The sequence below is a fragment of the Sander lucioperca genome, chromosome 7 (genome assembly GCF_008315115.2).
Source record: "Sander lucioperca isolate FBNREF2018 chromosome 7, SLUC_FBN_1.2, whole genome shotgun sequence".
Classification (NCBI taxonomy): Eukaryota; Metazoa; Chordata; class Actinopteri; order Perciformes; family Percidae; genus Sander; species Sander lucioperca.
The window spans coordinates 11,129,601-11,273,779 of record NC_050179.1 but is presented as its reverse complement, the minus strand read 5'-3'; the positions used below and the strand labels follow the sequence as shown (position 1 = coordinate 11,273,779).

Sequence of the window (144,179 nt, the reverse complement as noted above, 5' to 3'; positions counted from 1 at the left end):
TTGAGAACTGTGACACCTGTGCAAAAGAGAGTAAACTTCAAAGAGACATTAATGCCAACAGACTTTTCAGATAGGCCATTGGCTAAGGTTGGTGCTGATCTGTTTGAGTGAAACAGCTGCCAGTATCTGGTAGTAGTGGACTATTTCTCCCACTTTATAGAAATAGCCAAACTCACCTTGACTATAGCAGCAGCAGTAATTGAACACTTCAAATCCATCTTTGCCAGACATGGCATCTGAAATCAGAACCGATAACGGCCCTCAGTTCTCTGCAGATAGTTTCAGACAGCAGCAACACAGGGATTCACGCACATTACATCAAGTCCCCACTTCCCTCAAAGTAATGGAAAAGCACAGTGTGCAGTCAGGACTGTAAAAAGCCTTCTGCAGAAATGAAAGGATCCGTACCTGGCTCTGATGGCTTACCGAGCCAAACCCATGGCCAATGGGCACAGTCCTGCAGAACTGCTGATGGGCTGACACATAAGAACTACTTTTCCTCTTGTACCATCTTCCCTCAATCCAGGATGGCCTGTCATCTCAAAACTGAAAGATGAGGAACACAACAGCAGACAGAAACAGTGGAAAAACTTCAACAGAAGACAGAGAGCTCATGACCTGCCAGAACTGAAACTGGGTGATCATGTCACTGACACAAAGGAAAAGGGGACCGTGAATGCAAGAGCAGATGCACCAAGATCTTACATTGTTGAGACACTTAGGGGAAACCTGTGTTGGAATCACAGCCACCTTGTTTCCACACCAGCTCTTACAGCCACATCAGTAGACTTACCAGACATAACTCATCCATACAGCACAGTTGATCACCATCTAGCTGAGCAGTCTCATTCTCAGCCACAGAGTCTGCGAGATAACTGAAAGACTATGATACTGGACATTGGTTTAGCTGAATAGAAAATTGAGTTAAAATAGTAATCAGCTGAACAGGATAACCATCTAAAGAAAGTCTTTACGTTTATGATAACAAGTTACTGAAAGAAAATATAAAAATGTTACGTAAAACAAAAATTTAAAAAATAGTTATTTGACTGTACAGTACAGTACACAGAAAAGGGGATGTAGTGTTATAAGAGTTGTATTTTAATCGCGATTTTGATCACAATAAAAACGTAATTGAGAAAAACGATTATTTTGCACATTACGTTTTGCAAGTAAACTCTTATTTTAAACTCTTGTGTTCTGAATGAAAAGAAAAAAAAGTTCAACGGGAAAAGTATTAAGGTTAGTTTCAGTTCACTGTGGTTTCACTGTTTTTGAAATAACAAAAAAAATGCAACATCTTTCCAAAATTCAATGAGTAATCGTATTAAATAATCGTGAGTCCAATATTGACCAAAATAATCATGATTATGATTTTTCCCATAATCGATCAGCCCTACACATTAGGGGCTTTTCGACCGGAGGGATTTTTGCAGTTCTTAGAACTAAACGGTCCTCCACTTTTTTCGTCGTGTTCCGACAGGAAAGATTTGGGGATTTTTAAGTTCCTCAGGCCTCAGTAGCGTACTTTTTTAGCTCCTACTTCAGAGCAGGGTCTTTTCCCTTTTCCCTTTTCCTAGGTGTACTTGATTGGTCGAACTTATAAGTCGCGCCCACTGCCAACTCGGAAACTTGCAGACAGAGCAACATCCAACAATGGGACATTTTTAACAATTTTCACCATCTTATTCATCATTAAATTCACTTCTGACAACGTTTTAGGCGAGAAATTAACTGTTTAGATTTCGAATATAGGCAGTCTTGCGCAAATTGATGCCGAATTGACAATTGGCTTCAAAGTTTTCGGAGTTCAGAAGCTCCATCAAGTGAGGCGACAGCCAGCAAGCGCCTGCCCCGGCTTCTAGCTCGTCGCTCAGCCAGTCATGCTCAGACACCTCGCGGTAAGCTGGAGGTCTCTCAGACCGCTCTCGTAAATAAGAGGCTTTTATTTCGCCGTTGACGATTCGTTTGTTTAAATATCAACAACACATGTCCATCATAAGATTAACGGGAACCTGTGGTTAACTGTCTTTTTGGAGTTAAACTCCACAAGCGTGTCCTGCGTCACACACACACACACACACACACACACACACACACACACACACACACACACACACACACACACACACACACACACACAGCGCAGCCGGCAGAGGCGGGGTCTGCTCCGAGTATAATAAAGCCCCGTCTGTGTTGAGCAAAACATTACGTGAATTACTACGTGAATGGACGTGCATTTAATATAGGAAAAGTGCACAAGTATTAGCATCATTTGTTGTTGTTGTATGTGGCGCTAAGGTCTAGTGACGATGCTATAAAGACCGTTGCCGTGCTTGCGTCACTTACTTACCCCTCCTACCAGTCCCTATGGCCACTTGGCCAGTGGGAATGCAAACGGGAAAAAAGATTTTGGGGGAGAGTAGTTCTTAGAACTGCTTAGAGTACTGCTTAGTACTTATCCTCTAAAAAGTACAACTACTATCCAGTCGGAAAGCACCTCTAGTGGACAGATATGGATGGTGTCCTGTAACGGTTGAAGGATTATTAAAGTTATCGAGTAGAACTCAAGATGTGTGGTGCGGAGCTCTCGCCTTCTTATATATCTGACCTGATACAGCGTTGTACTTCTTCCCGGAGTCTGAGGTCATCAGGTCAGCTGTTGTTAGTGGTCCCCCACACTCATTTTAAAACCAGAGGGGATAAATCATTTCAAGGGCTTTTATGGCTGTCTGATTTTATGTACCTGTTTTTCATTGTATTCTTAGTCTTTTATTTATTGTATTTCACTTTTCTATCACAATTGCCACTTATGTTTTCACTTATCCTTTTATTTTCCGGTGGCGAGCATAGACATAAAAATACAGTTATAATTATACAGTCTATGGTGGTGAGGCTAACAATAGACATGTTAGCTCTAATATTAACTTTGAGTACATTAGCAAGGATATATGAAATTACTTTACTGTTTGTCACTGAGCGTTGCCTAACGTTCCACCTGCCGTGAAACAGTGTGCCGGTGGAACACAAGCCACTCTGACGACCGGCACACGTCGGTGTAATGAGCGGCCAGTGCCCCCAGGGGATCGGTTTATGCCGCTGTACCACAGTGGCATGCCATTAGCCACCGGCAAATGCTGCTGTAGTGAACGCTTTCCATGTCAGTGCCCTCTGTGCCCCCCCACTTACAACACGTCTGAGTAGATTTGAATGCACCATAAGTAGGCGCGCTAGTTAACACTACACTTGACAGTAAGTAACGTTAGCCTAGCGTTAGCTAGTAGCTGGATTAAACACAGTTAAAATGCTGACAGCTAATGTTAAACGATGTAAAGTGTGACTGTATTTCACTGTAGAGGATTCCAACACCGGGATGTAACAGTCTGCAGCTTCCATTGTCGGAAAAACAACACAGACGGTGCGTTCACTGAAACTGGTAGCCTAATGGCCCTGACACACCAACCCAATAATCGGCCGTCGGATAGTCTGGCGAGGTCAGTGACTCGAGTCTGTTCGGTGTGTTCCATGCCGTCGTCCATTGGAGGAGCTGTCAGCCTTCATTTTGGCCGACCTGACTTGCTGGGTCGGAGGGCGGGCAGTCAGACTCACTCCACCAATCTGATTGGTTGAGTGCTAACCCAGAAATAACGAGCGAGATGAGTGACGAACGCCTCTCAAAATCTGACGAAAATCTTTTAAACTGACCTTTGTCGATCTGAAATGAAGACAGATTCAGCAACTGTATGGCCTATTTCTCGCTTAAAATGTTTTCAGAAACAAGTTTCAGTGAACTATTTTCGTAAAATACGAGATCGTATTTCGAACAAGATGCCATTACTATTGGCTGGAGAAGCCAGACCCACATGACGCGTTATTTCCGGTTTTCATTTTTTGTATTACGTCTTGTGCGTACGCAGAACGTACGCTCAAGACGGCGTCACTTCGGTGTGTTCCAAGGCACTTTTTGGACCTCGGGGAGCCGACTGATCAGTCTGACTGCCTTTTCTGCCGATGGTCAGCTGTCGGGTTGGTGTGTCAGGGGCTTAAGCTTTGTGGTGCATTCAAAGTTATTGTAAAATACCCTTTTCCCATCTGGTGGTTGTTTTTGTCATTTAACAGCAATTTACTGGTGAAATACGTTAGGGTTATAAGTGATTGTTATTACATTATTAATAGTCTAAATCATTTAATTTAGACCATATGGCCTTACCAAAAACCAGCCTTGCTTAATGTCACTGATGTATGTATCAAATGTAACAAAATGTCGTATTTTGTTTTTTGTTTGATCACCTTAGTACCACATACTTAGTTCATTGGCATGCTCCCCCTCCGTGTGGCCAGTTAAAATGTTAGCAGGTCTCCCATTGGGCAAGATGTGGCAGTAAAATAGTATGGAGTGGTTTATGGAAATGTCAGTGTTTCCATCAATCATAAATGAAATGTAGGCTACTTGGAATCCGCAATTTGGAGAGACAAATGGGAGAGGATCTTTCAATAAAAATCCTCCTCCTGAACAGTCTGTTCTCCTCACTTCTGAAATTACGGCTACGCCCCTGCAGTTGAGTATAGGCTGTTTTGTTAGTTTAATCCCACAGTATTTTCTAAATGAAAACGACTATATTTGAAAGTAAAATAACAATACTGTAGCTGAGTAAGAGGACTATGATAAAAAGATTACACTGCTGTGTTGTTTTACAGCTGGTCTAACAGCTGCAACATCTCCATCTTGCGGTTAAGGTAAGTTTATGTGCGCTCTGCCAGGTAGAGAAATAATAATGTGTCAGGGTGCATGGACAATTAGGCTTATAGCCTACTTGGTGTATAGGTTATGTAATAAAGGAAGAGAGAAGAAACTGTCACTAAAAGCAGGCTCTGTATAAAACAATGACTACGAAGCAGCTCACCCCAGGGAGCTGAAGAAGCTGGAATACCAAAAGAGGCAGTTTCAAGGCTGCAACACTTCCCGTCACGCCAACAAGAACACGAAATGTCCCGGAAGATTTCAGCAAATCAGTTTTTAGACCGAAAACATAGTCATCTGTCTGCATATTAGCATATCACCAAGAAGAGGTCGACAAAGTACCGTGTCGCTCCTGTAAACCACTCTCCGCTTAACTACTTCCGTAAATATCCACCGCCAGCCAATCAGAAGAGGGCACAACCAACGGCTCTGTCACCTGCACGAGCACGTCGCTACGTAGATTATTCTACGAGCGCGCGCATTCGCAGAATATTCTGGGTATTTGCTTCCCGTGACGGCTGGCATGAAACGAGGAAACTTCCTTCATTGTTCGTCCAGCCTGATATTTTTGAATCAAAGCTTTACAAAAAAAAAACCGAAACAATGCCACTCACACCTCTCGTTTACTGGGCTCAACGCCATGAAGATATTTACCTGCGAGTGGAGCTGACAGACGCCCAGGTGAGCTAACAGAGAGTGATCTATCGGACAGGACCTGCTGGGGTAACGTTAACACAAACTGCCTGCACTCTTTTTTTTTTTTAAAGGAAGTTGCTTTCTGGCCGGCTCGTGCACTATTTTATGCCTCTATGAAATATTGACTTAACCAAATGAAAGGTTCAGGTTCCTGTACATGCCACACCACAGTTGCACTTTGACCAGACGTCCCGAAAAATTCGGGACAGTCCCGAAATCCAAGCAGTTGATCCTGCCCTAATTGTCCCGAAAATTAGAGCAAAGTCTCAAGAGCAGACTCTCGAGTATTTATAGTCTGATAGAACATTAAAAACTGTTCATGGTGATTGAATCGTCCTGCAGCCAGCTCCCGATGGTCCGGGGCACTCTGCCTGCGACCTGCTTCCAAAACGTTTCGAAAGTTTCCCTCGTCTCCAAAATAAAAGCCCCTATCCCCGTCGGGAGACAACGGTCTGCCATCACAGCTGAGGGACACCAGTCTGGGGTTGAAATACTTAAAGGTTAATTACAAAAAATACAACCTTTTTGTCCCCGTTTTATGTTATCGATAAAGAGAGCGCAAGTTGCAGCCATGAGGCCAGGGAAAGTGCACGTGCAGGCAGCCAATAAAAATAATAAATCATTTTGGTGCGGAGTTTTGAAATTCATGTTTCAAACTCAGTTTAGCATTATTGAGCACAGGTTGTAAATAAGAATTCTTAACTCTGTAGGAGGAAGTATAAGCTCATCATCTGCTTCTCTTTTTTTCTTTTGCAGAATATTGATGTCAATGTGAATGACAACGTGCTTCAGTTTAAAGGTGACATACATTTTATTTATCAATGAAAATGTTAATAAGTTCATTATTTGTGACATTTTTTGTGGTATTTTGTGTGCAGCCCAGGGCCATGGTGCAAAAGGACAAAATGAATATGAGTTCAGCTTGGAGTTTCTTTTACCAGTAAAGTCAGAGGTAGGCCATATGTCTCCATTTAAATCAGTCCTAGATCTACTGCTCCTTTCTTTACTTACTTTCGCCTTCTAGTTTTGCCAAGTGTGCTCATTAAATGAGCCTGTGTTCAGGTGAGCCACAAGTCCACGCAGCGTCAGGTGAATATTACAGTGCAGAAAGAGCAGCGAGGCTGGTGGAAAAGACTGACGCTACAGGAGCGCAAACCAGTCTTCCTGGCACCAGACTTTGACCGTTGGCTGGACGAGTCAGATGCTGAGATGGAGATCCGGGAAAAGGTTTAAAAATTTTTACATCAGAGGGACATTTTCACCATGCTACCCTGTTTATTTGACAGGTGTATTAAATAACATACTCTAAAATGCAAAATGTCCAACTGACTAAGATTGTACTATTGATGTAAAAGGCAAATATTAAACACTTGTATATTATATATTTTATTTTTTTAATTTTGAAAAGGAGGAGAAAAGGAACATGCTGAAGGCATCAAGGCATAAAGAGGAAGGTAAATACAAATCTCTCTAGATGCATGTCTGTTTCTCTAAAGACTAACAAAAAGTTCTCAGTGCTTTCAATAGTTTTTTTTGGTGGTAGTTGTTTGTCATTTCTTAATTTAAGCAAGTTGTTGTCGTCAGTTGCCTCAATGTTTTCCTTTTCCTTAAATGTTTCAGGTTTTGTCAGCCTGAAAACAGGATTTTTGTTTGTATATAACCTGGTGCAGTTTCTTGGTTTTTCATGGATCTTTGTCAACATGACCGTGCGGCTCTTTATCTTTGGCCAAGGTAAGGAAATATAAGACTGCTGTGGCTTTAACTTTCCCATTGTTTTTCCTTCTTCCATCAATTTCTTCTCAAAAATCTGGCAAGACGTATCATTTATAACACTACTCTCATTTCAGATTCTCTCTACGACACATTTCACACCATATCAGATGTGATGTTCTTCTGCCAGATCCTGGCAGCAGTAGAGGTCCTCAATGCTGCTTTCGGTGTAGTCCAGACAGGTGTTATTCCAACTTTTATACAGGTATGTGATGCTCATTTGTTTGATGTGCAGGACTTCTTGTAACAGACTATTACATTTCAAGTGTAAATACAAATGTTTGTGGGTTTTGTTCTTTTACTAGGTGGTTGGAAGGAATTTTATCCTCTTCATAATTTTTGGTAGTTTGGGAGAAATGCATAACCAGCCAGTTGTGTTCTTCGTTTTCTACCTGTGGAGCACCATTGAGATTTTTAGGTAAGCATGCATCTGCCTTGCCATTGTTCATGGTGAACAGTCGTGTAATTGGGCTTAGTAAAGTCTGATGATTATTTTCAGTCAAAGTGTCAGCACAATCTTCTGTGTAAAGCCAATATATTACACCAAAAGTTCTCTTAATGAACATAAACATTTACTGAGATATAGAAATGTAAACAATATTGTAAATACACCAAAATAAATGCCAAACATTGGTTGGTTCCAGGTTCGCACATATGAGAATTTTTTGCTTTTCTTGGACCGCTAGCTGCCTGTCCCTGAACACACTGTAAAAAAAATGCAGTCTCTGTAGACAGCCCAGGCTCCACAAACGGCAACAAAAACAAACTGCGCCAACCTGCACCACGAAACATAACAAACAGTCTTCCAGCCAATAGCCGACAAGAAGGATTTGAGGGTGGGGGTTAGTGCGCAGAAGGGAGGGGACGGGATGAGGAGGAGGGAGGGGCGAGATAGCCTCCGTTTTGTTTGACAATACTTTGAACGTCAACAAGAAGTGATGTCACCCAACATCGCTTGGAGCACCTTTAAAGCTATAGTGCGTAGTGTCTGTCGCCCCCATGAGGAATTCTAAGTAATGACAACTCTGTCGGCCCATCCACACAATGCAAGCCTTCAGCGATCGCGCACCACCCCCACTCCTCCACGCAGTTGCTAGTTAACCAATCAAATCAAGGACGACACGGGGGGATTAAAAAAACATGGACTCTTCAGAATAGGGAATTATGTAGTAATTTTTATGTCCTCTTCTGCTCTTGTCCTTTCTCAGCGGTGACGTAAAATGCATCACTCGAGCTGCTGCGCGCGAATGTCGCTGGACTACACCATTTTGTAGACATAGCCATACTGAGAAATACAGAGTTGTGTGGAGCTGATAGGCTTAATTAGCTTTGTAGCAACTCATTTGGCAATGGCTACAATGTTACGGACATTCATTAATATAAAATAGTTGCGCACTATTTAAATTACAGTAAATTAAATATGTTGGGGTTTGGACTGTTGGTCAGACAAAACAAGATGTTTAATGATGTCACCTTGTTCGCTACACAGTTTTTGGATGTTTTATAGATCACACAATCAACAAAATAATAAGCAGATTGATATTGGAAATATTTGTTAGTTGCACGCCCAGAACAAATGGTTAAAACGGTTGCAGTATGGCATATGTGGCATTAACTGCTGCCACAAAAAGCACACTCAGTAAAAGGGCACAATGATGCAAAAATGCAACTCTACTCCGAGCAGCAGCAGCATCACAGACTCAACCTGACTGATGAAGGTTTGGGGTACCAGTTGGTGTTACAAGAATCAGCATAACAGCAGGTCATTTAGGCTACATTGTTATGAAGATGGACTGTTGTTGATGTCAGTTTATTAGCAACACATCTCATTTCTTCCCTAAAACTAACATGATGCTCCAATTTCAGGTATCCATTTTACATGCTGGGCTGTTTAAATACAGAGTGGAAAACTCTCACTTGGCTGCGGTACACAATCTGGATACCACTGTACCCATTAGGTGTTATAGCTGAAGGTGAGCTTGTTTACATCTCTCAGAATTAAAAAATAATTCTTCTTCACATAAAAGTTTAAATGCATTTCCCAATCCCATGTAGCTGTTGCTGTGATACAATCCATTCCCATCTTTGACGAGACCAAACTCTTCAGCATTCCTCTGCCAAAAGCGGTCGGTACCTCCATCAGCTTCTCTTACGTCCTTCACATCTATCTTGTACTCATGTTTTTGGGTAAGTCTCCAGATAAAACATTAACCATATATATCTTTGAGCAAATCTGTTCTAATGTCAGCATTTTGGTTCTGATCTTAATTTTTTGGTTTCCCGCCCCCTCTTTAGGACTTTTTATCAACTTTCGTCATCTTTACAAGCAAAGGAAGAGGCGTTTTTGTACCAAGAGGAAAGCAAATTGAGCAAAAATATTCCTCAGACAACTTTGCTGCCTCCTTATTTCTGGATGAAATGTTTTAAATGATCATGGACCATGCTCCTGTCAAATTAATTCTAGTTTTTCTTATAAAGTTTTTCCACAGCCTGTTTGCTCTCACTGAAATAATTACATCTGTGGTCAAAATGGACATCTTACAGATGATGCAATATTTCGTCATTACATTGATGTCTCATTTACTGGTGATTGATTTCTCTTAAGATGTAAATTCTAAGTATTTTGTAGAGGGGTGAAGAGCTATAATAAGCCATAGAATTTGATATCCTGTGTGGTTTCTTTTTCATTTTAATGTTGGTTGAGATTTTTTTAATGCAGTGGTCTCGCTACTGTTGTCATTTGAGATGATGTGATTTATGTCGGAATGAAGAAAGCGACAACATTCTCAAAATACTGTATTTGTTATCATTCCAGTTTTCTGAACCGTCCCACAAACCTCAGGGAAACTTACACTGGTGACTGCTAAAATATGGATAGCATTTTGTGTCCTTTCTGCTCTATAATTACCTGCTACGCAGTTTGTATTCTTCGCTCAGCTATTTCATTATTTTGACAGCCACATAAACAGGTTTCCTGTAAATGTTACTGGATATTGAATACAAATTTTAATCTGCTCAATTTGTGAAAAAGTCCTACAAAGGAACATGTAAAAACAAAAATATATATATGTACACGCTAACATTTTACAAACACCTCATTATGTACGTTTTGCCATGTGTCAAAGGAGTATAAGTTATCAATCTGACTGATTTAGGTTCTTGAAGCCAAAACCTTTTTTTCTTACAACATTAAACACACACACACACACAGGTGCTGTGTCAAAGTTAGTCCGCATAAGCTGCTACATTTTAGTCCAGTTTTACTAATTCAGACGTGGCTCAGCTGGAGAAGTCAGTGTGCATGGGAGCAATGTTGTGATCAAAAGCAGCATACTGGGAGTCACCAGTGCTGGCCAGTTTGAGTTGCTGTGCAGCGTGGGAGAGCTGGAAAGCAGCATCCGGATGGGCTGAGTCTGGCAACAGGGTGCACTCTCTCTCCAGCAGATCGGCCATTCCCTTCAGGAGCTCCCAGAAACCGAAAGCCAGCGCAGCCTTCCGAAGACGGTTCAGCTCCTGACATTCAAATACAAAACAGCAATTCAAATTATGAAAAATATAGTTCAAGCTCATAGTTCAGAGCAACTTTCAGCGAGATTTACCTTGTAGAAGGTTTGAGTTTTATCGGGCAATTTCCTTGCATTCCTCAGGATCTTCTGCACATCAGTCTGTAGAATGACAGCATAAAAAACGTAAAGACAATGATGACCAGAAATTACCCTCAAAAATAAGAAATAACCATTCAAGAACTTATTTAAACTAAATATATGGATAAGGTTCTAGTTGTATATCTCACTAATGAGTCTCATGCTGTGTTCACATCATATGGATGGTAGAGATGTAAAAAAATTCCCACGTTGACAACTTGCAAGTGTTCAGGTCATCAGAACGGTTGTAGAGTTGGCCGGGTCAGGATTAAAATACTGTGCATCTACAATATAACATCACGTCCATTAAATTTAGGTTTAATTATACACTGAACGACGGACTTTGGCTGATCTGATACGTCCATATTTGTTTGGTTTTTACAAGTTGGATGTTGACATGAACAAAACTCATTATTAAGATAGTTCCATTGCAAAGAGGTCTTGCCTATAAGCCCTATCACTTCGCTGCACATAACATCTTGCGGGAGAAAAGGCAGTCGGACTGACTGCCTCTCCGAGTGCCTCGGAACACACCGAAGCGATGCCGACGGCAGCTGATTGGACGTACGCGTCACGTGGGTCTGGTTTCTCCAGAAATTCAAAGACACACTGTCATGGTGGCTTGTTCAGAATACGATTTCATATTTTACTAAAATAGTTCACCGAAACATGTTTCTGAAAACATTTTAAGCAAGAAATAGGCCATGCAGTTGCTGAATCTGTCTTCATTTCAGATCGACGAAGGTCAGTTTAAAAGATTTTCGTCAGATTTTGAGAGGCGTTAGTCACGCTAATCCCGCTCGTCATTTCCAGGTTAGCACTCTACCAATCAGATTGGTCATTTGAGTCCGACTGCCGGCAGTGCCAGCCTTCCGACCGAGCGTGTCAGGTCGGCCAAAATGAAGGCCAACGGCCCCTCTGACCAACATGACATCATGACTTTGCGTAAACATACACGCCACTTTCCTAAAGCCAAGAGGCGTATTATCTGTACGCATTTTCAGCTGTCCGCGTGTATCTTTACGTTGAATACAGCTGACTGCAGTCTGCAACGTCTTTCTAAAGCCACGTGGCGTGTGGGGGTTGGGTTGAAAAGAAAAAACGGTTGGGATCAGGAAAAGAACGGGGTTGGGTTTAGGAAAAGAACAAATGGGGAAAGGAAACATCACACGAGGGACACAAAGGAAACGCCACACGGGGGACGCGATCACCACTCTCCTGGGTCAAAGTCCTGTGTTTTACCCATCCGCCATCCCAACCAACCTCCTCACGTGGATTTTTGGCCTTTCATACGGCATCAATTCACACGCCATTGCAAGGTAATGTAAGTCAATGGAGGCCAAACGGCATTGAAAAACACGCGAAATAGCGAGTATGCGTCTTTATAACACGCAAATCATGGCATATGAATTGGCGTGTCATACATACGCCACTTTATGAGATCAGTCTGCCTCCGACGGACAACGGCATGGAACACACCAAACAGACTCGAGTCACCGACCTCGCCAGACTGTCTGACGGCCGATTACCGGGTTAGTGTGTCAGGGGCTTTAAAGGAAATCAGTCTCTCAGAAGTACCATGGCATGTGGACTTGAGGAACACAAAGCACAAAGGACGCCGTGTAATTAAGACCCCCTACCAACTGAAACCAACCACCAACAGTGCTTTTATATAGTGATTTTACTGTACCTGCAGTCCACTGGCCTTAATCCACACAGTGACATTCTGGGCATAGCTTCGTTTGACTGGGGGCTGCAGAGGGAAAGGACTTTTACTGTCATCCTCTCCATAAGGATTTTCAGCAGCCTCTGAAATACCAGGAAAGTTAAACATCAGAGTGAGGTCAGTATCACGATCAAAGCCGGCCAAATAAAAACTGTGTAAATGATTAACTGCTTGATTATGAACACATACAGAGAGGCCTTTGATATTTAGGGGAAAACAGTACAAGGGTTTCCTGCTGTTTGCTTGTTTAATGTGTCTGCAGAGAAACCAGAAGGGTGAAGGGTTACCTGATATCGGTCCCAAATGTGTGATCTTGCCCAGCCAAGGCAGAGGGTCTGGACCAGGCTCAAACAGAGACATCATAAGGTTTGATTTCTTCTTGCTGTCTGCTTGGGAATACAGCATGCCGTACCACTCTGGCCTGTAAAAAGCAAACTAGGTTTAGGCAATTTCTTCATGAAATGTATTAACTTGTTTCTGCAAGTGTCTTAATATTTAAATATGCTAAATTCTGAACACAACATAATTCAAGTTAATTAAATATAAACAGCTCTATGGCACCTCACCCCAGCTGGACCAGTGCCACCATGCCCTCCACTTTAAGGCTGCCATGTAAAAGTACACAGAAATTTGGACTTTTGCCTGCCATTTGACTGGCAGAAGGTTCCTCCTCAAGCTCATCTGTGGCTCCTGTGCCAACTTCATCCACCTCTGAAATCAAATATAAATGCATAAAAATATGTTGAAAATACCATAATCTGACATGTGGCATACAGAAATCTCATTGATTTCAGTTTTAGTGTTAAAAAAAAAAAAGTATTCACAAAGGTGACAATTATCTGGTGCATTGTCAGCAGCTCGATTCTCTTTAATCTACAGTATATCACTAGAGGCACAATCTGAGCTGTCCTTGTTGTAAGGACATGGATGACTGTAAAGCATAGTGAACAATGTTTTCTTGAAGCAGGGAACAACTTTTTAAGTGTGGGGACATTCAATGCAGGAAAAGTTTTAAACAATCTGCTTTAAAGAAAATTGGGATATTTTCTGTGAAAATGAGCTATACAGCTGATTTGTTGAAGTTTTTTTTACAGTTTTGTTTTTGTAGTTTAAAACAACAGCAAAAACATTTAGCACTAACCTTTGTTTACATTAATAGGCAGTACCAAGTGTCTGGAAATAACAGGAGGACTGGAAATGTCAGCAATTTCAATGAAGCCCACAATTTCCAAATCTGAAACAAAAATAATAGAATGAAGATGTGTTAAAGAAGAATACAATGTTTAACTATAACTCTAAATCAGGAAACCTGAAGCCAGCTGGGTACCTGTATTGACTGATCGGGGCATGGGCTCCACCTCTTCATCCATCACAATAGGCTCAGGCCGAGGAAACACCTGAACGTCTGAGGATAAGTTCCCACAGTGCAGGACAGCATGGAAGGGAGAGTACGCGTGATCAATCAGCCTCCTAAAGACATACAATGGCCGAAGACTCCTAAGTTAACATATAAAACATGAGAAAGTACATTTTTTTCTGGATTATGTCTTCAGTAAGAGACATACCCAAACATGGCTTGTACATTCTTCATGCAAAGTGGACCCTCCATAGTGAAGATCTGTCCATCCCCTCCGCTGAGACGAAGTAGTTCCTCCAAGTTGTCCATGGCATCAGTCATCTGTAACTGCAATTACACAACACAGGGGATTGCATTGGTTGCATCTAGCAAATCTATTGTGAGCGCTAACTTGCCATAAGATTACATTTTACATGGATGTTTCCCAGGCACACTACAGAAAACTGTTGCTACTTGACAAAGAAAATACACAAAACATAATGTGCTCAAGGCACAGGAGGTTGTATTCATATTTTTGTGTTACAGTTTAAAAACAACGTCTCCACGTAGTGGAGGAATAAAAAAAAACAAAAAAAAAACATCAAAGATTTTTAGCCAAAGTCAAATATTGGCTTGGTCTTTAAATCACTGCTTTTAGTAAATGAACACGCAAAACCCATGTTGACACATATTCTTACTTACAATTGACATAGTAACTCTCTCAAATAACTGTAAAAGGATGTGCAGGCATACATGTCCTCTGGAGATCACTTACATAACAATTTAGGGAAGGATACATGCACAACTCCAAAATGCAGTCATCTAAACAGTAAAACAGATGGCCTACAACCACTAAAGTCTCTAGGAGTCACTGTAATATCACAGTCATTGTCATGACTACTCATCACTATGAATCTCTAAATTCTGAGTCTCTTGGCTCAAAAGTTAAGGTGTCAAACTGTGATTCTCTCATCCTCATTTCTTCAACAACATTTTAGATAATAAGGCCCAGGAGAAGCCATCAACTTAGATCTTGTTTATGACCAGCTGCTTCTAGATGCATGTTATCTGATCAAATACCCTCCATGGTTTTACACTGACTGTGTTCAGATCAAGATGCAGGTAACTAGAAATTAGTTGTTGACTCAGTCAGTACCTCCTCTGCATTGGCTACAGACATGATGAACAGTTTGGTAGGGAAAGGGAAAGGGAGTGGGAACTTCTTGTCATCCCCATGATGCTTCAGTGTGTGTAAGGAGTGACGTAGCGAACCCTTTCCAATACCAAGAGATCCATCAGTAACCAGCACCACCTACAGGATAAAGGAAGGAGGTACATAAACATAACCCTATGTAACAATACATGGGTACAGATGGCCAAGATCATTATGGGGAAATTATTTAACTGCACATCAGATTTATATATTCAATAATAAATTCAGGAGGTGTGATGATATTGTATAAAGGACCTGCCAAATTACCTGACAGGGACAGGCACTGCCCCACTCCTGCTGTACCACGTTACTAACTCCATTAAGAGCTGATTCAACACAGGTCTTGTCATAGTCTTCCAGGTTGCCGAGAGCCTCCTGCACAAACATAGACATTATTAGATAATCCCAAACTCCTCTCCAAAGTCAGACTCGTTTTCTCTGAAGTCAAACTCAGGTAGTGAGTCAGGAGAGGGAAACGTACTATGATTTTTCAGACTTTCTCATATGAGGCACTTTTACCTGTAATGCATTGTAATCTCTGGTGAAAGGCACCAAGAGCTCCCAAAGGGAAGAAAAGGCCATCAGTGCTGTGAACTCCATGCGGTAGTTTGAGGCCATGTGTTCAAACAACATATTTAGTCCGTGGACAGCCAGGTTCTTCCTCTGAAACTCCTCGCTGCCATCCAGCGACACTGGCCGTGTCATGGACAGAGACACGTCCATTAAGACCACGGTAGGCATGGCTTGCTGCTTATATAGATTCCCAATTATACACTGAACTTAAAGTATTATCCAAAGTGCTCCCACTGAAGGAAAAGAAATAAACAAGATTAAGAAGCTAGCTAACTTAGCGTTACATGGAGTTTATTTCTGCCCCTGGACGGCATGTAAACAAACAACGACCATTAACGACGTTAAAAGCTAAAAAAAATAAAATAATAATAATGTCACAGCAGAGGACTGCTAACGTTAGCTAATGTTGGCTAACGTTAGTTGTTCGGCTATACTACGCTATCCTTCTGTAACGTAACGCCAGAAGAAACGTTCTGGTTACTATTTAACACATGTGAGAAGACAACTGAACTATCCATAAGTTAAACTATAAAGTAAATACATAATATGACAAAAACTAAATATATACGTGCCATTCAACGTTTCGCTCGTCGCCATCCGTCGTGTTTGTGTTGTAAATGTTCACCACTACTTCCGTCCGGGTGACAGCAGTGTACTTTAGAATAAATAGTTCCTATGTGAAACGTTCGTATTTCTGTGCTAAAACATCTACACAGAAATCAACAGCCCATTTAATAATTTCAACATGAATTTGATTGGCTTACGCACGTTGTAAATTTAAAGCTAGAGTTTTGGTTTGGATCTAGGAAGTGTCAATCCGCGCGCACTCAGGTGTAAGAAATGGTCGATATCCAAATAGGAATATCAGCCATCAGATCTGAAGAGCTGGTGGATGGTTTTGCAAAACGATGAGAACGAAACGTATTTGTGTTCTACATCACTACATCCGTCCGGGTGAAAGCAGATTTATGTGATGCATATTTTTAAATGGGTAATTTCATATTCCTGTGCTGAAAAAGTCGGCACAAAAACGTTCCAGTTCAAATTGTTATGTTTCGTTGTATGATCAGTTATTTCCAAGTGTCAGTCTCAGGATTTATAAAATACTTTTATGCTGTGCAACATAATAGCATTAGACTAAATCACCACTTTTATTTTGCATTAAATTAAATATTATTAGGGTAGGCTCATGATAAAGTGAGAGTGAGACAATGCACATAATCCTCTTAGAAGACTTCAGGTATTATGCTGATCCATTGTAAACACTTGTCCTGTGTCCTACATAACCCTGTGGCCATTGGCAACAATTTCTTTGTGCCACAATAACCAGCTGTGGAAATCTGCTTTTGGAGATTTTTGCACCCCTGACTTTGCAGACATTGGTTTTGTGGTAAGTCTGCACTTGTATTTAAAATGCGTTGTGTTGTTTCTTCTCTTTGTGATTTATGTGGAAATTAGCCTAACCCCTTACCACATGACATTTAGGTTATTTTAGTTTTTTCTCAATGTGCATTTATTTATTTATTTGTCTTTTGTTTTTCGTCTGTCACTTATTTTATGCATTCTATTTTGGAGAAACAACCAACGTGCAAAGAAATTAGTCATAACAACATCTAAATGAACTTCTCACTAATGCTTTGACAGACATTATTTATTAAATGAGTGGGTCTATTGTCTGAGTAGTTCACACACTTTCAAATGTATACTACTGTTGTGCCACCTGCTGTCTAAATGTCATTTTGTCTCTGATGCTTCTTTTCATTCACAATAGGGAAGAAGAGTTGAGGATGACATGAATAACGCAGCTGAAGTTTTAGATCCTGTCACCCCGCGGTCTGCTGGGGAGAGAGCTAGACTTGTCCTCTGCCAAAGTCCATTTATGCAGCTTAATTCTCCATAGCCAGTAGCATCACAACGCTTTGGAGGGAAATGTATTGTACAAGAAGGAAGCAACTGCAGCTGAGTCGGATCCTGTTTCTCCTCTCTGGGGTTTTTCTCTGTACCCTCTACCAGCTGACCATCAGTGCCAGACTGTACAAGCCTTTGCCAATGCCTCAGATTGGAGAGGACTTTGGAGAAGGTTCAACAGGGGGGGTTGAGGAGGCTACAGTAGAGACTCAGGGGCTTGAGGAACCTCTCACTGCAACACATGAATTAGAGCCCACAGATCAAACAACACCAGGGATGCATGGTGTAAATCATTCGGATACAACTTCAAATTTTAAAGCATCCACCCCCACTGAATCTCCACCATCACCAACTACAAACCGAACTATTGTGCATTGCATCTACGTGGCCCCTGAGCCTCCACTAGAGACATCCACGCCCACACCAGCTCCTTCTGTGACCACCATCACTCCAGCTTCTCCTGGTGAAGCTCCACATATAAAGGGTGAATACCCTGAAGATCTTTTTTCTATTGAAGACCGTAGACAAGGCTGGGTGATCCTCCACATTTTTGGGATGATGTACATGTTCATTTCACTTGCAATTGTGTGTGATGAGTTCTTTGTTCCTGCACTGGGGGTAATAACAGACAAGTTAGCCATCTCTGAAGATGTAGCAGGAGCCACCTTTATGGCTGCTGGAGGTTCTGCTCCTGAGCTTTTCACCTCCTTGATAGGAGTCTTCATCGCCCACAGCAATGTGGGTATTGGCACAATTGTTGGTTCAGCAGTTTTCAACATTTTGTTTGTGATTGGAATGTGTGCTTTGTTTTCACGGGAGGTACTACATCTAACCTGGTGGCCACTTTTCAGAGATGTATCCTTCTACATACTTGGCCTAATCTTACTCATCATCTTCTTCTTGGATAATGTCATAATGTGGTGGGAGAGCATGATGCTGGTGGCCTGTTACACTCTCTATGTAATTTTCATGAAGTTCAACGTGCAAATAGAGCGGACCTTTAAGACTCTACTGCTCAAAAACAAGAACATTGTCAGAATTATTGCTGTGGAAAACCCTGAAAAGGTAAGCACTCCTGTGACAGAACATGACTCTGGTCTAAAATCAGATTATTTAATCAATTTACACAATAATGAGTCTGTCATTAGGAATTTATATCACAGAGTGTTTTCTCAAATGTGGAAGAAACTCTGAAGAGTTACTAACAGTTTGCAGACATTGGCCTAAAGTTGTATATGCTAGCATATTAGCATACTTATTTGTGGCAGTGGTATGTAGAGAACAAAGCTATGGAGCTTTAAAGAACAATATATACAGTTATTGAAGATAAATGCTACAGTTCTGTAAAAACTGTAGCATAAACATATACTGTGCTTAACCCTGGTAAGTGTGATTAAGACTTAATTTTCTAGACTTAATAATGATTTTTGTTGTTGTTGTTTATTTGAATAGGGACAGATACAAAAAACATAGATTATTACATAAAGAACAATCCGATGCCTGTATCACAGTGTTTATAGCCATGGCTAGTTCGCAACACCTGTCCCTATTTGTGTTCACTTTGGGTATTTGCCAGAGCTGTGTTCATAACAAACATATTTTTATTACTTAATATGTTAAAAATGCTATATCACATCATATATATTAAAACCATAGTGTTTTCTTTTAACAGGGTGAGGGATCATTTTGCTAAATTATAATCCTATACACGACACACAGCTCCATCTCTTACAGACATGTAACCCTAACAAGACCTGCAGAGTATGCAATGTGTGAAATAGCAATGTATAATATTATAGTATACAGTATATACTGATATTTAAGCTCTACCTAAATGAAATTAATTTTGTCTATCTTTACCAATGAACAATTTTCAGTAAAAAAAAAACATTGTTGCATGCAGGCAAATGGGGACGCTGAATATAATGTCCATCCTGCTCCAGAGAACAAGAGTCGGTTAAAGGTAAAAAAAAAAAAAAATCAAATAACCAACCAATATACTGCAAAAAGAAAGACATAGAAAGCAACATCCTCATAGACACTCACATTGTTCATCTACATGTTATTCTACATCTTATTAACCTTTCTACAGTCCCGTTCATCATAACATCATGTAAACAAGCCTCCCTATATGTGCTGGCACATGTCAATGCACTTCTCAAGAAAAAATACTGACCTCCACTAGTGTATGATTGTTTAACATTGATCTGTCACTGTCTGTTATAGTGAGTAGCTATTTTGACCTTCATCTCTTTTCCCAGTTGAAGCCATCCCTTCAGCGAGGGGGAAGCTCAGCTTCTTTGCACAACAGCACCATGAGAAACACCATCTTCCAACTTATGATCCACACATTAGATCCTCTAGGAGAGGGTGAGTACCGTATCAGCACACAGATTGCACTAATAATTGATCATTGTCTGCCTCTTAAAGTATTTTTGTAATGAGTCTCTAGGAACTACATCCTTCTCATAGTAAATGGATTAGCAAAGTGTCCCAAATAAAGACAGTACTAAGTCCAGATTTATACTAAGCACATAATATACGCAACCCAATTCGTACCTCAGTCTATGGAGGGATGTATGTGTAGGCCCACAGTGAAATATAAACATGATTTTTAGGACACACATCGCTGTGGTCTAACTATGATATTTTGTTGGATGGGCAAACAATGTGGTAACAGACTGGTCCTGCACAGCTTGGTTAAAGCTCTGGTTTTCCCGAATAGGTTATTCTGATATGTTAGTAAGGTTACCGCAGCTTTAAAATACACCGTGCTATGGTGTTCACTGTTCACACTAGGATCATCTCACAGCAATGTTCATATTTTCCTGTTTTCTGTTTGCCTGAGGCAAGACCACAGTATGTATGTCCCAGTTTGTGTACCTGTGGCCCTGGCCCCTGGTTTGCTCATCTGAAAGGCTTCCAGGCAGCAAACACTCCACTACTCCAGCACAATAATCAGCTTTCGAATGAGCCTATACAATCTGGATCACAGCTATCAGCTTGTATCAACCCACTTCAAAGCAACATTACAAATATCTTACTTAACTTACCTAGATAATGATGTGCTTATAAAGTAAAAGACACAAAGATGATTTTGGTATTCAAATAAATGTGTATGCAATGAGCCCATTTGGAACCCAAATGGAAAACATCTTTAAAGAAAGTTAGAAATGCTTTCAATGTGACGGTTTGACGGTTTGATACTGTGTTCATGGTTATTTATATCAACCTCTGCTATTAATTATGCTTGCTAGGTGAGTGTATTCAATCTGAGACATTTGGTCAAAAGGAACAGCAAAAAATACATTTTTGTCCATTGGAAACAAATCGCTGTTTCTAATATGACAAAGAAGCAGTGGAATTCATGTACTGGTTTTGGCCAAAAGCAAAATCTTGTCTTGTGCAATTCCTTTGAAAAGCTCTCTCTTCCTCTCATAACATTGTTCTGTGCTGCAGTAAGGATTATAATACTGTTGTTGTTTTTGATGGTATACTGCCAGTATTTGCTCTTTGCCTAACTCATGTAAGGCATAGGGATTGTCCTCCATATAACAGTGAAACTGAGATTATTGTAATTATTATGACATAACTGAGTAATTCATCACAGAATTCCTAAAGTTGTTTGATGTTCTTAGAGAAATTTAAGGATAAGGCCGAGACACTGAATAATGTGGCTAGACGGAGGCAGAGAGCAAAACTCAAGACAAAATTGAAGGTAACATGGAAGGATGTAACGGTCGCTGATCAGCTGTCTTTCAGTCAGTTTTTTAAATTCTGCTCATGAACAGAGTCTGAAAGCTGCTTATCACCTGGACTGCAAAAAAGCATACAGCCAAAATGCTTTAGCATTTGAACTGAGTGAATCACACAGGTTCTGTGACAACAGAAATGTTACATTTCTGTCCATCAGTATAATAATATATGATAACTTTATTCCAACCACTCGGAAAATTTGTCTTTAGCATCATTTTATGCAGTTTTGCTAATTAATGTAGGTGGGTGACCAGTAAAATATTTTCAGATAGCTGAATGAGTAAAAGGCATCAGGGAAATGCACACGATTTTTGGGATTCCTTTCGTAGATGGTGGAGGAAAAACTGAGCCGACCAAAGAGCCAGAGGCTGCCCCAGCCCTAGCAACGGAGAAGAAGGATCAACCAGAGGACAATAAGGTACTCTCCAACCATGTCCTGGTGGTTATCATAAAGCCCAGAAGTCAGTCTTTGATAACTGTCAAGTCAATGTACGGAACTACAACTTTAGGCAAAAGGCCTCTTAAGGCTTTTTTGCTCCTTTTTTCATCTTTTATTGCTTTTTTCTCTGCTTCTACTGTTGTCCATAATGATTTCTTTCCCCAACACTTCAGGAGGATTTGCCAGCAGGAGACAATGGGTCAGGAGGCTCTGACAGTGATGAAGATGACAGCAATGAAGACAGCGATGAGTCCAGTGAAGAAGAAAATGATGAGGAGGAGGAAGATGAAGATGAGGGGGAGAAAAAAGAAGAGGAGAAAGAAGATGAACCTCTGTCTTTAGATTGGCCTGACACACCACGTAAACAAGCCACCTACCTCTTCTTGCTACCCATAATCTTCCCTCTGTGGCTCACAGTTCCAGATGTACGCAACAAGGTAAGAACCAGACACATCTTTGAGGTCAGCTGTGGTATCTTAAATTCCTCAGCACTGTGTTTTGCTATTACATCACTTACTTTGTACAACAGAAATCCAGAAAATTCTTTGCGGTCACCTTCCTGGGCTCTATTCTGTGGATTGCTATCTTCTCCTACCTCATGGTGTGGTGGGCCCATCAGGTCAGTTACTGTAGTAACATTTAGACATGGAATTTGAAATGTGTTGCCTTGTTTTCTGATTGTGCACACAGGGACAAAGCATTGTGAATTTTATTGAATTTAAATAATTTGATTAAAGATTGTGTCCTGAATCAGTCATGTTGACTAAAACATAAAAGTCATTTTCCATTTAAGCTTTTCTTTTTTTAAGATTTTTTGGGGGCTTTTCCCTTTATTATACAGTGACAGTGGACAGGCTAGAAAGGGGGAGAGAGATGGGGGCTGACACAGAGCAAAGGGCAGCAGGTCAGAGTCAAACCTGCACCGCTGCAGGACTCAGCCAACATGGGGGTTACTGGGTGAGCTAGAGGCCGCCCCGAGAAATTTCTCATTTAACTTTTATCGAACTTCCCCTTGTAGGTGGGTGAGACCATCGGCATCTCAGAGGAGATTATGGGCCTGACTATCCTGGCTGCAGGGACATCCATCCCTGACCTTATTACCAGTGTGATAGTGGCACGTAAAGGCCTGGGGGACATGGCTGTGTCCAGCTCAGTGGGCAGTAACATCTTTGACATCACAGTGGGGTGAGCTCCAATAGTCTGATGTGTTACAATTGAAAAAGAATTGCTGATGAACACTCAGTTGATACATTTCTGTTTCTCGCCCTGTCACTTTGTTTCTAAGTCTTCCGGTGCCATGGCTCCTGTACTCATCCTTCCACGATTTTGCTCCAGTGGCCGTCAGCAGCAACGGGCTCTTCTGTACCATCGTGCTGCTCTTTATCATGCTCCTCTTTACCATCATCTCCATTGCATCCTGTAAGTGGAAGATGAATAAGCTGCTGGGTTCCACAATGTTCCTGCTCTACTTTATTTTCCTGGTGCTTAGCGTGATGCTGGAGGATCGCATCATAATCTGCCCAGTTTCTATCTGAATGTGTGAGCAGAAGCTACAGCAGGCATTCTCTTCACTTCACAACAGAAGCGCAACTGTTTTATACATACATGTACAGATATCATGTGCATAGGTCTGGATATCTGTAGAAACTGAAGTGCAGAAGGCTAGTTGCTCTGCATTGCTGCCAGTGACGTGTCCAGTATGTCAGCAACAATACACATTACATTTTCTAGAACTTGTTACATACTCACTTTAAGTAACAATGGCAGCTTTTACATACATTTTTAATACAAAAAGACACAGAACTATTGACTAATATAGTGTAGCTAAGTGTATAAGCATGAACACTAATAAGAGTATTAACATTTTTTCACTGTTTACAATACAGCATCTACAGAATGTAACTAGAAATCTAGAATGTGTGCACATTTTGGAAAATGTATGTGGTTTCTAAATGTGAATTTGTATAACATGTAAGTACACACAACAACTATTTTATAACATTCATTAAAGAGAACCTGAGCATTCTTGAACTCACTGTTCTTTCATGCATATCAGTTTTCATAAAAAGGTCAGGCATAGCAATAGCACTTTGGAAATAATCAAACTTGACTTCCTTAGAATAAATGTGTTTATTCATAAATGAAAGCAAACTATAGATCCAGCCAAAGAAGAAATTTGATTTCCTTTTTATATAAAAATCATACAAATTAGTATCTGTGTTACAAATGAAAAATAATACTTCATAAACATTGTTTAAATTGACAAATTGTGTAAACAACATGTAAACATCAAATGTTTTGGTCATCAGTGTTTGTTTGTTTTTGTCCCAACTGTGATATTGGTGTTTATTCCAAGCACACAGCCTTGTCTTATCCAGCATCGTATCATCATAAGTTATTGTGGTGAAGTCCAGTAATAAGCTGTAGAGCGGCATCACATTACTACCATTCCAGGCAGGCTTTTGTCAGTTAAAAGTGAAAGACAATATTAACACAGTGAACCATCACACTCATTTTTGGAAGTGATTTTGAATTAGGGCAGGTCAGAGCTGTTGTCTTAACGTAACACCTTTGACATTAACATATCTTTTAATATACCCAGTGCAAAGAAACGTGCACAATCATCAAAGAGATTTAAAATGCCTTTTCTTTTTGCTGTATGTCACATTAAACAGTGCACTGTTGTCCAAATGTCTAAAACTGACATCTACACTATACAGTGAAGACCTAAAGAAAATATACAAAATACTAGAATCAAATACTACATTTTTAAAGATCCATTATTGTATAAATTAATTTCTCTATCAAAAAAATGTGTTGATTAAACCAACAGAAAACATTTTGTTTTTATTCATCTACTATTAGTTTGATTGTACTGTTTTTAAGGAAATCTATCCTTGGTGGTCCCATATAACACATAAATCCTTACATTAAAAAGTTATTGTTTAAAAAACTGTAAATAAATCTTAGTACTATTCCCTTTTGGGTTCTTTTGGTACACTGTACAAAAAAGGATAACAAATAAACATTGTGCATATACATTAATTGAGTAGTCCCTTCATGATTTAGAAATATGTTTTATAATGGTACCGTTTTTCTATGTTACTGTCTAGTTTACTGTATTCAGGCATATGATCATGGCCCTGCTATGAGTACAGGGTGCAGATGAGGAGGAATTTATTTGCTTTCGTTCACTGCATGTAATGAAAATATTAACAGTGCAGTAAGTCCTGCAGCTGCCAAATAAAAAGCCATTTAAGCGTATGCTGCTGGGCCACAGCATTACATAAATGAGAATGAATGGCATGCTCATCTTGTCAAAGTGCTTTGTAAAAACTCAAATGTCTAAAAGCAAGGACTAATTATACACACACTCAACAGCAGTCTTGACAAGGTCACCAGGACCACTTGTGAATTTCAGCAACGTGATCATACGCTTACATTTACATACTTACTCACAGCTTCAACAGAAACAAAGTTATAAAATGTACTGTGGACTGTATAATAACTGTACAAACATTAATAATTATATGGAAAATACAGTGGATTTTCTAATTATTTACAAACACAAGTTCGTCACTCCAGGCCTCTCACCTCTAACAGTATACAAGAAATGCGTGGCAGTTGCTTTATATTAAGTGTCATTTTCACATTGTGCTTAAGAGCTCTATGCTCCAGTCAGGTGAGCTGGTCCTGAGTCTGAGGAGCAGACCAACAAAACAGTAGCAGGGAACGTGAAGGAAAAATATAATGGGGCAAAAGAAGAGAAGTAGTTTACAGACTGGGTTCCCCAAAAGTCCTCCTGCACTCCATGACCCCTGCTCCGGGGGGTCGGTCACAGTTGTGTGTCAGTTTAACCTGGTTGGGGGTGAGGCGATCATATGCCAACTTGTACTCCCGGTCAAAAGCATCTGCAAAGAGTTAATGGTCAGTTAACAATGTGGACATAATATGGTGTAGCACGTATTTTATAACGCAAGAAAATAACAGTTCTAGCATCTGTATAAAAAAAAAGTACTTGCCTACAGCCATTATAGCATAGCATGTTTTGTGAGGCTGTAGTTAAGTGCAGTGGTAAATGCTAATGTCAGCATGCTAACAGGCCCCAAGGTCAATACTAAAATGCTGACTTATCAGGTATAATGTTTAGCAGGTAAACCATCTTAGTTTAGCATGTTACCAAGCTAACACTTGCTAATTGCGCACTAAACACAAAGTACAGCTGAGGCTGATGGGAATGTCATTAGTTTTGCAGGTATTTGCTCTAAACACCAAGTACTGGACAAATTGAAATTTTGACCTGATGATGGAGCTAGATGAACAGTCAGGTGATCACAAAAGTGGTCACGATTAATCCTAAGTGGAAAATAAATGTCTGTACTTAATTTTGTGCCAATCCATCTGGTACATGTTGAGATATTTTTCACAGGATAAATGAAAACTTTGACCTGCTGGTGGCACTAGAGGAAAAGTCAGTAGGATTCATCCTCTTGGCACAATGGATATCTGTGCCAAATTTCATGCGATCCCAACACGTTGGCGATCCATATAACAGTTGTTGAGATATTTCAGTCTGGACCAAAGTGGTGGACCAGTGACAGACAAACAGCAACATGTCTAAAAACAGGATATCATGCTTTTGGACTTACTGATATTAATGTTGTTCTTTCCCAAAGCCACAAGAGCGAGGAACAATAAATCTCGGTATAGGCTCCTTTTTCAGAGAGAAAAAAGAAAAACAATTAGACTTTCCATTCATCTCATCTTTCACACACAGCTTTACACTAAACTCTTTATCTTCTCACCTCTGTCTTTTAAAACCCAGCTCTGGCCCCAACAGCTGGATGATCTGGCTCATGGGCTGATAGACATCACTCTTCTTAATGCTCCTCACAAAACCCTGCAGTAGCTCCACAGTGAAGAGCTGGCCCTCTTCACACAGCCCAGAGCGAACCAGGGAGTTTGCACCTGCAAAGAACAAGAGATAAAAGTCACCCTGATCAAAGGCTCATTCATCTCCATCAGTCAAACTCAATTTTGAAACTATAGCACTGATAAGGGTGACATGACTAACAGGAGTCCTGAACTGAATTATGCATAATTTTCTAGTTACTTCATATGCATTATTTAATTTACATGTAAATATCTGACACCGATTAAACTTGCTAACAGAATAATTTTCTGAAAATAATTTCACTTTTTAAAACATATTATACCTCAATCTGTTAAAGTTAATACTTTAGTGACTTACAATGTGTGTTCCACAGGACATAGCAGGGTTGAACTTTGTCTTTGTGTAACTTCAGGTTGTCCCACATAATCCTCACAAGCACTTGCTTACTATCATCGGATGAAACGCTCTGAGGAGTCTGCAAGGGGTAAAACGATTGAAAGATTAATCCCTTACTCTGTATGTCACAGCCATTACAGGTAGAATTTTAATGTTGTTATATCTGTAAAAGTATTTAGTTTTTCATTTGATCAAAATAAATAAAAAGACGTGCCCAGTGAAAATTGGTATGGTCGATGTGCTCTGTTTTGTCCTTTTTTTGAAACTACCACTAGGAGTCACCAAAGTTGGATTTTTTTTATACCATACACATAGAAGGTTTGAAGGCATAGTTTGACATTTTGGGAAAAACGCAAATTTGCTTTCTTGCCAAAAATTAGATGAGAAGATCAATACCACTCTCTTGGCCCGGTTTCATACAGCTATGAGTGTGATATCAATATTCACATCTAACTAATGGCAACAAAGTAAAAAAGAGTATTTTCCAAAAGTGAAAACTATTTCTTTAAAATGATGGCTTTATGGTTAATGGGTCAATCTACACACGCAACTATTTGTGGGTGAGCTTGACAGACATCTGTATGTTTACCTGGTCTCCATGGCTACAGTGCTGGGAGGCCAGGATAAGAGCCGGCAGGTTACTCGGCAGCTCAAGCCTTCTGAAGTACCACACGAGGTTCCAGAAGACGATGGGGTGTTGGTCGACAACACATGGGGAGGAGATGGCCTGGTCACCCTCATTTACAAGCAGGCTCTCCAGTTCTTTCCACAGAACCAGAGGGCTCAGGTAGGGCACCGTCACTGGAGCTGGCCCAGCACTCCCGCTGCTCCCCTGCTTCTGGGGGGTAGCCGTAGATGACTGAGCTGCACAGTCTGCTGCAGACATTTTGGCCTCTGGATTGAGAGTCGCCAACGTGACCTCCTCATTAACAGGATGACTTTCCATAGAAGACCTGAGGGAAGACACAGAGTGGATCTGTTTAAAGAGGTCACAGGGATAAAAAAATGTATGTATGTATGTGCACCTGTGCCAGCTAGCCACTATAACAATAGACAATCTAGTATTAGAGATCAAAGACATTAAACCTCATATTTTCAGTGAATTCAGTATAAAATGATGGACACACCTGATTGTTAAAAGCTTTTCTGTAGTTTCTGTGCATTTAGACTGTGTAAATACTGGTCTGTGTAAAGGGATCATTTACCTGCTGAGTGGTCTCAGGTCTTTGATTTCCACATTGAGGAAAGGCAGGAAGGCTGTGCCGCAGAACGGACAAGTGCTGTTGAGGTTGGAGTCGTTTGCTGTCCAGCCAGCCATGATCTCTTCGTCATACACCAGACAGTCACACGTCTTACAAAGTGAACAGCTGGACATCAGCACCTACAACAAAAAGCAGCAGAGTGTAAGACTCAATCATGACAATCTGAGTCAGTCTACAGAGGAGTGATTGATCAGATATTTTTATACGAGAGCAACTTACCTCTATGGTGTAATTGGGAGTGGGCTGGAATCGGCTGGTGTCGGGGGAGGAATCTGGAGTGTGAGGGGTTTTAGAAGGAAGTGCCAAACCACCTGGATACAATGGAGGATTATACAATTAGGCTATACATATCTGCATTTAATTGTGCAAAAGTGGAAAAACAAAATGAAGCAGCGAATCATTTTTCAAAGTGTACAATCAGTTGACTTTTTTTTTGCTGTGTAGCCAATCTGTGTTTCACATTGGTGTGTCCGGGAGCGTGCATGCATCGCGTGTTTATGTTTAGCATAGGGCTTGTGGCTGGGTGTAGAGCAGCCTACACACTGAATCAGCCCTCCCGCCTGCTGGCCTAGTTTCGCAGACAGCACCCGGCACTCTCCATTACAAAGCCCTGCTCTTACTCTAAATTTAGATCATCAAGATGTGTTTTGCAGGGAACCAATACAACGCTGCGGTTAAAACAGCAATTTAACGAGCGTGGCTGTAAGCCATGACTTTTTAACATCGGATATCGAGGTTGCCAACTATTCTAAATAAATGTGGATTGTGTTGTTTGCCTTAAGCAAAAAAAAAAAAAAAACTAGCACCATTATTCCAGCAATATTTGTTATGTGGACTGAGGATGTGCCACAAACCAGAAAAGGAGTTGTGTCTGAACACTCTATTGGGGGTGCTGGGGCTGCCCAGGTTGGTATGACCCACAACCGGGCTCCTCCTGAGTCGGGAAACACTGCCGTGCTGGGGGGAGGTAAAGCCATCTGGGTCCAGACAGGAGTCATGATCAAGCAGCGAGGAGCAGTCTGCCTCGCCTGAGGTCAGCGAGGATACACTAATCTGGTCACAGTTTGTATCCTGCAGTACAAGGGGAAGAAAAACATCATCATGGAGTTAGTTTTATCAGCAGTTATATTGGGAATATTAGTTAGCAGAAAATGCTACACCACCAACCTGTGTTAATGAAGTCTGGGAGGACAGACGAGAGTAGAAGCGGCTAGCCTTCTCAGCCACGCCCTTGCCTGCTGATATGACGCTGCTCTTGAAGATGTCCAGAGTTGGCGTGAACAGTGAGTCCATGGAGAATGATGAGGAGGAGGGAGAAGGTGAGGAGGGTGACACCAAGGAGGAAGGCCTCTCCCTGTTTTTGGTACAGACACCGAGAGGAAGAGACGGCGACGACCGCAACCTCTCCTTGGATTTCACAGACAGTGGGATGTGTGTGTTGGAGCGGAGCAGGGTGGAGGGCCGTGGAGAGGTGTGAGGAGACGAGGCCGAACCAAACAAAGGGCTTGAGGGGTTCTGCAGGTCCATACTGGGTGTGCGGCTGCTCAGAGGGCTGTTTCCATTATTCATGTACATCTCAATCTCTTCAGCAAGGTCGCGGCGGGCCATGTTTGTGCCACTGTTCTCCCGGTCACACTCTTGTACCACATCTGTCGCCATCAGTGACAGGGGATCAAACCCCCTCTCAACACCCGTTCTCCTCACAGTCCCATTACTGCAGCTGACACTCCTCTCTAAAGACACACCTGGCCTCTCCACTGCACCGCTGCAGCTGACACTTCTCTCCACCAAAGGTTTCTGTTTATCAGTCTCTGTCTCCTCTTCTTCTACCTCGTGCAGTCTGTCAGCAGCTAGGTAATGCTGCTTTGTTGAGCCAAGGTGAGGGACAGTGAGTCTTAGACTTCCTTGTCCACCAGACAAGTCCAGAGATTTTGGCCTCTCTTTCTTTGGCAGAACTCCACACAGAATGGTGTCACTAGATGGTCTGGAAACCAGCCTGTTGCCATTGCCTGCGACAAAGACATATGTGGCAAAACATTCAGTACCCACACGGTAAGACTGAGATGTGTGGCTTTTATACACAATCATAATGGCTTTTTGAGAATCTTCTTTGTAAATAAAACTTACCTGCACTGACATCTGTTGGTTTATAGCTTCTAGTAGAAGGAGAGATGCCACAGATTGGAACCTCTATCTCAGGTGCTGGAGATTTTAATAACACCCAATCATTAAGGAGATAGATCAAAATCTCTAAAAATCAGTATTGCATTCATGCAAATTCTACATTTAATATGGAAAATGATCACTTGCTGGAGTGCTGCCGTTTATGCCAGCATAAAGTTGTAACAGTGGGGTAAAAAAAAGAGTAGAACTGGCAGCTGGTGGTTCTTTCAGGGACAGCTGTTAATTTTAAAATATGGCTTGTATTCTATTCCACAAATTAAGTAAGCAATCAAGCCTCTGATGAAATGCTCACACCAGTTAGTGAGGACTATTGAACACTAAAGCTGGAACAGTGATTGCATCAGACACGGCATGTTATTAGCAACTAAATTCAAGACAAATCCTGTCATGCAAACAATCACCTGCTTACATAACACAATCATCCATCAACAGAATCTGTTTCTCAAAAACATCTAAATATAACAGCAAATGGACAAGGGGAGAGTACAGAACACCCACACTTCCATATGATACCCCAGCTTTTAAAGAGAGAGTGTGTATTTTGCTGCCAGTAAGCGGTGATTCACTCCTGCAGAAATGGTAGCTAAGTGTCTGAGATTAGAGATAGAAGCTAGTCAATAACTCACTGAACTGCCTCTGGCCTTTGTCTTCCACCGATAGTGTGTTGTCACTCTCTCTGCTGCACATCCTCTCCTCCTCTTTGGATAGTGAATCATAACCCTGGTCTGACTGTCCACCTGAAAAAGATAAGAGGCTTTACTCTTCTGAAAAACAGCGAGTTATTTAGTTGTAGCTTTTCTCCTTGGTAAGTTTTTCTTTCAGAAAGAGCTGAGTGAATAAAAAACAGCTATTTAGTCTCTGTGGATTGCTTTATAAGTGACAGCTTATCTGAGAGTTTTGAACAGAGTGCGGTAACAATCCCTACACTGTAGCTTACAGCACACGACACTCCCAGAATAGAAAAACAGGAGCAGCAGGAGAGAAATAGAGTCTTTGAAAACTTGCATCTTATTCACAAGGTCAAACTGCAGCAATAAGTACAAACCTCTTCTACTGCGATTTATTATATTCTCACAGAATTTCTGCTTTATTCAATTGTTTGGGGATAAGAAAAAGTTGTGAGCCAGATTCAAGTCCATGTTGTTCAAGCTTAATCCTGCTGATAGACCATTATGAGCCCTGTTATCTGGACTATACTTTCTTTATAGTACATTATTCATAATGTGAAGACAAGGGCTAAAGAAGAAACTAACAAAGTGTCACAAAGCAACGAATCCATTTGCTGTCAAAGTCTAAATTACATTTTTTGCAAAAAGACAAAGAAATACTTGTATGATGCTATCTTTTCTTTTTTCTTTTATTCTACATGGACATGGCAATGTTTTATCCACAAATGGTCTTTCTCTCTTGAGTCCAGGTAAAGAGAAGAATTGTAAGCAGTTTTTATCATCTTTTTGTGCAGATTATTGTTACCTGCAAATATTTTATGGATGTGCCTCCAATGATTGCTTTAGTTTACGTTTTCCCTAATCATTTTTCAAAGGCCATTGGAATGTAATTAGCCTTTTAGCATTTGTTATTTAAAAAAATAAAATATATTAACTTGATGGTGTTATTTATGTATTAATGTACACTGCTCAGATGAGCTGCTGTAACATGTGTCACTTCTTGGTCTCGTTTGTTATAAGGTACCACGGTTTTGAAGCATTTCTTGGTACTGCAGACTTTGGTTTCTTTCTTTGACTGACATCAAAACAATGTATTAGTAGTACAGTGACATTAAAGTAGAGAAATGCAAAATCAAGGTTTATGATTCATGTGGTTTGGCTACCTCTCCGGGAACAATCACTTTATCGTGGTGGAGGGGTTTGTGTGTCCCTATGAACCTGAGGGCTGTGTTGTCTGGAGCTTTGTGCTCCTGGTAGGGTCTCCCGTGGTAAAGTGGTCTCAGGTGAGGGGCCAGACAAAGAATGGTTCAAAAACCCTATGAGTGACTGAGGAAGAGATAGAGTGACCCTGCCCGGAGGAAGCCCGGGGCCCCCGTCTGGAGCCAGGTCCAGATGGAGGGCCCATCAGCGAGCGCCTGGTGGCCGGGTTTGCCACGGAGCCCGGCCGGGCACAGCCCAGAAAAGCTACGTGGCACCTCTCTCTCCATCCCATGGGCCCACCACCTGTGGGAGGAACTGCTGGGGTCGGGTGCGCTGCCACATGGGTGGCGGTGAAGGTCAGGGGCCTCAACGGACCAGACCCGGGTGGCAGAGGCTGGCTCTGGGGACGTGGAATGTCACCTCTCTGTGGGGGAAAGAGCTGGAACTTGTGCAGGAGGTGGAGCGCTACCAGTTGGATCTGGTGGGGCTTACCTCAACGCACAGTCTCGGTTCTGGAACCATACTCCAGGATAGGGGTTGGACTCTTTTCTTCTCCGGAGTTGCCCAGGGTGTGAGGCGCCGGGCGGGTGTGGGGATACTCACAAGCTCATGGCTGAGCGCCGCTATGTTGGAGTTTACCCCGGTGGACGAGAGGGTCGCCTCCCTACGCCTGCGGGTTGTGGGGGGGGAAACTCTGACTGTTGTTTGTGCATATACACCAAACAAGAGTTCGGAGTATTCGGCCTTCTTGGAGCCCTTGAATGGAGTCCTGTATGGGGCTCCAATGGGGGACTCCATAGTTCTGCTGGGGGACTTCAACGCACACATAGGCAATGATGGAGATACATGGAGAGGCGTGATTGGGAGGAACGGCCTCCCTGATCTAAACCAGAGTGGTTGTTTGTTGTTGGACTTCTGTGCTAGTCATGGATTGTCTATAACGAACACCATGTTCGAACATAGGGATGCTCATAAGTGTACTTGGTACCAGAGCACCCTAGGCCGAAGGTCAATGATCGATTTTATAATCGTTTCATCTGATCTGAGGCCGTATGTTTTGGACACTCGGGTGAAGAGAGGGGCGGAGCTTACCATCTGGTGGTGAGTTGGGTCAGGGGGTGGGGGAAGACTCTGGACAGACCTGGTAAGCCCAAACGGGTAGTGCGGGTAAATTGGGAACGTCTGGAAGAGGCCCCTGTCCGACACACTTTCAACTCACACCTCCGGCGGAGCTTTTCGTGCATCCCTGTGGAGGCTGGGGGCATTGAATCTGAGTGGACAATGTTCAAAGTTTCCATTGCTGAAGCTGCGGCGGGGAGCTGTGGTCTTAGGGTCTTAGGTGCCTCAAGGGGCGGTAACCCTCGAACACCGTGGTGGACACCGGTGGTCAGGGAAGCCGTCTGACTGAAGAAGGAGTCTTTCCGGGATATGTTATCCCAGAGGACTCCGGAGGCAGTTGCAAGGTACCGAAGGGCCTGAAGGTCTGCAGCCTCTGCCGTGAAAGAGGCAAAGCAGCGGGTGTGGGAAAAGTTTGGAGAAGACATGGAGAAGGACTTTCGGTCGGCACCAAGGTGCTTCTGGAAAACCGTTCGCCACCTCAGGAGGAGGAAGCGGGGAACCATCCAAGCTGTGTACAGTAAGGATGGAACGCTGTTGACCTCAACTGAGGAGGTAATGTGGAAGGAGCACTTTGAGGAACTCCTAAATCCAGCTAAGGCCTGTGACCTTCAGCACTCACTGGATCGGTTCGCAGCCGAGTGTGAAGCGGCTGGGATGAGGATCAGCACCTCTAAATCTGAGGCCATGGTTCTCAGCAGGAAACCGATGGAGTGCCTTCTCCAGGTAGGGAATGAGTCCTTACCCCAAGTGAAGGAGTTCAAGTACCTTGGGGTCTTGTTCGCGAGTGAGGGGACAATGGAGCGGGAGATTGGTCGGAGAATCGGCGCAGCGGGTGCGGAATTACATTCAATTTATCGCACTGTTGTGACGAAAAAGAGAGCTGAGCCAGAAGGCAAAGCTCTCAATCTACCCAGGACTAGGTGGAGGGATTATATTTCCAACCTGGCCTGGGAACGCCTCGGGATCCCCCAGTCGGAGCTGGTTAATGTGGCTCAGGAAAGGGAAGTTTGGGGTCCCCTGCTGGAGCTGCTACCCCCGCGACCCGATACCAGATAAGCGGACGAAGATGGATGGAAGGATGGTGGTTTGGCTACTTTTAAGGAGGTCAATTAAATCAAATTAAAATTAGATTTTTCCAGGGTGAAGCTGAGACATGAGGAACAGCGGTGACACAATCAAAGGATGATAGTGAAATAGTTTGAAGGAGAAAGAAGCAAAACTGTGGTTTCCTACCTGTACTAAATCCATCATCACTGGAGTCCATTTTAGTGAAGTCAGTGTCGATGGAAGTGCGCTCAGCAGAGTCATTAGCACTGTCCAAACTGCCATGACTGACTGTGTCAAGATCACTGCCGTCTGAGAGATAACAGAAAAGGGAGAGGACGATTAAAACAAATGATTACAGGATTAAAAGACCAGAACCCAGCTGGTATAAAAGCTCTGTATAACCAATCACTGAATAGTGCTGTAATCGTTATCATCCACTGTAAAGATGCAGGAATGCTTTGAATGCCACATAGCTGTCATCGTACTTGAACAACATAAAAATATGCTAGAGTGCTGAAAGAGAATCAAGGTTTCACTTTTCTGTCTTATTTTTAACTAAAAGGGGAGCAAAATCAGGGTTGAACAAATTAAATTGCCCATTTCCAGTTCACCAATTGTAAATTCAATGAAGAGTAAATAACTAAAGAATCTTGCTCCTCAACATGATCACATTGCCATTTTTGTTATGTGAATAGAATTCTCTTTGGGAAGTGAATGAAATCAAAATTAACTCACAGCAACAATCAAAAGAACAAGGTTAGAGTATATGATGTAAAGCATTATGTTTCCATTAAAGCCCCTCACACTATGTCATTATGGTAATGAGAGTCTAACTGGGCTGTTGTGGGAATTAGGGACTGACATCAAGAGCAACCTGTGTGCTGTGACTGCTGGGGAGGAAAAACCTCTTCACTCTGTTTAATTAGCATCTTTAAAGAAATGCGAGTTGGGAACAATATGTTCTGGGTGAGGCTAGAGTTGGGACAAACCTTATTATGAGACCAGAAAAGAAGGCTTAAAAGGCTAAAAAAGGTTAAAGAACCAACCGCTCCCACCAGATCACACTCATTTACATGTCTATCCATTAAGAACTACAGGGAGACAGAAAAATCCTATACTTTCAGTCTCTCATTTACTGAATTTGTGCACAATTAAAAAGTAATTACCACTGAACTTAATGCAATCTCATTAGTCTTGGGTATAAAACAAAGACTAACTGTTGTCTGTGTTAGTATTTGATGGAGGGAGTGCATCATATATTGTGTCAGATATCATGATGACATTTGGGCAATACGTTTAAAGTATGTTATGGCTGATCAATTGCAGTGAATTTATATGTGGGTTATTCATTTGTTAGTAAGAGTTCGGATTTCTGGCTGAAAATCTTTGTGATATATGACGAGCCAATTTGAAATAAATAAATCCAAATTCATATTTTCTGTGTATTTCTATAAACTTAAGTGATGACTGTGGGGAGCATTTTTCACCAGATGCTTGTATAAGTAAGTACTGTTATCAGCCAAAATTAACATGGAAAATATGGGGTACCAGATATTAGATATCAGTAAAAAAAAATTATATAACGCATCCCATTAGTATTCTTACCTGAAAGATGAGGGTCTCTGTGCAGCGTCTGTTGTTTTCTCCCCGCTTGCTTGAACTGGAGCACACCTAGGACCACGTTTCTCAGCTTTCCCCACAAAAAGTAGCCTCCTCTGGTGGTGGAGGGCCAGGTGCTTTCCAACACCGCCTAGAGCAGTGAACATGTACAGTGTGGTCATACAATGTCAGACTTACACTAACGTGTTCAATTTAGAGTCAGATTAGCTTGTTTATTGGTTCCTTGTATTTACTGTATGTAGAGTAGATACAAAGAGCACACACCTTGTTGTAGTACCCATAGGTAATGGCGTTGGGTTGAACTCCAGCTTTCTTCATTTCAAACAACACCCTGACAGCAAGGACTGGCTGGCTGTACTGCCCACACAGCTGCAGCAACACACGGTAACACACCTTGGACAGAAAACATCAGGATTTACAAAATTATTCTACACTACTAAATATGGAGTTGTGGGGTTGTCTTATACTTAGTCATTTCCCTACCTCATCTGGAGCCTGCAACTTCTTGTCCTGCATTTTCCTCAGCACATCGTAAGCTGTACGCAGAGCCCGCACCTTTGAATGGCAGGTGCCAACAAACCCTGGTAGGCAGATGAACCAAAGGCCATAGCAGTGGCGCAGCAGACACTGAGACCACATCTGAGGCATAGATGAATAGGTTTTGGCCATCCTTTGAGCTGATTTGATCTCCTGGGATAAAAAAGATAATGTAGAGATAATGTATCATCCTTTAGCAGATTTTGATATGCATTTTGCATTCATTTTTTATATCCATCGTTATGTAGAATAAATGCAGAAGTATAATGAGCTTAACTTCTTAAATTGCAAACATAAAAAGAAACAAATAAGGATCAGATCTGACAATACAGTTAACATATTGATGTTTATAATTATATGGTTCCACTATAACAAAAAAGACATACAATCAAGGTCTTTCTAGAAGAACAAAAAAATTCGCACTACTCATACGGCTGACCTGTTTAGAACGCCTAAAGATGGCCGTAGGGCTGGCTGGGCTGCTGTGGCGTGAGGCCAGGCCTGCTGATGGAGGATTTGGTCCCTCCAGTGGCTCCAGAAGCTCAGCATTCAGCACGGGGAACCCAGAGTAGCTGCAGAAAGACATACTGTATATTCACTCATATACACACATACACTGAAATAGACATCAATCCCACGTAAACATTGGCAAGCCAAGTGACATTGCACAATAGTTTGGCTCTGACACCCTGGAAGCTTGAGCACTGACATAAGAATCCAAAAGTGGTGTGTTCTGGCTCAAAATAATCACAAAGCCCTAAAGTAATGACAAATCTACAACAACAGAGGCAATTTACACTATCTCTCCTTCGGGAGCTGCATTATGGTTACTGAGTGTCGGTGAGAAGTGCTATTGATGTGAGTGCCTGTGTATGAGTAAAATAGTCAAACAGCCTGTCTTGTATCTATCGTAGAGATTGATCTGCAGTGTGGTACCTATAGCACAGAGGATGCTCTTCTCCCTGTGGTAGTGGAGGCAGCTCTGGAGGGTTGATATAGACCGTGTGCTCACTGCGGTGGGATTCATCCAGTTCAATCAGTCTGGTTTCCTCTGGTCGCTCACTGTCCATCTGGTTTACAAGAGAAAAAAACATTTGTCATTATTCTTCCCTCTGTTCTTTCCTCTTAGCTTTACTACACAAATCTATAGATGCCGGTACTGCATGGGGGCTCATGGGCATCTGATACTGTATGAGCCCTCAGATCAGATCAGACATGAGGGTCAGTGAGGACAAACAGATGCCACTAATGATCCATCTAAGTCAGAAATATGGCCCGTGTCCCCACTCTATTTATCTAAAGGGCACTACCAAGGCAGGGGCTTGATCCTATGACTCCCCAAAGACTAAATGAATCCAGGCTGCAATGACCTGGACAAAATGTATGCCATCTTGCTCTAGGGATATGAGACCATTAAACTGTACAGTTTTTGCAGAAGTGCTTGCCACATTTCCTTCAGCTCAGAACTGACTGACTGATCTGCTGTATGGAGAAAAGTGTACAAAGCTCCACTGTCTTCCTGCCTTTCTGAGAACAACAGCAGTACCATTCCTTTGTGTTGCATGACAAAGTAAAGAGAAAATCACTACTGAATAAGCTGCCTGGGAGATCATAAAAGGCCTGCTATGCTGATGTGCATTCACTTGGCTTATCTAAATTGATTACCGGCTTATCTCGGACATGAGCTTCACAGAAATATTAATATCATGGCAGCAGCTGAATAGCTCCCCAGTGCTACTGTGTTACAGGGTTTGTTCCAGTCAGTCAAGTAGATGATTCAGTCAACTAACTGTCACTGACCTATTTGCCCTCGCTTTGATTCTGCTCAGTGTTTCTCCACTTGCCCTTCCTCTTACACTCAAGAGGTCTTTCTCAATCACACACTCTCTGTCAACCTCAGCAGCACTGACGCTGAATGAATCAATGCTTCCACTTCTCAATAATAACCGCAATGACCACTCGTACAGGACTTCCCACTGTTTATGCAGGATGTAAATGTGACTTCCTGATTGCACAAGTTTGCAAGCACAGAGAGTTTTTTTTTGGAGGAGAGGGCATGTTTTTTAGTGTGTGCGTTACAAAACATGTGTAGGCAGGCTGTGTTAATAAAAGCTGTCAAATCACCAAATGACTAACCCTCACACTGACAATGAGCAAGGACTAGTCCACATCCCATGGGATTTCAACAACAAAACTCACAACATTATGACAAGTAAGGATTATCGCCTCCATCTTTGTATTCCTCTGTCATTCTTCTCTGTTATATTTCAGAGTGACTTTCGGAGTCTGGATAGTGCACAGTCATCTTAGCGAAAAGGCAAGCACAAATAATTAATCTCACTGTCTCAGCGTCACCTCAGAGTCTATATCAGTTCTGCATAACCACTCTGTGTGTTTCATTCTAATGGCACATGGTTCAATAATGCAGATTGCTGACACACACTGACAGATAATGCACAGCCTCACATTACAGGCCTCTCCTGCACTTTTAGCTCTACTCCCTTTTCCCCTCACTCTTATTCAGAACACAGCCACACAAAACACTCTGAGCTGAGTCACGCACTAAGAACAATGGAAAACACTTTACTTGGATTCATACCTGATTCTACTACAGCTAAAAAAGGGAAAAACGTCTAAAAAAAACTTCACTGTCACAAACATAAAAGGCTTATATTACAACACAAGCTCTAATAGCTTACCTTGCCTCCAGTGGTAAATAGCTACCAGGCAGAAGCCATGATGACAAACAGAGCAGCAGAAAAGAAAAAAGGCAGAAAAACAGAGAAGAAGATAAGGAGGATAACAATAGAAGTACCACAAAATAAAACAGAAAATCACTTTTAAAAGGACTAAAAGAACAGGGGGCATTATATTTGAGAAAAGCCTACAGCGGTGATGTTAATAAGCGGCTCAATGGAGATGGTGTAGTGTTAATTTCTCTTTGTTTATTTCTATTAGCTCCTGTTATTTGCTTATTAGCTCCTTCAAATTAAACCAAGACCTTAACAAGACATCTTAATTGGGAGGACAGAATGTGATTAATCTTTCCTCTAAATGCCTCAGCTTTGTTTCTTCTGCAAGAAGAGGGTGGAGGCCAGACTACATATTGTTATTGGAGCATTTGTTCCTACACAGCAGAATGATGCAATTCTTCTGATGAATTGTCTCTGACACAGAAAATCCATAGTAAAAATTAGCTGCAAATCTCACCTTATCAACACACTCATCAAAGAAAGCCAGGCTGGCGTCTTTATCACTGACAAAGGAGCACTCCTCTATGAAACGGCTGAACATTTGAGTCTTGGTCACGAGGGAGTAAAACCTCTGGTGGGAGCGGTCTCTACTCTTCAGAAAGCCTATGAAAGAAAACACATTGTGTAAACAAACATGACAAGTGGGCATTAATATTGGATTATAAAACATTAACTTATCAAGCGGTTTCAGAACATCTGTGTGGTCAACATGCAGACCAACATTTATAGGAAGTGAATACTGTGGTATGAAACAATTTGTTCTCTGCTGCGCCGCTTGCATAAGAGCACATAGATGTGCAGGACATTGTGCTATTAATTATGACGGTTTCTCCGATTTGTCATCCAAGCCTAATTTCCACTGAGGCTTAAGATAAATCACCAGATTCATTACAGCAGTGATTTAGAACAAACATTCATGCAGCAGTACTCAGACCTTAACCCCCTGACCTACTCCAGCACAGAATCACGTACGTATAGCCACGACAACAATCGCTTCTCAGCGTGTTTTTGTGATTGCATACAGTAGGCTATAACATTGCAGACTGAGACTGAAATGTACCTTGGATGTCGAAGAGGGAGCTGGCATCGGTGGTCTTCTCAGAGGGGGCTTGGGTGATGGGCAGCAGGTAGGAGCGGTAGCCTCGTAGGATGGCTGCCATGAAGCGCAGGAAGGTCTCCTGGATCTCCAGCTCCAGAGTGTGGAGGCTCTTCCCACCGTTGAGCTCACTGTCAGTTACTGTGTGCTCCATCTGCACATTTTCCCGGTTCAACGGACCACCTGAGAGCACACAACAGTAGATTATGTAGAATAAATAATCACATGAACAACCTGGCAACAAATAATTGCTTATTAAAAACAACACAACTGCAGCACACATTGAGTTTATCACAAAATATTCAGTGGAGGACAACAAAAGAAACACGTAAAAATTGTTATAAACAGGTTAATTGTTATTCTATTTAGCCAGCACAAAGCACTGACTAACTAACCACTAACTAACCAGCTAACCACATAACATCTATTTTACATTCTAAAATGCAGATACCACAATAAATATTATCAATGCTGAAGTATACGTGGAAGATTTCCTGCATGGTCACTTCTGTTGACGTTCCAAGTAAATTTCAAACAAAACAGAGCAAGCTCGCCCCTCCCCCCATGTTTCCGGACTAACTGACTAAAGGCTGTTTTATGGTTCTGCGCAGGCTCCACGCAGAGCTTTCGCCGTAGCCTACGTAAGTGGCCTGATGTTTATACTTGTGCGCTGGTGTGTGCGTCGAGCCGGCGTGTGTGTGTGTGCGTGTGTGTGTGTGTGTGTGTGTGTGTGTGTGTGTGTGTGTGTGTGTGTGTGTGTGTGTGTGTGTGTGTGGAGAGTGTGTTAGAGCGAGGGAGAAGTGAGAGAGTGACGGCGATTAGCTTCGGAGCGAGTCATAGTCTCTAGTCACTCTAGAGTCATAGTGAGAGAAACAAAGTGTCTCCCCTGTGTTTTCTGACCAAGGTCGGAAATCTTTAGCAGGACAAGTTAACCCTCCCTTGATTTCATGTTGTTTGGAGAAGGAGAACCAGGAAATGAGTCAGGGGAAATGCAACGCTACCAAGCCACGGCCGAGCGACGTTTGTCGCTGCGACGTGTAGTTACATTTTTCGAGAGGTGCACGTCAGGCTACGGCGTAGGGTCCAGCGTAGACGCAGAGGGGTCTGCGGGGGTACGCTGTTGATTCTACACAGAAGCATAAAAAGGCCATTACTGTCACTAACCCCCAGCCCCTCCCCCAACCATCTTGTCGGTGATTGGCTTGAGTGGTTTGTTGTATTTTGGTGCACAGCCTGTGCCTCTTGTGTTTGTTTGACGTTTACGACCCCTGTGTTGTCTCCCGAAACCGGGCTTTTTCACAGTGTATTCAGGGGCAGGCAGCTAGTGGATCAAGGAGAGATGCCTACGATTTGAGACAAAAATAAAATTGCGCTGAAACCTTGCAGGAACTCATAGTGCACCTTTAAGGGGGTCAGCCCTATGTTCCCACAGCCCTATGTTCCCACATTTCTAGGACATTTTCAAAATTAGGTCTTGTGTTCCTACATTTCCTTTAAGGGTTAGGGTGGGTTAGGGGTTAGGCAAATATAGGGCCTAATTTTGGAAAATAATCTTAAAAATGTGGGAACTGTGGGAACATAGGGCCTAATTTTCAGTGAAAAAAAAATTCTTAGAAATGTGGGAACATAGGGCTGTGGGAACATAGGCACACTCCCCTCTTAAGCCAATGTACTGTTAGCGTTAAACTCAAATAGTTAAGAGCCACGCAAGAGGGTTTGTAAGCCTGTACTTAGGCACTTAGGCCAGCAAGATAACATGCTCACAAGGACAGTGCTAACATGCTGATGTTCAGCATCTTAGTTTAGCGTGTTAGCATGCTAACATTTGGCAATTAGCAATAAACAAAAAGTACAGCTGAGGCTGATAGAAATGTCTTTCTTTTTACAGGTATTTGGTAATAAACAAAAGCAATTTCAAATTTCGACGATAGCGCTGGATGAAAAGTTACGGGGACCAAAGATTACAATCCATCTTGAGCGTATTGAATGTGTGTTCCCAATTTCAGGTGAATCCATCCCATACTGTATTTGTTGACATTTCACTGAGAACTGCAAGAGGAAAAGTCAGGGGATCACCAAAGTCAGTAGTTCTTCATCTTTTGGGGACCATGAATGTTTGTATAAAATACTAACTCTGGACCAACACTGTCATAGAGCCATTTGGCTAGTGTGGCTAAAAAATGCACCCTAAAACACTAAACAATTTCTAGCACACAATTCATTTCTGTGTGGGTTTTTTGTATGTTTCAGTATATAAAAATAGACCACCCGACATTACACCATTTTATTTTCAGTTCAGCCAAATTGGAGTGTGATAGCAGAAAACATCAAAGGTAAATGTTAATCTGTCTCAATCAAAGAACTTGTTTCTAGGCTGGGATTCATTTCGCATCAACGTTTAACCGTCACAAAGAATAAAATCAATGGTAGGAGGCAGACATTTCTGTTTTTACTGCAGACAGACCATAATAGATCCTAATACATTCAGCCACATGATGTGCTGAAATTTGAGTAAAGGGACAAAAGCAATTCTGGGAATTAAGGTAAATGACTAAGGCAGGTTGAGCAGGAGTGGACAAGGACTAAATTACACTTCATACCTCCTGTGATGTACTAAACATCGTAAGTTGGTTTCATATAACAGTGTAAGCATCCACTGAGTTTTCCAGTAAAATGGACTGTACAGGCTGACTCAACAAACTCAAGTAGACAACATAAATTATTCATGAAACCACATATAAAATGACACAGCATAAGACTGGACTCACCCTCAGTGAGCTGCTGATAGAGCTTATTCAGGGTATTCAGAAGATGTTTGCAGGCTCTCCTGGGCAAGATTTTCCACGTTAAAGCCTTCTTGTCGTCTTTTCTGAAAGCACACCATATGGTTTTCATTACACAGGACAGTCAAGAAACATTCAAGAACAGATATAAGGATGGAGACAGATTCATTTAAATCAGCACTGACAATTTAATCTCTTCGCAAAATAGATTTTATATTGATGTGAGAGACCAGCGGTTACCTAAATTTGCTTTTGTGTACAGTAAGACTATTTCACATTCCAGCTCGTATAGTTACATAAGAGGCTCTGAGAGATACCGATAACCTTGGGAAGAACTTTCCCCATCAGACCTACGAAAACATAAACCATGAGAAGATTTTTTTGGCTGGGTGTCTTAAAGTTGAAGGTGGTCATCTATCACAGAGCGGTTGCAGTTAGAGGTTACTTACTGGGAGATTGTGTTGGTGTCCAGATCCACGCAGCTGATGTCAGCTGGGGGCACGTAAAGGTCAAAGTATCGGGAGTCCACACCCACGATGAAAGGGCACGGTGCGCTGAGCACACCGGCCAGTGCCAGCGGGCACAGAGGGATGTAGGGGCATGGCCAGTGGAAGGGGAAGATCATCTGAAAGGGAGGATCAATGCATTATACGACGATACATACACTACAGCGATGATAGAAGAGTTTCAAACACTCAGAAATATTTCTTATTTCCTTCTCTTTTTTGAGAACTTTACATCACTTTGTAGAGTGTTTCTCAGAGATTATCGTTGTACACATGCATGTGATTATGGGTAGTTAATTGACTCTGCAGTTCTGCTCTTACCATTGTAGCCATAATCACATTAAAGACCACCCTCTTTAGTGGTATTATCAGGAAATGTGAAACGATAGAAAAATAACAAAAGACTCACGGACACAAGGGCCTCTGTAACACTTGTGAGCACAGCTGGACGCAGGGAATGAACCAGGATCTTGTGCTCTGTGACAGCCAGTACCAGCAGAGTGGCTGCGTTCTTCGGGCCCAGATTCAGTAGTAATGTGGAGAGGCTTCCACCACTAGACACAAATAAAACAAATAGTTAGAAGCAAATACAGTATGTCTTCATGCTATAATTTGACATTTTACTGATGTTTCTCTACCTGAGAGGCAGTGGAGAGGACACAGGTTGACTCAGTATCAGGCTGTCATGTGGCGACAGCTGTGGAAGAAGCACAGGAGAGCGTTCAGTGGGTGGAGGATTTAGCTTGTGACTACAGCGTGTTTAAAGTCATGTCAAACCAAATGATGCAAGCATACAGAACTCATCACACTGATGTCATTACTTCATTCAACATATTTAACATTTTCAGCTCACCTGCACTAGGATGCGTGGTCTCTGAGTGGAGGGGAATGGCACATTTTGCATGAAGTGAGAGATGTGCCTGTAAGTAAAAAAACAATCAATTAATAAAGCACTAAGGGAGAATAGACCTGAAACTTTGAGTGAGTGATAGGCTTTGACAAAGAGAATTAATCTATAAAACACTGCTAACTTTTCAATAGGCAGGGCATGTGGTCCAGAGATGGAGTATCGGTAGAGGAAAGTGAGAAAGCTTCTGAAGGACTGGAAGAAGGGCCAGTGGGAGAGCAGACAGATGCTCTTGTTGCTGTAAACACTCCTGGTCCCATCAGGTCCAAGATCAGAGCTTTGCAGGCCGAGCTGTGTGCGCTGACGCTCAGATAGTTTCTCCTCTGAGTGAGGCTCATAGAACTGGATGGCTGCTCCGTACACCTGCAAGCAAAAGGATCACAATATAAGTGTGATGATCTGCATAAAGAATACCCGATACATGCACACACACACACACACACACACACACACACACACACACACACACACACACACACACACACACACACACAAAAAGACTTTAACATCCTGAGGCAAACTTTACAAAGACACAAACCACAGAAGGCAGAGGTCCTTTGAAAGAACTTATTCAGGTAAGCTGTTGTGGTGGCTCCACTAGAGAATTTTCATTATAATAAATCAGCAAAATCATACTCAGTCCTTTGAAGTTGTTCATTCCAAATAAATAAACAAATTATTTCAGGCATGAAGTACCAGGAGACTAGTCTGCAGATGAGAGGTTGCAGAGAAGGAGCACTGAGGCATTCAGCATTTAAAACTTATGCACCAGCCCAAGTGGTTCATGAGCTATCCATTATTCAAAAGATGAGCTGCAAAAAAAAAAAAAAAATCTTTTATGCTGCATTGCTTTCAAAGACTTACAGCCTTTTAGTATTCCAAGCACAGCCTTAAGACCATTTTCGATTCCAGTCAAAATTTAGAAGTTGAAGATTGTCTGGTATTCATCGATAAAACTTCTGCAGTTCATCAACAAACTAATCCATAATGCACACAGAGAGACAAAGGGGGAGATTAAGATGGAAAGGCTGGCTGAAATGAAGCAATTAAGGGAGAATGTGTGTATTTAAGAGCAGAAAACTGATGCCAACTTTGGGGGAACTGATTAATTAATGATCAGGTAATTGAAACTTAGCAGGACGGTGGTTTCCTTGACAAAATATGTGTGTTTTGCAAAGGCACAACAAGATAAGTGACAATGAAAGATGATAAGAAAGGAACATTGTTATTGGTAACACGAATGTAAGGAGGTGTTACCTTTTCTCCAGAGGCACCTGTCAGAACAAATGTGGAAAACACAGGCAGGGAGTGTTTGGTGTGTACTGGCCAGCACTCAACCGTTGCTCCCATGGGCAGGCAGAACATAGGCACGGACTCAGGCAGTGGGAAGGACTCGTAGTCCTCTTCAGGGTACCTACACAGCAGACCTGGACACAAATACACACAACACGGTAAACACAATCGTCATAACTCCTGAACAAAACTGACATTTTCTCAATTGGTTTACTTCAGCATTTTGAATTAGTTTGAGCTCATAATACAAACTCTGCACACCACTTTACCTGCTTTGTATGCAATTGTGTTTGCTTTAGCCAGAGACTTCTTATAACAAAGGTAGACTGAGGATCCCCACTGGATTATGAGAAAAGACATCACAGATCAATCCAAACCTGCATTATTCGTACAGACACACTAGAGATATAACGGTGTTCTCAGAGCTCTTTCCCACCATGCTGCTGTTGAGGTTCTTGTCCACCTTGCAGAAGGTGTGAGGAGGCGTCTCCCCCTTGCCGGGGATGATGATGCAGACATCAGTGACAGCCAGTGAAGTATGGGGCTGGCTCTTCGGTGCGCGGCGGTAGGTGATGTAGATGCGTTGGGACGACGAGCTGCTAATGTTGGCAGGGCGACCTGAGGGCGTGGTCTGGACGATGTGACATCCAGGTTTCAGTTTCTCTTTCCACTCATACAGAATCCTGAAATACAAGGCAGTGTTACACTGACTTTTCATATGATCCTTTTGAAACAAGACATTCTTAAAGAAATATTACTGGAGTGCTTTGATAATTTATTAATTGAAGAGATGTCAGACTAGAAGATGTGTTTAAGATTAGATTATAGTGACCCAAGGCAGAGAAGTGATTAGTGATGCTGGGTGAGTAAAGGGTCAGTGACTGAGGATTATTGCTTACCCGAGATCTGTCAGTGGAGGCTTATCTCTGCCTCGCTTGAAGCACAAGAATATCTGCGGGCCCCTGAGGCTGGCTCCATTGAGCTCTGCAGAGAGGCCTGAGGGGGTGCTTTCAATACAGATGAAACCCGGGGGTACCTCTTCACCGAGCGAGCGGATCACCACAGTTACGTCGGTGATGGGGGCTTTTGGTTGCACAGACTTGGGACCGGCATCATCAAAGTGGAGCTCCTCCTCGAGAGGCTTGGACGAGTCAGTGAGACCGGCAACCACAAAGTAGTCAGCTACTCGAGGACCTTTATCCTCCATCATTTCCCATACCCACACTGTGGGCTGAAAAATAGAGAAGGGGAGAGAGGGGGAGGACTTCCATTATGCATTTTAGCTGTAGTATATCTTAAAAAACAAGAGAATGGGGCCTTTGCCATCAGAAAATGACTTGGCTGAGCAGGCTGGCTAAGACAGCATCACCTTTAAACTCTCTCTGAACTTACTGTTGTAATTGTCTCACTGCTCCAATTGTTGCATTAAACACACAAATAGAGATTCCATGCAGCATGTAAAATAGACATAACCTACATTAAATGCATTCTATACTGAAGAAACAACAGAATGTAATGAGAGCATCTGGAAGCATTTAGTATGCATTCCTGTCTGCAAAAACATCAAATTCAACAAGAAATATGGGAGGGCTTAAGACCAATGACCTTGCTAAATGCCATGACCGATAATGTAAAATAAAACACATGCCTTTGTAGAAAAAAAAGGAAAAGGAAACATGTGCGGAAAGAAAAAGTACCAGAACTATAACAGCACATTGAGAAATGAAGACAGGGTGCACTGGAGTGCAGTAAAAAGCTTTTTCTGAGCTCTCAGCGAGGTAATATTCAGACGACATATATTCTGCACTCAACAATGTCTTGAAAAAGAAAGGAATAGAGCGAGCGCCTGTATGTCAGATTATTATAGCTTTATCACAAAGCATGGAGCCCTGGGAGCCCTCTCAGTGCTGGGCCAGCTTATTGTGCTTCAGCTGAAGAGCCTGCTTTATCTCTCACAGCAGTTCCTCCACACTCACTAGCAAACTGATAAACAGCGGCCTATTACTTTCCGCACTGGGATGTGAAGGAGTTAGCATAAAGTTATTTCCCTCCTCTGCGCTGGATGTGTCACTGCTAGAAACCATGGCACACAAACTGTATTTCTCACCTACTAAGGACTTTGGCTTCCACTGGCTTTAAAGCTAATCTATCTGTGTGCCGTTCCCCCATGTGGCCAAGTGATGGGACGGAAAGCTAAGCACTGCAGGCTTAGGGTGTCAAACTCACCGCTAACATATGAACATGGAAAAAGGAAGATAATATATTGTATAGCCCATTTCTGAGCCTACCAGAAACCATCCAAAAGAATTTACCAACAGAATTCTGTCATATATATGTCCTGTTTCACAAGCCCGTTTGCTCCGTACATCAGTGAGAGTTGTCTTTGAAAATTATGACTCATCATCACAAGGTTGCTCTTGGTCTTGCAGTGTTTTGGCCTGCATATGTTTATGAATGTTTTCCCTGATTAGCTGAAGGCTGTTTTGATGCGAGTTATTTGTGATCTGCAGTGTTGAGCCTTGTGGGCATACTCCCATGACTCAGCATGCCAAACTGCGGCAATTCTTTCTTTTTTTTTTTTAGCTTTTTCTGATCTCCGTCAATACTGGATTTTTAAAAAGCAAAATATGTATACATTACAGATGCACATTTGAATTACATGATTTGTTTTTCTTATGCATCTTTTGTTCACGCTGGTTTTTAAAATCAATTCAAAAACTGTTTATGAGCTGTACAATCGATTTCTGAAAATGAAAAAATTGACACACTTTCAAAGTGTCATATCATTTTCACAGTTGATGCACATTTAAAGTTGTTGCTAACTAGTCTCTTTTCTATGTTGCTCCACTGGTTCCATTTTCTAGCACTTCGACAAGTGCTACCAAACATTTTTACTGAGCAGACTGAATGCTGCTAAATATACAGTCGATGGCATGGCAGATGTGTCGTATAATACTTGGAAGGTTCGGGATTAAATATAGACGTAATTTCCAGTTCCAACTACGACTACAGTCCACTGCATCTTTTCCTCCCCCTCAACAGGATGCAGAGGCCTAAAATTATATCTAATCCTCGCCATGGCAACAACATTAAAACTGAACGCTGAACTGAGAGAGTGAACATTTCTCACTCTGATGCTGAAATGAGTCGAGAACATTGTTCTGGTCAAAATACAAGTCGACTAATGGGTTGTGTTGTAAATTGTGTTCAGAACGTCTCTGAGACGGCCAAAGAATAACATGTTTTAAACATAAATATTAACAGATACACCCTTACTATAAAAAATTAACAGATATAACAGTAGTCTGTTTATCTCATATTTTTCAGTGTTATTGGCTTTTTTGACCAGGAAGCTCATCTCATCTCTCAGTTAACAATCCTGTCCACAGTTTCTACCTTTTTCCTAGCAAGTTTTACTTTGTTTTCCATTAGTGTCTACTGTTGCTATTACACTAGAAAGGTTGCTAGCCGTTTGCTGGCATGTGGTGTTTGCTTTGTTTTTTTGTTTGTACAGAGTATTGCATCTCTTTTATTGTTCAGTCCGTCAATCTAGAAAGACTTTGAAAATCCTTTGAGACCTGCTTTAGGGGCAAAAATCCGATAAATAAACCTGATTCCAACTAACTTGCTATTTCATTTTCAACATGAATATCAACTCTCTTCCTGCTACCTCACTTACTGAGGCAATTCTGTGTTAGCCCAAGACGTGGAAGTGAGTCACCCTGGTCACAGAAACTGCAATCTTTTCATTCACCACAGTTTTCTTCATAAAAGCAGCTCAAATAAGGACACAGCGGATTTCCTCTTCTTGCCAGCTAACAAGCCAGCTTCCCTATTTGCATCCACTATTATTTTTATGAGTCAACTCCAACTGTCAGCTTTGTCAGCAGAGATGACAGATTGTCAGTAATTTGTTTACAACTTAAGCCATAATGTTCCCAACATTGTAATTTCCCCCTCAAGGAGCCACACACTTAGATTTGTCCCACACTATTTGAGAACATTATATTGTCCCAGTGCTTCATTTAAAATATTGCCTTTTATGGTTGCACCATTCATTCAATGTAAAACCTGTTCATCACTTTAAACGCTTTTCCTTGTAGTTCAACCTGACTTATTTGGTATCTAGGAAAAACTTTGGAGTCTTGACTAAAATCTAAAATACATTTCTTTGATTTTAACAGTGGTTGTTCATATAGAACCAGTTTGTAAAGATAGAACTACCAAAGGGTTTGTGAGGTAAAACAGGCTTAATTTAGACAAAAATACAAATACATAATGAAAACATGGGATTTGTTTAAATCTTGAACAGTGACACCATATTTCAGAATGTTGGCTGAAATGAAATTAAATTCAATATGGAAGTTATAGTAGGAGCTTTTTGTCTTTTTCTTCCCTCCATGCCTTTTGATATTTCATGCAATGAACATTTATTTTTCTACATTTTCCCCCCAAACAGTTATGCAGGATTTTGACATTAAACCTTTAAAAATAACTGATCCACTCTCTATATGGCATGTGATTTTGTGCTGTGAAATATAGGCCTTTTGACTTTTGCTTTGAGCATCACAGTGTTATTGTAATTATGGCCCAGGAGACAGAGGCAGCGGCTGCTGGACAGTCAGGCTCAGGCTGTGCAGGGATTAGAGGGCTGTGTTAACAGCAGGAGGGCAGGGAGGATGGGCAGTCGGATCTGCGGAGGGAACCACCACATTTCACTCAGCATCTGTTCCCTCTTAGCCATGAAGACAACCCTCACCCTCATCAGCCATTTGCATTCCTTATGTTTGACAGGGGGGACCCCGGCTGTTTGATGAGGAAACCACACACGCCCAAGATAAACAGAGCAGAAAGATGAAGGAGAAAATACTCTCAGGTGGTGTGGAAAAACACACACAAAAAAAACTGCACGAGAAGCTTGCAACGCTTGCTTTTCGAGCATTGGTAATATTTGTTTTACCACAAAGCCAGCAAATGTTGCTTTGAAAAACCCAACTGACCGAAGCGACCACAACTCTACAGAGGGGTTTTCTCATTTGCTCACATCACAAGAAGCCATCTTATGGAGCATCTACACGGGATGCAATAAAATAAGCCTTCATATGACGTCTTTGAAACCAATGGGCTCACTGTAGCCTAAATATAGTAAACCACACACAGGCTGCGATGCTCACTATAAAGCATTCAATTATTTGTGCAATGCATATAACTATAGACAGTAATATAGCATTTTACCGTCTCGGTCAATTGTCCTAATCAATCATCCAACATCAAAATAATAAATGAATAGATCCTGTTTGTAACGCTAACATACATAATCAAAAACAAGATCACAAAATGTTCAAAAATAAACATCTTAATATTAAAGAGCGGGTGTGTGGGCGTCGTTTGTTTTTATTCTCAATAAAAGAAGAATCTACTCACATCTCGATTGAAAGATGATCTGTCGAATATGAGCCTACGTCGAAACAAAACCCAGATGTCTGTTGATAGAAATATTATTCCTCACTGTGTTTGCTTCGTCTATTCATTTTTTTTGTCTCTGTCTAAATCTGTTATCATAAAAAAAATTGTTCACAGTGTGATGGACGAATCCGAATAGCCTGTGTAGTCCCGAGCAGCGCTTTATTATCCAGACCTGCGCGGCTCACGTGACTGATTACAACCCTCGCTGACGTCACTGATGACACTGCTGGCAGCTATGACAGAAGAACAACGTCCGTGGCTGTGAGGAAACATTTGGTCTGATTTACAAATGTATACTGAACTGCACACCTGTTGTTATGGGTCACCAAAATTCAACCAGATACCAAGAATACCATCTCACTTAAAACAAAAATATATTATTTGCATTTGCAGCTATCTGTTGAATTATATTTTCACATACACAAGGGCTACAACTAAAATTCATCATTTTTCTTTATTTTCTCAAATAATCAATTAATTGTCAATACAATGTCAGTAAATAGTGAAAAATGCCTGTTATAATGTCACACAGTCCAATGTGATGTCTTCAAATGTCTTATTTTGTCCAATCAACACTCCAAAACCCAAAGATAATCAATTTATTTTCACCTATGACAAAAAACATCCAATCCTCACATCTGATAAGCTGTAAACAGCAGATTTTGGGCTTTTTTGCATAAAACAAGATTATTCCGTATTCAAAATAGTTGCTTAATTAATAATCTGTCAATTGGCTAATCGATTAAGTGTTTCAGCTCTATTTTACAGCCTTCTCCACATGGCCAGGAATCAAATTCTGAGTGCTTTTTGGTGTCCTAAAAGTAGTTACATTTAAATAAATTGAGTGTAAATAATACATGCAGTCAGACCATAAAATGTAAAGTGTTACCTTGAAATTGTAGAATACATTGCTAAAACCCCCAAATTTCCACAAAAAGGACATGGCCACAGTGTTTCCAAAGCTGACACTAGTTAATTTAATAATAATAACAATAACAACAGTACATTGTTTAAGATAAATGATTTAATATAATTGCACCTTTCACACCTCTGATAAAGTTAGCAATATCTTTCTGCCAAAACAACATATACATGGTTTATTTACTTAAACATTTTTATTTTAACCTTTTAGTCTGGGAGACACAGCCATTACAATATTGTTTGCTGTACTTGGTCACCTGGCTGCAAACCAAATAAAGAAACATGTATTATTGATATCTACATCACAGAAACACAACATGTATAGTCTAGTGTGAAAAAGTGGTGAGTGAAGAGTGGTGATCACCCCAACATTACTGAAATGATATAGTATATGGGGTGGGATAATCTCTAAAATGTTAGACATGAGGAACATGAAGGAATACAACTAACAATTGTTTCACTTAGACTCGGACTGCTGCAGGAATTCAACTTTTCTGTTGGCATTCAGACTGTCTCATGGTTGGAACAGCTGAATTGGTGCAGAAAAGTGGAAGTGCCTGTGGCCAGAGAGAACATAGCCTATTGTCTTGCCCTCTACTGCCCTTGTGTGGTGATCACCAAGACATACAGTTCTGTTGACATGTACATGTACAAATGACCATATTTGTATACCGGAAGATCATAGACTCAGACACTGCTGTGTCATCTTTGATGTTGTAATCTTTATGATAATGAAAACCATATTGTATTGAAATTGCACTTTGTAGTCATGACAGACACCAAATCCAAAATATTAGACATGCTAAAATTGAGAGATGATGAGAAGATGAAAAAATAAGAAATAAGAGAGGTAAAGTCTAAGATCCCCTTGAGTTGAAAAGTTCTGATTTAATAAAAAAAATCTATATAAATACAAGAAATGAACAGAAGTGTCTGAATGATAACTGGAATACTCCAAATTGATTGCCTAGTCAGCAGACTACAAGCGACTGTCTGGGGATTTCATTTGTCTCTGTGAGATTGAATCATACACAGATTGAAAGCTGACTCCAGTCAAGCGTATCTGTGCATAAAGGAAAATCATCATCTGCCTTCCTCAAAGGCTTTCTCATCACACAGAGATGTTATTTCAGATGTAAAAGGGTTCAAAGGAAGTGATACAAGGGTTGGACAGGTCCAATCTCTGACGTTACAATGATTCATATAAATTCAAACTATTTGCTAACTATTGTAGCTGCAGTTTTAAGGAGAACGTCTTACCCGTCTTCTACTTATAAAATGACTTCCATTTAGACTTGACCTTAATTTCCCAACATCCTACTTGATTTGGCATCCAATTCATGGACGGTTTCATCAGAGGCCTCCAAATCTACCTTGATATTGCTGTTGGAAAATAAATAAATAAACAAACTCAAAAAGGCTCAAGGCCCAACAAATTCAATTCCCCCCCTATAGCTACACATTTATATTTCATCAGAGGTCTCCAAATCTACAATGATAGTGTTGCTTGGATAAACATATGAATAAACAAAAAAAAGGCTCAAGGAACAATTTGTTTATTTAGTATGTATCTGCATTAGCTGAAAGCAGTCATGTTTAAATTAAGTTTTCTTCTCTTCAATTATGCCAAGATCATCACAGATAATTTTGTGACCTAACATAAAATAATTTGCAACCAAAAATCACATTTGATGTTACTCACAGAGGCAGCTTACCTGAAAAGTTGGTTGAATAGTTTTTCTGACTTAAAACAATATTCACATTACAATGTTCCTTCCTAAAGCGCATCCAATATAGATGAATGGGGACAAAATTCTCATTTTGTGCACATTTTGAACACATTCAAAAGTTTATCTGAAGGTAATACAAGGCCTCAACAGTCTAAGTTAAACAAATTCAAAAGTCTTTTTCCCCTCTTTGTGTATCCCAGGGCAGTTTTTTATGGTTTTTCTTTGCTTAGCTGCACTGGAGGCAATTTTGTACTAAAACACTTCACTTGATCTGTCTCACTCCGGCTGTTGATGCCTCAAATCAACTTCAGATAAACTTTTGAAAACATTTTTTTGCACAAAATGAAGGGTGTGGGTTTTTTCCTCCATCACTTGCACTGAAAACAGGTTAATGAGGGAACTCTAATGTCCATTATGAACAGAAGGAATGATTACACCAAGAAAAACATTTTCAATATGGGCAGCTGACAATTGTTTTAAAACAGACAGACAGTGGTGTAGGGTATAGCCACAGTACACCCACCTATCAGCTATTGGAATATATAGGAGAGTATATCCACTTCATTCTCAGTAACCTACCCATCTAGTAGTACACCCAACTCATCAACTACAGACAGATGATCATCATTTATTATCAGTCATGATCTCTGACTTCCTATTGTAACTGCAAACTATTCTGCATTGGTTACTGTCTAAAACAAGAGACAAGTAATTAAGTAAGTAAGTAAGTAAGTAACTGCAGAAACATGACTACATGGCAAATCACATGTTTTAATAGCTCAAGAGCTATAGATTAAAAAAACAGTCAGCTTCTGTGGTCGTTCCACTCTATCAAATAACAAGGCGAATGGAAAGATGAAGCCTGTGATGAAGGCTTGTGACTAATACTTCTGCTGTCAAAAGGGGGAAGCAGAGCATCCATGGCAACCGCCTATTTTGAAAAGGTAGACTACCAATTGCAAAGAGAAGAAGGAGTAGATTTAAGCCAAACATGGTTATTTGAACAGTCCGAGCCTCCTTCACAAATATGCAACAGACAGAGAGGTGTTTTTACAGGAACAGCATCGTCTGTTTTCACTCAGGATATTCACAAAAGAAGAATCAATTGTGTTGGGGGTTATTTTGAGATTTGAAATTAGACCAATATTGTGACGACTTTGATTTGGTCTGTGACACAATCAGTCATTTGAGATGTGAGTCAGCCTGTCGTGATTAATAAGGGCACTATGAATTATAGACTGTGATTAAGTCAATACCCCTGCTGAAAAATACAGATGAAATTACCTTATAATGGGGACTGCTCTGTTGATGGTCTGAGCCTATTGTTGATGGTAATTTACATGGTCACGAGGAATAAAAAATGTTTTTCAAAACTCTTGAAATGAGCTTCAATAAGGCTGGAAGCTTGTGTATCGGCCAGCTCAATGCAGCTAGAAAATACTGTATATCAGAAAATACAAAAAGCTCAACACAATGCTGATAATATGCCATGCAAGCCACACCAGTTTGACCAGCTTTATGAGAGTTTATGTTTTTCAAGATTGCGTTGTTTTTTAAAAGTCTGGGTCATGACCTAAGAGTCATGAAAGACAGGTTCACCAAGGGGTCACAATTTTTCAACTATTATTTTTCAACTTTCAATGTCCTACAGGCCTCTTTCTTCATTATTGCAAAGCAATCATATAATTTAGAATTTTTCAAAATATTTTTCACTTAAAGTGCTCATATTATGCTTTTTGGCTGCTTTCCTTTCCTTTATTGTGTTATATATCTTTCTGTGCATGTTATAGGTTTACAAAGTGAAAAAGCCCAAAGTCCACCCCAAAGGGAGTTACCATCTTCCAGAGAAAACACTGTTCACAAACTGCTCCAAACAGCTCTATTGTAGTCCAGCCTTTACTTCCGTGACAAATGTGCGTCACTTTGTAACACGTTATAATGCTCGCCTAGCTGCTAGCATGGCACGCCCTCATACTCTGCTTCTGACTGGGTAGTAGTCATTATCTAGCTACTGCGCATGTGCGACTCCTAACAAAGATGGAATAGAAGTGTGATCCCTCACTCGATAGCTAAAACAGAGAGCTCAATACACATGGTGAAAAGAGGAGCTGCAGCAATGTGCAGTACAACAAATATATGGTGTGTTTTGAAAATTAAACCATGTAAACCTATTCTGATATAACCTCTAAATACAATTATGAACCTGAAAATGAGCATAATAGGAGCACTTTAAACTTTGGAATGTGTGTGATATGTATATCACACACATATATAGTATGTGTACTTGGTTTCGTAGTAAATTTTCATTAGCATGTAAATAATATGAGCATTACTCCTTTTCCTTTTAGCAGCAAGACTTACTTAAGACGAATATTAATCGCTTAAAGTTTGAAAACAGTTGCTTTTCATCTCATATCTTATTATACTGTTGTCTTTCACATTGCATATACAAGTTTGATTATGAAAATTCAGGTTCCACCGAGATTTGAATTCAGATCACTGGATTCAGAGTCCAGAGTGCTAACCATTACACCATGGAACCCCTTACCCTCATCAACTAGCCATAGTACATACAGACCAAGTTGCTGCCTTCATCGTTTTTTATTAGGAACCGAGCAGTGAATCTGTTTTTGTTTTTGTAATTGTTTTTGTAATTGTTTTTGTCTTCTTCTTCTTCTTCTTCTTAAGAAACCCATGTTCCCATGCACGAAAACTCACCAAACTTTGCACATAAGTCCAGTTCTAGGCCAAACTTAATCAGTGCGATTTGTGTGCTAATTGTCCTGATGGTGGCGCTACAATAGCCATCTAAAATTCTAAACTTTAAAAATGTATAAAAAAAATCAGGCGTACATGCTACAACGTCGCAACTTATGCCAAACTGTAGTCCCAATGTTGTTACCTAGTAGCAATTTTAAAGTCTATCACTCTACTTTTTGCAAAACTTCTTAAACCTATCAACTTCCACATGTTTGTTTCAATTGACACCTAATTTGGGCAACTTCATCTTCAGACAACTGACCAATTTACTATTCATATTTTTGATTTATCAAAAATTTAGCCAACAGTGCTTTAAAACATTTTACTGCATACAGTAGTGTAAACAAATCCTGCAATTTCTTCCAAATGAAATGTTTGATGTTCATCACTTTGATGAAGATCACTGTAGATTTGGTGTGCAAAATTTCAGAATTTTATCTCAAAAAGTGAATTAAATTTTTTTTTGTTGAATTGTGTCCTCATCTACGCATTGCAGTCAATGCAAAATAGAGCATCTTGAAAATAAATTATAAGCATATCTATGTTGTCTTAACCAAGTACACAAATTCTCAGAATTTTCTAATAAGAAATATATATATATATTTTTTTACAGCAGCTTTAAATTCTGCATTTTCACGCAAGCCTGCTCCTTGTCTACTAGGTGTTGCAATGCAACTTGTGCCATCACCCAGATAATAGTTCCCTGAGATCAGAGCCTGCCTATGGCTTCAATGGTTCAGAGTTTCAAGCCCAAGGTGTTGCAAAATAATCATATATGTATCCAATAAGGCATTGTGTTGCCCTGTATATTTTGAATGTGTGTCTGCATTAACACACCTGATTCTGTTTAACAATCAGTCCAGTTACAGTTAAGGAAAGTCATGTTATTGAGTCAACCCAGGCTGACTCAATAAAATATAGCTAAAGGAGCCATCCCCTGGACAATAGCTCACTGAGATCAGAGTTTGCCTTTGAACTGGAAAGCTTGCGAGTTCAAAGCTCAACAGTCACAATGCTACGTCTTATACAAAATCAGCCATTGTGCTTTGGATACCTTCCCTGTGAGTTCAAAATGCTCGGCCCCGACCATCGCTGCAGAGCAGCTATAATAAATAATTGTATGTTTTCTGTGATTTTAGTGGGGAGGCAATAATTGAGAAGCACCCATAGAGAAAGAGAACTCTCAATTGTCATTAGTTTCATTTCTTCACCCACTGTAAACACATAAGGCCACCATGTCTGCCCCCTGGTGGCCAATAGGCCTTTCAACCCTTCTGTTTGTCTATGTCCTGAAACATTACTAATTTAAATTTAAATATGAACATTTAACACGTATGCATCTATAGATGATATTGCTAAGTTCCTCCAAACTTATGACAAGCTTAGTCTTAATCAGATTCTTTTCTAATGTAAAACACCACATAATACCAATAATAAAAAGACATTTCAGATGAAAGTCTGCCTCAGCTTTGAAATAATGTGGAAATGACCAGAGTGTTCTCAGTCTTCCTCCATGTATTGACCTCTCTAATTAGTCTGATTTAGACAAATCTTTTGTCCATATAGCAACTGCTCCAGACTTACTTTGTTAAAGGAGTTATGTGTGTCAAAGTACATTTTGATCTGAATTTGGGAGCAGTTACTGTATAGACACGGAAGAGGTGAAAATGAACCCCCTGACTGGGATGAATACTGATTATGCATTAAGAGTGGCTAAGTAAAGATCCAGCTCTGGTGTGATGGATCCTCACAGTTCCTGTAGCAGGACGTGACCACAATAAAGATCTGCAGCTGAGCTCTGCTATGGACTCATCCACAGGAGACTGCAGTCAAATGGTACATGTTTATATAAAAGCATTATTAAACTGAGCACTGACTACATTCCTGTTGGCAATAATTAATCGGGTAGATACAAACTTTAACAGATGAAGTCATGTATCAGTCATTTTATAAATCTTTTATGTTCATTTTTCCTCACCCCACATAAATCTACCACACTGGCTCTAAACAGTCGAAGTGAAAGTGACAGGTTATCCAGCAGCAGTGTGGTCAGCATCCAGGTGCAGCCTCTTGAGAATAAACCAAAGGTGCAACTCTGTCAGAGCATTTAGAGGTATAGCCTCTTCCCAGTGGCAGCTTCTGTGAAAAACAGCTTTGGCTAAAATATATAGCTGACAGGCTGACTACTGCAGAAAAGATTATGCCCAAGGCCTGCATTAGCTAAGGGACAGTCTATGCAGTACTTATTTTCCTCTGCAATATTTTACAACATGTTAATATTCAGCCTGGAGACAGTCCTACTTTGAATTGATAGACTGTCCGTGTTGTTTAATTCAATGTGTTGCACCTATACTGTATAACCCACCGGAACTAAGTGTCTTTGGTCTTGGTCTGGAAAGAAACTCACACTTGTTTTGCTAATGTTAGGTGTTGTGCTACAATTTGACATCATCTGTTACTTCGGTAGATAGGCAAGGGTTTTGTACTTTACAACCTAAAAGTACTAATTCCCCTGCAATCCATTTTCCTCTGTGAAGTTTTGTTGTTTTTGTGATGTGTTCTTTATTCTTCTCTCTTTTTGTTCTCTCTGATTGTACAGCACTTTGGTCAACTGTTGTTGTTTTGAAAAGTGTTTTATAAATAAATTTGAATTGGATTTGGACTGGAACTTTCATTTAAATACATACTTGTTTGTGCTATGTTCAATACAATTATCTTGCCTTATTACACCAGAAAACATACCAGTTTAATTAGCTTGTGTACAGTATGTAAATAGTGAGTTAATTGAAAATATGCAAACTTTGTGTAATTTAATTATTTCACACATCACACTGAAATCAGAATATGAACAGAAGGAATGTGTTTTTTCTACTGTCAGAATTCATGTTATACCTAAAATGTAAATATGTAAGAAAAGAAATAATTTCTCTGACACAGTTGATGCTGCTAAATTAGAAATGATGGATTGTATTGTACAGATGTTATGTGTCAGTAAAAATATAATAATCCTCTTGAGCAGAGGAGGGAAATACAACTTTACAATGTACTTTGCATTGAAACCTAATCCAAATCGGTCCAGAATGGCTGAACAATGAGTCAATAATTCAAAAATCTTTCTTTTTTCTGTCACAGTGACTCAGTTCAAAGGCAGCAGCAGCTCCCCAGCAGCAGCGGTACCTGCTTTTGAACATGAGTAGTTGTTTAAGTTCCTATTTAGTAGGAAGTCATGCTGAGAGACATTTGATTTTCACAGTTTGAGCGTTTCACCTTTCAGTATCTGCCCTGCTCTCCATTTGACATCTAAAAAGTGAAATAACTCTGCCCCCTCTGAGCTGTGAAAAATCACATTTGTTGAGAGGGTCTTCAACAAGCTGCAAAATTGAAATCTCTCTGGTGTGCTCCCCCTGCTGCAGTGTGACCTTGTCTTGTCATGCTTCTCTTTCTTTTTAGCTCTCTTTGGAGTACTGGGTTGTATTTGGTCCATTAACTTCTTGACTTATACTGGCTGCATTTCCTTTCTGTGAGGCATCACTCAGGGCTTGTTGGCCGTCAGCTGAGCAGCTTATCCAATCATCTGTGGAGCTCGGGAAACCTGCTCCTTACTAGTGAGAAACAACCAGAACTCCTTCACTGTAGTGAGCTGGCTCACTGTAGTTTCTACCTGTTCCCATAATACGGCAGTCATCCCATTTCAGTAAAAACAACTTTCTTAATAATGATGCACAATTCCCACAATGTCTCTTTTATGTATCAGGCAGTTCAGGCTTAACACTACACATTGTTTTTACTGCATAAGATGCATGTTTCCATTGTTATAGTGTTGGTGTTGTGGCTGAGGTCACTAAATACCTGAGCCAGTAGTTCAGTTAGGGCCTAGAAAAGACTGCAGTCTTGTAACAAACTGCGATAAATTGCTTTTAAATGTTAGTGTTGTGTCTAATCGTATGATGTGATACTATGCATAAAATACCAGTCACATTAAATGGTTAATACAGTATGATTTTGTTTCTATTATGTCTTGTCTATGTAGTTGATTGTTTTATATTTGCATAGTTAACATAGTTAGTCTAACTCATAAATGAACAATTTAAAGAAAACTGTAAAAAAAAAAAAATGAAGTGTCTATTGCACACGTGACAGGAGATTATACCACAAAGTAACCAAAATCTAGTCTTTGCAGACATCCAGTGGTTTCACTTCTCACCTTGCTGCAGTGATGGTCTTGCCTGATATCAGACAGAGTTGTCAACTCGTTATTAGAAATGCAACATTTGTGCCGTCGACTGTGCAGTGGTGGACGAAGAATTCAGATACTTTAAGTGAACACAGCAATACCGCGTTGCAAGTCAAAGTCCTGCATTCAAAATTTTACTGAAGTAAAAGTAGATAAGCTAAATGTAGGCTACTTAAAGTAGTGTAAGTTCTCTAAAAAGTAAAAGTTATCATTATGTAAGATATGTTATATTTTATAACTTATAACATGTAAGCAGCTTTTAAATTATCTTGATTTTATATACAAATGTTATAGAGAAATAAAATTACATCTTAAAAACATCTTCACAGACTTTAAAGGCCCAGTGTGTAACGTGTTTAGTTGTTCATTATCACAATCTGTGTTGCCCGTTCACAAACTTGTCCTTTTTCATGAATATTTACCACCACCATCAATTCCAAGTATTCCTATTGGCTTGAAATTTTTACATTTGCATTCGCATGAACTGGGGTAGACGTTCATGCGCCATCTTGAAATACGTTAGCCGGTAAGGGACATACAGGACATACTGCTCCGCCTTTCTCGTTTTCGCTGTCACACGATAAACTCACAGGTGCTGCTAATGCTGCTAATGAGTATCATAGCTTCCCGGCCCCGGCAAGTTTGAAGAAGGAAACATGGAGGACCACACATATTCAAAATCCAAATTTCAGGAACAGGAGTCTTCTTCTTCGCCCAGAAAAAGAAAAAGGATATTGAAAAGAGCAAGAGACCGGCTTTTTGAAGCGTGAAGGCTACCATAGCTGTAATACGTACTTTGAACTGCGTGGTGCGAGAGAGTTGATTGCGATATATGATCTCAACGCTAGATGGGAGAAATTCCTACACATTGGACCTTTAAAACAATAAAATTCTGTTTAAATCACAAGTAGCACAGAACGGTGAAGCCTACAATGTATGAATCTTGTAGTTGTCAGTCCTCTAAAAAAGCTTATTTAATATGAGAGCACTTTGTCAAAACGTTCATGAATCTGAAAGGTGTTTAACAAGAATAATGTATGGCCATGACTTTCCTCACCCATAGACTCTGGACAACATTTTTACACCCCAGTAACAAACTTAATTAACATTTCCTTTTTTGTTAGAGTGGAATCCTTCATTCATCAGTCTCATCAACATTCATAGTCATGCCATTTCAATATTCAGAGCAATAGATGACGAGGGACATATCCTGTCTAACACTTGACATGAGTAGTAAATTAATCTTCTATCTATCTAGGGTATTAACCTGACCGAAACTGGTTTCTGACGGCAGAATAGGCTTTTAATTTGAAACTTATGTACCAAAACAACAAGCAGCATTGATATGACAGCAACTGGAAAAAACCTTCCTCGGAGGAAAAACAGTCACATAAAATATGATCCACTGTCACCACACCGGTCAAAGATGTCATAATGTCAAGCACTAATGAAATGCTGTCTGGGCATCGATTGTCAACATGTTATTGCTTCTACAGGGGTGAAATGGAATTCATATAGTGAATGAAGAAATTCAGTTCAATTAATAAATAAGTTAATTTGCCTGATACAAACATAAATGTTTTGAATGGACTTTTTTTTTCTTTTCTTTTTTTTCTTCTTCTTTTTTACATACAGTGTGTTTCCCTTTGTAAATACTGCACAGGGTAACCGTGGGTCTTGAATTGGTCAGATGAAACCTTATTTTCAATTTACAGTCCGACGGAGAGAAAGAACATTTTAAGTAACTTCAAAAACACAGACAAAATGACACTGATCATCTCACAAGAAGATAAATTGTGTGTTATCTACATCAGTGGGCATCCATTATCTGATCATGCTCATCTTTTTTTTTAAATTCTAATGTCACATTGATAAAAATTTACCATCACTAATACAAATTAATAGATAAAGCAATTAGCTTGAAAAATACAAAACATAAAAGGTCAAAGCAATCCCTTCTTAACACCCAATATTAAAAAAAAAAGTGAACTAAGACATTTGCAAGAAAAATTCCACACAGAAAACAACACAATATCTGATCACTTCATCAGTGTGGGGGGGAAATCTATACTTGAGACTTAATGTATGTATTTATCTCTTAGTAATGCTATAATGCTTTAACACTGGTTAATTGAACACATCTCCAGATACACAGCGCCTCATTTGCACTGCAACTTAAAAGAGGCTCTTGAGTTACACACAGGGATCACCTTAATATTAGCTGTGTGATTATTACTGGATAACAGTGAATAAAGGACCATTACAAAAGTTTACTATTTATCCATGCTTTATCAGACTTGGTTCACTCTCAGCCAGGTTTCCGTGTTTAACATTTAGAACTTCTCTATTGATTGACTGAACTTTTCTTCACCTCAGAGCAGAAGATCATAATCTCCTTATGTCAGCTGTACTGTGATCTGCAGCAGCTGCACACAGTGACAATTCATGAACTCTGATGTATGTATGTTGTATATCTTCACGTTTTGAAACGGTCAAGGTTGCTATACCTACCTTTCTGTGGAGATAATCACTTCTGTTTAGGGGGCATTGTAAACTCTTGACTGCCCTTGAATAGTAAACCTATTTCATGGGCTAAAAATGAGCGTGAGGATAGCTCTCTCCCTGTAAATAATCTGTTCACCCAATCCATGTATGCTGCCCTTAGCGCTGTTTGGAACTATTAAGTTCCACTCCAGGAGGTCCATAAAGAGGCCAGGCAGCAGTTTGAGTGATCAGTTCTATAAGAAAATAAAATGGGTGAATGGTCGCTGGTGTGTGGAACACTCTTTCCTCCTCTCTCTCCGTCAGGGCCATAGAAAGAGTGTTAGAAGAGCTGTGGCTGTCCCTCTATCTCAACATCTCAGTATCTAATTAAACAAACTCTGAGACAGAGGGAGAACCGTTGGTTGAAAGTTGGCTGAACGTTGCCTGGATACCGGCACCCTGTCAGAGCCGGGCGGAGGGTGTGTCATCTAGAGCAGGGAGCTGGGGCTTTCTGGCGGTGGCGAGGGTGTGTGTGTGGGGCTGTGACGCATGGGCAGAATGTCATAGTGGCTGGGGATGTGGCTGCTGCGGGGGAGGTCATAGGGACTCTGGGAGAAGCCGGTAGCCATTCCATTGGGTCCCTGCAGGACACTCACACTTGGTTCTGGGATAAATTAGGAAAGAAGGAGGGAAAAAAGTAGAAGAGGTATGTGAGAAACACTGAGGCTGAAGAGTGGCAGGTACTGGCTGAGGAAAGAAATGAGAAAGGAAAGGTGCATGCAATAGAGAGGCAGCTCACATTTCCTCTTATTAAGTCTTACAAAGTCTGTACAGGCTCACAGCAGGGGACATGGCCAGAGAGGCAATAAGCTGCAGGACCCTGCTGAGCTCCACACACCAGAGCAACAACGCACTCACCAACATCATAGACATTCCTGCTTGCACTGCCCAGGAGGGTGGCGGTGCCTCCAAAGGGCACTTCACGGTGGGAGGGGGACTTCATCTCCACATAGCTGTTCTCTGTGTGCTTGCAGGTAAGTCCTGGTGGGTCTCTAATGGTGGCATATGGATTCTCACTATTCAGCGAGCAGGAGCTGTTGCTGCACATGGAGCTCTTGATGTAATCTGCAGTATCCGCGAGACAAGGACATATTCAGCATCAACAAAGATGAAGTGATTGTCACTGACTTATTGCAGCTAGACTCTGATATTACCACTACAATTTAAATAGACATCAGAGTGCGGCCCGGAGAAGTTGTACTTCTTTTGTCTCAGACAGGTGACTAATGGTGTTTTATAGTAATCAGAGTACAAAGGGGAGAAAGTAGAAAGCTCATCTCATCCATAACAGTCTCATCAGGCTGATAAGAAGCCTCATTAGAGAGTACAGCAAAGCTCCTTTAGACCACTCTCCACACCCCTGGGTCCCTCACATTCACCACAGACTGCACAGTGTGGGAGACAAAATGACGTATTGGGCACTAAGCCATTAGAGAGCAATTACCATTGGAACAAAACCTCAGCCCACCATGATCTTGTCCAAAGAGCAGAGAGTTTTCACATAAATCATGGAGAATATAAGGATATGGGATTTGGTGTCAGAGAGTCTCAGAGGGGAATAGAAACCAAATGGGGAAATTTTATACATGGGATGTTAAGCATAAAATTATTTTGTAATATTGGTGCTGGTGAAGCTAAACAGGATTCCACATGCAGTATGTCTGTTTGCCCCCCCCAACACACACACACACACACACACACACACACACACACACACACACACACACACACACACACACACACACACACACAGTTACTGCAATTGATGGTTTACCTTTTTTGGAGCCTCTCTGTGTCTGTGTCTCCCCCTGTTGAACATCTGTAACAATGTCAAAAAGATGAAAGTCACCATCCCATATAAATCCCCCCAATGTGTGACGGTTGTCAGCAAATATCTCATTTAAAAAGGTACAATGTAGGATGTCTTTATTTAGAAGAATATGAGGAATGTGAGGAGTTACAGAATGTTTCTATCACATTCCCCCAAGGCTTACAAGCTTATATAATCAACTGTGGTCATAATGGGATATTTTCCAAACAACAGCACACCATGAAGAGAGGACAAGCCTGTTTAAGGATACATCAGGATAAACATCCAATACTTTTTTTTTAAAGGGACGTTAAAGGGTCATTATGATTGATCTGCTGTGTGCTTTAACACAAAATGTGCAGATCGAGAAAAAAATAAATCCAGCATGACAAAGAATGAATCATAGATATTTAGATTTCTGAGCAGTAATGAACCTGTAATCAGCACATAAGCATAGTTTTCATACCGTCAAAACAGTTTTTACAATCTCTTTTAGTTTGCACCACCACAAACCAAGAGACTACTATGATGTATATACTTAATAATCTCAGTAACACTGTAACATTAACTATTTAGCATTTATAAACACTGTATAAATATTTAATAAATGGTTCATAACACAATAATATAGTTATATTCAGATTTGGACATATTTAAGCGTATATTAAATGTTTTGTAGGCAACTTTCATCAAAACAACATTGTCATCTTTGCTGAAACTGTCACTATATCCTGACAATAGCACATTACATAGATAATCTGTGAAAAAAAATCATTTTTGTCTTCCTCTTCCTAGTACTCCTATCTCATGATATCTTAGGCAAGTTTCCACCACGCCCGAATATTAACAACCAATCAGAGCCGAGGAGTCTCCTAGCAGTGTCATTGTTTGCTTGTGAACTTTGGAAGTTAAGCCAAAACCACCGGCCAAAACAAACATTCTCATTTTACAGCTGAACAGTACACTAAAATATGTTTCTGAAAACATTTGAGGTGAGAAATAGGCAATGCAGTAACAGAATCTAAATGTATATTTGATCAGCACTGTATAGTTTGACAGTTTGACCGCAGCAGTTATTGACACTGCATTAGAGACTCTTTGGCTCCGATTGCTTGTTTTCCTTATTATATGGCATTACGAGCACCAGGAGGAGGCAGAAGAACATGATTTTAATTAGAGTTTGAGCAAATATGACACAAAGTTTTTTTTTAAACTGTATCTTTAATGTACAGTATTTTTCCAAAAATATAATTTGTCCTGTAAAGACATACTTTATATTATTACAACTGTAATTTACTATATTGTCATTCATTATCTGTTTATACACCAGTCCTAACTTGTGGGTGCCCACAGGAGGAGTTGTTGACAAAAACATTAATAAACACTTATCTGTTTATAACTACATTGCAGTGTGTTATAAACCATTTATTAAATGGTTATTTACTGTTCAAAAATGTTAAAAGATGGATGAACCAGAGATTTATGCTATTGTTGAGTCATTTTTCTGGCTTAATTCTCTATAATCCACAGCCCCGGAGTGCAGTATCTGACCCAGTGTAAGCCATCACAGAAATGTGCCACTGGGGGAAGTGAAAGAGGACTAATGAGCTGAAAAGTGACCCCTTTTCACCTCCTCACCACAGCTTTCTCTGTCCCACCCGCATATCTTATCAAAATCAGAGCAAAGGTTATGTCTAACAAGGAACCCCTGGTTCATCTTCATTCACAGCAGCTGTGTCCAGGCTAGTGCCTATATGAGGTTTGTACTAACGACACATGCGCCTTTGCCCTTGAAGTAACTATTCTATAAAGTCCACAAATTCAAGCTGTATGTGGTGTTTCATAGTAAGTAAGACAGGTGAACTGACCGAGGTCATTGAGGTTGCAGTAGGCTCTCCATTCTGAGCCATTTCGGCTTTTCAGAGTGCTTGACTGAAAGAAAGATCACAGTTTGGTAATGCTTTTATACTGTAGTATATTGTTGTATTATATTGTATGTTATGTTTGTTTTATGTGAATACACATGGCCATACTTACTTTGAGGGTCAGAGTGCCATCCAGGTTGCTAGAGATGGTTGAGACAACATTACACTGGGCCACGGTGTGGTAACTGGGGTTGGAGAAGCACTGGCCGCTGCTGCTGCCCTGGGTCTGATTGACCTCAGCAGCGCTGGTCCTCATCGCTACAGTACTGCCACACTCTGTGGGTTTAAACCACAGATTGAGATGTTTGAAAACTAATCATTTTGACTAAAGTTTTTTGAAAAATAGTGAAAGAAAGAACTTTACAATTTCCCAGACCCCAAAGTAATGTCTTCAACATGCTATCTTACCAGAGAGGGAATAGTCTGTGTTGGTGATGTGCATTGCCTGTGTGTAGGACACACTGGGCTGGATCTCATGGCCTTTGTCCCTCTGCCTCTGTCTGTACCACACAAACAGACTGAGCATGGCCATGATGATGAGGAGCAGAAAGATGATGCCCATGACCGCCCCTGCAGACTGGCGCTCCGAGCCTCGTGCTGGACTAATCTTGGTGTACGGGTTCAGCTCCTCCATCATCAGAGCTGCTACAAAGAAAACACAGCAAGTGGGTTGTTTAAACACTGTGTACACATCTGTGTTTGAGTGATAATATAGTAAAGAGCCTCAATCATCTCGATCACCTCTCACCTTGATCACAACGGATGCCTTTATATCCGGGGCTGCAGTAGCACGTTCCAGTCACATAGTCACAGGTAGCATTGTTCAGGCACTCACACAGCTGCTGGCAACCATATCCAAATGTACCAGCAGGACACTCTGCATGGGAGAGAGGTGCATTACTACATCCATCAAAATTAAAGCACTTAGAGAGTGGGAGCCAAAGTGTTTATAGAAAACACACACACACACACACACACACACACACACACACACACACACACACACACACACAGGGTAATTTTGCTCAGTGCTAAAATGCGTTGGGCCTACTCAACTCTGCTCACAGCTCGTCCCAATGAAGCCTGTTCGGCAAGCACACTGGCCAGTGATGTGGTCACAGTCTGCGCCGTTTTGGCAGCGACAGACTTCAGAGCAGTCCCTGCTGTAGAACCCTGAAGGACAGCCTGGGACATAGACGTATAAAATGTTGGGGTGGGAGGGGGGGCAGAAAACAAAGAGAGGGGAAGACAATGTAAAGAGTCAAGGTCATATTGCAGGGGAACACGGAAATCAATACTATTCACTGTCTCTGCAGCATACTCAATAAAGGACAATGTGAATGAAGGGAAATGGAACATTTCCTGCTTCAGCAGAAAATCTGGTTATGCTGTTAACAGAACATAGAGGTAGAAATGAACAGGCAACTGGAATGTATTGGGTGAGAAAAAAAGCAAAACAGTTTCCAAACAAAAGCCATGCACAACAGCAGGAGCATGACACACCCTTGAGGTGATAGATAATGTAATTCAAATTAGTTGACTGATGATGATGTGCACTATCCCTGGGCGAATGACTGGAATGTATAATTAGCAAATGAACAAAGTGACCATTAGTGTTATTTTGATGTTGCTCCCTCTAGAAAACAAACTGTAAATGAAAACCTAATAGCATCCAATTGCCCAGTTGGCTCTAAAAAAAAAATGTCTCGCTTGTTATGTGCTGCAGTTCTGTTTCACTGCCAGTAGGTGACACTGTGTGTCTACTAACTGGATGGGAGAGACTCACGCTGTGTGCAGTAGAGTCCGGTCCAGCCGGGGCTGCACCTGCACTCCCCATCGTAGGCACTGCACTGGGCTCCGTTGTGACAGTTACACGAGTTGAGACAATCAGGGCCCCAGTGCCCAGAGGGACAGGCTGCAGACGCCAGAGACACAGTCAAGCTCATGGTCACACACCCTCCCACACAGACTCTATGTCCTATGCATGCATACATGAAGCATATAATACATATTTTTGAGGAAATGCCTTTCACAGTATCTTAACACTTTCATTCTTGCAGAACATCCATCCACAAGCCCCTTTGTAACATCTGAGGAGACGTATGTATATGTCAGGTTGAATAAAGCACTGGCAATGTAACATCCAAATGATATAATTTTTTTTTTACTTTTTTACTAAGTAGTTAATGTAATAAAAAAAACACAAATCAATTTCCCATGGAACGACGACTCAAAGCTTTGCTAATGATCTTTGGCCTACAGCGCTGTAAATCAAAGCATAATGCATTACAACAATAATTTAAGCAAGCTATCAGTTTTACATCAGCGAGGGATCAGGGTAGTTATTGGAATGTGTAGGGTCATGAAAATGATTAATGTGTATGAAGGTAAATGTGAGGGAGAAATTAGGAGTGAAGACAGACAATTAAATGAGAAAATCTGAGAAAATAAGCCAATCAAACACAGGATGAAGGAGAGAAGCCATACCCTGAGAGCAATCCTCTCCTATCCAGCCAGGGAAGCATTGGCAGGAGCCATCGATTGGGTTGCAGGTGCCGTTGTTGGTACAGAGGCAGATCTCAGCGCAGGCCCTTCCATACCTGCCACTTGGACAGACTGCAAAACACAAAAAATACAGTACAATCACTTTACCAAACAACCCTGATCTGCATATTATCACTTAGGTGCAAAGACTGGTAAAAACCATTAACATAATGACTTCAAACTTGGACACATTATTGTGAACACAGTTATACAAACAAACTCATTCTGTGAAAGGTTGTGTAAACATATTCCTCTAATGGATGATATTGTTCAATTTGAGTGGACATGAAGTGAAGTGATCTGTTTAAACAAAAGGAGGAGTCAATCACTGCCTCCAGTGGCACGACTGCCCCATTTCCACTCACTGGAGTGGAATGAGTGATGTGCCACATAATTAAAATAGACTGTGTACACACACGACTGTATACATTTTTTATGAAATTAATATTTCAATGCTCTCCGGCACTCTTCAATAAAAGATCTGATTTCCAACGAAACCTCCATTGTGTTTTCTTGTTGGCCCGTGAGTCAAATTGAACCATGGTGTATCTAACTATCAGGATCAGGGAGCTGCAGCACCAGCAGATACATCAAAGGTCTCATATAAAGAGAATAGCCCAGCGTAAGAAATATCAGATAAGGTGGCTGGCTGTGAAAGAAATGGGTCCGACTCATTTTCATGTGGGGTGATTTTAATGATTACATTTCAACTGGCTTTCCCCTCTTCTTGAGAGCTCTTTCAAACTCCTTCAATCAGGTTGTCATTAGGCCATGAGGTTGGCTCCACCATACTGCTGCTTCTGGGGATTCGAGCCTCAACACACCAGGAGAGCTTCATTAGGCTGGGACTTTGTGTGCTGGACAGAGGACAAGTGAGGACGCCAACGAGGATCAACAAGAGGAGAATGTGCATGTTGTTGGCCACCTTCGTCCCTCGCGGCCTAACGCCTGCTCACCAGTAATTACAGTCCAGACAAATTAGGGCTCTCGCTCGTTCTTTTTTCTCTTCCTTCAGCTAACCTATTAAACTTTTAGTGGTAAGACATTGCTCAAAGCCATGACAGAGAATTCAAAAGTTCCTTGCCTTTCTGTAATTTATAAAAGAAAATGGTGAATCATTAGGAGTAAAATCTACAGTACATTTATATGTAGGTGTCTTTCATCAACTGCACTTTATAGCCAAAGACAAATACCTTTGGTCGCATAAACCATCAGACACGAGTCGATATTGAACAAACTGTTAACATTTTGCTACGGTATTGAATAGATTATAGACTATGATACTCTGAATTTTAACTTAAATATTTGACATGTAAACCCAAATATTTGATGATCATGTATTTGACATTTTACTTGTCTCAATCTCTTTTAGGGTTGAATGATTTTGAAAAAAATATCTTGTTGTGATTTTGACAAAATTGCGATATGATTTACGATATTGGAGGGAATGATCATTTTTTGCATCATTAATCTCATTTTCATTGGAAAATATATTGTCACAATGTGATTTTTTTGTGAGGATCTGTATACCAACACATAAGTTTGAATAATACGATTTGTAGGCCGGGACACCTCTGCAGCACCACAATACTTTATTCAGAATGGTATTTTGACACATATTTTGCCTTTAACTAATATTGCATCTCCTGCGAACTGGATATTGTACTAGTCCACATTACGATTTCGATAGAATTTAGATTCATTGTTCAGCCCTAATGTCTTTATAAGTTTCGTTTCAAATGTGTGTGGCTTAAATATATCCAACAAACAACAAGACTACTGGCTACATCATCATAAAACACAGATGTACGTGCTAAAATCATTCACAATTTCCAAAAGTGCAACATCCTATTCAAACACATCTGAGGCTAAAATAAGGAACTGTACAGAAGTAATGTTTTCTGTCAACAAGCTCTTCCTATGTGATTTAAACAACATCGCTAAGGCAATACACAAAGAAAAAGTTTGCCTGGTTGCCTTGAAATTAAATTTAACAAGAAGTCTGTTCTGCCCGTGTTGTTTCTTTGACTCTGCTTATAAGTGAAAAGCAATTCACATGCAGCTCTCTTTGCAGAATTAGGCAGAGGGACAGCAACATTTACCTGACGTGTTCTTTGTCTGATAATGTGGTCTCAGCAATATTCAGGATCCCGTTGAAGGTTGTTGTTTTTTTTGGTCTGGTGTGCACTGATAAAAGCCATTATTCAAAGTTTCAAGGCTAAGTTTCCAGTGGGAGAGGCAGTAGGCCATCACTTTGATCTTCTTCTAGAGCCACTAAGCACAGCAAGGACTGTAGGAAAATGTACAGGTGTCCTCACAAAATGCTGTGGCAGAGGGACTTTGTTTGACATATAAATGAAGAGATATGAGATATTGTAGGCATCAGCACATAACTTTTAACACTGTATCATTTTTACTTTAATGCAGGGGTCTTCAACATCTTTTAGGCCAAGGACCTCTTAGCTAAAAGTAATAGAACATAATATATTGGATAAAATTGAGTTGCACATTAAACTTGGCCTACAATAACGTGTAGGGTGGCCTTAAGCATTTACACATATGCTTTTATAGTGCATACAATAGTAACCTATTAAAATAATATTTTTTAACCTATTCATATATTTATATATCATGTTTGTTAAATGTTTAACATACATTTAGCACAGTGAATCCTTAAGCTTGTGTAACTGTATCTGTTGATGGCTACCTTAGTGGCTACCTACCTATTAGTCAGTAAGTCTATCATAAATGTTGTGTGTGTGTGTGTGTGTGTGTGTGTGTGTGTGTGTGTGTGTGTGTGTTGCAGTGTCCAATCTGCAGTAACTCTGAAGACCCCCTAGGGGTCCCGGACCCCCTGTTAAAGATCTCTGCTCTAATATTTCATGCATTATTGTCTTGTTTTTTTAATAATCAATGTTGTTTCCTAACCATTTTTGTATTTCCTGTCTGGCATTTTCAGATATAAACTGTACTTACCATTTTCCAGGAGCAACAACTAAAAACCTCACAATGAGTAACAGAAACAGAAAAGGTCAAAAGGGACACAGAAGGCTACTTGCCTTGGTTACACAGAGAACCGGAGAAGCCAGACAGGCACTCACAGTGGCCCGTGACATGATGGCACGGCCCAGTGCTGTGCACACACTGCGGACACGACTGGCTGCAGCGATGCCCATAGAACCCTGGAGAGCAGACTGCATGGCGTGAGAGGAGAGGGAATCAGTCGACAACATTGGATGAAACAAGAGGTATATAATAATGAAACAGGGCATGACAACAGTGATCAAGGGAGTACAGAAAAATCAAGGCCAGAGGAATTAAAGCAGAAAAGACGAGGAGAGACAGCAAAGGGAGGTAGAAAGCAGAAAAGTCAGTCTTTATTATAAACACTTCCATTTTATCTGCTGCCAGACATGGAGCAGTAAAATAGTTAAGAGAATTGTGAAGTCTGTTTTATGTTAAGTTTTGATGATCTATAAATGTCAGGAAACACACAACTGTGTGTTAATAATGCTGATTTTATTGAAAGATTGTGGACCATTAAGATATATTCAAAAGGTAATTATACTTGTATACAAAGAGCATTAACAGTGCAACCATGATAAGAGACTGCAATTTATATAAAAATATATTTTCATTTCAGTAGCGAGAACCTTAAAAATCCATGTTATGCTCCTATTATTAAAGAGGGTGATTTGGTTGGATTCCTACTCCAATAATCACCATTCAAAATAAGAAACATTTTAGGAATTGACAAAAACAGCCTTGGTTGCCGTTTGACAACCATGCAATGTTAAATTCACCCCATGGTTTTTAGATTTAAAGCACACCTCTATCAGCCTCCGGAGAAGTATGTAATTCTCCAATTAAAGTTTCAACAGAAAAAAACAGCAAAACTGCAGTTATGAAGTTTTCACCTGATAACAACATTATCTGTGTAAACATTTAATTTGGCGTAATCACACACACACACACACACACACACACACACACACACACACACACACACACACACACACCTGTCTCTGTCTTATATTCCAGTCAAATTGATGTTTACAGGTTTGTGACTGTGAATTTCACTCCCAATCAGTGAGCTCATCACTTGAGAGCGGCCCCAGACAGGCCCCATTCAGAAACCAGAGCTAGCACTCCCAGTGAGCACGCCCTCTGATGAGCCTTGGGCGAGGACTGTGAGTCTCCCACTGTGAGTTGGTTGTTGAGGACAGGGCAGGGGGATAATGAGGAGCATGTGTGTGTGTGTGTGTGTGTGTGTGTGTGTTGCTGTTGGGGTAAAGACACTGTGATTAAGTGATAGCAGTGATGAAGGATTTACACTCAAGCAGTTATGACCGACAACTAAGTGCTTCTCCTCAGCAAGCTCACCCTTCAACAATTCTGCAAAGATCAAAGCAAGGTCAATACTGTGATGGAGTTTGTTACGGTGCTCTAAGGCGTGTGCCGTTATCACTTAAAGTGCTCATATTATGCTCATTTTCAGGTTCATAATTGTATTTAGAGGTTATTTCAGAATATGTTTACATGGTTTAATTTTCATAAAACACCATATTTTTTGTTGTACTACACATTGCTGCAGCTCCTCTTTTCACCCTGTGTGTTGAGCTCTCTGTTTTAGCTACAGAGTGAGGCATCACACTTCTATTCCATCTTTGTTGGGAGTCGCGTATGCGAAGTAGCTAGGTAATGACTACCCAGTCAGAAGCAGAGTATGAGGGTGTGCCATGCTAGCAGCTAGGCGATCATTATAACATGTGTTACAAAGTGACGCATGTTCGTCACGGAAGTAAAGGCTGGACTACAATAGAGCTGTTTGGAGCAGTTTGTGAACAGTGGTTTCTGTTGGAGATGGTAAGTGCCTTTGGGGTTGACTATGGGCTTTTTTTCACTTTGTAAACCTATAATGTGCACAAAAAAGATATATAACACAATAAAGGAAAGGGAAAAAGCCAAAAAGCATAATATGAGCACTTTAAAGGTTTGGATAAAGAGATGTCGCTTGGAAAAAGAGAAGGAGGCTCACTTCTTTTGCAGGACGTCCCTCTGTATCCAGGTGCACAAACACAAGTACCGTCCTCTGGAGAGCAGGATCCTCCGTTTTGACAGGAACAGCTGACTGAACAGTTGGGTCCCCAGAAGCCTTGTGGGCACACATTATCACAGTGGATTCCTGCAGGAACATTACACGAATATTCAGCGAATGCACACTAAGAAGGCAAAGACTGGTATGCTGAAATATTCTAAATAGCCTGCCATCTGTAAAAACACACTATCAAAGGACAGCATCACAATGCCTGATCACAAGTGTATGTGTGGAGGGTTATTCACCCAGCATGGATCCTCAATTGATTTCAGTCCTGAATGAAGAAGCTGTCGTTTGGAGTGCGTGTTTTTTTTTTTAGTTCAGCCAATCCTTTCACACTCTGTTTCTCCTTTCAAAATTTATTTTATTTTTCATCTGACTGGGGCTCCCTGCCAGTGCACCGTGTTGATTAACAAGGTTGGCGGTCTCGAGAGAGGCCCAGCTTGTCTCCCATTCTCTTTCAGCAAAGCCGGGGTAGTGTACAGAGCCGAAGGAAAGTACTAAGGCTACAAGAGTGCAGTCTGGAAGTGTCACTGTGTGTTTGACGCAGCTCCAACCAACAAATACAAAACATTGCATCGATACAGTACTCTTACTGTGCACATGGATGCATTAACTCACCAGTCGAAGCAGCCTGCTTTCTCTCACTCACACCCATGGGTTAAAAAAATGAAATGTATTGTACATACAGATAGGCTCATAAAATAAAATGTATCGCTGCAAACACTCAGGCACATATGCACACTAAGAGTCACATACTGTACTCACACACACACATACACACGCACAAACTGCAACCTTTCAAGCAGCCCTTAGTTCGAAGCCTCATCTGAAATTTTCTTTGAGTGAGAATATCTGAGAATGGTGTGGCCATTAAAGCAGCATTAGTGCAGTACCTTTGAATTAAACCTGGGCTAAACTCTTGGGACTAATGTTATACAGTAACCAGGGCACCTTAGGGCTATAACAGAGGAGTAAAGGAGAGGAAATGTTAGTGCTGATGAGGAGGGGGCATGGTAGCAGTGATTTAGTCGGAGGCCTAGCCATGGACATCAAAAGGGGGGCAAGGCTTGTGCAAGTGTGTTTGAGGTTCTGCTAGGCCAGGCAGAAAAAAACTCACTGCCTTTACTGTCAGAAAATGAATGCGGACAGAGCATCACACTTCAGTCTAATGGTGACAAACAGGGGCTTTGGATGCCTAGTGAGGAAGAAGAAGAAAGAGTGAGAGAAGCCAGAACTGAAGTCTTCAAAGGAGCCTTTTCGCTGAGAAGTGCCAGAGGTCCCACTATCCAATTTGTACAGAGTGAGCAGAGAATAGCAAAACTCTCTCTCCCCTCTTTAAGTCTCTCTCTCTCTCAGTGTGTGTAAACACACACACTCACATTACCTGCTCTATGACATGGAATCTCTTCAGAAATGAAAGGTGAAGTCCTATTTAACTAGCATGAATCCCCTGCATCATGTGTCCGGACACAGCACTCTTTTTACATCTTTGTAGGCTGATGTCAGGCTTACAACAGCTCAGCAACAACTGTGTGGGTCACAGACGACTTACACGCACACACTCCTAGAGTCAAGCTTCTTGACAGTTTATGCAAAGCCCACAATAAAACAAACAGCAAGTTGACAGCAAAGTAGGATGCCATACCGTCTCTAGAGTTAGCATACTCAGTGATATGACAGTGTTTACAGAAAAGAAAATGCTCCAATGTTTCTGTAAATAGCCATTTTATTCCATCCCCGACTCAGTCCTGTGACGAAACCCACATCTTCCTCTCTCTAGGAGCTCCTACATTCAGAGAGCCCATTTTCAAGCCTCTATGATTCAAGTGTGTATGTATGTGTGTTTGTCCGGCCCGATGGGCTCCACGCTGCCCCCAGCCCTGCACCCTGGTGACTCAATTAAGGCTGACAGATGGTCCCGACCTGTGCAGGATTCAGAGCATGAGAGGCCCGTTTTACCGGCTCCGTTCTTGCAGATAATAAAACCCACATTGTTTCCCAGAATAAATGCCCTAAGCTCAGGAGGCTGAATGGAGTGGGCTGCTGAGAGCTCACAGGCTTGACCTTTCTGCTGAATCTATTCCCTCCCTGACTGCACCTCTCCACCCAGGCTCAGAGACCAGGTCCTCAGCTAGCCCCCTGCATTTGACATTCAGATGCTTCAGTTTTGAGTATAATGAACCTCACCCTTGCTGTGACATTCACACTTTCCTACCTCCACCTCTTTCCCTGTGAGCAAATGTTTGAAATGACAAGAAACAAAAAGCAGACATGTGTTCATGTAAAACTAAGAATTTATGTATAAAGGGAATCACAGTTCAAATGGAGAGCTTATGACAACTAAGAGAGAGTGAATCCTCCAATTAATAAATATGGCAGTTGGTTCAGTCAGACTTTACAACCTGGAACTTTAAATAATTAACAGAATCAAAAATAAAAATATCAGAGGCTGTGTTTAAAACTCATGACAGCATTCTGAGCCAATGATTTGATTCTGTCTCCAAATATTTACCTGGTGAGTCATTTTAGACGTGTATAACTGGATTCAATTTTTGGTATGCATGATTGCATACCAGCATCCAGTGTGTTAGCCGAGAGAATTCCTTTTTTAGAGCTCAATTCTCAACATTTCTCATTCATATACCCCGCCAGCTCAGTGGCAAAACAAATTACAACATTTAATTAGCAAAACACTGCTTAGACATTCTGTAAACATACTGTAAAACAAAAACCATGTTCTTGTTTTGGTAAGTAAGTAGTCTGACTAGAATCTGATGTCTTTGATTTGATGATGAGGATAAATAAATACAGTTTAGATCTCAGAGGTTTTCTGTCCCTTATGTCAGGCTTTTCTAAAAGCAATACTGACCTGTCCAGCCGGGGTAGCAGCGGCAGTAGCCACTCACTGGATCACAGCCATCAGCATGGCTACAGTCACAGCGCTCACGACATTCCAACCCATAGGTGCCATCCTGACAACAAAAACTTGCTGTTATGCCTTTAAAACTCCACACATTGGCAGAATGAGAAGTTGAATGTTGCTCCAAAAGGTTTAAGACCCGCAGGAGTTTTTGCAGCACCCTCTCAGATAAAAGACAGACTTACAGGGCAGGACTCGGAGCAGTGCTCTCCCCTCCACCCAGGTGAACATGTACAGGTGCCATCTATAGGGTCACATGCAGCTCCATTGGAACATAAGCATGTCTGATTACAGCCCAGACCCCACAGACCGCTGGAACAGAGGATGGAGCAGTCCACACCATGCCAGCCTAGGGTAAGAGAGACACATCCAACTGTTCATTTTTATATAAACCAAGTATTGTGGATACAGCAACATTGTATTACAGTTATAATTTCACACAAAATAATAGTATAGTACAGTGGTCCCAAACCCGGGGTTCAAACCCTCAAGATAAATCTGAGGGATTTAAGGGATATCATTCAAGGAATATAAAAGAAAAAAATGCATTCTGTTATGCAAAAATGTATTTGTAGCCATGCATGGCTCTAGGGACGGCACTGTTTCTTGGTCAGTTGGTCGGTCCACCACTTTGGCCTAGACTGAAATAACTTAACAACTACCTGATGGATTAAGATGATATTTTGTTGACATTCATGTTCTCAAGAGGATGAATCCTACGGACTTTGATGATCCAATTTGTTTTCTTGTAGTGTCCCCAGCAGGTCAGTTTTCACATATGAAATAGCTCAACATGCTCACTAGATGGATTGGCACCAAATTTCCTCTTGGTAATTAATTTATTAAGAATCGCTAATATTTTGTATTATTCATTTAAAAGATAACTGAACATAGCAAGCAGAGAATAAATGAAGGGCAGGGGTCATCTGGTAGTTGTGTGAAATACAGTATGTGAACGGAAAAAAACAACCCAATTTATGTTTTTAATCTTACATCAAGCACAGAATGCAAGAGGACTCAGACCACAAGTACAGTTGCACATGTCCAAGTGCTGTTCATCCATGTAAGATGTATCCGTGGATAAAGCATACAGTACAGTCTGTGTAGCATATCTTATAAAGCTCAGGAGTTGCTCTAAACCTTTTACTATGAGTCAATTGTACTGTACCTTCCCTGCAGATGCAGGAGCCGTCGACTGGAGAGCAGGATGCGTGATTATGGCAGGAGCAGGTGGACATGCAGCTTGGTCCATATAGACCAGGAGGACACATTGTAGCACATTCCTCACCCTGAAATAAGAAAGAAATAAGGCAAAGTCATGAGGCAAAGAATCATCATGGCAATAAGTGCTGACTTTGGCAGACAAAAGATTATATAGAAATAATATAGTCTGAATAGATAGAGACAGAAAGACAGGGAAGGTTTACTGCACTTCTCTATAGCTTACTGAACTGCTTATTTACACCAGTCATACTGTATTGGTGTACAGAATGAGAAGCAAAGCAACCGTAAAACTGAATGGATTTATGATCTTAACTGAAGTTCAAGAGGAAGGACCCCCCAAAGCTATTGCCTCTCACCTTCCAATTATGCACTCCATACATTCTGACAGCACCTATTCCCAGCAACACTTCACTTTTTGCAACCATGCTCCACCCCGTCTCTTCACTTCTCTCTCCATCTCTCCCTCCCTTTAGGTTGGTCTCATGGGGGGGATCTCCACTTTCATCAGTGGAGAGACTGGCAGGACTCCAAAGCCAGAGAATCCAAACTCTTCCCGTCTTCAACCAAGCCACAAAATCTGTACTACCAAATCTGACCTTAAGTCCAACTACATTTGGTTCATTAATACAACCATTTTTGTTCTAAAGTAACTAAAGATATGATTCTTGCTTGGTAAAATGTCTGTTAGAAGATGCATCTATAACGCTGTACACTGCTGCAGGGATTTTGTAGACACACGTGAGTAGGACCATCACATTTTAGGGCAAAGTGATGCAGTGCTCAAGACCAGAGTTCAATCCCCCATTTGGTCCCTACATCCCAAATAACACAACTGACAGTGTTTGAGGATCATTTCCTTGTCCCCTAATTAGCAACTCCTACTGGTTGGTTGAGGCGCCAGCACAAAAAGGGGTTAGAATCAGAGAAGAATATTGTAAACCTCCCTGTGCCAAAGCAGCTGGCGACACCATGTGTATCAGAGGAAGCACATGGTTGTCTACCCCTGCCTCAGGCCAACAGTGGGAGTTAGCAGTACTAAGAATGATAATATGATGAAACCAAACTGGGGAGAAGCAAAAACACATAAACTATATGGTGAACTGGTTGGACAGGGGAACAGCAGGATCCCAGAGACTGCAGCCGACTCAATTTACTATTAAGAAGCACACCAAAGCGAGATCGGCAGCCATGCTGGCGCAGCCTTTGAGTCCCTTACAATTGCATTAGAGTGAACTACTTGGTAAAGGACATGCAGCACTTCTTCCCTGTCCTCTACAGTCTGCTATCATTAGAATTTCTCTGCTTTGAAGGCTGAGCACAGCCCACCTACACTAGTCTCGTCCCTCCCTAAGCTGGAGATCACAGCCAGTCTATGGATTCCCACACCCTGCCTTGAGTGACAGGTGACACAATGATTTAGAGTTCCAATTAGTGGCCCAGAGGAGTCCTGAGTGGCTCTTGCTTCACTAACCAGAGCACTGGGGGACTGCTGGCTGCTCACTGCTCTCATTATCATTTTGAACTCAGTTTAAACAAAAGGCAGAATGAGATGTGCCAGTGGACGCCAGGGGCAGAACACACATCTTAAAACATCTCTCCTCCGCGAACACCACATAAAAGCGTCAGTCTGTGAATGAAATTTTTATCAATCTGTTGCAATAACCTTTGTTCTGCGGAAAATGACAGCTTCAAGACTGCTAACAATAGCAGTTCAGTTACAGTCGTTAAATGTGGAGAGAAGTTCGACCTGCCAGTGGGGGCTAGATGGGTGGGAGGGGTGCAGCCCGTCTTCAGAGCACAGGCAATTTACTGGTGACTGGACTCATGGATAAAACGTCATGCAGCCACAAATGACCACATGGATTTTGCTGCATCCTTGGCTGCTTCCGATTCCACTTGGTTTCACCCTCATGGCACAGAGACCAATGGTTGGTCTGCTCTTAAGAGGGGAAAGGCAGCTCTCTCATTAGTCTACTGATTCATATTCCTTCTGAGCTGTGAAGGATAGAAGTCTGTATGTGGAGAATCATTATTAATACAGGGGCTGTCAGTCCATCGCACGAGAGCAGCAGGACCTTACATAACTATGGAGACCAATGGACCAATAACCACATAACCAATGGAGGCTGCAACCAGACCTGAGCTGCTGAGAGGCGGCCAGGTCGTCCTTGGCCAAGGCACTAAATTCATACCTATTAGTATCTTAATGTAATTGGAGAGCACTTTTTCCAGAAAGCCTCTCGCTGACACAACATTGATCAGCCTGGTACCCATTGAGACTAGATGCAAATGGCACCACTAATTACCAATCAGTCTCACTCCTTAACAGTCCATCTAACTGCTGGATGAGTGACTGCAGTTTAAAATTCATGCAGCAAGACAGAAAATGAACCTCTGAACCTTTTGATGAGCCTAGAAAGCACTGAGAGATAGGAAAATGATTTGTTTTCACCACCCACAAAAGGCAGACTGGAATACATTACTAATGCATTCATATTTCAGCTACAACGGTATCAACATAATCTGTAGAAACTGTAGACATACTCTTAGGAAGAAATGTTACTGTGAGTACATGCTGCAGATTGCAAGGGACAATGTCTGAATAGGTAACATGTAATCACTTGACTGACTGTCCCAGTCAAAAAGAGCATGTCCGATTACTAGAGCTAAATCAAGCATGCAGGAGCTCAGTCTGCTCCAACACTTTGCTTAGTTCCCACAAAGATACAGCAAGGAGGCTTAGTCCTATTTGCTGTCCCCTGAGGAAGTGACTTCACCAGCAATCATAGCTGCAACACCATCATCAATAACATTTTAAAAGCCTCACTGCGTGATAATTAGGGCTGTCCTCGACTAAAGAAATTCTTAGTCGACTAACACTTATATGATTTTGTCGATTAATCGATTAGTTGATGTAATCGACAGAGCTGTGCTCTTTGAGAGGTGGTTAAGACTAGAAAAGCACAATATAAATATAGTTAATGAACCATCTGTAAAACTGAGTTTCTCCACAATTAATCCTGCAAAAGCACCACTTTAAATCTTGTGCTTACCAGAAATGTGCTCATAAGTTTCTTGGAAATGAGTAATTAAGCATGAATAAGCATAAAAAATGACTCATCAACTAAAGAAATCTTAGTCGACTAAGACCAAAACGACCGATTAGTTGACTAATCGACTAAGAGGTGGCAGCCCTAGTGATAATGATGCATGTGCCATGCATGTGACAGTTACACACTTGCAGGTAAAGGCAAGAATCACAGCTCTAACTTTCTAACAAAGCCTCAGTGTTGTTTGCAAAGCAACAGCTTTTTGTTATCAAAAAACTTCCATGTGTACTCGCCCTCTCCCTCTCCCTACAACACACACACCAAACACACCAATCCTCTCTATGAGCTGTGTCTGTTCCCTTCTGACTGCCTCCTTTTCTATCCAGCTCCTGCCCTCTAGGTCTGTTTAATGGATCTGGCAGCCCTTCCCAGCAGTCACCAAAGAGAACAGGTGGAGCAAATTAAGACACAGTCTGCGGCCCCGCTCGGTAGCTCAATTCACCACAGTGGCCCGCTGTAAGACACAGGCAATTTCCACTGAAATGTAATGTTGGCAGAAATGTACCCTCTCAGGCTCTGTTGCTCTGTAACTTCAGATTGCAAGACAAGAAATACAATGGGAAAACTGATTGAAGTTAGCCACCTAATTTGACAGTTGCAAAAGGGACATTGCGGCTGAACAAAAACTGCTAAAATGGAAACTTATATAGGTCAAAGATTCAATTTTATTCCAATTGGTCTTACCAGAATATAGATCTTCTCACTCTCTATTGTCTCTCTGATGCCACAAACTAAGACGTATCAACCGTTTGTAAAATACACACGACTGATTATTGTCTGCAAACGGCTGGACCAGAGAATGAATCATTTAGCAAGGAATTTCTTGTGGTGCAATAGAGCACATCCATAATAAGGCAATAATGAAATGTCTCACCTTGCTTCTGCCTGCCTGTGTACAAAAAGGTTCTAAAGTAATACCTGGACCACTTCCAGAACATTACAACCACAATGACGCAAACATTTTACTATGGCCACAAATAACATGAAATATAAATCAAAGCAACAACCTTCACAAATAAAGAGCTACATTATATATAGGCACAATACTGATACCCTTACACATACCTAATGTTATCATTATTATTTAATGAAACAGATTTTCATTAGTATAACAAATATTACAAGGAGCAAGGTTACAATGACAATTAACCTATGACAATTTTATGAACAATGTATGTAATCAACAACATAAGTACATGTTGTCAGTCTATAATGTGAGCATAATTGCAGGCAGTCATTAAATTAAGATAGAGGAAAGTGGCAAAATGTTAAATCATTTTAAACACAAAGTCATTTTAAGACATTTTAAGGACTGATGTTCAAGGGTTTTAATGTGTTTGTGTGTTTATTGTTCCTCCTTTTCCATTTCAATGTGTTTTAAGCATTCCTATTCTTCTATTCGTTTTTCTTCAGTGAAGGTTGGCTCTCTGTCGGTTTGTGTCAAATAATTGAGGTTAGCATTTTGGAATGTTGGCTCTCCCTAAAAAGAGATTTAGATCTAATAAGACCAAGTAAAAGTCTAATTAAAATTAAATAAATAACAATAAAACATATAACATCTTAAATAACAATAAAACATGACCATGATAGCAGCCACTGACCTAAGTACAATTACATAGCAGATCTGCTACTCACCATGAACCCAGGGGCACATGTACAAGTGCCTGTGACAGGATGGCAGTCAGCTCCGTTGGTGCAGCTACAAGGCAGCATGCATCCCTCTCCGTAGTATCCAGGAGGGCAGGTCTCATTACAGTAAAGCCCTGTCCATCCTGCAGAGCAGGTGCATTCACCAGAAAGCGGGTGGCAGCTACAACATAATGAGAAAGAAAGATGGGACAACAACAAGAAGACTGAGGCAAAGTTTCAGCTCGGAGAGTATCAACACTGCATTCGTGAGCAGGGTCAAAGTGTGAAGTCTGCGCAATAGCAATTCATCCATCTATGTGTCTACGTGCTTGTCTCAGATAGATGAGGTGTCCTTTTTCTCCTTCTTTCTGTAATGACTTCTATGGTCGGTGCCCAACTCCAGCAGGAATCAGAGCATTAACATTGCATTAACTATGAATGCTGCTGAGAAATTATGAATGAAGCAAAGGTCGCGATTAAAAGCTAACTGGATGACATGGCTAAGAGGTGTCCAGACTTCAGAATGAGTACTGTCTTAGAGCTAAAATGAAGCAGGTTACAGGAGATACAGGTGGCTTCGCTTCAAGGCTTGGTCAGAGGGAAGCTGTGTGTGGCCTTGCGCTGATGTCTCACTTACCTCACGGTGTTGGTGGTATTACAGGGGCAGTACTTGTCACAGATGAGGCCATAGAGGCCTGGGGGACAGAATCTCTCTTGGCAATTAGGGCCTTTAAATCCTGTTTCACACAGACAGGCTCCGTTGATATGGTGACATTTGGCTCCGTTCTGACACTCACACCTCTGGTTACACTGCGGGCCAAAGGTGCCGACAGGACAGTCATCCTGACACCTGGAGGAAAATAACAGTCTTTTAAATTGGTGTCTAAAAAGTACATAAAAAAAATAAAGAGTAAAGAGTGGTAACATGAAATTCAAATGTTAAAAAGGTTAAAGCATCTAGGTACACGTGATGAATTGAAAACAGAGCTGAACTAATTAATGGATCGACAAAAAAATTAATCAACAGCAACAGTGATAATACATTTATTGTTTATGTAAAGTTTTGCTAATTTGTTCTAAATATTCATCAATTAAATGTAATCTTTGGTTTTTAAACTTTTGGTCGTACAAAACAAGTACTTTTTTAGTCTGACACCTGTCACAGGCATTTTTCACTATTTTAGGACATTTTATAACCTTAGCAATTAATCAATAAAATAATATGTATAAGGTGTTATTGCCCTTTTCATTCTACCACCACTGCTGCACAATCTACAGCTTGCATATTAAAACAACTAAAATGTTTAAATGATAAATACTAAATATCCATTTTGGATTAATTGTGCCAGCTGAAATTCTCCTTTAGTGTTTTAAAATCTGTTATTGTTTACACTTCGACAACATAGGATGAATAGTAATAACTAACTGTGAGCATTAAACACACTTTTATGACAATGGTTTTGTACAATATAAGTTTGTGTAAGTATTTGAAAATAGAAATATAGTTAAAAAAATATATTATTAATAGTATTTTATAGTAGTTATTAATAGTCAAGGTTAAACAATGACTATTTCATTTGAAAACCTTTCATAAATCCAAGACTAAAATGGCCAAATTTCAACGACTACGTGACAGGGGAGGCCTAAAAGCAGCTCCCTGCTGTCGGCAGTCAGGACTTCTCTGCAGGAGTTGGACAAGACTTAGTAATCGTCATCAACCACAGAAATTAGAACTGCTGAAGAGTTGCTCCACATGAAGAACAAAAGTACATAGAAAATGGATTTTATCTTCACTTAAATATACTGACCTAACTATACAATCTTGGTGGAGAATCAATCTCAAGAGTCTAACAAAGCTATTACAAATAGCTCAATTACATTACAAAATGGGCAAGTTATGTTTCATGTTTAAATTACCCCGGCTTTAGTTTATCAGGGCACAATGGTATTATTAAACTAGACAGGAGTGGGCGGGGGCTAACACAATCTCAAATTATTCCTGGCAGGTTCATTCACCTGCCACTGACAAAATGAATGAGGGCAATTTTGCAAAATAATAAAAGGAAAGGAAAGGTCGTGTTGAGGAAGTGTTTCTATCCAAGAGACAATTTCTTTAGTTGAACTAATAAACCCAGTCTGCTCTGGGCTGCTCTGGCAGGCACTGGGAACTAAAAAGATCTGTGGATTTCAATGAGAACCATTACTTATAATTAATGAGCAGAATCCAAACAGCATGTAGCCCATACCAAGATCAATGGGCGGGCTGGAAGTGAAGGAGGATGAACGCTGAAGACATGAAACCTTGCTGGCCAGAATGAAGTATAAGATTAATTAAACATAAACACCCATTTTAAAAGCTTCCAATCCACCTTCAAATGGACTAATGGGTATTTATAAATGCTTATTTCTCCTGACTGTGAGATTATTCTAGCAGTTCCTTTCTCTTTTGAAAGAACAGCCAGGTTTGTATCTAATTTGGACGTCAACAAAGAGAATAGGTCAATGAGTGACTGTTTAATGTGTAACTGTCTGCATGAAACCATCACTTTGTATTTAATACTAATACCTATAAATCATTATTGCCATTGTCTGACCTATTTTCAAAGTAGGAGTACAAAAGTTTGCCCAGAGTACTTCACAAAAGGGCTTTTGTGCATAATAGTTCAGCAGTCTGTCTGCAAGAGGTGTCAGCTGCAAACCTGCTTCCACTGAAGCCAGCTGCACACTGGCACTGCCCCGTGACGTGGTCGCACAGTCCGCCATTACGACAGGAACAGTCTTTGCTGCAGTTGATGCCGTACTTGCCAAGAGGGCACGGCTGGGCACAAACTGAACCCTTTGAAGAAAAGCCAGCAAAGAACCATATGAGATACATCGCTTACTACAGTACTTTGTCAGGACTGAAATTGGTTACTGCTTTCCTATCTGTTTCTGGCATGTGCTAGCCTGGGAAATCCCTGACAAACTTCCGGCAAATTTGAGATTTGCTCTGCAAGTCCGTCTGGCCAAGAGCCCATTCAAGCCCATAGACCTCAACAGTCCCGCCCACAGCCGATTCCGGAAGTAAGAATACAATTCAATTTCTCCATTGACAATTGGAGTATAAGCCATAAAATCGTAACCGTCGATGGTAGACTTTTCTTGAAATTGTATTGTATTCTTACTGTTGAGGTCTATTTCCAATTTTTCCAAATCGAGGCACCAGTCACAACCGTTGAGGCGGGCTTTACACAATGACAATAGCACTGCAACGGCAAGCAGCTTTTTGTTTACATTCAACATGACGGCCACCGAAGTGCAACAACCCATTGATGCCGCTGTCGCTGCTACGTCACCCGGATCATTGGTCTGATTGGTTGAAGGACTATCCAATTGCACCCAGAGGCATTTGAGCGGCGTCCGTTGGTGACGCCCCTTTGGAAATGAGCTGTGAATGAACCTTCCCCAGACCCACTCTCAGTTACAACTGAGAAGGGTCTGGTGTCAACCAGGCTAGGCATGTGCCATATATCCTCCTATATATAAAATACATTTATATATAAAAAATAACCTAAACTGACAACACTACTCAAAACAACACAGTTCCTGCTTTGACACTATTTTCTTCACATTATCTATAGAAAGTTCAAATTAATGTATAGTTTATCTTCACATGGAAAGTCCAAAGTGACCTCCATACCATGGTAGAAATTAGAATATACTCAAAATATTGTACTGGTTAACCACTTATTATTGGTGTATTGACAAGAAATAGATTTAAATGTCGGGTTGGGCAATATGATGATATAAAGCATGAGAGAATAGAAATATGTTGACCCTCAGAGATTGTATCATACTGTTTATATCATGGTATCTGTCACAAATCCTTGGTTGATTTAAGTAATTGTGTTGCAAGTCAATACGCAGGAAGGCTTTACAGCTAAATTGGATAAAAAACAAATAATTATTACATGTGACAATTTGCAAGGTATTTAATTCCTTAGATTAGCCGAAAACTTTCATATCTGGTTATTTCATATGCAATTAGTTGCTCAATTGAATTCACAGAAATATATAAAATGATAATTCATAAATACTGCAATATAAAATTATTTATACCATAAGCGATTGTCTATTCCACTCCTGATTTAAAGGAATGCTAAAAAAGTGCTTTTTAAAAGCATAATCCATTTTGTTTTTGCATTATTGTCTTTATTCAATAGTTTGACAGTAGAGACAGACATGTGAGAGTGCAAACAAGATGTCATGCAACAAAGCTGGAATCCAACTGGGAACATTGCCTTAAAACACTCGTACACTTAATAACATTTTATATTGTTGACTGTGGGTGGCAATGTTCACTTGACAATACTTTGTGAACGAGGGTTTGAGAAAGCATGCACAACCTCCCCACCAGGCACTCTGATTCTTTCTCTCTTGCAGGGAGTAGAGAATCCCACATTCTCATTTATAATTGATAACAGCATATTGATCCTCAGGTCCATGTTCTCAACATGTCAGCCTCTGCTGTAAAGACTACATTAGAGATATAAACGTTTTTTTCCTAGAACACCAACTATATTGAACCCTTTCCTTCCCTCAGGCCTTTCTTCCTCATTGCCTTTTCCCCTTTGTTAATGTGACCTACCGTCCACCCGATGGGGCAGGAACAATCTCCAGTGATGTGGTGGCACGTTCCTCCATTCTGACAGGGACAGCTCTGCTCACACTGAGGCCCGTGACTTCCGGAGGGGCAGCGCTCTCCGCAGCTGTCGCCACACAAGTCAAGAGTCAAATGTCTCAGACACAACACAAGGGGCAAACAACAGTCCAGCAACATATATTTCATAGACACCAAAGGGAAAGTTGCAAAGGAATACATATGTTGCTGGTACTCACAAAGCCCCTGAGTATCCCGGTGCACAGATGCACTCTCCTGTCTCATGGTTGCAGGTGGCACCATTGACACACTGGCAGGGTAGTTGGCAAACCTTGCCGTAGTAACCGTACTCACAGGGCTCCTCACATCGCCATCCCTGGTACCCATCAGTGCAGACACAGGCACCTGTGATGGGGTTACACTTAGCCCCATTCTGGCACTGGCACCGATTACTGCAATGAGGTCCCCAGTAGTCACTCTCACAGCCTGCAAGCACAGAGAGAAGTGGCATCAGACAGAGCAGAGTAACAAAACAAAAGAGAATATGCATATGATATTCTTGACATTCATATTCAGCTTATGGCTTTATTATTGACTTTTAAGTTTTTAAGGTAAATGTGTTTTTTTAGCTCATAAAAGATAATGTCTCATGAAATTCTTACTCTTTGTATGGTCAACAAATCCCACAAAAATATCAAAACCAACAATGAAATTATCCTTTTAATATTGCCTGTGCAGCCAAAGCCTGATGGCGCTTATTCATCTGTGCTATGGAGCTCAATTGTCGTCAAAAAACTATTAAAAACACATCAATGAGCCACACTATTGCACTGGGTAACATGTTTCTCCGTTACCAAGAACATGGGCCTTTAATTTATTTTGAGTCAATCCCATATACACCATTGTGCTGTTGTAGCTATAAATACTCACTGGCGGACCAACAAATATACTAAATTCTCCTGTTTTTCTCCTTGTTTTTGGGCATTTTAGGCCTTTATTTGAGAGGACAGCTGAAGACATATGAAGAGAGAGAGGGGGAATGACATGCAGCAAAGGGCAGCAGGTCGGAGTCGAACCCTGGCCCTGTTTAAGTATTTGCTGAAAGCTACAGTGCCCAGCTGTTTAAGCCATGTGAAATCATTTAGAATAAAAAGCATATAGGCTATTCATGACCCGATTTACATCTTCAGTAGGAATAAATGGGCTACCGACATACAAATTGTTGGTCTTGGTTTTTTCATGGGATTTCTTCACAATAATAAAAATATATATAGAATATCACCAGCCATATCTTTTAAATTCATTAACTGTCTTCATTTCTGCTCAGGGTCATAGGCTGAAGGAGGGTACCCAAGTATACCATACCCTGAGCGAAAAGCAGAGGAACAGGTTGCTATCCATCACAGAGCTTCAGACAATCACTCGCACACATCGAGAGACACACAAATACAGAAGAACATGCAAACTCCACACAGAAAGGATTTGAGCCAGAAATCAAAATAAGACTGTTTGTGTGTAACCACCGAGCTTCTATTTCACATCTACAAACACTCCTCTGGTATGTGCGAAGCTTCTGTAAGACAAATGTAAAACCAGCAACACGGCAGAACACAATTCATATTGCCTGTCAATAAGAACCTTTCAAAACATTTATCAAACTGTAACATACCTGTTGGTACCCCAGAGAAGTGACTAAAGAAAGCTTCTGGCTGAAAAATACACTGCATAGGACAAACAGTACAGCTGCTCTACAGACAGGTTGCTCAATCAAGTTATTCATTTGTCTTTCTTTAGGTCACTAAATATAAAAAAATAACCTAAACTGACAACACTACTCAAAACAACACAGTTCCTGCTTTGACACTATTTTCTTCACATTATCTATAGAAAGTTCAAATTAATGTATATTTTATCTTCACATGGAAAGTCCAAAGTGACCTCCATACCATGGTAGAAATTAGAATATACTCAAAATATTGTACTGGTTAACCACTTATCATTGGTGTATTGACAAGAAATAGATTTAAAAGTCGGGTTGGGCAATATGATGATATAAAGCATGAGAGAATAGAAATATGTTGACCCTCAGAGATTGTATCATACTGTTTAAATCATGGTATCTGTCACTTTAAAATCCTTGATTTAAGTAATTGTTTTACAAATCAATACGCAGGAAGCTTTTACAGCTAAATTGGATAAAAAACACAAACCATTAATACATGTGACAATTTGCAAGGTATTTAATTCCCTAGATTAGCTGAAAACTTTCATAGCTGGTTATTTCATATGCAATCAGTTTCTCAATTGAATTCACACAAGTGATTGTATATTACACTCCTGATTTTAAAAAAAGTGCTTTTTAAAACCATAATCCATTTTGTCTCTACAGACAGGTTGCTCAATCAAGTTATTAATTTGTCTTTCTTTACGTCACTAAACTAATGGATGTATTGGACAGGTCCATTCAAACAATATAAATATTAGTAATAGTAAGGATTATCACATACTTGTTGATTTTCTTTCTTCTTCGACTTACTAACTAACTAAACTAAACATAATGGTACTGTATTGGGGCTGTACAGTATATTCCCTCATTAATTTAGACAAAAACATCACAGATTTATTTAATTATGATACATACTGCACCTTTATTTGATATATCTCAAAAATATGAGCAAAGTTAAGCTTTTGAAATGTCCTTCTCGACAGACCAATGGATGGCACTTTGAGAAAAAGACATTGAACATTAACCGCTCCCCTCATTATCCAGTTGGACCTCTTTAGGAACTAAGACAGCTCACTTAAATGCTTTCTTATATTCACCAGCTAACCTTAGCCAACTGTGCCAGTCACTTGGTGCTAGGTTATTAACATATAGCGGGTTTAGCCGAGTTTGTTTGCTTAAAAAAGCTGTTGAGAGGTTGATGAAAGCAGGGCTGCAATTATTATTTTCATTCTCAGTTTAGCTGCAGATTATTTTGATTAATCAATCATTTGGTGTATCAAATGTCAGAAAATAGTGAAAAATGCCATCCCACTATACAAGGATGGCATATTTGCGTCCTTCACAGAGCTCTCTTCCCTTTATGGTTTGCCAAAGTCACACCTCTTTCGCTTTTTCCAGATTAGAGACTTTGTTAAGAAGACATTCCCCCACTTTCCAAACCGCACCCCCCGAAACCCTGACTGATTCCCTCCTGGCGATAGACCCCAACCGAAAAAAATGTGTTTCTATACCGTACGAGTCACTATGCTCGGCCTCTTCAAACCCTTGTATCTTTTCAACTTAGACTCAACCATTATAGTTAAAAATCAGGCATAACAATGTTGAAAGAGGCAAGCTTTGTACAGTAGAGTTGGGTTAATTTTCAGTGATTTTGACACTACACGCTGCTTTATTGACATTACACATTGAGTCATTTGATTTAGTGTTAATATCAAAAATATATATGCAGGCTTAATGTGTTTCAATTCAAATTTTTGTTACTTCACTTGTAATAGGGTAACTAAAACTCTGCATTACCAACAAGTAAAATGATAATGACCTACCAGGTGCAAAATATCGTTCTGTCACTCAGAAATTGGTAGATATAGTATATAATGTACCAGACGGAGTATATGTGATGTTGACATACCACAACCATCATAGAGAAAGGCATGAACAACACCCTAACATCAATCTGCAAAAAAAGGAAAATGTACAAGCTGTTCACACCTCTCAGTGACGAAAGGGAAGAGCAAAAGAGGATGCAAAGATTAAAGATTTTTACATATAACAGTTTGTTACTTGTGTCTTTTAACACCTTTTTTAGGTGCAACTTCAGCAATCAGCTGTCAAAATCTTAAGGTTCTGCAGGAAGTGAAACTACCAAACTGCTGTAGTTCTGACGAGAAACTTTTCTAAATGTACTTTAAAATGACTAATTGTATTGCACTTGGAATAATAGTGCAGAAAGCTTCAATTTAATGGAATAACACCTGGATGAGACTATGTTCATTCTCTGTGACGAATGTGCAAATACACAGACCCCAGAGGTGTCATCCCTCAGTAACAATGAAAGGCAAAATGTGTCATCTTAGCTGAATTGTAATATTGGCACTCATGAAAATTGGTTAAGTTATATAACCTAGACACTTTACATGGGTTAATGTAAATAGCTCAGTGACATTACAAAGTGGTACCTAAGGGAATGATGTAAAACAAGCAATTCCCACATTCCTCAGGGGATGTCTCTGTTTAGACAAACTCAATAAGTCCCATAAACTGCAAGCAAATAGCTAATCTTCAAGGTTAAATGAACAACCGGCTTCTATGTGAAGAACAATCGACACTGACCTGGAGTAGTAGACAGTCTTCACTCTCACCATGGTAATTGTTCTTTAGAGGATCTAGTGGTGATTTAAGTGATTGGTATGGCCTTATGTCCCTCAGCAGCAGCAGCAGTAGCTGTATTGCCTCACATAAAAGCCCAGCTTGAGATCTAGGCCAACACAGCAGCCAGGATGGTGAATATTACACTATTGATTCTCACATCATCGCAGACTCAGTTGTAAATGTAAAGACACTACTCCCCCTCTTTGTATGCTCGCTTTGCCAGAGCTGTGATCAGCCAGAGTGGGAGCTTAATGAACCCTGTTTCATGGTCGGCACTGAAGCTTGTTTTTCCAGGTACGCAGCAGGAAGATGATCAGCCCATTCATGTTACGGACAGGTCTGCTCTGAAGGGGGTCCTGAAACTCTAGGCTAGTGCAGTATTTCTTCTGTGTTCGGACAGAGAAGACGCCACATTACAGGGCTCACATTGATTTGATCTAATCTGCTCCTGGCCTCCAGTCTGGCATGAATGAGTTCCCTGAAGGTTGAGCTGCTGCCACGCAAACGACCCTGGCACATTAAATCTGAGATGTGTGCAGGTGGCCGGGGTAATGGATGAGCAGTTTAGCTGAAACTTAGTTTAGCACTCTATAAGCACTCATCAGAGCCCCCTCAGCTCGACAGTGCTCCCTCAGCACAGTACAAAAACAGGCAGTGCCTAAATAACTGGAGGCATCATCCCCTCTGGTTTCAGCTTCAAACCTTGACCACATTCATAAAGAGTGCATTTTATATTACTACATGTATAACTCAAAAATGATGTCAGTAAAAAAATCCCAGAGCGGCAGAGAAAAACAGAAATAAAGCAAAATCTATCCAGCGCTTAATTTGCAGACTTTTCTGGTGCTTAGGAGCTCAACAAATGTTACCATTTGAAGTTTTAAACCTTCTTTAGCTTTAGCTTGCAGTTAGAGGCCTCAGCACATTGAGAGCAAAGCCCATTATCTCGCTGTCTCTCTCCTACACAGAGGTTCTCAACTTTACCCAGAAGTCTCTCACTTCCCAGCTCTGACAGCATTTAACTGTGATTAAGGAGTCAGAGTTCATGATGAGCTGCGGGCAAAAACAGAGAGAAACAGCAGAAGAAAGTAGCATGTAGCATAAAGGTGTCAGCTTTTAGAGAGTACAGCTAAATTGTGTGAGGTGATAAGGACCCCCCCCATGTGGGTTATGGTGTGTAGGCAGTGAATCCCACACAAGTCAGAAACTAGAGAAGCCGCAATTCCTGCCTATTAACTGGCCTGGCCTGGGTCAGTGAGCCTAACCAAAGGACACATACACTAGTCAGCCTGAACTCTCAGAGCTCATAATGCATAACAGTTGGAATTTGGATAACCTCACACACAGGGAAAGGTCCAATCCCAAGGTGCAGGGTATAATCCCCTTAGCTGGAACAAAACAGATCACGTTGAGGGGTAACAGCAGATAGTAAACTTCTGACGGTGATGTCCAAAGACTGGGCTGAGAGAGCCATTGTGGTGGTGCTGAGCTTTGAAGTGCACTCAAGAGTCTGCATGATCAGGGGCTAGCTGCAACAGGATTAAAACCAAACCGCTTTCTGCAGCTGACTTCATTCAGAAGTTCTCCTCAACTTGGCCTCTTCAGCAAAATGTTTGCCACTGTTCTCTACGTGGGGGAGTCTGTGCCACAGAAAGCCTCTTGAAGCTAAATTCAAAATGAGGGCCTGAGTCAAGCTCTTAACATAGAATATATCTCCCCATTCAAATGGCTCCAGAGTTTTAAACCTCATTCATTCAGCTGGACGCAGGGCAAAAGCAAACTTCAATTTGAATCACGACAGGACTGGTATAAACGCTGGCCACTCGAGGTGGTGGGTGCAGAGAGTCGCCTGCTGCTTTGCCAACTTTAACTAGGAAAACTACATTATTGCTATTGGAATACTTGGCACACAGCCCAACTTCACTCCACACTGCCTGAGTCACTCACTGTCACATAACTATTATTAACACACACTTGGGGAATAACTCAACTCATACAAAACATTAGAAGTCAAAATGCACTGCCTCATGAGAAAAGTGCACCTCTGATTCACAATTTGTACCACTAAGCTTTGTTCATTTTCTTATTATTCCTTGACATATCTGAATTTTCAAATTACACTCCATGACCAGAATAAATATGAGCTAGTCACCATTTCAAAATGGCATGAAAGAACGGAATTTCTTTACAGATTTTCAAATGTTAAAATGATAATTTTTAAAGAAACAATGAAACAATTCTGCCTACAATTTAGCTGACAAAGGAATGTGTAATATTCTGTTCTTCAGTCAATATGAGCTATTTGTAATAGGAGTTATTCAATAAAAGCCCGACTCAACATTCAGCTATTCATCACAGCTCCCTGACTCAATGACGCAGACTAATAGAGTGAAAAGACGACAGGACTGGTACCACGGTCTTGAGGGAAAAGTGATGATTGTTGTGTAAAGTGGTAAATTTGCATCGAGTGATAAATGTCTCTCAGCTTTGTTAAACTCGCAGCTGTAAAAGCTGCCAATACGTTACAAGACAGGCCCCACTGTCCCCTCTATGTTCTGCTGACACCTTTTACACTTATTATTTATTAGTCCTCAGAAAACCCAGACACGACAAGTTAAACAGTTTAGATACATCCCTGTGCGCTTGACAAATGAATTTACTGTAAATATACAGAAGAAACTGCCAATAATCATGGGGGCAGTTTTGCTGAATTGGAATAACAGCGTGCTGTAGCTTCTGCTGTTGGGCGTGTCGTTTGTCCTGCCCTAATTCATCTTCGCCAAGCCCTTGTGTGTTCACATTCCCCTGGGGGATAGAGCAGCACAGGACCTAACCCACAACACAGAGACTCTCTTAACAGAGTTTGCTGCTCAGACCGTTCACCATAATGCACCATATGCTCCCTCCTGATACCGCCTTGCAGTTCGATAACAAGTAACAAGATCTGACTATTGCTTATTTGGAGCCACAAACTAATGAGTGGATAACTTAATTCTTTTAAAACTATACATTACTGATTAAAAAGTCTGGCCTGGTTGTTTATCCCGAGGAGGATCTGATCATTTGTCCAAGTTCTATTCAGGATGTGAACCTGAATCAATAAGAGCCGTGCAGGTGCCAGACGGTGGTTGACCAAGACAGACAAGGCCAGGTCATCCCACGTTATATTCAAAACAAGCACTTAAGAGTGATGCGACCTAAAAGAGTGGCCCTCTCCTTCTAATAAAACAGGCTGTGTTGAGCGGTAATGCAAGCAGGCAGTTAGAGATGCTTTTGCCTCAGTGCAGTAAACCAGTCCCTTGTTCAACACAACCTGACACGGCTCATGAAAGCTTCTGGATCAGCAAATTGTTACACAGCCCACTGCTCCTTCCAATTAATAATTTACCCTTCACCCCATCCTGCAGAAAACAAACCCTTTGCTCTTTTGCCACAGGACAAAAACAAAAAAAGCAATCAGAGCAGAGGTGGACGTTTATCTACAGTACAATACACAGTGACTGGAGTATAAATGAAGCCACGCTTGTATTGCATCACAGACATAACACAAACAGTCACGGGCAACGACGTAGCCGTTCAAAAACAATGTCAACCTGATAAAACCAACTGTTACCACACTTAATTTGCACACATTGATTTCCTATTTTCAATTATTAATTCTAATTAGGATGAAGTAGAATATGCCATGGGGCAACAGCAGTCGATGTGAAGGGGTGGGGTCACAAAGTGGAGACTGATGTACGTTCATATAATGCCAATAGGGGCACCCCATCAGCATCATGAGAAAGTAGAATCACCAGGGCAATATTACATGAATGTTTGCTTACATGTTGATGCAGCTGTGCTTGTAAACATAATTTAGATTATCTGTGCACAACAAGTAGATAGGTGCATTTACTCAAGTATGACATTCAAGTACAGTTTTGGAGGTACTTCTACTTCATTTTTATTGTCTATATTATTTCCATGTAATACTACTTTATACTTCTACATTTCAGAGGCAAAGATTGCACTTTAACTCCATAACATTTATTTCAAAGCAATAGTTATTAGTTAACTTTTAAGATTGATATTGTGCATACAAAAAATATCATCAGTAAATGATGCATTGTCATAGATAGAACTACAAAACAGTATAGCAGTTAAGTTGCCCTACCTCGCTCCACTACAACATTAAAATGCTGCTTACTTATTAATGCATCAATAATTGTGATCCAATAATGTTTGCATGAATACTTTTACTTTTGATACTTAAATATTTTTTGTGCAAACTTTCACTTGTAATGGAGTATTTGTATGTGGTATTACTAATGTACCTTTACTTTAGAAAATGTTCTGAATACTTCTTGGACCACTGCAGGTAAACCACATTTAGAGAAGGAACATCCCCTTACCCTAACAATGTATGATGTATTATTTGTTCATGTGTATATATATTGTAACAAACAACTAAAAGAAGACTTTTGAAAAGTGAGGGGATGAACATGAAATTACATTTCCAAGATTTCTTGATTTTCTTGATAATACAGAAACTGAACAAAACTTGGGTGTATAAGGGGCTATTGTTGTGCCTCAGGTATTTAGAGAATTGTGACTGACTTGAAGTGGCCTTAATAAACGAGGCACTAAACTAGGAGAAAGCTTGGGCTGTTAAATTTGTGCACATACTAATCAGTGCACCTCTACAGTATGTGCATAGTGTCACTAGTAGTAGTCATCCAGTGGCCGTGACAAAGAAAATTCAACACATTAACAGATTTTTATATATTGTAAATATTACTGTATAAGGAGAGTTTCATGTGACACAAGTTTGTTCCTCTCTAAACAGAGCAGACAGAGACAGTCAGAGGTGAATCTAGGACTTGCTATCAGGGGGTGTGAGCTTGAAAGAGACTTTTTAAACCAGTCTGTTTTAACATCAACATGACATTAATTATCTATGTACGTGCCAGGCTGCTGTACTGAAAATAGCAGGTTATGAAGGAAGGTTTGTTTAATTTGTGTGGCGCACTTAGGCTCCATATGCATTTCTCTTTTATTCAGATGACGTTTCGACTCTCCTCAGGCATTCTTTAACATCAACAATCATTTTGCGTCGCCGAACACAACATTATATGGAGACCTGCAGCCTACAGCTGTAAGGCCAAGCCCCTCAGGTAGCACACTGCACCGTACATTCAATGTCACACCACAGAAAAAACATTAATCTCAGCAGTTTCTGACACAAGGGACATATATGCACAAATAACCAACACTAAACAACCATAAAGTTAAGTTTAGATACGGTTTGTAAAGCCTAGAGTGTTAATGTCATTTTTAAATAATAACTTGATTAATTTGTTTCTTTAAGATTTTCAATTTCAAGGATTTCCTCTTTAACTCTGGATAAAATCACCAGTGGTTGCAGTGTTATTTTTGTGAACAAATACTAATGTGAAAACTAGACAAACACAGAAAATGTGATCTAGGAAGCTACCTAAAAAAACTTATACAGAGAAAACTTGTTTGAAGATGTTGTTGTCTTCCAAAGTGAGTACCTCTGTATTAATTACCTCAAGTCTTTTTAGTACCAAAGGCTCAAAACCTCTTTAGGCTTGAACATGTCCCTTTAATCCTTCAGCGAGAACAGTGGTCAGCTTGAATTCATGACAGGGTTAGGCGGGGCTAGACTGGCCATCTGGCATACCGGGCATTTTCCCGGTGGGCCGACCCACTTTTGGGCCGAATCGGCGATATAATAGGCCTTTATTTATTTATTTTAAAGAGCTGATAGCGACCCATTGGTTAATTTTCTTTATTGGCACTGGCCTGACCCAATCAAATCCAGGAACCCCCTTCCCCACTCCAGACCCTGAGACACGAGCTGTAATAGTTACGCTTATGCTGGAAGTTTAGCATCCACGTTAAAATGGACAAACGACCACCAAAGCGCAAGGGAGGTGCCAAGAAATTACAGGGAGAAAAAGATTAAGAATATATAGGCGGATGCCTCAAAATGTGCCAACATTTCTGACATGTTTGGGGCTGTAGTAGCTGCTTCAACATCAGCTTTACCTGAAGTAGAGGAGGAGGAGAGGTGACTGGCTATACAGAGAAGCAGAAACACCATCATGACAGGGAAGAAGCCGAGAGTGACCATGACAGGGCCATGGGAGCAAGTGAGGAAAAGATGAAGAGAGAGTAGTTGACAACGTGGTAAGGAGTAGGCAAATTAACAGGGACTCTCAGGAAGGGACGGAGGCTGTGTTTGTGTGTGTGTGTGTGTGTGTGTGTGTGTGTGTTATTTGCGCCTCACGTCATAACGACAACAAGCAGTTTGGCTGTAACATTAATGTGGCTGTCAGGTAACCTAACCTAACCTGCTTAAGCTTACATTGAAAATGCTAGCGGTTGGCCTGTTGGGTAGCTGAAAAGTCTGTGTGTGATATCTGTCAAAATAACGCGTTGATTTCGATTAATTAATCTGAGAAAAAATAACGCGTTAAAAAAAATAAAGCAGACTAATCCATTCCATATTGACGTTTGACCCGGAGCCGTTCTAGCCACCATTCGACTGTAAAATGAAGGAGGAAGACGAGAATGTGCTGCCTGGATCATTGATTGGAACATTTACTTGTAAAAATCTTCTTCCTGAATAGGGTTGGCTACCGAAATCTGGTGCCACTGATATGTCTGCGCTTCTCTCGGATGCTCTGAAACAGACGATACAGGCAACACAAACACCACTGCACGTGACGCTAGTTAACACTATACTCGACAGCAGCTAACGTTAGGCTACCGCTAGCTAGTAGCTGGATTAAAAACGGTTAAAATGCTGACAGCTAATGCTAAACGGTGTAAAGTTTGACTGTGTTTTACTGTAGAGGATTCCAACACATGTAACAATCTGCAACTGCCGTTGTCGGAAAAACAACACAGATGGTGAGTTCAATGAAACTGGTAAACTACAGCCTCGTGGTGCATTCGAAGTTATTGTTAAATGTCCTTTTCCCATCTGGTGGTTGTTTTTGTCGTTCAACAGCAATTTATTAGTGAAATAAGTTATTGTTATTGTTATACATTATTATAAAATCATTTCATTTTTACCATATGGCCTAGCAATAAACAAGCCTTCTTTAATGTCGCCGACTGTTGTTTAGTACCCTTCTTGTTTTTTCTTGTTTTTTTTTACCAGGCACCGTTAATTATGTATGCGATTAATTTCGATTAATTAATCACAGAGTATGTAATGAATTAGATTACATTTTTTAATCGATTGACAGCCCTAGTAATAACCATAGACTGTAAAAAGAAGGTATTAACCAACATTGTTTAAAGTTTGGTAGAAAATCTCTTGTGTTGTGCACGTTGCTCGTAGTAAGACACCGATTGAGAAAATCCATTTTCAGGGCCTAATATCTTTGCTTAGACCCAGTTTCACCAACTCTTTGCTCCACATGCTGTAAAGGTTAAAAAAAATGAAACACATTATCCTGAATTTAATGTTTAAGACTTTGTATTATTGTTTGGTTGTTTGCTGTCAATGATCAATAATCAGTTAACACCCCTAATCTTCTATCTAGTCAAATCACAACTTATGCATTCAAACACAACTACAAATGAAAAACAAATTCACAATGAGAACAAACTAAAACTACTAACTAAACTGAAATTGAAATTAGAGTTAAACGATTATTATCCTGGGCAGAGTGCATATGCAGTAAATTATAAGGGAATACAATTAAAGTCGAAGAGTACTATAACACTATCGATCAACACGGAGAGGCGTATGAATGCAAATGTAATGGATGTTATTATTTGTTCTGTTTGTATGTCTTTGACCATTTCCTTCCGTGGAGTGTAAGCAAACAGCACAGTTAGTTGATTACTCAAACTAACGATTTTATGTGTCTAACATTTCACAGCATATGGATCTGTCGCTCGCTGTAAACACAAACATGATTTAGTTTAAAAACGGACAATCAGTTTGCCTATCCACCTACCAAATTAATCCCAACAACACAGAAACGCACACAAACACAAGGATAATTGCTTTTTAATGATCTCACATTATGCAAATGCCCATCATGAAGCCATACATCTTTGGAGGAGTTTCTACCTGCCTGACTAACAGTACTGCCAACAGACTAACAGGTTATATTGTACCAGGAAAGTTAAAAAGCAAAGACTTTTACTGGCCTCCATCTACTTATCTGTGCAATCATAATACTGTGCATAGGATCTAAAATGTCAAACAAGAAGCCAAATGAAATACTAGAAATGTATCAGTTTAACTTTTCCAAAACTCCTGCTGGATTGATATTTATACAGTATAACAATGGCTGGAATGTGGTATAGAGTGTTTAATAGCCTATAAATAGCCTATGTGAAAAATAGAAGTTTGAAAACCATGGCAGAGCATAATGCTCTGAGCAGCAGCACTGGATGGATAGATAGCTACAATATGAAAGGACAGAAACAGGAAAACATATCTTGCCTTTGATTAACACAGAAAAACTGTAAATTAAGTTTTTTTTCTATTATACCATCATCTCTCCAGGATAATGCAGACCCTTTGGAGAGAAAAAAAGGAAATCTTGAAGTTCATCTCAAATGAACTGCTGGCTCTGAAAGCAGTGTTGTCTCTGAAACTCGCTAGGCCCATAAATTATTCTCCCTCTCAAAGTCAAAGTGAAAAGTATACAACAGCAACTTGGGGAGTATTGTGAGTGTGTGTGTGTGTGTGTGTGTGTGTGTGTGTGTGTGTGTGTGTGTGTGTGTGTGTGTGTGTGTGTGTGTGTGTGTGTGTGTGTGTGTGTGTGTGTGTGTGTGTGTGTGTGTGTGTGTGTGTGAGTGAGTGAGTGAGTGAGTGTGAGAGAGAGAGAGAGTGTGTGTGTGTGTGTGTGTGTGTGTGTGTGTGTGTGTGAGTGAGTGAGTGAGTGAGTGAGAGAGAGAGAGAGAGAGAGAGAGAGAGAGAGAGAGAGAGAGATTAAAGAGGCAGCTAAGAAATGAATGGAGCCATCTGTGAGGAGCAGCACCTGTCAGCATGGGGCATAAATCCTGAATCTCAGTCCACATGATGTTTAGTATGAGTGACAGAACAACGTTTAAAATATTTAAAAACAAAAGCAACAATCGATTTAATCACTGGTCGATTTTGATTAAATTGACGTTGTCTAGTTTAAATGCAGACAGAAGATAAACAAAAGAAAGAGAGAAAAAAATCCATCCAAAATCTTATTTCAGAGTCTAGGCAAGGACCAGTGATATTGATCCATGGACCTTAACCCTCTTTTTGTTCTGTGGCTGAGGGCGATTTTGTCATTCATACTAAAGTATGACTTTCGCCTGCAATGGAAGTGAGTCCCAGAATCATAATACAAGCTAATGTCTAAAGTGTGAGGCTGAGAAATTCACATGGTGTCAAGTTTCTTTGCAAATCTAATTTCTCAGGGGAGATTCATCACTTTGAGAATGCGGGTGCCTGAACCAGTAAGTCAGCATTTTCTGTCTTTTATCCATCTAAATTCAATTGAAGGCTCTTAATGAAGTGCATGCTACAGGACATGATGAACTCCTATAGGTCTGCATGTTCGGCTACTCCGTTCAAAAAGACAACTTCAGTGGCATTGACCTTGTTTTTCGTTGTTTTTTTTTCAGCTTTGCAACTAATTTTGGATCACTCTCTGCACAACACAGATTGGATCCTCAATGAATGCATCCTTGTGTCTGATAATGATTATATTTCCTCTAAAATTTCCTTTGATCCTTATCAGCCAGATGCCCTTTTGTCGATGTTTAGATCGCAAGCTACATCTCTTTGTTTCACTTAGTACACTCGAGCAATGCGATAGAGTCTCTTTGCGTTTTGTCCTTTTCCTTTTTCCTCTGTGGAAAAAAACACCAATTTAATTGAATTTCTGGGCTTTTAATGTCTGCATTACTCTAATCAGAGAAGGGGATAGTAGATTTGTTTATCTCGACCTTGGTGGAATTAGCAGAGGGTATTTGTGGAGATGGTAATGCTTTGAACAGAAAACTGTTCTGCAAGATCGCAACCTGAGCTTATACTGATCAACTAGTCAAAAGGTGCCTTTACACATTCCGTAAATTGACAGTCAGGCTTGATGGAGAAAACATCTTCTGGTGACAAAATGCTCTAAACTCAGACCAAAGATACTCTACTGTAATTTCACAGACAAAATCACTATCTTTTATATAAAACAATGCCTGTGTGTGCAAATACATTTTATATGAGTTGACCTAGCTTCCTAGTCTTTTCCTGCTTTGTGACTATATAATATTAAGATGCTAGCGCTCGATGATTCAATAGTCAAAGACAGTGGAACGATATGGCTGCCATTAAAGTAAGGTGCAGACATTCTGCTATCTTACACAAACAACATGCAATATAACCTTCTGAGAGGGTCGCACGACTGCAGGCGAGGCAGAACACAGTGGAATGCAAAATACAACCCCAAATACCCTAGGGCCTGGAGGCAAATTTGATTAAAAGTTTGTTTTTCTTCACTCTCAACAAACGGAGGAGCTCGTCGATGCGGCACTGACAGTTAATTGGACTTGGCGGGGCCACAAGTTCATTCGTCAGCATTGTGTGGGGCTTGCCTAGGAGGAGCAGGACAATCGATGTCCCTCAGGACGGCCTGTAATCACTGCAACACTCCAATGAAGTCCAGGGTTAAACATCAGGAGATTGCAGGTGCACCAGAGGATCTGAGAAAGACTGCTAATATGCTCCCACTGCCAAAGCAAACCAAGGACACTGCAACACAGCTTCCAATGGAATGTGATGATACCTAAGAACGGAGTTACACCTCAAGCTATTATTCTGACCAAAATGATCATGAACGCAAGGTCCTGAGAGATGATACTGGTGTCTATAACAAATATTTTGCAAAAAGAAAAACACTGTCAGACAGTTCCCAGTGGTTCCCAACCTGGGAGTCTGGACGCCTAGGTTGCAAATTCAATCTGAAGGGTCACGAAATGATTAACAAGATGTTAAATTATTGTAAATTTTTCTTGTTAATTATTTGGTAATTTTAGGTGTTTCTAGTCTTTTAAAAACTATGCAAACAAAAAGAGTAAAAAACAAAAATAAAAATCACACTTTCATTGAACTCATCGCAACTAGTAGACAAATACAACCGATTATGAGGGGGTCACAAATAGACATTGTTTTGTTAACAAGCTAAAAAGGTTGGGGTCCACTTTAGATCAGTGGTTATCCAACCTTGGGGTTCTGAGAGGCTGTGATTAATAAGATTGACAGAAGAGGAAGAAAAAAATTCTCCTACACAGATTCTGACTTTTCTCAAATCTTTCTCTTCTTCATTGTACAATAGTGAGTAGGTTTACCTCTTCAGACTTCAAAAGACACTGCTTCACTTTTAAGGGTCACAAAGTGTCACTGATCAAAATAGAAAAAAAATATTATTGAAGACTAAAAAAGGAAAATATTTGGCACTGCTGGAGAGACTTCATAAAACAAAACCGAGCAGTGTTTTAACACAATGCCAGTCTAAATCAGGTGTGTGGCATTATGTCTACCACACACTGAACTGTGAAAAGGTCATCAAAAGCAATGATCAATAAAAATCAATTGAATCTTTGCTTACAAACTTCATATACACAACACTGGACCACAAAATCAAGTGTGACTTATGAACTGTGAAATGAGCCTAAAACAGCTTTGTTCTGCATTAGTATTCAGAAGATATCTTATCTCTAAACTGTTATCATAGCATTTCAGCTACTTTAGACACAATGACCTTCTCTTAAGGACAGAAGATAAGGCATTTTAAAGTCCTTATTAAATCAAGCCATCTATGCAGACTGGATAGTGTGTTCCAGGGCCTGTTCACTCTCTCTCTTACTGACTAATAAGCATCACAGTGATAATGACCAGCGGACTGGATGCTGGATCTACTCTGTTCAAAATGATCGCATCATCCTAAACATCACCACGATATGCTGTTATATTCACCGGCTTTCTGTGCTCAGGTTATATCAGAGAAAACACACTCACATTCACACATTTTAGGCATTCTCCCAAAGGTAATGGAGCAGGGAGCTCTTGGGGAACAATAAATCCTGCTTAATGGGATGGTACAAAAAATCTTCAGAGCCAGGCAAAGTCAATCTGCATACTGGGCCAATGAGGCTTACATGTTCAGAAAATGTTATAAAGATGTGTGTGTGTGGGTGTGTGTGTGTGTGTGTGTGTGTGTGTGTGTGTGTGTGTGTGTGTGTGTGTGTGTTCTTGTTTAACTACATTTGTGGGGTCCCAAAACTGGGAATACAGTATACTTGTGGGGTCTGGACAGCTTTGTGGGGCCAAAATGCTGGACCCCACAAGGTTAAAGGGCTGTTTGAGGGTCAAGATTTGGTTTTAGGATTAGAATTAGGTTATGGTTAAGGTGAGGGTAAGGGTTAAGGTTAGGCATTTAGTTGTGATGGTTAAGGTTAGGGTAAGGGGCTAGGGAATGCATTATGTCAATGACGGGTCCCCACAAAGATAGTGAAACAAACGTGTGTGTGTGTGTGTGTGTGTGTGTGTGTGTGTGTGTGTGTGTGTGTGTGTGTGTGTGTCATAGCAGTTGATGCACAATACTAATTCAAAATCTCCTCAAAAGATTGTGGTTGTTGCTTTTAGTGAGCATATTTTAATAATGTTTAACTTGTGATCAACATTTGTGTGTATGTGTATGTGTGTCTGTCTGTCTGTCTGTCTATCTTTAGCAGTAAAGAAGGCTGTGAGCTACAGTGCGTGTGCCACAATTCATTCAATGGATTCACCGTCATTCAGCTGAAGTCTCAGCACAGTGATTTACACCACATATAATTCACACCAGTCACTAAGAGACATGCCAGTAAAGATCTGAGAGGCATGCTATCCGAACCATATCTTGAAGCATGCTCTCTCAGAGCCTAGGCAGTAACATCCGCACAGCTCAATCTGATCTTTTTAACAGCCACCATCCCTGTCTGTTTCTAAACTGCACATAACCAACTCAAACCAACAATGTTTGTGTGGGAAGTCCTTCCTAAGTTCTTGATAACTATTGGTGGACTACTAGTCAATTAAATGTCTTAGCTAGTAAAACCTTTGGTCATTTGTAAATCGGTTCCTAGAAAACATATGTAGCACAGTCTAATCAAAAGTAATCAGCATATGCAGCAGTGTAAACAATCACTGTAGCATCATGAGCTGTTACCGTTTAAGGGGGTCAAACTATATATTAAACTTAAAGCCTGGTTCACACGGCAGGATAATTAGGCCGATTTTAGCCCCGATTCACCCCTTCCGACAATCTTAAGGATGCTCCGATTATCGTAAAATAATCTGATCAGATATTCCTTCCGTGTGGTGTGTTAAGACTGCTCTCATCTGCTCGGAAGGACGTCGGGACCGCTCCGATCTCAAATCGGGGATATCCAACATGTTGGATTTTTTTGGCCCGATTTCTCCTTGTGTGTGGTATCCCCCGGGGACAAACGAGCACGCAGCCTGTGGACTGTGGCGTGTAGCCAATTAGAAAGCGAGGTGACGAGGCGGCGAGGAAAGCACCAGGAAACAAAATCAAAAAAGCTGGCGGGATGGCGCACCAGAAAGTCCGGTGGACGTCGGAGATGGAGGACCAACTCGTCGACCTGTGATAACGTTTTTTTTTAAAAACAAACTACAAACTATCGCCACTGCATCTTCTTCGTCCGCCATGATTGTTTACTCTGAAGTCACGTTTGATCTCGAGGGATTTTGCGAGATTTCCCGTCTGACCTGGGAATGCTCGGGAGTCAAATCGGTTCGTGTGTGATGTGTTGATTTTGCCGTGTGCTGCGCACCACACACTGTACGACCAAAACTGTTAGACCCGTGATTTTTTATCGCTGTGTGTGGAGTCTCTCAGGATTGGAAAATCGGCCGACAATTTTAAAATCGTCCGGCTTAAGGAGTCCTGTGGAGTTTACTTGGAAACAAACAAAAGGTAATGTTTACATTTAGTGTTACCAAAAACAATTGTTTCCTTGAGGTCTAACAAAGATAATGAATGTATTTCTTTTCTCATAAAACTTTTACAAGTCTGATTTTTAAAATATTGAAATCATACATTGTTTGCATTGTTTGCATGCATTGTTTTTCTTCTTCTAACAGTTAATTAAAGTTGTGTTACATCTTGCAGTTACTGGATGTAAATGTGTCATAGCAACTAATCTCTATATTAGAATAATTTGTTATGGTGCAACCCATTTTTCATTAGTCATGCATAAGGCTGCGTTCAAACCAACTTTAACCCTGCGTGAAGAAAAAAAAACATCTCAATGAGGCCAGTCACGTGATGGGGCCAGGGGGCTCCATGAAAATGAAGCCTGGCTCAACTTCTGTCAGACTGCAGCGCCTTGCCAGATGATGTTGTGTAGTTGTCGACACAAGTTCAGCCAGGCTCAACTTCAAATACACGCAAGCACTTGTTCCCTGTAATTACTTTGTACCATTACCGTATTTCTACTGTTGCAATTGTTGCGACCAAAGATTTTTCTACATTCTACATTTTCTACCATGATAACGTTCCAGAGTTGTAAAATTATGTCTCAAAGTATAAACTGATAATGGATTTGTTACTCGTTTTTAACAGTTTCTTACTGGGTCGTATTTGAGTGTCTTACCAGTACCATAAACAACACACCATCACCAATGCAGCGCCTTATGTTGTTTTAACACAGGACTGTTTTTGGTCTAAACGCCTATGAAATCTAAACATGTGTTACTTGGTTAACATTGAATTTAAGAAGAACTGATACAACCGGTTCAAGTTCTTCCGTACGATAAGAAGTGATATCTCAATGAGAATGAACTCTGTGGTGTGGAGAAATAAATAACACTGTCACATACTTTGCAGTATATAAACTGGCTGCAACAATACCCTCCCGGGTATTGTTGCAGCCAGTTTAGCCCTACACAAAAACAAAGTTCTGTCAACGCAGGAGGGCTTCGTACACACACACACACACACACACACACACACACACACACACACACACACACACACACACACACACACACACACACACACACACACCTGTGTTCCACGAAGCACTATAGATCGGTCCGTCTTCTGTCCCCTCGAGGAATACAGTTGCCTGGGCACTTTGATCTATCAAAATGAATGAGGCAGGCGGCATCGAGTATTACATGCAGCAAGGAACCCCTTTCAGAATGATACAGTTTGAATATTTATAGTTGTCATAAAATGTCTCTCTTTTTTTCTTTTTCTTAAAGGTGATGTGGAGAACAAATCTTACTTTTCACAGTTTGTTGTTGATATGGGGCCATTATCTAAAAAAAAAAGTGATTTGTTGCTTTTATACACATTCAAATAGGCACACACACACACACACACACACACACACACACACACACACAAATATAGAATTCTCTATCTGCAAGATTAATGAAGAGAGAAGTTTTGAGAGAAAAGTATAGTGACGTTTGGAGTGATGTGTGGAACCACAGAAAATCTGTGTGTGCATCTCTGTCCCATTCAATGTAATTCACAGTCTCTTGGTCTTTGACAGCGATGCATGTCAATGTCCTGCTGCTGTGGGATTGGAGAGGAACCATCTGGCTCATATGTACTTCTGAGAATAAGGTGTAAATTTTGTCGACGGGGTGCCAGAGGGAGCTCTTACAAGGGTGTTTTCCAAGCCAAAATGAAGCTTAACTGTACGGTTTTGGTCTGGTTACTCTTATATATTGGGTCTCTGCTGGTTGGGGCAATGTAATCTGCAATGAAATAAGCTAATGAAGCTACAGGAAATATCTGAAATCCGTACTTCAACACAATGAGTTCAATATCTAATCGAACCAATCCCTGATTTAAAAGCTTAACAATGAATAATCGTATTGTTTTAGTCGACAATTAACATAAAACAAGTAGCATGTAGCCCCCCCTGTCTGGAGCAATTCCCCATAAACAAGTATTCATAGGCCACATTCATCAATTAACCATGTATATGCGTAGCACCCGAAGCAGTGACTGCCTTCCTATTTGAATACATTAGGGAGGAATATGTTACCTCATGGACCACAGCTGACCAACCACATAAGATATGACTCTTAAGTGTGATAGATTTCTTCTTATAACATAAAGGATGCTCTGTGGTTAACAAAGGATGCTTTGTGGTTAACACACAAACAAACAAACTACTCCTTGAACCTTTCAAATACTTATCATGGTAGCATTGCTTTTTAGAATCTCTGCACAAATGGGTGAACATTTCTACCACAACAAGGAAAAGCAAACTCCAAGATGGCAGAGAGAAGAAACACTAAAAGCTCCATATTTATGCACATTTCGTCTCCCTCAGCACTGGGAACATATTATTATCTGGCTGAAGCAGATGAAATCAATGATAGTGCTTCATTGCACCTAATATTTTACAAGTGATGGCAGTCATAGCTAAATATACCTTGTACATACAACATCTATCTTTATCATTCTCTTTATTTAAAAGCTGTTATTACCATAGCATATAGTGACCCTGTGTGACAGCCTCATGCAGAGAGATTAAATCACGAGTGTTTGAAAGTACACAGCAGTGGAGGCAAAGAGACTGGGTCATACTCTGCAACTTTAAATTAAGAAAGTCTGCTTTAAACCCAAGAAACTCATAAGATTCTGAAGAAAAGTTTTCATTCAATAAACTCATAATATTCCACAAAGATTTGATTTCCCATTTCATCTCATATCGCACCATTCTTTTTACAGCAGCATATACTATATTTGTTGCAAACTACAACCAATATTACAACTACTTTGGCAAAACCTAGTACTATAATTCAGTAGACTAAAATGACTAAAGACATACTGTTCAGTCCCATAAGCAGAGTTCCATCTATCTGAATTGCCTTTGCAAAAACGGCTGCTGTCCCTGTTTTATTGAGTCTTAATATTTTTTTTTTTTTATTTGTATCGTGAAAATCCTATTAAGAACGATGTTGTTTTTGAAGCCAAACAAAGTATACACAGTGGCACAGAGAAGACAAACACAGTGTGTATCAAAAAAAGAATGCAAAGTAACTGAAAGCACAAGCACAACAAAGGAAAAACACACATTAATAGGTACATGTGTCACCACACTGCTTTAAAGCTGTTCAGTGAAACAGTAAAATAAAAATAAAAATCAATTCATGACATGTGATCAGAGAAACATGTTCAAGACCACGTTCCACAAACACAACACACAGGCATTAGAGGAATCACAGCAACCAACAACAATTAATCATTCATCATTCTTCTGGGAAAACACACACACTCAGACTGCTCCATATCCACACGTGATACATGTAGAACAAGACAACATTTGCAAACAAAAGTCAGCAGACATCCTGTTATGCTGTTTTATCTGTGGTCCACATCTACCAGTGTGTCCTTGAGTCTAAGACACCTCAGGACTCCAGGCAGGTCACAGGGCAGGTCTGGTCTCAGTGGGACTGTTGCCTCAGGCAGCGGAAGAGGATGAAATGTTTTCTGGCTACAGCAGGTGAACACCAGCAGGTGATAGCTTTCTTCAGCCTTCACCACTGCTCCCAACACAACTTACTAAATCTCTCCCACCTTATCGCCTTCTCTTTACTGGCCACAAAGAGTCCGACTCTTTATTTTCACCACCTGACCCATATACAAAACTACATCCTGGTGGGTGCTGCTCCAGAAACGAGGTCCAAGCCTTTGATGCAGCTCCAGATCACTGGCTGAAAGGCTGTCACTTTAGCTTTAGGCCGCTCAGCATCCCACGGCAGCTCTTCATCTCTAAGCCTGGACGACACACTTTTCATCACATTCACACATCCTTCATCATGTGACTGGCTCATTCTGCCCTCTCACCAGCTATCTTATCCGGGAATTGGCTTTTATGTGAGCACAAATACCTCAACTCAAACATAATAGCGGTAAAATAAACAGCAAATAAACTGTGGCATTGATTGTGTTGGAACTAAGTAGATGTTAATGTGCGCTTTTCAGCCCACTCGAGCCATAATATGATGGCTGCATCCACTTACACGAGGACTACTAAAGCTCACATCACCTACCTGAGCTGGGTGAAAGTAAAATTTACTGTGAAAGACAAAAAAAACATGCTGAACCATTTACACGAAGGAAAAAGAGGGCAGATTTAATTTAAAAATTGGCACGCATTCCTCATTTCTACAGATGAAAGCTCGTAAATGAAAAAGCCTGGAATCATGCCTGGTATGGAAATCTAAAGTTATGAATAATGCCTCTGTCTCAATCATCAAGTCTGTTTTAATAAGGTGGATTAGCCCAGCACCTGCAGGCTGAAAGGCACACACGGCTGCACTCCTAACCAACCAAGAGTGGGACAAGAGTCCCTGGAGGCCCTGAACCTCACATCCTCCCTGTTGGACCTTCAGCTGTCTGTAGGAGTAAGCAGCAGCAGCAAACAGCTCAGGCTTGTCATTTATGCTCACGAATCCACCTCCAATGGGCCGGCGCCGCAGCGAGAGCAGCTGATTTACACACAGTTGGTAATCAGGGAATGGCTCTCTTGCTAATGAAAACTCATAGATCTATACAATAACAGTACTGATATGATTTTAGCTCCCATTACTCATTCCTAAAAATGCAATCTGCAATAACAGTTAAATGCTGCTGGGAGCAGACAGCTAAAGTTCAGAATTTGAGATCAGATATGTTGACTGGGTCACTGCTTTCTCTGTCCTGACCTGGGAATAACAGCCTCCTGTATGTACATACACTATTCCTCTACAGACATAAATATTACAAAGGAGTAAATAGATTCTTTCCACCTGTCTGGCGTCAGTGACGCTCCAGCATTTAGCTGATTGCAGGATGGATATAACACCCCCACCCCAGCCCCATCCCTCCTGGAGACCAGCTCTGGGAGCAAACCCCAGTAAACAGAAAGGCCAGCACAATGGTTTGTTTCAGTCTGGCACTGATTCATCATTCCGCTGAACAAGTCATAGGCACCAGTATAATCATGATTAAGACCATAACAGAGAGCTCGGTAGACACAGGGGGGGATGTAACCATCCATCCATCCGCTATATTCATCAAGCAAATCACTTCCACTTCCAGCAAATGAAAATGAATTCAGTGTGACTTACCTGTTCCATTGGCTGTGTTTGCTAAGAAGAGAGGATACAAAGCTGAGCAGCTTTGAGATAGACGTACATTGAGGCAAAACAGTTGAAAGATTCAAATTCTTAAATTCATTCATAAATTCTTTTGGACTAACTGGCTGTGAAAGCCATTTAGGAATAAAAATGAATCTAAGTGACTAATTGTGGGTTTAGGAGTAAAATGCACTCACCACTGGAGCAGTCCAGTCCGCCCCATCCAGGCTCACACTGGCATGTATCAGGAGACACACAACGACCATGGACACACTCCTCTGTACACAAAGCTGAGACACACAGAGACGTTTTCTCATCAGTGCAATTTATAATTGAGTTAACACACACACACACACACACACACACACACACACACACACACACTGCGTTTCACTATCTTTGTGGGGACCCATCATTGACATAATGCATTCCCTAGCCGCTAACCCTAACCTTAACCATCACAACTAAATGCCTAACCTTAACCCTTACCCTAACCCTAACCATAACCTAATTCTAACCCTAATCCTAAAACCAAGTCTTATCCCTCAAACAGCCCTTTAAAGTTGTGGGGTCCAGCATTTTGGCCCCACAAAGCTGTCCGGACCCCACAGGTATACTGTATTCCCGTTTTTTGGACCCCACAAATATAGTTAAACAAGAACACACACACACACACACACACACGCAGAGTGTAAAACATCATTAAACCACCAATAAACAGCATGATGAAAATCACCAAGATAACAGCTGAAAGAAAATGGCCCATAAAATTGAACACTCAATATCTTGTGTAAATCTTAAAGACTAAGACTAAATCTTATAGCCATGACACTCATATTCAGCATCCATCTCCACTACTTGACACTGAGCTAAATGATTTCTTATGAGATTGAGTCCTTGGTTAACATCTGTTTATCACATAGCTTCACTTTCCACAATGACCAGTTATCAGCAGGCTTAGCCATGAAGGAACGAGCTGTAAATCTCCTCTAATTTGATCAGCCAGTGCTTTGTCATATAGTGATGCTTTAATGTAGCAGGTCCAGGCACCTCAGTGTTTACTAAGTGTGCAGTTTTCTTGATCATTCACATTGAGCAACATGGCACCCGATTGATTGGGTCCGCATTAGTATTCCTAGAAGCGTGCTCACAAGAGTTGGAGGTTTGGTTCAGCTGGATAAAAAATGTTTGCCATAGTGTTTTTTGTGTGAACTGAAAGAAAAGTATCACAAAAATAGGCACTTAGCATGAATAAATCTGTGGCAGCCAAGGTCATCTGACCAGCAGGGTTAAGACAGACAGACTCTTATCTGAGAAATGAAACAGTCAGGCCAATATGATGAGAGAGAAACCCCGCCTGATGGGAATCAGCAGTCCACCAACACAGCCTGTGGAGGGATGCTACACAATCCAAGGGCAGCAGAACAGACAAACCATTGCCTTAACTGATCATACTTCATCCAGAAGTTCATCCATGTTCTGCTTCTTTTGTTCTTTATTTTCCCTTGTTTCATGATCAAAAGTGTAAAAAAGGACAGCAGGAAAGCAACTGAATTTGTTTTAAACAACATATGCCCTGGGGGCGCTTTTGCAGTTCTGTGTGCAACACTATGGCGCTCATCCTGCAGACAGAGAGGTCAGCAGAGTGCTGGCTGCAGGCCTGAACAGTGCTACTATAGATTATCGCTCAATCAGGCTTCGATTAGGATCCACCACCAGCGGGAGAGATGCAGCGGGAGAGGAGAAAGAGAAGTGAAGCCCAAACACCCACGAGCCGGCGCTAATCGCAGAAATGCTCCCAAGGCAAAAATGGTAAACCAGAGATTGAAAGATAATTTAGGGCAGATTTCTGAGCGTCAGTACTCTGGCAGAAAACTGTCTAATTACAGTAAGCCAGCGAAAAGAAAAGGGAGAAGAGCTTGAACATTTGTGCTGACGAAGGTGCAAGATCGACTACCTGTAATCAATGAGTCCCCAGTATGCAGAGTATTCAAAGAGAAGAGGAGACGAATTCAATGTCACCATGATGAGTTGATTTCGTTTACTTTCAATCAGCAAATTCTGATCAGCGAGAACAGGGAAATGCAAATGTGTCACATCCTTTATATAAAAATAAAAAAATAATATGGAAATTAAGTTTTGAGTATGGGAGAAAGGATAAAGCGCACCCTTCTCCTGAGATCTGAACTGGTGTTCTGAAGGGATGGCATAATAAAGTAGGAGGAGGTAGGTCTTTCATTTTAATTGAAATTCATGAATCACTCTGCTTAACTCATGTCTAAGGTATCTGTTGGAGAATTGAGTCTTTCATCTAGATAAAAGGCTAATCCAACTCATTATGCAGAGGTGTTATCAGAACAGGGAACAATGGAGCTAATTGGTGATTGTCATTCAGTGTTAATAAATTTAATATTCCTGCCCAGTCAAACTACAATCTTTAAAAATATCTGATAAAATAGATCTTTTTAGTCTCTCCCTGTTTTTGGAGAGTTTTGCTGCAGTCAGGAAAAAAAGACCTGTCAGTACAATTCTGTGTGTTTGTGATTTTTGTAGTAGCAGTGTTTTGTAGTACACTGGTAGGGAAAATGAGGTGAACAAAACGTGAAACATTATTACGAAGCTGATGGATACATCAATCTAAGAGATATGCCTGCCCACAGAACATATCAAACAACTCCCTCCAAAGCTTCTTCCATGCCTCTATCTAGCACGGAGATGATTCATTTTAAAACTGTGTCTTTGAAGCATTAAAAAATGCAACAAAGCCAAAAATGAAAATTAAATCAAAGGCACAGAATCCCTTTCTAGAAAAAAAAATCTCATCTTCCCGATCATCAAAACCTAAATGTGAAATATGCTAGCGTATTGGCGCCTGAAACTTTATCAGAACCCAACTAATTCTGCCACCACTATAATTTTTTGGAATTACACTGCATCCCTGGACAGGCAAGAGTCATGCAGAAGTCATTTGACCTAAATGCTCTGCAAAAAGAGGGACTCATAGCCCCGCATCTTCCGTCAGCCTCTGAAGATATTATGAGCTGTTGTCATTAGCGAGTTCCCCTCATGCACAACCGTAATAACCATGCTTATTAGGAGGGAAATGAGTTACTCACATCTTCTACATAAACTAGTTACAGATTAAGGTAATGACTTACGACAGATCAAAGGTCACAGAATTAATAAAGACCTCTAGTTACTTCAAGCTCTAATTAGGGAGAAACAGATCAAAGTTCAACTTATCGTGGGGAGCTTTGAGAATATTAGACAATTACTTCCAAAAGACAAATTGAAGCAAAATAACAAACTAAAGAAAAACATCCTAAAAGATATTGTTGCTGATTTGGTGTCAGAAGTGTTCTCCTTTTGTTTGTTTGTGGGGTGATTCACATCCCCAGATTCATTGGAGTTAATGTAAATGTTGATGTGGTGCCATATGACCAAAAAACAGGAAGGATTAAAACGCAAACGCTCTCGAAGCATTTTGGACTTTTAATGAAAAAGACTTCATGAAGAAAGCTACAGTAAACTAACAATACACAAGGGGAAGGGGGTATTTTACATTTAGTAAACAACAAAGGGTCCTGAAATAGACGACTTGAGTTAATTTTGCGTAGATTTACTCTATAATGCCCCCTTTTGTCACTGCTTGCAAAACAGCTCGGGGAGTACAAATCTCTTAATCCTGGTAGTGAGAGTGCTCGGATTAAAAGAGGTAGAACAGTTTGCAAAGGCAGCAGAAAGCAAAACTGCCCTCTCGGTCCCTGTCAACTCAGTCTCCCCACTTCACCTGAAAGAGCGTTAAGGGGAGGGTGGCTGTTTTCACTCTCAGCCTGACATAATATCAAAATTAAACCTTCTTCATACTGGAGAGGCACCTCCACAGTTTGCAGATTTACCTGGTTAACACCCTGAAAAGACTGTTAATGAACAAATAGCTCCATAGTCAGTCAAATGGTTAATGAATCCATTATTGATCAATCTGCGCTCCCCTTCTCGAGACCCCCAGATAATGACACCAGCTCTTATTCTTTGCTGGCTGGCTTCCCGGTGCTCAACTGCCCTGAGGCTAGCCAAGCCTAGACAAGGACAAGCTCAGCTGTGGTCAATGAGCAAACCCACACTGCTGCAGTCACTGTATCAGTAACTCCCTCATGTTGCAAAAGATCTAGGAAAATATTAAAGTGTGATTCTAATCTTATTTAAAGGGAATAAAACATTAGGTAAAAGCGAGAATATAAAAAAAAACGCAACTGTCAGAAGCTCTATGTTCTGTCTTTATTTGGCCAACATGCAAAAATATTCAGTTTGATGTGTGTGAATAAAAATAGAGATCAATGACCATTAATTAAGCTATAAAAACAACAGGGAAGGATTGTTATCAGGGCATTGCTACAGTCCAATTTCCACGGCTTCTGCTCTTTTTATGTTATTGAATTCTGGTGTGGTTTTATGGCAAGTGCTATGTCTACTCAGTCTATAACCAGGAGCCCCTTGGCTCGTTAATTTTTCTCATTGTTATACAACTTCGATTAAATTACTTGTGCTGGAAGAGTGAAGTAGAGAGCAGTATACAGTGCCTTCATGGTAAATCATGCTCAATCACCTTAAACTGAGTAAATTCCCATGGATGGTGGCATGCTAACAGAGGAGCTAGTGGTGGTGTGTTATGAGGTGTTCGTAATAAAGAGGATCAGACCGGAGTGGGGGCGACAGAGGCGGAGGGCCGACGGCGGCCTGGTGGGGAGTTGTACCTTCATCTTCAAGCCACCCACTGTAACGATCAATCCTAATATTTACTCCCGTTCTGTAAATGTCTCGCTGACGTAAACTGAAATGTTATCATAGAGGACAAAGGAGTTAAAAAAAAGGATACTCACGAACACACAAGTCTCCGCTCTCAAAGTAACCAGGGCAACACTGTGAGCGGCGCCTGTACATGGTCCTCACTCCCCGCCGGTAAGCCGTCTTATAGCTGATCCTGGAAAAACAGACACACGAGACAGCTACGTGATGTAAAGAGTGACCCTTTCCGAAGGGCAGTAAAACATATAGAAGGTAAAAGAGAGTTGTAGCACGATTAGTTTTTAAAGTACAACCAAGCCAGTGGAATTTTTTTTTTTTTAAAACCTAAAAGTCAGTATTTGGGAGGTGACCATAAACCTTAATGGAGTAATTAAAACATTTATGGTGAGATGATGACAGTCAAAGGCATCCTGGGTTTGAGCACTTCACTGTCAGCCACATTAACAAGGACATTTACTGTGGCCTTCATTGACTTGGCTATGATTTTGGGGGACAGTCAACAAATATGGGGGACAAATAAGGAGGCTTATCCAAGTGTACCTGTGCCTTGTGCATTTAAACCAGTTGAGGATGTCTGTACATCTGGTGTAGTAGATCTGGTCAAATGGGTGAGCATAGGATTCCTGGACAGTCACAGCGTAGCTACAAGACAGAAATTAGGACACCAGTGGTAGAAAGAAGTACTGTACCTAAGTACAATTTTGAGACAAATTTATATAATAATCATTTCAATATACATTTCAGAGGGAAATATTGTACTTTTTACTCCACTACTATTATCTGACAGCTATATTTACTAGTACATTTTCAGATTTTACATTAAAACGAGCGCAAATTCGCAATAGCTTCACGTGTTCATGCAGACACACACACACACACACACACACACACACACACACAAACACACACAAAAACACCTAGGGCGAAAACTGTGGCTGCCAAAGGGTGGGCAATTTTTTTTGGACCAACCGACTGACCGACAGATTGTTTCAATTAAATAATTTGTTTGAGGCCCAAAGAAATTCAAGTATCAAAAATGTCACACAAACAACTAAGATGAGAGAATATTACAAAAAAAAAATACAAATATGTGTAACAGAACTACATAAATTTGTATTTTTATCTTCTTTCCTCCACCATTAAACATTTGAAGACGCCTCAAATTTGTCATGTGTCTCTTTGGAAGGGGCCCGACCCCTGGGTTGGGAACCACTAGACTGAACTATTAAACTGTATATAAAAGTAGTTAAAGGGGCGCTATGCAGTTTTGGCCATTTCTTCGCTGTTTTCTCGCTTTTTGCTCGCAGGTTTCTCTATAGAGCTCCCCCTACAGCTTCGGAATAGATATTTGGCAGCTCATATGATTACTTGTGTCTGACTCATCGCTCTGTCAGTCTGCCGTTTCCTCTTACTCTGTTCCTCCGACAATACTTTCCTAGCTTTCTGCTTCTTTTTTGCTGGCTCAGCCATGACGATAGTGTGAAAAACCCCATTGTTACCTTGTTAGCCGGTTCCTGAATGGGCGTATGTGTGCAGTGCCGTGAAGCAATTTGTTGCATTGCGAGATCTGATATCACGCGATACTTCCTGACGCTGAGGCGACTCGCCGGCCCAAAGTTGCAAGGGTGGTTTTTCAGCTCACAGGCGCTAGGGGGGAGCGAGACGACCACCATTCAACTCGAAAAAAGTCATATAACCATTCCAATGACTCCGAAGCTGTTCAGTTAAGCTAAAAAAAACTGCATAGTTCCCCTTTAAAATTTTCTTAACCTTGAGAAGCTACAATAGTAAAAATGCTGCTTGCACATTAATACATCAGTATAAACAAACAATATATCAGTCACAGGAGCCATTTTTCTGCAGAACGATTACTTTGGCTTTGATACTTTAAGTATATTTTGCTGATAATAATACTGCATTTGTAACATTTTGAATGCAGGACTTTTACTTGTAATGGGGTATTTGTACATTTGTACTTTTATTATTAGTAAATGATCTGAATAATTCTTCCATCAGTGGAAGACACTGCTGCAATCATAGTAAACATTGCTGGGAACAGAGATTTTCTTGCTCCAAAAAAAAACAATAACAGCAAACAGGTCATGTCAATGGTAACAGTTCCAATGAAAGTAACACACTAACTTTGATATGCAAAGAAAGGACTTGAAGGGAGCTTTTAGGTGATTCATGTTAGTGAAATATGCATCCAGAGGCAGTCTGAGGATATTGGAGGATCTCAAAGCCATGAACACAACCCACTTAGGGATTCATTTCGATGCCAACAAGGTGGAACCATGATCCCTAAGTACACTCACCTTGGTCAGGCAATAATCCAGATAATATATCTTCACAGCTTTCTTTCCTCCCCTTTGCATCGAGGACAGAAATTATTCATGCTTATTTCTCATAAGTGACACTGCCAAGCACAACTAATAATTATTCAGGCTCTATACTGTTGTGATTGATTGGGATGAGAGTACACTGATCAATTTGCCTGCACATTTCATTTGAAGCTGCAACTCCTCCCATCTCTCAGAGCTTGGCGACATGAGCTGTGTGAAATCGATACAGCTGTATGGACTTTGAGAATAGATCTGGAACTTTAGTTAAACGTGCTTGTAGCAGGTACATTATAAAAATTCCAGATTGACAACGTCAGTCCTGGAAGCTGGCACTGGTTAACTACAGCAGATTCTCTATTAAATCTAAAATTTAATGTACTGGTAAACACATGCGGATACTGCTCACCTCTCCCAGTGGCTGCAGACATTGGGGTCATCCGGGTTCAGACTCCATACATTAGTGATCAAGCCCAGAACAAGCAGCAGGGCTGGCAGGGCAACAGATAACCCCATTCTTCACTCTGAGAGGAGGACAGGGAAAAAAACATAGATGGTTTGTCGTTTGACTGTAACTTGGATCAGTTCTCATATTGGCCTTTCAAACAAGATCCTGTTTGTACTTGGAAATGGTACATCTCCAGTAATCTAACCACCTTTGAAGTAGTTTTTGAGATAAGATTATGCACAAAACACAAGCTTATGTTTGTTTAAGGGAATAGTTTAACATTTTTGGAAATATGCTTATTCGCTTTCTTGACAACAAGAATAAGACAATATGAAGCTACAGCCAGCAGCTAGTTAGCTTAGCTTAGCCTAAAGGCTGGAAATAAGTGGAAACAGCTAGCCTGGCTCTGTCCAAAGGTAGCAAAATCTACCTACCAGCACCTCTAAAGCTCACTAATTAGCTTATTATAAATTGTTTGTTTAAACTGTACAAAAAACAGTGTAAAAACAACAAGTTGTGGTTTTAAAGGGGGTTATATGCGAAACTATTTAAAATCATTAGGCAAGTAATTACTGAGATTTACCATGTGTTCAGACAGAATTTGAGGCACATTTTAGAGGCGGCCCAACTTTGTAAGCAAAATCAATTGCAAAGATGCAAGTGGGCATCAATTTGCCTGAGGCAGTGCCAACTAAGGCTAAGGTTATAGGCTTTATAACTTCCTGATGAATTCTGAGATAGGTGAGAGGCTGAGCTGTAAATAAACATGCACACAGTCATTACATTGGATGTTTGGGATGAATGAATGAATGAAATTTGCACGAAAAACATAAGATGAAAATTTTCAAACTTTTCCTTTAGAGTAGTTTTTAAGCTAGGATTGTTGCAATACATGCCTCTGCTTGTCTAACATTTGCTCAAATGCTTTTCTCCTTCAGTAAGACCTTCAAAAAGCACAGCTGCAGAGATGAAACCTCCCTGTGACAGTGACAGAGATGCTGATTTGTTTAGACCAGCAGGGTATTTCATTAGACCTATAGGCAGAAGAAGAGTGCATATGATCAACGGTGCATGACAGTGATGGATTCGCTACACAAGCAGGTCTTACCTTAGCTCATTGCTACAGAAGATAAAGGACGTATGACACATGAATGACTGACACACAAGATATCTCATACTTTAGGTTAATACCTGAAGGCCACCATCTCCATCAGCATGTTATGTGTGGTGATGTGTCTCGGGAACATGAGAATAAAAAAACTCACATATTGTTGTATTATAAACAACAAACACATGATAATTAATATAAGGAAACTGACTTGTCTATGTATCTTTGTATGGCTCAATGTATAGTGATCATATGCATATGTGACGGTGTGTTTGCATATATACATTAGGCTGTGTGCCCTGCACATGCTTTATTGTCGTATATGGGATGTGTTCAATATTTCTGAGTGACTGTATCCAATAACACAGACATTCACATGTTCAGCTAATCTTCTGCATTGATAGCTGCATGTAGTTCACTCACATGTGAAAGAAAATCAATCAGACCTCCACTTCCTCTAAGTAACAGTTCATCTGAACAGGCAGAGGTTAAAGTCATGTTCATTTCCTTAACAGGATGCTTAATCAAGATACACACATGTTAAAGGCTACAGCTGCTTTCATATTCAGGCCCTTCTCTAAAACAATTCTGTTAAATACTGCAGGGACCCTGCTTGATTGACTAGAAAGCTTTTATTGCTCCTGTGGTTAGACCACCACCCTCAGTCATTTCTCTGAATGGTTCTGGACAACCTCATAACTTGTCATGTCACAGTTTTGCAAACCCCACAAGCTCTCAGTCACAAGCCTGCAGCCGGAGACCGAGAGGTGATAAAATTAGGATTATCATGAATATGTGGCAAGGTAGCCAGGACAAGCAGTCGGAGGCACATGGTCTTAAACCCACCTAATCCTACAGCCTGTGGTCTCTGGGTGTTTTTTGTGGATGCTGAGGGGGGTGTGGAAGCACAAAGTGACAGAAGTGCAGCTGTGCCCAGACACACACTCACTGGGAGAGGTGATGACACGTCGCAGATCTGTGGAGAGAAGAAAAATAATGAGCTTATGATGACACATGTTTCCTTTGCATGCTCTTACACGCATGTGCACACACAAACTCATACATTTCTTATGGGATCAAGAATCTCAACAGGGATATAGTTCACACAAGCTGCTCTTGAAAGGTCAATTTACTCTGCACAGCCTCCACATCCAACCACACAGTTTTCATTCCATATTCCAGTGTCCCTCCTACCTGGTATCCACAGACACACGAATACACATATGAATAAAAGCAGACATTAAATCAAAGGGGCCCAATACAATGAACTCTGTTCACACTTCAAACACTACAAGTGGCTTGTCCACAATGTGGCAAGATGACGTTGTGTGTGCTCATTAACAAAGCCTACACAAGGGTTATTGCAATGATAATGCAGGTATGAACAGAACATTGATGTTTATCATCTCTTTCATGACACACTGCTCTTAATGATTCCTCCAGAAGGTCAGAGGTCGGGTTTGAGATTCTTCTGTCCTTCATGTGCTGTGAATTCTGAATTAAGATGTTAACATAAGCATGACAAAATAATACGTCTGTTTTTGTTCTTGGCCTAATAAATAATTCAACATTTTTCTTTTGCATGTAAACTGTTGCTAAGGCCCAGCTCGGTGGACATTGAGACAGAAGACTGAAGAATTATTGTAGGTGGACTAGCTATGTGTATTGTACTCACAAATAACATAATTTAGATATCTCTGATTGGCAATTAAAACTGAATTTAAATTAACCTGTCTATAGAGGCACCATCATACAGCATATATACAACAAATACACTTCACCTTTACTAGAACAAGCACAAATGTATCAATAAAATAACATTAACATTTGGATAACTGGATCAAATTTGGCAGATTTGATAAAAAGCCCATACTTAGTTTTTGCATTTTGCTAGTGCTCAATTGTGGTAATATCACTTCCATTTTTTAAGCTCTGTTTGATGACTTTATAATAATAAAATATGTATAATAAAATATATGTTTTCTCCCAACTTTTAACTCCTGAAGTATGCAACAAAGCACTTAGCTTAATTACGGACCCTTCAGATTTGCCTATTTTCTTACGACATAATGAAATTTTTGTTTGTAGTTGTTAGGGAAATTTTGATTTACATACTTTCCCTCTTGTTATTTATTAAACTGTTTGCATAGAATAATATTATATTATCTCTCTCTGTTAAATTAAACTGCTGTGGATATTGTTAAGAAACCATAACACTACTTGAACTCTAAACAAGATAATATGGAGCCATTGCGTGTCCTTGTCTGAGCACGGTGTGTTCATGCCCTCTCAGACCAGATAGGGGAGACGTCATCGACTCTGACAAGATAAACAACTGACGACACCAACACTTGTATCATGATTATCACATTCTACGTTGTATTACAAAAGCTGCTGTAGAGAGCTTTTCGTTAGGTCATTGTCTGTACTATTTCGTAGTACGGAGAAGGCCTCCTCGTTGGGTTCTCGAGTAAAATGAACTTTAATATCTCTTCAGTGGTCTCTGTCTATCATTTGATAATGTAAATTATTCTAACAGTAGTGAATAGGAATTAATTTTGCTTTTTTTTGCGATCCACCATACTAAAAAAAAAAGACTGCCATTGCAAATTCTGATCTGAAATCAAATCTTCTGTCAAGGTTGTCACTATTGTTATTTTTGCCATATCTGGTCACAATCTACCTCCACTTGTTATTTATATGCAGCACAGCATATGTCAGTAGAGCAGACTGGTGACTTTAAACATTAAAGATTTGAATGTCAAGGACAAGAAACTCCTTTATATTTTGTCGTACCTGAACAGATCCCTGCTGTGTCCTTTAACGTGGATTTTAACATTTGAATGTTAAAAAAAAGAAAAAAGGTAACAAACTTTTAATAATGGTAGACTGGGTCGAAGTGAACTTCTGTTGATTCTGCATACAGCAAGTGTGAACAAAGAGCCTTGCATAAGACAGACAAGTTGGATCAATGTGACACTCATCACTTGGGGCTCTCCTGCATGCCTACTCCCTGCATTTGCCAACATCCACGAAAACAGTTTGTTTCTGTTTTGACTTCAAACATGTTCACGTCACACCAAACAAAAATGTTCTCCAGAGACCTTATTTCCCCTTAAATGAATTTCTCTCCTGTTCCTCGCCACTTTGATTACTGAGACTATGAAACCCTCTCAATCGCTGAGCTGCTGCATCTGATCTCGCTGACAAACTGCTGAAATAGCAACATCTTTTAGGCTATTGACGGAGAGACAAGTGCAAAGTACGAGAGTGTTAAGGTGTATGTAGGATAGTGTATGTGAGGATAAGGACATCTGAATCTTGACACAGACACCCTAGTTAACATCGGACACCTGCCTGCAGAAACACTGACATGGATGAGCCAGAGCTACATATGTCCCCAGCACTGCCTATCAGCAGAGACATCTGCATGATTAAAGCCATGTATCTTCAGCGTGTGACTTATTAAAGTGCAATGCAATTAACCACCGCGGCCCTTAGCTGACCAGCACCTGCACTCTTCCATGAATGATGCTCAGCAGGCATGACTGACTGGCACAAGTCAGAAGCTCACCTCCCATCTATAGATCCCAGCTGCTTCTCAGGCTCATCTTAGTGCTTGATGTGCTCATTTATCACAATGCTCAGTTTCGTGTTGCTTGTGTTAATTTACATCTATATAATGGAAACCAGTCAACGGAAACATTGCTCGGTATTGCAATCTTGTCTGGAGTAACAGAGAGAATGCCTGATCAGTTGTGGGCTTCTGTGTGTGTGTAACATGTCTTTGCACGATCAGCCTATTATCTCTCCTCTAGATTCAAGCCGAAAGCTCATATACAATTTTTATGAGAATTCTCCCAGCCACTCAATCTGTTTTGTAATCACTACTGAAGGATTCCCGGAGCAACCTAATTTGGAGTGATCTAAAGGTTACAGGTGTAACCGCGCAGCACAGAGTGCCAATGAGATAAGCCCCAGTGCTGGCCATCCCTGTCTGCTGCTAGGGGCTGTGAGTCATTAAGAGTCAGGCCTCATTAGAGAGGCCATGGTGTGGTGCATCATAGACACTGCTTCCCCTGGCTTCAGCCACACACCTGAGTGTCTGATGTGTTAGAGGCCAGGAGGACAATGATATGTTGGGGGACGTGCTGGTTTCTGACAAGCGGAGCAGCTAAACAGCACAAAACTAAATCCTGCTGCTACCAACTGCAAAAACTATAGTAAAAACCTCTTTGAATAGTATTTTTTTTTCTTTCATGTTTCAACTGTGCTGAGTGGAGGAAGGTAATTAAGTGCATTTACCCAACTACTGTACAAATTAGAGGTACAGTATTAGTACTTTACTTGAGTATTTCTATTTTTTTTCCCAAATGTACACTTCCACTCCTGTACATTCAAGAGGAACATTTAAGTATGTTTTCACTTCAGTACATTTATCCGACAGTCGTAGTTACCAGTTGCTTTGCAGATTAGGATTGTAAAAGCAAATCTTATGTTACAAGTTTTTGTTATAAATTTAAACTACCCAACAGTTTATTGTTCCACATCTACAATATTAAAGTATTGCTTCATGCATCAATACTAATAGTCAGATAATAGTCAGATAATGTATTATGCTTAAGGAATACTTCAAGTTTTAATATTTGAATTCTGTCTTTTTAATGATCTTCTGCACTTTTACTCAAGTACACTTTTGAATGCAGGACTATTGCTATTTTTCTTTTATATAAGGAAATGATTCAAACGCTTCTTCCACCACAGAAAAAACTTTCAATTAAACATTAAATTAGCCTGTTTTATTTATAAAACAGTGACCTTTATGGCAACAAGGAATCTATTTAGCGATTTTTCTTAGTTTCTCGTATTCCTCTCTATATACACACATCACTTTAAAAGAGACCAAACAAGCGTATTGAAGTCGTAAAGCCCAAGAGGGTGTTTGTCGCTCCATTTATGAGAATTTCAGTAATGCTGACAGCATGAAGTGCAGCCAAGGCTTCAATGTCTTATACCTGATCTCAGTAAAAATGCACTCCTTGGTACTTTACTTTTTATTACACTTGAATGATTAGGAAAGCCAGCTTGACATGATCCAGCTAAGGATTAACTTCACAATCTTTCAATCTCGGACCGGACACTATGGGACTATAATACTGCTTAGTTCTGGTTATGGACATCAGTAGTTCAACTCATTTGTGAGGACATAGGACATAGTGAGTTTACTGTATTTCATATAACACAGGAAGAAATTTCCATCTTGTTATAGCTCTGGGCTTTTGCATCTGATTTTCCAAGCAGAGAGTGAAGATGGACAGAGGAGAGATGCGCAATATTCATATTATTATCATGTACAGCATTCATAGTATATGCAGTTTTCAGTTTACTGATGTACTCAGCCACCACAGCTCGTTGCTCTGTGTTGTGCCTCTGACTATATATCTTTAAAGAATAGAAAATATATACAAAAATAGTTATAGAGAGAGCAAAAGCCAGTGGATTGCCTGAGGAATGCTACTTCACTGATGCAGGTAACAAAAAACAGGTGCTATTTGGATCCAAAGACATATGAGACCAAACAGAGAGAGGTTAGACAATAAGCCATAACCAATAAATACTAAGGCAAACTGCTATGCAAAAAATAGGCTTAGCGCCTACGCATTTCAACAGTCTTCTTCAGTGCACGTAAAAACAAGTGATGGCTCACAGATATATCAAGGCTGTCAGGCAATCAGGGTAGGACTGGATAATTGACACAGGATGCAGTCAAGAAAGTGCCTGTGTACAAAAAGACAAAAAAATATACAAAAAATATATACATTTTATAGGAAGACTGGAATGTTGAGTATTGCAGGCGTCCATAACAAATTATAATTTGATTGCTTGTACATTCACACAATCAGTCTTTTTTCAAATCAACTATTTTGATAACTGATTAATCGTTGAAGACATTTTCTTCTAGCTAAAAATTGACAAACATTCTTTGCTTTTAGCTTCAGACAAAACAGGCAGTTTAGGAAATTGTGATGGCCATTTGTCACAATCTTCAGACATTTCATCGACTAAACGATTATTGATTAATTGAAAATAATAATCCCCAGATTAGTCGATAATGAAAATAATCACTTGTTGCAGCAGCCCCAGCACAGTATGTTTTAAAAAGGACACTTTAAATACTAACATTTTAATTTAACGAGCTATTATGGCATTGAATAAATTATGGGATGGAATTACATTATTTAGTGGAGTTACATTCTTCTGTGGTAAGCCTTTAAATCTTCTCAACTTGGTTGCATTGCAAGTAACTATCCAACCATTAATGAATGTATAACCATCCATCCTCTCTGACAGCACTGGTAAAGTCGTGGGAATTATCAGCGATCAGGAAAATCCTCAGAAGATTTAAAACTGATAGCTCTTCAGCTGCTGCACTTGGCCATCAACAGGCTCAAGTCTCATGAGACTGCTGTAACACAACAGCAACAACACAACTTTCACGACTGTGATTTCCACTTGGAGGTTGAGGCACCTGGGAAAATGCTGTGCGTCGTTTAACAGGAGCTTAATTCTGGACACATGGTTTATTCATGTGGCGACTGCTGATATCATGACTCTCATAAATCACGCAGTGCGGCATGCTGGACGTCCACGCGCTCGGGCAGGGCTCACTAATCTCAACACCATCTTTCATCTGAATAACCTTGCCTTACCGCAGGGCAGGCCAACACCAGACACAGCCCATTGGAGGGAGGCTCTCCTCATACTTTTATTTCTTTCACTCTGGCCACAAAGACTTTCTGCAGCCTGTCAGAGCAGACAAACACTGTCCTGTGTGCTCCCAGGCAGCGGTCTGCCCACTTTCAACCACAGGCAATAATAAGAAATTGCTTCATGGACATCAGAGGAACTAATCTAGTCTAACGTTAGCCTTATAAATGTAGAATCAGGCACACAAGGGAGGAGACTAGCAGAGCCGGTCGAGCCATCTGTTCAGAAGTGGTTCAAAGAAAGAGCAGAAAATTTGAAACAAATGTGAGTAAACATTATCAAATATGGATAGTAGAATAGAGCATATAGTAACTTTGCCCTCATTTTGTAATTTTTTTTTTACTGTCAAACATTATTGCATTTTTTGTAATTAATTAGATTTGGGTCCTTATCCACATAACAAGCACAGAGTCTACAGTTATAAACATGTCACCAATTACCAGCTTTAGGCCTGCATTTCCATAAGAAAACTAATTAGTGAAACAACACTACTTGATTAATCAAAATAACAATGTGCCTGATGTCACATAGCTCTGCCTGCTGCTTAGAATAGTCACTAAGTTTCGCCCCATGCTTCTAATAACAAACCCCAGGCATCACATACAACGAAATGTCTTACAATGCCCTCTGCATCTACATCTGTCCTCTCTCCGCAGCCTGGCTCTGGCCTCCTGCTGCCACCAGGAGGAAGCACCAGACAGCCTCCTCCTCGCACCAGTAAGGCTCTCCTTCCTCACACAGAGACAATTAGCCACCTTGTGACTGACTGCGAATAATGACAGCTGCTGGAGAACAGTTGGACATCTTAGGACAAATTAATGTGTGAATATTAGCCTGTTGAACCTTCTGCTCTCTCCCACCAGGAGAACAAAATTGAACTACTAGAGCTTTGAAGCTCTGGTCAAGGAAGCACAACCACACAATCATGCACACAAAGCAGCCAAGACAGTTATAACTGTATTCCATAAAGTAACATCCTCTACAGAGAGAGGGCCAAACTCTGCAGAATATGGTGTGGACAGAAAAACAAGGAAGAAGGCACTGAACAGGCAAGTAGGACGCTAGCTGAGCAGCTTGCCATGAAATGCTGAAACAACAGCATGGCTGCCAGGGCAATTTTACACCCCAATAGTTTCACACCTCAGCCACCAACCCTTTCCAACTCTGAACCTTGTGTCTTCTTGGTGTCTTCATTTATTTTGTGTCAGTGTCCAAGATGTGAGAAGCCAAGCAGTGAGAAACTTGTCCCAAATGTCGCAGGGTAAGCGGTGTGTGAAGCAGACGCGGGGAAAGAAAAGCCACTGCGCCTGGATGCACCTTTCTTTCTGTGCAGACAATCCTCTGAGATCTCACAGGAGGGTTGATTTTTTTTTTTTTAAGAGTACTGCACTTCAGAATTGTCTTACACATAGGAAAACTAGGGATGCACCGAATCCAGGATTCGGCTTTGGATTCGGCCGAATATTGGGTTTTTTGACGGGTTTCGGTTTCTGCCGAACCTTAGAATTTTTTTCCACCAAACCGAACCCTACGCTTGCACTACGCGCGCTACGCTGGTCGACGTAGTGACGCCGCCGTTGATTACGAGAAGGTGTTTACGTAGGTGGACTGTTCAATGCAGTAGGCTGTGAGAAACAGAGGCGATTTCTTTAAGACTGCAAAGAAAGCTCAGCTTCCCCTAAAATGTCAAAAAAGTAATGGTCAAATACAGTATGTACTATAGTGTTAACATTTTATTGACTAAAAATGTGTTACAACACGTTCATCTCGAAGACGAGTTCATTCAGAATCAGGTACATATAGCAGGTCGACTGACTCGATTTCCTTCTCATACATTCCCGTACACATTCACAGTGCATTTCCCTGTTGAAGCCTAGCATCCATAGACTTCAATGGGGCTGCTTTGAACAGTTTTTTTTCAGTGCTTCGAAACTAGACGGTCATTGGATAAATGCTGCGATTATGTCCTGCCCACGGACGCTCAGTGTCTCTGGGGGTGAATGGAGGAGTGGGCTGTCCTGGACTCGGGGCTTCTGCGTGATAATTGGAGACTCTGTCGAAAGACTGCATCTCCTTTAGATTGACAGCGTTTTTGTACTATAATAAGTCACCGAAGCTATTCGAGCTCAGTCCTATCGCGGATTTTGCAAGTGTAGTCGAAAGACGAACTGCTGCAACCTATTTCTTGGTATTTACTTGGTGAAATTGCTAGCCAATTTTCATCATACATTTCATACAATTATACACCACATTCCTTGTTTCAGTTTAACCTTATTTCCACATTTCCTCTTTCGAGTTTAATATCGTTTTGTTAGATCGTTCATTCATTCATACATACATACAGTAGGCTAGGCTAGTGTTGTAGGGGTGAACTAGCCAGCTAGGAAACTGCACACGATGGCAGACAATGCTAATATTGTCAACCTGATTTTGGCAAAGCCATTTGAAAGTCTTCTTTTTTTTTTTTTTTTTTTTAAATTTATTTATTTATTTTTTATTTATATATATATATATATATATATATATATATATATATTATAAATAAATGGACAATTTTTATGATGTAGGCCGAAAATGAGCTTCCCCTCTTTGAAAGACCAGCAGCCGCCACTGGTATTATTAGCTAAATGTACTAAAATTATGAAAGTAAACTCTCTGGTTCTGCAGTAAAATGGCCTCTGTGACTGAAATATTATTACATATGAAAGTATGCATCAATCTGATGCATCAATGTGTAAGCAGCAGTTTAACTGTGGTAGCTGGTCATGGTGAAGTAAGACTTTACTACTTTATGTACTGTTAGGGAAGTACCACTTCCTACCCCCTATAGGGTCTCAAGATAAATCTGAGGGATCATGAGATGATTAATGGGAGAGAAAATAACTACTGATACTACTACTACTTTCATTTTATAACTCTTCTGTAATCTTTGATTTGTTGTGATATATTGGACATTTTGGTATTGAAAGGAAACCATCTGAAAAGTTTAAAGGGGAAATGTCTCTTTGGTGGAACTGCCAACAACTCACAGACAGTTTTGAAACATGACGAGTACAAGGGGTCGCCAGTCAAAAAGGTTGGAACCCCCAGTTTAATCTTAAAAAATTGTTGTTTTTTTATAAACTCATCACATAGTTGTATTATGTAAAACTTAATCTGAAAAGTAACTGCAGCTGTCAGAAAATGGAGTTGAAGTGTGAAGTAGCAGTTAACTACAAGTACCTCCAAATTGTATTTGCATACAGTACCGGAGTTAATGTTACATCACTGATGTACTGTAGTTTGGTATTATAACAATCAATGAAGTGCAGACCAAACTCCACTGCTAATTCAGAGAAATTAAAAGATGCTGTGGCATCTGTCACAAGAAGAATCTGTGTATATTTGAGTGGAATTGCTTTTCTAAAAATAACCAATAAGAATAGAATATTAACGACTAAAAGCTCCCACATTCCTCTCTAGATCAATAGTTTGCTCCCTCTGCTAGTGTAGCACATTAACCTTCTGGATCACTAGTCAATGACTGAAAAGAGAAATGATTTACCATCATGATTATTAAATCTGGAAATATGCTTCTGCAGCACGTTAAACCCAACAGTCGTGCAACCAGGTGATCTCATTTTCGTGAAATGAGAGCTCCATCAACCGGATTTGCATTAAACATGTATGCCAAATTTTTGCCACTATACCATTTTAAATGTCCTTGAATCCCCTTGAGCAAAACACTCCTACAGTACTTAGACTGAATGCATTTTAAAAAATGAACAAAAGAGAGGAGTGCTTCGTGCTCCGTTCAGCCTGCCTGATGAATACATAAAGAAGATGCCTATATTCATCACCGACTAACAGACTCAAATGAAGCCAAAATGTAACCGATATTGAGAATACACATGAATCTAAAGTCAGAGGCATTAGGAATCTGCTTGTACAATCATTAGGATACAGAATATAACCACTGCGCTGAAGAAACAATGCACTGAAACGTGTTCTATATAAATCATCTGCTTCAATAGGTTCACATTGTTAAAACTCTTCCTGTATCTCTATTTCTCTGCAGTGTAAAAAAAACTACAATGTAATTGTGTTATATATCACAATAGTGTAAATATCACCATGCAATCCAACATACAAAATAAATTGAATGTAATGCAGTCTGATGCTCTCAGAGTCTTTGATCACAGTTTTCTCTGCCATCTCAACCAGCATTGTGCTGTATATAAAAATATTCACAAAAGTCTATGCAAACCTAACCAAAATGATAATTGCTGTAAGATTTGCTACATCTCCTCGACACCCTCACACTGTACTTGCTACTTTTTCAGCCATGAGGCTATTCTTTCCATTCTCCCATTTGGCCGGAGCAGGCAGGACTGCTGTGTTAGTGCCAAGTATTTGTGCCCTGACCTCATGCTCTCTGGGCAGGTCCGAGTGCGACCTGGGACACTTGGCTGCCTGGTGTATTATTCATAAGCCGCCCCTGTTGAGTGGGCAGTTATTCAGCATCTGAATCCCAGATGTGGTTCAATCTGTGCTCCATTCACTGTCCTGACTGCTGGCCATTGATCACAAGCAAGGTACCAGGGTGCTGAATAAGCGCAGGGGCTTTATGTTATAGGGCTCAAAGTGCCTCACTGATAGCACAAAGATCCATCAATAGACATGGGAAGTGGGCCAGAGTTTGCTTGCTAGAACTGATTAAACAGGCCGGGAGAAGATGCATCTGTAACATTTATTAAACCGGAGTAGCACAGCATGTGGCTGAGATGTGGCAGTAATATGTTATATGTCAGGTATCCATGCAACGTGGCAACAGAGCTGAGTGTATGCAAGTAAGCATCTCTGTTTCTGAATCAGATACAGAGGAGGCCAGAAGTGCACACAGATGAGGTCCCTCTCTGAAAGGTGCCAGAGGCAAGGTATCACACTCTAATAGGCATCACACTATTAATGGACAGTTGAGCACAGTGAATCATTTGTCCACTTTTAATCATCAATCAAATATAGGCAGCCAAATGTGGCATGACCACAACTCTTCCGTGTCTGCATTTGTCAGGATGATGATCATCCATCATCGATCATGTTGCAGAATTACTGTTTAATATGAAATGTGAATAATAATTATCATGTCAGCTAGTCTACTCAGACATACAGTACAGGACTCACTGGGGTACTTATTGAAACTCCTACGTAACAATCTTGTGGCTTCAAGATTTCATGCTCAGGTCAGCTTTCATGCTAATTACATATTTCTTAAAGACCAGTATAAAACTCCTTCAAGCAAATTCATTTTACCTTTACTGGATCTTTCTTTCCTATGTACATGACTGATTTGATTAAATATTGTTTGATAAGGAAACAATCTGAGTTTCAATACATTTGGTACGTATGCAAAGTTCACACCCACACTTCTGGGGAATATTTGAGTTTGTTTAACTTCTTAAGAGGAATGGGTATTGTTGGGATTTGTCTCATTTATCAAGTATTAGAAACGGCCTCGCTCTTTGATCCCAGTTATGAATCATCTACTACATAACATTTTTATGGGACTTTTATAATGAATCAAATCCATTTTAACAGATGTTCTCAACATTTTAAAACACTCTTTAGTGTTTTAAAATGTTAATGTTTTTGATGCTGTCAAATTAACATTAAATATTCAATTTCAGTATGTTTCTGAGAGGACCATATTTCAATTCTTCCACTCAACAACCTCAGTTCTTAAAATAAAAGATTAGATTGAATTTCTTTGGTTTCTCTATAGTCTAAATAAGTGATGAAATAATTTTTAACAGTAATTAAAAGCCAGCACAACTTAACTGCAAATGTAAAGTCGCAAGTAAACCATGCGTACAAAGCATATGTCTGAGATGGAGAAGCGTATTTTTGCTGTCTCAGGCATAATGATGAATAATAGCTTTATCAACAAAGCACAACAAAGCACAACACATCCCAACACGCTGAGATCTTATCACTGCTCATTTCCTCAGCACATGCATTTCCTGTATCTCCAGTGGAAAATGTGTCGTGTTGTTTTTCTGCACTTCCACTGACAACCTAGTCATGTCAAAAGACTCTGGCTTTATGGCAACGATCCTTTCACGAGACAAGAAAAAAAAAAGTGGCAGGTGTAAGCAGAAGCATCAGCAGTATTTGCAAAAAGTCACCAGATTCCCACAAGGGACAAGCTTGTCATTAAAACAAACAAGAAAAGAACTGATGAGTGCATTAATCAGAGCGCGGCCATGCATCGGTGAGGAGCTGTAGTCTGTGGCGTTCCTCCCCAGGAGCGGCTGCACCTGAGGGAGGGGGGATTAACGCAGCGCCACACTGGTGCTCCTGTATCTGAAATCTGCCTGAGCTCATCGTTTCTGCTCCTCACTAAGAGGCCGTGGCTGGATATCAAGCAAAGGCAATCTATTCCCCTGCAGAGCACTGGCTGACCGACATCAATGCCGTGCATTGTCGAATTATTAATTAAATGCATGCAAGCAAGTGTAATCAGATGCAGACATGGTCAGACCTTTGGGACAGCGAACATATAATTGAAACTGAATCTAAATTGCAGATTTCTTCTTATTTTTCAATGCCAACTAGCTATGCTGTTTTAACCATTTAGCATCACTTTGCACTTATTTAACTTTTTTTGTGATGCAAATCATGCACAAGCATGTTTTTCTTTACAGTCCAGACTCACACCAAAAGAAAATGCATGACAAAAAGGACTTAAAAACAGGCCTATGTCTGCTTTTACAGCCAATTAAAACAGTGTGTATAGGCTGCAGCATAAATATGTTTACATAGATATATAAGAGATAAGATGTGAGTGTATGTTTTTTTATATTTGTTTTTGATGTTTTTCAGATGTGCAAACTGTAAATGTCACAGCTTTCAAAAGTAAAGAAAAGTCCAGGTTATGCCTCCATATATTTAATTAACTTTTGTAAATGTAGTTTCTATGGCTCCAGGGTATTTGCTCAATGCTCAGTGCACTTTTGCTGAAATAATAAAGATCTATCAGTCAGCACGAAGCAAAAACAGCTTCATTTGCAGAATAAAGGTCATTGGAGCTGCTACTTTTGAGGGGCTTTGACAGAGAACAGTGTTCAAAACAAACTCTGGAAGAAACGCTGCCTTGAAATATTTCAGGATACTGAGGTTCACTCACTAGATCAGGGGTCACCAACCTTTTTGAAACTGAGAGCTGCTTCATGGGTACTGAGTCATACGAAGGGCTACCAGTTTGATACGCTCTTCTGAAATAACAAATTTGCTCAGTTTGCCTTTAGTTATATATGATTATTAATGATTAATGATACTCATCTATGTGAAAACACGGATTACGTTAATGATTTCTCACAATAATTATCAACAATGACTTAACAAGGTGGGAAACAGATAATATCAATATTCAATTTTCATTTTTAGAACAGGCCTGAGGGCTACTCATGTGGTCCTTGGGGGCTACCTGGTGCCCACGGGCACCGTGTTGGTGACCCCTGCACTAGATCATAAAAATCAGTGTCAAGTTTATAACTCTCAGATTTCCCCCTGTGAACTGGACCCAACTCACTCATTTTCCTACAGCACACAGTATATACTGCATATCTCGATGTCTGCTGGAGACTGACAAACAACATATCTGGCCTGTGGGTAAAATTATTTCTCAGCATATCTGCTTATGAGTGTTTTAAAATCTTTAAATTCACATGTGATTTCAAGATTACTGAGCTTGCATGGGTGCAAACCAACGGCTGATCAAGTGTTAAATACATTAATTAGGTATTTAAAGAATGAAATAGTGTGTCCTGGCCAAAATAAATGTAAATTGTATTTACAAACAGCTGTCATATATCCTTTATGTGTCTAATCTACATTGTGAATGGCTTTTACTGTGTAAAATCAAATTCATACTATGGAGAGCAATTTATCTGTTTTCCAATAGAATGTGTCCTTGTGAAGTGAAAAAGCTATTGCCTTCCACAACCACACTCTTTCATTAATCAGCACTAATTAAACATATTGATTGAGCCAAACATTGGGATTTCCAGTTGAAAGGGTTTACTAGACTGTAAAAAAAATCTACTAAATACAAAAGCCACTTAGGTGCCCTTGAAGGCTCTGTCGCTTTAGAAAAGCTCAGAAAATGAGACAAAGATGTGTCCGCTCACTTCTCATTAAATAACGTCAGATTTCACGGCATCTCAGAGGCAAATGTCGTCCTTGGCTCTACTGAGAGCTGAGGCCGCTGAGGCTGAACTGAGTATCAATTTGTTTTCTGGCAGCATGACCTCTCATCGCAGGAAAAACTTGTATGAAATCCCAGTTTGAACCAACCCAAATCCTGGAGGACCACTAGATGGTATACAACAACCTACAGATCACAGGATGAAAAGATGATGAAAAGACACTTTATTAGAGGGGAAAATAACTTTAAAGCTCACTGAACATGTAACAGCTCTTCAGCAAGTGCATGCCATCCACCAACAGACTGAAACTACTGGAAGTGGGTCTGATAAAAAACAATGTATTTTTGACCACGTAAAATAAATATTACAAATGATACTAAAGTAGGGGCAACCTCAAGCTCACCCAGTAGAGCGTGCACCCCATGTAGCCAGTGAGTCCTTTGCAGCCGCCTGGGTTCTAATCCGACCTGTGGTCCTTTGCTGTCAAAACATTGTGTAAATGTGCATGATAAGGGAATTAAATTACTTACTAAGGTCATTGACCAGATAATGCTGTCCATGCATCTCCAAATTTGGTGATTTAGAATTGATAAGATAAACTGATAAAAAACAAATCCTTTTTCTTATGATAAATAAACAATTTAAAAACCCATTGAGTTGGCTGAAAATTGCCATTGTCACAAAGCAGAAAACAAGGCAGCTATTTATGCTCAGGGATTGACATTTTGGAGATACAGTTTTCAGAGGACAGCAATGAAATTATATATATATATATATATATATATATATATATACACACATATACACATATATAAATATAAAGGAATATGTGGATTAAGTCAACTTTTTTGACAGTATTTCCTGTTATTTTGAAATCACAACTGGCTTTGTTTGTTGCTTTGGTGAATTTGAAATAGTTTTGACTGTGAAATTGCTCATCTAACTTCTTAATACGAAAGGCAAACAGTAATTGTAAGTTAAACACGAGTTTGCATGATGTGAATTATTTATTTGTGCATGTGGAGCGGTTTGTGTAGTTATAAGAGGAAAAAGAATGTTAAAATTGGGAAGTGATTAAAGACCCACAGACTTAAAGGAACTAAAGGCATCAAAGCAAATCAGAATTTTTGAAAACATAGTCGTATTTGTATCTTGTATAGCCAAAATGTGTCAGTATCAGGGTCAAAACAAAACATGCATTGCTGTAATGCCAAGGTACATTTATGATAAATTACTTTATGACAAATTGCTATAATGCGGGGAACCCATGCAGAGTGTGGGCTACAATGTATGCAGCTCCAACAGAGCAAAACAACAGTATCTACTGGTAGGGCTCCCGTTGCTTGGTGTGTGTATGTGTGCACCTAATGTATCTGCCAGTGATTTAATAAATATCATTGCTTTTTACAAAAGCCATCTTTTGGTTTGTTTATTTTTTCCACGAAAAAGAAATCAACAGCAGCAGGCTAATGATTCCATTACTGAACCATGGTGCAGATCTGCTCATTGACTAATAGACTACTGCAAGTTTAATCAACTGCTTTAGCTTGCACTCTGTTGTCATCTAGTGGCTCAAAAATGACATAACACAACACACGTGGTCTTCAATCTAAAATGAATCAACATTTTCATCACAGCTGCTAGATTCACCTCTTAACATTGACTTTGAAGGACACAAAATTATCTTAAACCCTTATCGAGAAATTAGTCTTGGACTGAGAAAGACATTGTGAAATTGGCGTCACACAGGCTTCACTTAAACCAATCGTACTGTCAAATGTAATAATTTAATGTGAACCAAGAAATGCAATACAATGATCACTCACCAAACTTATCAGAAACAGAAAAAACATTCCCATAAATAATTAAAACTTGTATTGAAACAACTGCTTATGCATCCTGTAACGCACTTCATTAGCATGCAATGCATTACAAGAATCGGCTTTTAAATCTGTTTTTTCAAACTAATATTTTTCCTGGCAAAACATGCAGGCTCCGAGCCGTGCAAAAAACAACAATAGGCTACATGTCTGCAGAATTATAAAAACTCTCCGGGATGATACAGCCCTTCTCTTTGGCACAGCACGCACATTTCAATGGGATAGACTCGCCAATAGCCTAATTAAATAGAAAGCACAATTTGTCACATCAACCAGCCAACAGCAGCGCTTTCCAAATGCCAAACGACTGCGCCCCAAGTTACTGCGAGCCCGTTTCAACGACACAAACAAAAATATAGTAATAAAAGCTATTTATCTCTTTTAACAAACATCTGCGAAGCTGTTTTTAACCACAGATAGGCTACTGTCGATGGTGGCGACATGCATGCTGCAGCATCATTAGCCTCCTCTGCCGATTAAATCAAAGCCCTTATTGTTCGGTTTTCTGGGAAATGCGTTTGAACTCACCCTTCGGGAGACTTGAGATTGAAAGTTATCGCCCTCGACAAAACAGAATTCAGAGGGTCCACGGTGCAACACGGTCTTCCATGTTTAATTAGCCTACTGAGAAACTCAAAATGCAGGTAGGTTGACGCAGGTAGTTTCTGGAGTTTAAACCAGCACTGTTCAATACACGGCGACGAGCAGAAGACAGGTGTTGTAAGAGGAACCGCCGCTGCTTCATCCCTCTTCTCTCTCCTCTACTTCACTGGGTAAAGCGCGGCCCACTTTAAACTCGGGTGACGTCGTGGGCGCTGATGCTGATGATGCCCCCCCATCACACTCCTACACACACACACACACACACACACACACACACACACACACACACACACACACACACACACACACACACACACAGGTTTGTGGCACTAGCTTTGTGGGGACCCGTTATTGACATAATGAATTCCCTAGCCCCTTACCCTAACCTTAACCATCACAACTAAATGCCTAACCTTAACCCTTATCCTCACCCTAACCATAACCTAATTCTATCCCTAATCCTAAAAGCAAGTCTTGCCAGCCCTTTAAACTTGTGGGGTCCAGCATTTTGGCCCCACAAAGCTGTCGGGACCTAGTATACTGGACTCCCGGTTTTTGGACCCCACGAATATAGTTAAACAAGCCCATACACACACACACACACACACACACACACACACACACTATTCCTATAACAACTTGTATTACTCAATGAACGTTTAACAGGTTAGGGTTACCAACCTGTAGGACACTTTAAAAATGCGAAGATAGTTTTCTTGTTTTATTGTCAAAGAAACCAGCAGTGAACTGATCCTATTAACAAGTATCCAAAGCTTGAAATACTGTAGCTTAATTCCTCTGTGCCACAGAGCAGAAACTACACAAAACACATCAATGAGACACACTGTTGCACTGTGTGACATGTTCCTTCATTACAATAATCATAGGCACTTTAGTTTGTTTTGAGTCAACCCACATACACTGTCCTGCTGCTGTAAACACTCTAGAGCACCAAATGTGTATTAGTAATCCGCAGGTTACACAAAACATATCACAAGATAACTGAGAAGTAAAACATGACACAACAGGGAATGGAACAAGTATTGTCCACAGCTTGTATTAATGCTCAGGATCTAAGAACAGCACACGTCCAGCATGGCTCTTAACAACAAATAGATCTGTAGTCGTCTGCACCACCAATTAATACCTCTGCAGCCACTCAAATCTTGCTATTGGCCTCAACAAAAAACTCTGCTGCACCACTTGACTGTATCAAAAGGTTTCACAACCTATTTCTTTTCCAGCTAACAAAGAAGCATTAGACCCTCTGTCCTATGTTTCCAGATGTTTCTCAGTGATTACATGTAATGTCGAACATCCCAAATCCCTAAAATAACAACAACAAATATTTTGCACATTTCGCTCTAAAAGAAATATACATTCAAAGGGTCAATATCAGATTTTACAGTAATTACCTAATCTTCCAATACATCTACATTTCATTGCAATTAGAACATGTGAACATGACATGGTACATGAAGACAGCAGTGAACCCCACAATATTCATCTACTAATGATGTTCAAGACTCAGAATGAGGAATATTGATAAGGGCTCTGTGATTGATCGTTTATGTTAGATTCATGTCCAATATGCTATAAAGGCTTGTGACAACTGCAGGAACATAGGCTAGATAACTGAATAACCCGTGTGTGTGTTTGTTTGTGTGTGTGTGTGTGTGTGTGTGTGTGTGTGTGTGTGTCTGTGTCTGTGTGTTTATGTCTCAATTATGTCTAAGTACTTTTACTGTCTCAATGCAGCTGAGTGAAGGACTTGTGTTTTTTGCATTTTATCAGAAATGTGTTTGCGTGGCATGCAGTCCTCTGTGTGCCGTCTTTGGCGCGGCTCCAGATAAACTACATGTGCCCATAAGTAAAAGACGACACAGTTGCCTTTGCTTCCGTATTAGCCTATGGTATTAGCTCGCTGAGTTATCTTACCCAAACAGAAGGGCACAGCTCCACCTTCCCATTGCTGCTGGCTAAGGGACATTCTTTGTATGAAACATGAAAATTCATTACAACACTCAAGGATCTGCAAACAAATTATGTTTTGGAAAAATCCTCTCCTAAAGTTATTTGTATTTTCCCTCCTTGGTTTCTCCTTTGTTTTCTTTTTATCCTTTTCGTGCATAGTTTATTACTGTTATCCTTTTTAAAGATTTGCCTCCACCTATGCAAGCCATTAGTCAAGAAAACACACAATACACAGAATTTTGGGGAAATTAATTTAAGAAGTCTGCTTTCGGCTGCACCTGAGTTGACTCCATCCTGAGCACGGAGAGGATGCTTAAGGTGAAGGAAACAATTATGTAAATGTTATTCTGTATACAGTATTGAATGGACCAATATGACCTACTCTATCTGTAAAGTGTCTTGAGATAACTCTTGTTAAGATTTGATACTATAAATAAAATTGAATTGAATTGAATTGAATTGAACCAATCGAGGAGGGAATCTCAAACACTCAAAATGAGATTCAACCACTGAATGAAAAAGAAATAGTATTCATTTTCATGTTAAACAGTGCAACACAGTATCCACTTCTCCTAGCTGTCCCATCCTGTGGCAACATTTCTGTCTTAGTCATTGCACAAACATTTGCATCTTTGGGACCCCAACTGTTGGCCTCTCTTCTCAGCCGAAGCAACTGGCTGCTGTTATCGGTTGCTTCAGAAGCTGCCTTTGTGGCCTGCTGTAATCCCTTACCACAAATCCCTGACTCCCCAAACAAAGTAGTGGTGGATGAGGCAACAAATCCACAGCATCAAACAAGACATAGCGTATTCTGGTTTTCCAGCACTGCTGCTTGTCCTCGATCAGTGCATCAGCTTGTTCCTTTTATGTCTCATCTGCTGCCTCCTCATGGCGCTGCAATGTCTGGTGAGTAAATAGTGTTGGACTCAAACTCTGGAGCTGTAAATTGGTAACCTTTGTGAGGTCTGTTGTAATTCCCAGTTACCATCTTCCCTAATGTGTGTTTGCTCTGCAGGGATTTCTGACTTTTTTCTTCCTTTTTCCTTTCCTCTTCTGACGGTTAAAGGGTCAGTCCAAATTACAAAAGATGCATTATTTCATTTCACATAATCAGGAGACAGTAATTTAAGGAGGGGTTTAAAAACAGATTAACATGTGAATTTATCCTGTGCACAAGAGAAAAAGACTAGCATTCACAAACGTTCAATTTACAGCTACGGTTGATCAACTAACATACAGTAAATACGCATTATGTATACAGCCATGAAGATATACGTCCGTCATCAGCTACACACAGTACAATAAATAGTTTTTTTTTTATTTGCCCAGGTTTTGTGAGATATCTGTCTCTGAGATGTCTGCTGCCACTATTTCAAAGTGGAGATAAATGTAAATTTAGTTGTGGCGTTCACAGTTTTTAAAAATGACGTTCTGGAGCAGCATCTCTGGATAATCCACAGACCTCACAGTCAACTTTTTATTGTAACTACTTCTAACAAAGAAATTGGCCTCATAACATCTCTTGACAGCGATCAATTACTTTGTTAAAAGATCTTTAAATGACATATGCTCCTTCTCCCTCATTGATAAATCCAGAATCTCCATTATTCATATAAAAAGTTTAACTGATGGACACAAGATGTTTCCACTGAAAAATTTATTCTTAGTGTACAGTTTGTGCACTGGAGGTTTCACTTTTCCAAATCACACTTGTGTAAGTTGCATACTGGACCATGATTCGCTTCCAAACAATGTCACAAAATCATGCTCGTACATACATATCTTAAATGAAGATTAAAGGTGAGCACAGATAAACTTTCCCCCTTCAGCAGATGAGTATGGAAACAAACTCTGAACATACATCATTCTGCACAGTACAGCTAAAACATTCAAGTGAAGTAACAAAAAGCAAAACACATTTTTGAGTGGAGGGGAGCTTTAACAAAATCTAAATGAATAGTAGCCCAAAACACCCACACGTGTTTTCAGTTATTGTGGCTAATTAGATAAGATCAGGTTGAAGTTGAATGGAACTCCAACTGAATTAACAACAAGCAAAACTCACCTTTGAGGACTTTAAGTGTAATTTTCCAATGTTTAGATCACCACAAATTAAATTACATGCACCCCTGTGTTTGGGGTGGAGAAGAAATCTCAGAGACAGTATCACCATCATGTATCTCAAAACCTGGGTAAATAAGACTCTGCATCTGCATGATTACCAGTGGAAGTAAATGAGAAAATATGGAATATTATAATTTATAATAACTTGTACTTAAACATGTCTAGGAGAACATTATGGCGAGCTGGGTCAACTGCAGCAAAAAATTATGCATTTATGTATTGATAATGGAGTTATCTGTAGCAAGGATCAATGAGCTCAAACAGGGAGTCTGGGAGGTAGCAATTGAGACAGCAACATTTTCATTATAAGATCTGTATAAAGTGGTTATACGTCCATAACCACTTTATAATAATAATAATAATAATAATAATAATAATAAACTTTATTTATATAGCACTTTTCTTAAGAATGTTACAAAGTGCAAACAGCAAAGAAAAACAGCAAATAAAACCAAGAACAACACACCCAACAACAATGAAGTAAAATTAAAATAAAAGAGGTACATATACACATATATACACACACATATACATACACACATACATATATGCACATACAAATACACACATACAGACATACCTGTAAATGTACACCGACATACATTAAATGGGCAAGGCAGGGCGGGATGATAAAACCCAACAGTGTATTAAATATTAATAAAATCTTTCCTATAAAAGAAAGTTTTAAGAAGGGATTTAAAAGATGCTAATGATTTGGCGTGTCTGATTTCAGTAGGCAGAGTGTTCCAGAGTCTAGGGGCTCTAACAGCAAAGGCCCAGTCACCTTTGGTTACAAACCTGGATCTTGGAACAACCAGAAGAGCTGCGTCCACTGATCTAAGGGAGCGCCCAGGCACATAGAGGGTCAATAAATCCTCAATTTAATTTGGAGCGAGGCCGTTCAATACTTTACAAGTGATCATTAAAATTTTAAAATCAATACGGAACATGACAGGCAGCCAGTGTAGGTTGGCTAATACGGGAGTAATATGTTTGTATTTCTTGGTGCCTGTTAGAATTCGTGCTGCAGCGTTCTGCACCAGTTAGAGTCAATGAAGGGAGCTCTGGCTGATACCAACATAAAGTGCATTACAATAGTCCAGGCGGGGAAAAAAGAAGCATGTACAACCTTATGCAAATCAGATGGAGACAGAAAAAAACTGATTTTTGAGATATTTTTAAGCTGGAAGAAGCATGCTTGAACAACAGTCTTTACTTGCGCATCAAAACAAAGATCAGCACTAAATAATACGCCAAGATTTCTGGCAGTCAGCTTCATGTTATTTGTGAGGGAACCAAGCTTGCTGTGAACAAGGCTGGGAGAGTTAATTGGACCGGTGACTATAATCTCGGTTTTGTCATCATTACATTTTAAAACGTTTTGCGACATCCAGCACTTGACATCATTAAGGCAGGCAAGGAGGATATCTAAGCTACTGGAGTCACTGGACTGGAGAGGGAGATATAACTGCGTGTCATCTGCATAACAGTGATGGGAGACACCATGGTTCTCAATGATATGGCTGATAAGAAGCTTGTAGCCTACTATATATGGAAAAAAACTATGGGCAAATTGAAGTTCCGAGAAGGTTCTATTTGAAAGGTAAGATCGTAACAATTGTAATGCTGTCCCCTTTAGACCAACCCAGTTTTCTAAACGGTGCAAGAGGATCAGGTGGTATAATGTCAAACGCTGCGCACAAATCTAAAAGCACTAGGACTGAGCAGTCACCTCTGTCGGCTGTTAAAAGCAAGTCATTAGAAACTTTCACAAGGGCGGTT

General features: G+C 40.4%; 6 protein-coding genes and 1 non-coding gene across 17 annotated transcripts in view; 2 read left to right on the top strand and 5 right to left on the bottom strand.

Moving 5' to 3' along the window:
• Window positions 1–5,154, bottom strand: part of ppcdc (phosphopantothenoylcysteine decarboxylase) — a 20,210-nt gene extending 15,056 nt beyond the window's left edge. The window contains exon 1 of one of the 2 annotated variants that reach the window (XM_031283337.2): window positions 4,905–5,154. In XM_031283337.2, the coding sequence (XP_031139197.1) occupies window positions 4,905–5,048 (144 nt within the window). In that variant the 5' untranslated portion in view covers window positions 5,049–5,154. Of the gene's footprint in view, window positions 1–176; window positions 331–4,904 lie in introns of those variants that run through there. The other variant, XM_031283338.2, reaches the window with a different exon arrangement.
• A 47-nt stretch (window positions 5,155–5,201) lies between these two features.
• On the top strand, window positions 5,202–9,992 carry hacd3 (3-hydroxyacyl-CoA dehydratase 3). Of its 2 annotated transcripts, XM_031283336.2 has the most exons (11): window positions 5,206–5,422; window positions 6,194–6,236; window positions 6,316–6,389; window positions 6,500–6,664; window positions 6,846–6,891; window positions 7,058–7,168; window positions 7,285–7,412; window positions 7,513–7,625; window positions 9,074–9,180; window positions 9,263–9,394; window positions 9,503–9,992. In XM_031283336.2, exons 1-11 carry the CDS (start codon window positions 5,345–5,347, stop codon window positions 9,574–9,576), a joined length of 1,071 nt encoding a protein of 356 aa, XP_031139196.2. In that variant the 5' UTR covers window positions 5,206–5,344; the 3' UTR covers window positions 9,577–9,992. The 2 variants fall into 2 exon arrangements, with proteins under 2 accessions (XP_035858909.1, XP_031139196.2); XM_036003016.1 differs by having other exon boundaries at window positions 5,202–5,422; window positions 9,263–9,992.
• ints14 (integrator complex subunit 14) lies at window positions 9,987–16,527 on the bottom strand. The gene is made up of 12 exons (XM_031283334.2): window positions 16,272–16,527; window positions 15,646–15,932; window positions 15,394–15,501; window positions 15,070–15,225; window positions 14,143–14,261; window positions 13,905–14,047; window positions 13,719–13,811; window positions 13,144–13,288; window positions 12,865–12,998; window positions 12,542–12,660; window positions 10,807–10,872; window positions 9,987–10,720 (listed from the first exon to the last, which is right to left on the bottom strand). The coding sequence occupies exons 2-12, from the start codon at window positions 15,865–15,867 to the stop codon at window positions 10,487–10,489; spliced, it is 1,539 nt and encodes a 512-aa protein (XP_031139194.1). The 5' UTR covers window positions 15,868–15,932; window positions 16,272–16,527; the 3' UTR covers window positions 9,987–10,486.
• Window positions 16,528–16,858: 331 nt separating this feature from the next.
• Window positions 16,859–24,843, top strand: slc24a1 (solute carrier family 24 member 1). Of its 2 annotated transcripts, XM_031283332.2 has the most exons (9): window positions 16,859–17,089; window positions 17,471–18,672; window positions 19,511–19,570; window positions 19,869–19,977; window positions 21,693–21,781; window positions 21,976–22,239; window positions 22,332–22,421; window positions 22,821–22,987; window positions 23,088–24,843. In XM_031283332.2, the coding sequence occupies exons 2-9, from the start codon at window positions 17,629–17,631 to the stop codon at window positions 23,335–23,337; spliced, it is 2,073 nt and encodes a 690-aa protein (XP_031139192.1). In that variant the 5' UTR covers window positions 16,859–17,089; window positions 17,471–17,628; the 3' UTR covers window positions 23,338–24,843. The 2 variants fall into 2 exon arrangements, with proteins under 2 accessions (XP_031139192.1, XP_031139193.1); XM_031283333.2 differs by lacking the exon at window positions 19,511–19,570.
• Window positions 23,864–51,724, bottom strand: dennd4a (DENN/MADD domain containing 4A). Of its 4 annotated transcripts, none has more exons than XM_036003012.1 (31): window positions 51,492–51,724; window positions 46,967–47,298; window positions 46,504–46,750; window positions 46,337–46,406; window positions 46,032–46,201; window positions 44,899–45,137; window positions 44,721–44,787; window positions 44,506–44,564; window positions 44,277–44,421; window positions 43,811–43,986; window positions 43,347–43,447; window positions 40,543–40,761; window positions 39,940–40,085; window positions 39,429–39,449; window positions 37,666–37,799; window positions 37,169–37,301; window positions 36,676–36,882; window positions 36,457–36,585; window positions 36,178–36,322; window positions 34,759–34,881; window positions 31,165–31,275; window positions 30,482–30,556; window positions 29,522–30,363; window positions 29,209–29,425; window positions 28,574–28,665; window positions 28,298–28,473; window positions 27,682–28,045; window positions 27,054–27,177; window positions 26,608–26,770; window positions 26,452–26,516; window positions 23,864–25,713 (listed from the first exon to the last, which is right to left on the bottom strand). In XM_036003012.1, the coding sequence occupies exons 2-31, from the start codon at window positions 47,275–47,277 to the stop codon at window positions 25,577–25,579; spliced, it is 5,208 nt and encodes a 1,735-aa protein (XP_035858905.1). In that variant the 5' UTR covers window positions 47,278–47,298; window positions 51,492–51,724; the 3' UTR covers window positions 23,864–25,576. The 4 variants fall into 4 exon arrangements, with proteins under 4 accessions (XP_035858905.1, XP_031139189.1, XP_035858906.1 ...); XM_031283329.2 differs by having other exon boundaries at window positions 27,054–27,171; XM_036003013.1 differs by lacking the exon at window positions 39,429–39,449.
• A 4,930-nt stretch (window positions 51,725–56,654) lies between these two features.
• Window positions 56,655–56,726, bottom strand: trnaq-cug. Its single transcript has one exon. It is a non-coding gene; the product is annotated as a tRNA-Gln (tRNA).
• A 5,733-nt stretch (window positions 56,727–62,459) lies between these two features.
• Window positions 62,460–138,488, bottom strand: megf11 (multiple EGF-like-domains 11). 5 transcript variants are annotated; one of them, XM_036003351.1, is made up of 26 exons: window positions 138,225–138,488; window positions 121,709–121,838; window positions 119,716–119,830; window positions 117,508–117,609; window positions 117,042–117,142; window positions 112,359–112,451; window positions 88,864–89,110; window positions 88,613–88,733; window positions 86,685–86,821; window positions 84,623–84,835; window positions 83,992–84,166; window positions 79,191–79,311; window positions 78,208–78,371; window positions 77,972–78,074; window positions 75,040–75,186; window positions 73,061–73,195; window positions 69,945–70,073; window positions 69,244–69,372; window positions 68,514–68,642; window positions 68,206–68,334; window positions 67,866–68,102; window positions 67,570–67,733; window positions 67,401–67,464; window positions 65,497–65,541; window positions 64,581–64,787; window positions 62,460–64,326 (listed from the first exon to the last, which is right to left on the bottom strand). In XM_036003351.1, the coding sequence occupies exons 3-26, from the start codon at window positions 119,820–119,822 to the stop codon at window positions 64,151–64,153; spliced, it is 3,375 nt and encodes a 1,124-aa protein (XP_035859244.1). In that variant the 5' UTR covers window positions 119,823–119,830; window positions 121,709–121,838; window positions 138,225–138,488; the 3' UTR covers window positions 62,460–64,150. The 5 variants fall into 5 exon arrangements, with proteins under 5 accessions (XP_035859244.1, XP_035859245.1, XP_035859248.1 ...); XM_036003352.1 differs by having other exon boundaries at window positions 67,866–68,099; XM_036003355.1 differs by lacking the exon at window positions 64,581–64,787.
• Between the last annotated feature and the right edge of the window lie 5,691 nt (window positions 138,489–144,179).

Coding starts and splice junctions, on each gene's coding strand:
- slc24a1 (XM_031283332.2), top strand. CDS start 17,629: ATGTATTGTACAAGAAGGAAGCAACTGCAGCTGAGTCGGATCCTGTTT. Junction 18,673..19,510: donor CTGTGGAAAACCCTGAAAAG/GTAAGCACTCCT, acceptor TGTTGCATGCAG/GCAAATGGGGACGCTGAATA. Junction 19,978..21,692: donor ATTAGATCCTCTAGGAGAGG/GTGAGTACCGTA, acceptor TTCCTTTCGTAG/ATGGTGGAGGAAAAACTGAG.
- dennd4a (XM_036003012.1), bottom strand. CDS start 47,277: ATGATGGAGGATAAAGGTCCTCGAGTAGCTGACTACTTTGTGGTTGCC. Junction 46,407..46,503: donor AGAACCTCAACAGCAGCATG/GTGGGAAAGAGC, acceptor CTCATAATCCAG/TGGGGATCCTCAGTCTACCT. Junction 28,474..28,573: donor CTCCCAATTACACCATAGAG/GTAAGTTGCTCT, acceptor TTTTTGTTGTAG/GTGCTGATGTCCAGCTGTTC.
- megf11 (XM_036003351.1), bottom strand. CDS start 119,822: ATGGGGTTATCTGTTGCCCTGCCAGCCCTGCTGCTTGTTCTGGGCTTG. Junction 68,103..68,205: donor AGGCATCCGTTGTGATCAAG/GTGAGAGGTGAT, acceptor TTTTCTTTGTAG/CAGCTCTGATGATGGAGGAG. Junction 67,465..67,569: donor ATGGCACTCTGACCCTCAAA/GTAAGTATGGCC, acceptor TCTTTCTTTCAG/TCAAGCACTCTGAAAAGCCG.
- ints14 (XM_031283334.2), bottom strand. CDS start 15,867: ATGCCTACCGTGGTCTTAATGGACGTGTCTCTGTCCATGACACGGCCA. Junction 14,262..15,069: donor CTGTAGCCAATGCAGAGGAG/GTACTGACTGAG, acceptor GTGTAATTGCAG/TTACAGATGACTGATGCCAT. Junction 12,999..13,143: donor GTGGCACTGGTCCAGCTGGG/GTGAGGTGCCAT, acceptor TGCTTTTTACAG/GCCAGAGTGGTACGGCATGC.
- hacd3 (XM_036003016.1), top strand. CDS start 5,345: ATGCCACTCACACCTCTCGTTTACTGGGCTCAACGCCATGAAGATATT. Junction 6,237..6,315: donor CAACGTGCTTCAGTTTAAAG/GTGACATACATT, acceptor TTTTGTGTGCAG/CCCAGGGCCATGGTGCAAAA. Junction 6,390..6,499: donor TTTTACCAGTAAAGTCAGAG/GTAGGCCATATG, acceptor GCCTGTGTTCAG/GTGAGCCACAAGTCCACGCA.